This window comes from Crotalus tigris, unplaced genomic scaffold, assembly GCF_016545835.1.
Source record: "Crotalus tigris isolate CLP2741 ecotype Arizona unplaced genomic scaffold, ASM1654583v1 scf7180000017614.5298720, whole genome shotgun sequence".
Lineage (NCBI taxonomy): Eukaryota > Metazoa > Chordata > Lepidosauria > Squamata > Viperidae > Crotalus > Crotalus tigris.
The window spans coordinates 3,205,909-3,337,500 of record NW_024096513.1 but is presented as its reverse complement, the minus strand read 5'-3'; the positions used below and the strand labels follow the sequence as shown (position 1 = coordinate 3,337,500).

The following is a 131,592-nucleotide window of genomic DNA, read 5'->3' as shown; positions in this document are numbered from 1 at the left end:
TTCCCAAATTCCTTCCTCTGACCGTTAATCCATTGGGGGTTCCTCCTTCCTTGGCCTGCTTGATTCCTAGGCAGCAACTTTCCCATGTTCCTCAAAGTCATCCACAGGAAAGAGATAACTGATTTATTCTCCTGAGCGTATGAGGCTAACAAGAGAACCAACAGGTGGAAGTCTCTTGAAATCATGGAGGCTCCATTAGTGGAAGTATTAAAGAAATGCAGATGTTGGGATGGTCTAAGGCAGTGTTTCTCAACCTTGACAATTTTAAGGCATGTGGACTTCAACTCCCAGAATTCCACAGCCAGCATTGCTGGCTGTGGAATTCTGGGAATTGAAGTCCACATGCCTTAAAATTGTCAAGGTTGAGAAACACTGGTCTAAGGATTCCTGTTCTATGCAAGGGCTTGGAATAGAAAACGTCAGCCCTAGGATTCCATAATTTCTTCTTGGGCTATCCATGCTGATAGTCCAGAAAAACAAAAATGTTCTTTCTTTCTTTCTTTCTTTCTTTCTTTCTTTCTTTCTTTCTTTCTTTCTTTCTTTCTTTCTTTCTTTCTCCATGCCCCTCCAAAAGAACACTCAGACAGAAATGCTATCATGGTCCCCCAGAGTTTCCCCCCATCCAAAAAGGATGACTCAGTTATCAATATTCAACTCCCGTTTGCTCACAGAATTCCTCAATAAACATCTGTGTCTTTTGGCATAATTAATCATAATTGCTGAAAGCAAGACACGTCACACTTGTAACTTTGGTCCTTTAATTAGGGTGGTATAATTGAGTACAGCACTCCCTGTAAGTCCAATTAGTCAAGATTAAAGCAGCCAGAGCAGCCATATTTGTAGGGCACAAGACAGGAGCTGGCAGGAGAGTGGACACAGAACACACTCGGGAAGCTTCACATAGCAACACTTGTTAGGACCTGAACAGCGAAAAGCCTCACCTGAATCCAGGTGTTAAAGGATTTTCTTCCCAAGGTCCATTGGGAAGAGTGAAGCAATCTGTCGGACCTTTCCGCATAATACGCATCGTTAATCCTGTCACGGTGAAACTCCAACTGCCGGCCTTTCTTGGTAGGATACATCCGGTCTTCCACGTGAGTTTGTTAAAGCCAATAGGAAGGGACAGTTATAAAGACCCTCCTGGGCCCATAACTCCGGGACAGTATGAAATACAGGATATAATGGACTCACGATGGCAGGGGGGTAAAGTATACTACTTAGTATTGTGGAAAGGATATCCCCTATCCGATGCCTCGTGGGTGCGGAGTGACAAGGTCTTTGCTCCTGAACTACTCCATAGGTACCATAAGGCATGGCCACATAAGCCGAGACCTAGGGAGGGGGGTTAAACAATATATGGTTTCTGTTGTCCAAACGATGTTGTGACCTGTAACGTTCTATTCCAGGGGGCCCTGTGGTGAGGGGAGGCCGAATGTCAGACCCAGCGCGCAACCTACCCATCAGCATCCGCTACGCAGCCGGGCAGCCTTGGCGAAGCCGCACGATTGAACGGCCGGCGCCATTTCTGACGAGTTGCCAACGCCCCACCAATGACGTCCTGTCTGCGACACGATCCCTCCCTCGTGACCAGCTAGTGTGGGGGAAAACCGTATTGAACTAATGTGAAGATTAAACTGAGTTGCCGGGGTGCTGGGTCTGACAGACATTGGGATATAGCGACGCGGAACTTGAGGGTGTGGTACAGGTGGAATTATACGCGGAGAGATTGGAGGGTGCGGTGTGGGTGGAGCGGTTCCTGGTGATTGGGGTGTGGATTGTGGGTGTGGTGGTGGGGTATATTTAGAGCGCTGGGACAGGCGTTATCCCAGAGCTGGCTTTACCTTCAACTTAGCGAAACAATAAAACGAATACCTTTGTTGACTCCTGCTACGTTCCTAGTGCGTTGGTTTATTACCCGTGATTGGGACGTGCTTACACAATCTTGTTTATTTATTATTTGTGTGCTAATTTATTAGTCACCTAGGGCTGTTTTATGTAATGTAGGTGGCCATATAGTTTTTCAAATAAAATATATAAAATATATTTAATCAATGAATGAATTAGATGACCCTTTATTTAAGGGTGAGCAGCAAGCGAACATTCCCACTAACAGCAAATCCCAGGCAGAAGATTAGGCTCCACGTGTGATCTTCCTTGGATTTTCCAAGTCCCTGTTCTGGGACCACTGAGTCAGATATTTCCATTATCTCCCTGCCAGCCAATAGCAAGACTCCACATGGCGCATACTTCTCTTCCCAGCCCAAAGTAAAAAACACACCTTTTGGTGAAATTTAGCTAGAATGGGCTAAAGCAGTGTTTCCCAAACTTGACAATTTTAAGGCATGAGGACTTCAACTCCCAGAATTCCACAGCCAGCAACGCTGGCTGTGGAATTCTGGGAGTTGAAGTCCACATGCCTTAAAATTGTCAAGTTTGGGAAACACTGGGCTAAAGCTATGGCTTTAGGAGAAGCTCCCATTAATCCAGGTTCTGGGGGTGTCACCATTAATATCATTCACAAACCTTGCTTTTATCCCTCTTTCTCAACCTCAGCAACTTTAAGATGTGCGGACTTCAGAATTCCCCAGGCGTGTGTTGGATGGCTGGGAATTCTGGGGGTTGGAATCCATACCTCTTGAGATTGAGATTGAGAAAGACCAGTTTATATTAATTAATTCTGCAAACTGCCGTATAGTTGGAGCCGCTTATTTGTGTTTGCAAAACTGAACAAAGTATTTTGATTACACATTCGTTTTCTCTGCCCAAAAGTCAGCTCCCGTGTGGCTGAGGTAAATCTCAAGTGCAGTTAATATATGTAGTTGTTTCTTACCAAAAAGGAATGATATATTTAAATAAAGCAATGCCTTCTAATCACTGCAATTTTTTTCGGATGTTATGTTTACACAGAAATAATCGACAGAACCAGATTCAGCCATTACAATACCTTAACAGAATCCTTTTGTGTTCAGTGTAAAGATTTTATCCATGCAATTGCATAAACTCTGTGTATGTAAGGACACTCACCAAGCATCCTAAAAAAATCGATGTGGGTTATTGAATCAGACTGCCTGGCTCCTTCCCCTTCTGTACATTCATCGTAGGCGCATAAAGCTTCAGGAAAGAGCAATCACAGTGAGCAATCAGAGCTGGAAAATGAGGCTAAAAACAGATGCGTTAGAAGGAAACCCAGTTGTTTCTCAGCCAATACAAGAAAAAGAATGCAGAAATAGGCAGTTAGCATTACCATTAGCACTCAGACTTATATACCACTTCGCAGTACTTTACAGTCCTCTCTAAGCGGTTTACAAAGTCAGCATTTCCCCCCCGATAATTTGGGTCCTCATTTTACCAAGCTTGGAAGGATGGAAAGCTGAGTCAACCTTAAGCCAGTGAGAATTGAACTACCAAACTGTTAACAGTCGGCAGTCGGCAGAAGGAGCCTGCAGTACTGCATTCTAACCACTGCGCCACCACAGCTCAGTTCCTTCAAGCAGAAGTGACCCTAATGCAGACAGAGTACCAGGTCAGTTATCAGAAGTGATCAACTTGAGCCCCCCACCACCACAAGCCCCTTAGATCAGGGGTCCCCAAGATTGGCACTGGTCCGTAGCATGCCAGAAACTGGGCCACACAAACCAGCAAAGTCCATCCGTGGCCCTCTCCAGTCCACAGAAAATCTCTCTCCACGGAACTGGTCCCTGATGCCCCAAAGGGTCACTCCCTTAAATAGGAGAACCTTGCCTTTGTTCTCTGAAATCAGCAGAAAGACCCCCCCCTCCTTAAACATCCTTAGAAGGTGTAATTGATTGCCTCTCCACTAGGGGGCACTCTAGAGTCAGGTTATTTGTTTATTTGTTTGGCATATGGTGATGTTACATTAGCCGGGAGATTACAATGCTGATACATAGTAGTAGTTTGGCTGCCCAGACTGCTAGTCTGTTTAGTTCAACACAGCATCCTGCAGGGTCATCTGTGGCCTTCTCCCTTCATTAAAGTCATCTTGCAAACAGGAGTCACATCCGGGGAGGTGCAGTGCTGGCGGGGTTCCAACCACCCGCACAAAATGCTGGTTCAATTTCCCACCGAAGTGGTACCTAGTTATCTACTTGTATATAACAAGCTTTTGAAGTGCTTGGCAGGCCGAAGCTAAGCCAGATACCTGCCGAGTTGCAGTTTTCCACTTATTTCCTGCTCAATTAGCATGATAGTTATAACTAGCAGCAGTGCTTTTTTTCTAAAAAAAAAAAAAAGGTGCTGGAACTCACACATGTCATACAACCACCCTTGCCTACCCTACAAAGTTCCATCCAAAAAAGGTGCCGGAACTCCGTTCTGGGCGTTCTGTGACAAAAAAAGCCGAGTAGCAGTCTCATGGAGGAAAGGATCTTTTGTTTATTGTGGGGTGCTCTCTGATTTTAGTTGTTTCCTTGCAGATGTTTCATTACCCAACTAGGTAATGTCATCAGTGCTAGATTTTGTTTATGAATGGGTCGAATTTCTGGCATCCAGAGAGTAATGTTTACCTGAATGGGCTGCCACCTTTAGTTAGTAATAGTAGTAAAGTTGGAAGGGACCTTGGAGGTCATCTAATCCAACCCCCTGCTCAGGCAGGAAACCCTACACCATTTCGGACAAATGGCTGTCCAGTCTCTTCTTAAAAACTTCCAGTGTTGGAGCATTTACTGCTTCTGGAGGCAAGCTGTTCCACTGATTAATTGTTCTCACTGTCAGGAAGTTTCTCCTTAGTTCTCGGTTGCTTCTCTCCTTGATTAGTTTCCACCCGTTGCTTCTTGTCCTGCCTTCAGGTGCTTTGGAAAATAGCTTGATTCCCTCTTCTTTATGGCAGCCCTTGAGATATTGGAATACTGCTATCATGTCCCCCCTTGTCCTTCTCTTCGTTAAACTAAACATACCCAATTCTAGCAACCGTTCCTTATATGTTTTAGCCTCCAGTCCCCTAATCATCTGTGTTGCTCTTCTCTGTACTCTTTCTAGAGTCTCAACATCTTTTTTACATCGTGGTGACCAAAACTGGATGCAGTATTCCAAGTGTGGCCTTACCAAGGCATTGTAGAGTGGTATTAATACTTCACGTGATCTTGATTCTATCCCTCGGTTAATGCAGCCTAGTTCATTTTAACCTCTGTGTCAAGTTTGTAATTTTTCGCCTTTTGTCCTGGAAATGACTGTGAAGTTGGGACATGAGGAACAAGGGAAGACTGAAAGACACAGAAGGTGTGATTTCCTTTCCATGGGGGGGAGGGGGGGCCGGCTGAGGAATTCTGAGAGTTGAAGTCCACAAGTCTTAAAGTCATATAGCTGGCTGAGGAATTCTGGGAGTTGAAGTCCTTAAGTCTTAAGGTCACCAAGTTTGGACCCCCGTTCCTGGAAAAAGGGGGATCAAAGGACACACAAAGATACCACTTTAACAGATTCTCTAGCAAAGGAGGGTGGGAGTTTTGCTGATTCCTTTTATTTCTTGACATTAAACCTGACCAAAGAAGCTCCTTGCCTCTCTCGCTTCCTTTGTCAACCGCTGCTTTTGGGGCTTAGCACCCTAAGAGTGCACATTGTAACTAAGCGTGCAAACAAACATGAAAATTATAAAAACAAGATGTGCGTGTTGATGACAATGGTGTCATCTTGTTCCTTGGCCATTTCTCAGCTCCAGTCCCTCTTTAGTGAAACCCAGCAGTTTGTATTTATTTAATGTATATATTTATTTGCTAAACATCTGCCCCATCTTTTGTTCAGGAGTTGCTTCCACCCATTTTTCCCCGGAAGAACAACTGCACGTGGCTGAGAGTTGCAGGCTATGTCAGCCACTGTGTTTGAGGCAGTCAAATATTCCCTCTTAGAGCTATAAAAATTAAACAGCAAGGTTTTTTTATTATTATTCACTCTCCATTACTCTTACCCCTCCCTTTTTTTTACTGCATTTTCTTTTTTTAAAAAAAAATCTGAAGATAAAAACCATAATTGCTCTAAATGAATACCAGCTCATTTGGAGTGCATTATATGACAGTTTGCACTATAAAGCCTTTCTCTTGCTGCAATTTGTTGGCCACACAACCAAGCAGTCCGGAGTGGTGGGGAGGGAGGGTTTGCATTTATTTAACGCATCCTTAATGCATAACATCCGGAGGGTTTATTTTCCTATTCTAAATTACTTTCCCCTAATTGAACGAGTACCAGGAAAAAGAGGGATGGATGCCAATTTCTGTCAAATGCCAACTTTTAAGGGAGCCACAATTAAATGTATCCTTCAAGGCTTCTGCTTCAGAAAACGACTTGTTTCTTCCCAGTCCTGAAAACCTGCAAAGTGGAGACTTGCTCATTCAACCTCTTTGAATATTAGCTAACTAAAGGACCCACATCCCTCTTGGCGCTGCTGCCATTCGCTTCCATCTCGACTTCATTTAAATTGCTCTGAAGCCATTATCTCTTCACTGAGACACTTGAACTGCCAATCAGCTTGGCAGTTCAAGACAAGGCCAATTCCTGCTACATTGGCTTCACCGGAGTTTTGCAGCTAGGTCAAGCCCAGTCAATTAGTGGTGCTCCTTCACAAGTTGGAGAAGTTTGCCAAAAGGTACTGTGGTTAGCTCTGTCAAAATGAGCACGTCAAAGGCAAAAGCCAAGTGCCAGGGAACAAAATGCATTAGGAGACTGATTTGAAGGGCTGCAGAAATCCCTGCTGTTAATGTGTGAAATTTGTGTTCATTCCATTGGGGGCAGGGTAGCTATATCTGTTCTTTAAAAAAAAATAAAAAGGCAAATCAAACTGGATCTTAGCATGACTCTTATTATGGTCCTTTGGCAGAAGCCTCCAGGTTCTCTTACAAACTCTTGATCTTTCGTTGCCAACCTTTCCTCAGAGCTCTCCAACAGAGACTCACAATGTTAATTCCTGCATTGCTTTTCCTGAGAATATATACATTCCCAGGAAATATATGTATGTATGTATGTATGTATGTATGTATGTATGTATGTGTGTGTATGTGTATATATGTGTGTGTGTGTGTGTGTGTGTGTGTGTATAAAGTGTTATGTGCCTGGTATACTTTCCCCTTAATCCCAGCACATGAGATGTACAGAGTCCACATAGCTGTGTACCCCCCCTGGCAAATTAAAAGTAAGTCTGATTAAAAATGAAATAAATTCTATTGCACCACTTCTTGGGACCAGTATTAAGGCATGTGACTAGGAAAAATAACCCCCCACACACATCTCCTGTGGGAGCTAGATCAATCTCACAAGGTATAAATAGAATCGACCTTTATTTGAAAAGAAAAGAAGTGAAGAAAAGAAGAGATAAACATTTATTTTTAATGTTACGCAATCACGTGCAAGACATTCATCTGTGGAGGAGGTGAAAATACAGGCCTGCTAAAATTACAGGCAGCAGCTTAAAAGAGACTACAATAGAAAAACCTAGATAAAGATCTGACAGATCACAGGGTGAATGTCGGCCTGCTTCTGGTGAGAGGCTACTCTGATGTTCAGATGTTCTGAGTTGCACCAAAAAAAAATGGAATTGAGTTTGTATAAGCAATAACGATCCAAGATGGGAGATTTAAATACCCAAAATCAAAAGTATTTTATGGAATATTTGTAACTAAATGTTTTCCCCCCTGTCCATTTAAAGATAGCCATTGTTCCTGAAGCAGATTTTCCTTCCTCTCAGTTCTTAAATTATTTCAGTGCCAGAACTGGCCTCAGCACATAGCCATGCCAGTCACATGACCACGGAAGCATCTTTGGACAATGCTGACTCCCTCAGCTGGGAAACAGAGATGAGCGCACACACACACCGAAGGTCAGACACGATTGGCAGAGGAAACTTTTACCTTATTTTTTAACCTCAACCTCAATCTCTGAGGTCAACAACTGGGCTGGAATTTCCCTTGCTAAGCAAGGGGTTATTAAGTAAATTATGCCCGGTTTTACTCTCATTTTCACCACTGTTATTAAGTGGCTCACCCCCCCTTGTCAAATAAATCATGTGGTGTTAAGGGAATCAGACTTCCCCTATTGACTTTGCTTGTTGGAAGTGGGCTAGGAAGGGCACAGATGGCAATCCCTTGAACCCAGGACACTGCAACCATTGTAAATTTACGTGGCGCCCAGAGCCACTTGACACGTGAGATGGGCTGCATATGAATAAATAAACGCTAGTGGCTGTGCCCAAATTTTGATCACATGACCATGGGGATGTTGCAAGTGTACGGACCAGTTGTCCGTCACTTTTTTCAGCCCCTTTGTAAATCCAAATAGTTGATAAATGAATGGCTGTAGGTGGAGGATCTGTCTAATGCCTGTTGATGGATCCAGAAGTAAGAACAGACGGTGAAGTTAGAGACTAAGTGGCTTAAGCATCTTTAGTGAACTTGCTGTATGGTAAGTTACTCAAGCAGTCTGGATTTGTACTATGCACTAAGAACAGAAACAAGATTAAAAGTAATTAAGTTGATATGCACAAAGAAGCCACAAAGCCATTAACCAGCCAACTGCAGCTGATGCAGAGCATCAGATTGAATCAGCAGGACAGGGGAGGTCCATGGAGGCATTTTGCTGGGGGGGGGGAATCATTCTGTGGGAACAGCAACAGGACACCTAGCAACTTTCTAGCCAGTTTTCAGCTATCCTGGCCAATGTTTCTCAACTGGCCAGGAAGATTATTCCGGTCACATCCACAGCGGCCAAGAGATTTATTGACTGCTCTCTTCTCCATCACAATCCAGCAGAATTTTTTTTTCCCCATAAGCTTCACAGCGCAAAACTGGCAAGAAAAAGGACAGGAGTGAAAAGAAGAGAATAAGAGGAAGACAATCTCAATTGTGTGGTAATGTAAGTGTTTCGATTTGTCCAGGGTACAGTGTGGCAGAAGAGGGCATTGGAGGTCAGGCACACAGGACTGAATGATTGGTTACTGGGAGATTTTTGTCAGGGCAAAGCAGGCTGAAAACAACCCACAATGTATGGAAAAGAGGAGGGACTTTGACTGCACAAGCGCAGTGGCCATCTTGACTTTGGGGGGGGGCTGGACACCCCTAGAATGAACTGTCCTGCCACTTGGACCATATTATGGCACATTCAGTCTCTTAGCTGCAAGCATGGTCAAAATATTTATCCCTTTGCTAGATTTTACTCCTTAAAAGATTAAATTCCACAAAAAGGTACGGTTTAATTAAATAATAACAGTTAAGTAAAAGGTGCACACCCAACCTAGCCCTTTCTTCCCCCAATCTGATGTTCTCTAGAGCAGGGATCTCCAACCCCAGGTCCGTGACTGGTACCGGGCCACGGCACACCAGCAACCAGGCCGCCCAAACAAGCAAAGCCCTATCTGCAAGATGCAGGCAGCACACAAAACCACGCACTCTCTGGTCCGCGGAAAAACCTCTCTCCACGGAACCGGTCCATGGTGCTCAAAAGGTTGGGGACCTCTGCTCTAGAGGTATTTGAACTTCAGTTTCCATAATTCCCAGAGAGCATAACCTATTTGGAAGCACCAAGATTGGGAAGGGCTGATTCAGCCAATTAAAGTCTATCTGCTTCCTAAATAGAAACAGCTCTCTCCCCCACCCCTTGGTTTCTTGCATTCTTTCAAGTGCCAATGCAGGAAGTGAATCTGGAGACGTCTGCTGAAAAGCCAGTGTCCTGTCAATTTATTGTGGCCTTTTGTGGAATATCTGGCCTTCTCAAGTGGGAAAAGCTGCCGCTCAGGGCATCCATGCCTGGCTCCTCATGGCAGGAAGACTCCGGAGATTTAAGAGTGTGATGGAGAAAGGAGGTCATCCTGTAGACTGGAGTTTCATGTTCTCAAGAACGTTAAGCCATGTGAACTTCAGCTCCCAGAATGCTGGCTGGTCACACGTTTTATAGGTCGAGGTCGAGAAACACGGCTGTTGACTATGATGTGACCTCTGGACTGAGATCAGCTACATCATTGTCACCTGCAGATGATGTTACTCATTGTGCACTCTTGAAGGCACCTCCAGCAGCTTCTGTTCACAGCTGGCTTGGCAGGAGACAACAGGTTCTGCATACAGAAAGACCCCCCGGGTTTTCTGGCTTCAGATAACAGAGCAGGAAAGAGAAGACCCCACGCCAGCCATGAAGGGTCAACAGTTGAGTTCAGAAAAACCCAGCAGTTCTTTGCCTTCTAACATTTTTTTCCCAAAAACATTTATTGATTTTATATTATTACATTTGATTAGTGCTTAATAAACATCGTGTTGGCTGGGTTAGTTTGTTTGCTTAATAATACAAGTTACATTCTTAGTCCCTTTTTTCCAACCATTGATATAATAAATTCCATGTTTGAAAATATTCTGTATCTCCTTTCCCTTTGATCCTCAGTGTAAATCTGTGCATTTCAGCACAGTCCAATATCATCTTGATTATCTCTTCATCTAGTGGCGTTTCTTCATTCTTCCAACAAATACAATCCTCAATGCTGTTAGTACATGCCATGTTAAATATATGCTTTGCTTATCAGATTTTTCTGGTATTATACCTAGTAAGAAAAGTTCAGGTTTAAAATCTACATGTTTTCCTAACATCTTTTCCAGCCAAATGTGTATTTTTGTCCAAAAGGTTTTTGCTTTAAAACAGGTCCACCACAAATGATAATACGTGCCAGATTTTTTTCTTACATTTCCAGCATTTACTAGACATATTTTTAAACATTTTTGCTAATCTAGCGGGTGGTAGGTGCCATCTATAGCACATTCATTGCCATTGTAACTTCAAACAGTCACTAAATGAACTCCACACAAAAGGCTCCAGAGGGTATAAAAACCCACTCCCTACATGTGCTCTCTCTCTCTTTTCTTCCAGAGCCATCTTCCTGTCTGGCTCTCCTCTTCAATAAACTGCAACCTTCTTTCTAAAGCAGTCGCCATATTGTTTATTCCCGGCTTGGACTGAACCATGATGAAGACTTTTCCTTCAACACTGGCATCTCCAGTTTTTTTAAAAAAACCATTGGAGAGCTGATATTCATCAGGATCACCATTATGAGGCTCAAGCAAGTGATGAGAAACACAGAGAAACTGCTTCACCCCCAGTTCAAGAGTTGCTACAAATTCTGCAAATGCTGCTTTCTGTTTTGGGCCAGAAAACCCAGGTTGAGTGGCTTTAAAAAAATGCCTCTGCCTGACTGTTCAACAGGGCTTTGCTGCCCCCAGCTGGTTTAAACAGGAAATAAGATATAGATTTACTTGCCAAGTTAAGGGTTAATTCTGACTTTTATCGCTCCGAGAGTTTTACAACTGTTTCTTGCATTTGGCTAGATGATTTCTGGCTATTCCTCCCAGATGTGGGAAAATAGGGGTGTCAAACCGCTGCCTGTCAAGTCATTGGATGAACACAGCAGGGGAGGAACAAGGAGGGATGGGATTTAAATCTGAATTCTAGAGCTGGGAGGATACAGGCAGTCCTTCACTTACAAGGATAATGGGCACCAGAATTTCTGTCGCTAAACAAGGGGGTTGTTAGGTGAGCCATGCTCCATTTCATGACTTTCTTTACGATGGTTGTTACGTGAATCGTGTAGTTGTTAAACACATCTGGCTTCCCCCGTTGACTTTGCTTGTCTCAGAAGCCAGCAGGTCGCAGCAACTGTCCTGACTACACACGAACTGGCAAGCGCCTGGATTTTTATCGCCTGACCATGGGGATCTGCAACCGTCGTAAGTACAAGGATAATGGTAAGTCGTTTTTCTTAGTCCCATTGTCATTTTGAATGGTCACTAAACAAAGTCAAGGACTGCCTGTATTTGAGGCATCAAGTCGACTCCAGGACAGGTTCAGGAATCCAAATTCAAATCCAAGCCTCCACATTAAAAATACATTAAAAAAAACAACAGGTAGAGCTTCAATCTCCCCACCGTGAGCATCATCTTGACTTTTCTGACCACAGCCTCCAACCCCACCCCACCCCCCGATTCCTTTCTTTCTGTAACTCAGGGTCCTTGTTCTGCATCCTTTGCTCTGGAACAAGAGAGAGTGGAGCCAAAGGACAGATTGTAGGCATGTCTGCAAGTTGTCTCTGGGTCTACAGGATAGTTCTCAACTTACTTGGAAACAAAGTTTTGGTCAGTAGGGGATTCAGTCATTAAGTGAGTCAGACCCAATTTTACAACTATTTTTACCTCATCCAGTGAATCAGTGTGCTCATTAAATGAATCACACGATTGAGGTCACTGCCCAGAGACTGGAGAAGAGAAAGCCTGGCCACAGAAATGTTGTCAATATATAGAATGTTTGCATAGCAGGAGAAGAGGGGAAAGAATACTTTGAAATCAGCAGAATTAGCTATAAATGATGGTCTGGGGCAGGAGTAGGCAACCGTGGCTCTTTTATGACTGGTGGACTTCAACTCCCAGAATTCCTGAGCCAGCCATGCTGAGGGGAAAGGGAGAGGTTTCCAAGCTGAGCCCTGCTGGCTCAGGAATTCTGGGAGTTGAAGTCCACCAGTCATGAAGGGGCCAAGGTTGCCTACCCCTGGTCTGGGGCATAGGAGAAAGCCAACATCCTAAGGACAGGGCTTCTAAGAACAATTAGCCAAGTTGTCCTTATAGTCCTCAACTTACAATCATTCATTTTGACTGTTCGAAGTTACAGCTGCACTGAAAAAAGTGACTTATAACCGTTTTTCACACTTAACAACCATTGCAGCATCCGCACAGTCATGTGATCAAAAACTTGGCAACTGGCATAAGTCGAGATAGTTAATGAGATGTACGAATGAGTCCTTGGGGTTATCTCCTTGGAGAAGAATTGGTTTCCCTCCAACCCAATTATCCCGAAAGGCACTCACAAAATCCACCCTCTGTCTTTCCTTTCTTTTACTTGTCTGGGCTCCGAAGAATGGAGAAAGATGGGGAATCCATTTCAGGGTCTTGGGAAGGTTGGTGGCCTCCCTATGAATCAAATACAACACGGGTGCTTCAGATTGCACCCATGATTAGGAAAACCGTCCCTCTCCGATAGAGTTAATCAGCAGCATTTTTCCCTTTATGGCAGCTGCCAGCTGTATTAACATAATTAATTATATTAGGGGCCCGGTAGATTAGCCAATTATGAAAGTGCCAATGTTCTGATTTTCCTTTAATTAATTTGTTTTGTTTACAATGCAGCAACATCTGTCAAGGCCCCAATGGACTAGAGCCGGAATAAGTCAGAACACATCTCTCTGGGACACAGAATTCCTTCACAAAATGTCACTGTCTTTTAAAGTACTCTTTTATTTCCAGGATGTTGTTTAAATACAGATTTTCGGCAACTGGTCGCCCTTTGTTCTTCTCACCTAGAGCATTTTTTCTTTCTCCACAAACATTCGTCAGGTGTTGGCCCCACATTTTTTTAAATCACTTGGGTGAAATCCATTGATAGAGCTGAGAAATTTAAATGCTTTAAAAAAAATGACCTATTTCGAAATCATTTTAGTTCAGCCACTAAAACTGAAGATCTGATTCTCAGCTTTAAAAAAAAACTGAAGACAGTATGAACACAAATCAGAGGGTTTTTTTTAAATAGTTGGTTAAAGCAGCTTTGTGACTTTTGCTATTGTTCCAACCGTTTGCTCACTCTGTCTAAAGAACACAAGAAATCTTGAAAAAACAATGAGACACAATGTCTTTTTACAATCACTTTGAATGTGGATTCCTCTGCCTCTGGCCTGCATTTTAATGAGAGTCATTAAAGCAATTAATGCTGGCATAAGAGAAAGCTCTTTTGAAAATTCGCTGCTGCTTTAGGTCAAGTCGATTGCTAGGTTGGTGAAATTAACATTAAAACTTTCTTTATCGAAAATGAAAGTGGGGGGATACTGAGACAGGAGTCTTAGCAAATCTCTTTCCAAAAAACATTTCACTCTCCAAGGATGTATCAAAGGGAAAAAAAGGGATTCTCCAGACAAAATTAATGACAAGACATTTGCATATATTTGAAAATATTTCTCTTAAAGTCAACAGTTAACCTTTAAGTACCAAGAAATTCTGAGTCCCATCTGGACAACATGAGTGGCCAAAGATGCAGCAAATCTGTCACCTGAGCCAAGCCATCCATACCATCAGCTAAGGTGATGTTATAGTGCAATGCTTGCTCACATTGGTCCTTGAGATTAGGAACAAATGCCAATATTGGAATCTTTGTTATGGATATATTAGCAAAACTCTTGTGTCTGTGACCTTTAACTGGATGAAACTGCGCATCATGAGATAACAGTTTTTGAACCAAGATACTTCAGATGAGCTAATGTATGAAATGCATCCAGAATCTGGGATACCAGATTCCTGTGGAACTAACATTTGACAAATTTTATAAAACATTTTATGACACAATAAGGTTAGGTCAACAGAACTCAGAGAGCAAAATGGACATCGCCATCGTTCTTGGGTATGATTAGGAAGGCACTGACTTTTCTAGGGTGCCCTATCTGTTTCCTGGGAAAATACATGGGAAAATCCCATTGGGGGAAAATTCCACTTAGGGTTAGGGTTAGGTCACCATGAACTCATAGAGCAAAATGGACACTGCCAACAAGCTCGGAGTGCTTGGGTATGGTTAGGAGGGCAGTGACTTTTCTAGGCTGCCCTATCTATGGTTCCTGGTAAAATACATGGGAAAATCCCATTGGAGGAAAATTCCACTTAGGGTTAGGGTTAGGTCACCTTGAACTCCTAGAGCAAAATGGACATCGCCAACAAACTCGGAGTGCTTGGGTATGGTTAGGAGGGCACTGACTTTTCTAGACTGCCCTATCTATGCTTCCTGGTAAAATACATGGGAAAATCCCATTGGAGGAAAATTCCACTTAGGGTTAGGGTTAGGTCACCATGAACTCTAGAGCAAAATGGACATCGCCAACAAATTCGGAGTGCTTGGGTATGGTTAGGAAGGCACTGACTTTTCTAGCTGCCCTATCTATATTTCCTGGTAAATACATGGGAAAATCCCATTGGAGGAAAATTCCACTTAGGGTTAGGTCACCTTGAACTCCTAGAGCAAAATGGACATCGCCAACAAACTCGGAGTGCTTGGGTATGGTTAGGAGGGCACTGACTTTTCTAGACTGCCCTATCTATGCTTCCTGGTAAAATACATGGGAAAATCCCATTGGAGGAAAATTCCACTTAGGGTTAGGGTTAAGTCACCTTGAACTCCTAGAGCAAAATGGACATCGCCAACAAACTCGGAGTGCTTGGGTATGGTTAGGAGGGCACGGACTTTTCTAGGCTGCCCTATCTATGCTTCCTGGCAAAATACATGGGAAAACCCCATTGGGGGAAAATTCTACTTAGGGTTAGGGTTAGGTCACCATGAACTCAGAGAGGAAAATGGACATCGGCAACAAATTCAGAGTGCTTGGGTATGGTTAGGAGGGCACTGACTTTTCTAGGATGCCTTATCTATGTTTTCTGATAAAATACATGGGAAAATGCCATTGGAGGAAAATTCCACTTAGGGTTAGGGTTAGGTCACCATGAACTCCTAGAGCAAAATGGACACCGCCAACAAACTCAGAGTGCTTGGGTATGGTTAGGAGGGCACTGACTTTTCTAGACTGCCCTACCTATGTTTCCTGGTAACATACATGGGAAAATCTGAAGTCACATCTGGCAAATCTACTTCTGCTATATCTGTTGGTACAGAAATCTTACATACCTTCTACAGTGTCAGATTCTAGAAGGGGTGTGCCATACTGTTCTTCAGGAGGATGGCATTTGAGTGGTGCACCTAAGACAGTTCTCCAAAACATAGAAGATGTCAGGAGGGGGGGGGGGGAATCCTGTATTTATGTTATTCACATTTGAAATAAATCAGTCCTATCAACGTTATGAGTACGCCACAAACCTGAAAATAAATCGATCCTCAAAGAATTCTTGAGACTTCCAGAAACAGGCCTAGAGCATTTTCTCAAGGAGGGGGCAAGATGGCCCATGACACTGTAGGTTGAAAGAAAGAAATGTCATTTTCTATTAAACTACACCATCTGGTGGCCAGAATAAGAAGCTGCTGCCTTAGCCTTGGCCAAAAGCACCGGCTTCATTTGGACACTGAGAAGAACTGGATGGGAGAGATTTTCTAGAGACTTTCCTTCACAGCGTCCATTTCTGTTGGTGGAGATACCATCATGGGTGAGCGCGTCCCGCTTGCACATATGCACAGTCGCTACCACCAAGCCCCAGCAGCCCCTCACTCCAACTGACTCTCCCCTGGGCCTCTGGCATTGTCACTTCAGCTCACACATACTCACACTGCTATATACTCAATCATCTTGCGGCCCAGATCTAAACACCTCACGGGCCGGATGTGGCCTGCGGGCCTTGAGTTTGGCACATCTGTTCTAATGCATCCTACAGTGAGAAGGGAGTCGGACTAGACCAGTGTTTCTGCAGTCTTGGCAACTTTTAAGATGTATGGATTGCAACTCCCAGCATGCAGTCTGGGGAATTCTGGGAGCTGAAGTCCACACACCCTAAAGTAAGACTGAATTACTCAAAGGCCCCTTACAGCTCTGTGATTGAATTCAGAAAACAAGTATTCCAACTTTCTCCTTACCTCAGCACAGGTAAAGAAAGATTTTTTTAAAAAAAAACCTCAAACTCCATAATCTTACAAAAGTAATTAAACCTTTATTTTTTTTTAATTTAACACTTTAGAATGCTTTCTTAACATGAAAATACATGTTAGGTACAATTGTGTCTTCTAATCAGACAACAGCTTCAACCCCAACGCAATCCGCATTTTCCTCGTGGAATCTGCCTCTTGCCCACATGGTTATTTGGAGTCATCAGCATATAGCAGAAAAACAGAAAACTATCCATCTGTTTTTGCCCTGGAAATGACCAAATGCCAATTTCCATTAACTTCATGGAAAATGGTCATTTTAAGTCTTGAGTTTACAATGGTTTCTGGTGAACCAATTGGCTACCTGTTTGTCATGACCACGGTATGAGATGGGCATACTAGGATTCAGACAACTAACAATATCCAACTCAGTGTTTCTCAATCTTGGCAATTTTAAGATGTGTGGAACTTGAACTCCCAGAATCCCCTACTGGCTGGGGAAGTTGCCAAGATTGAGAAATACTCATCAAAATGAACTTTTAAACCCCGATCAATGCACAATTAAAAGCTAAACCTACCCTAGTCTCTTAGAATTATAAGGAATAAATATGCAAGCCGGTTAAGAGAGTAATGAAAACTCCTTCACCTGCAGCTTATTCCACCCCTATTTCTATTTGCTCCCAGAGAGTTGTCCCCTCTTTTACAGCTTTAAACTGCCACCATCACATCCGTCGCCCTCCCAAGCATCTCAAGTTGGTCCTATGTAGTGTCCACCATCTTGCTGGGCTGGAAACGACTCTGTTCCTGCTGGAATCTGAGACAGTGCAGAGATCATTTCCTGTGTAAGGAGACTACATGATTGAGCTTCCAGATTTTGAACGTTGGACTGCATCATTGTCTGGATGAAAGACAATGTTTCCTGCAGAGATGAGTTATGCCCTCCAATCGTGTTGGTGTAAGGAATTTGGGGTGGAAGTTGAGCCTGACGTTCCTCAACAGGTGTCACAACTTCAGCACAAAAGACACTTGGTAAAAGTAGATTTTCAAAGGTGTTTATTCCTTGGGCTCCATACGCCATATGAGTTCCCTGTTGATCTGGATGTAAAACCCCAGAAGGTAAAAGAGGCCCAAGCACACTACAGAAATCTGATGGAAGAGGATCGGTGCAAAACTGTATCTCTTCCTCATTCTGACATGGCGGTGCTCCCAAAATTTCCAGAGTTAAATTGCCCAATTGCTCTCCAGTTGAAGCAGAATCTGCTGTCAAAGAAGGCTGGCTGACTTCATCTCTTGCATCTTGCTGGCAAGAAGTGGAAGGCGCTCTACACACTATGCCTCTTTTGAGCTGTTCTATGAGATCAAGAAGACTGTCAAGTGTCAGCTCCTCTTGCTTTGGAAGGCTTGTCAGGCCTTCCGCAAAGGAAAGCCCTTCTGTGCACACAGGCTGCGGGGTCTGTTCCTGACCAACATCTGCCTGTAAACGTGAAGGGAGAGTGAAACAGCTGTTTTCCGGGCTGACCTTAGAAGTGATTCTCTTTTTCTTGGCTGTAGGTGGAAGATCATGATGTGTCTTCAGCCTGTCTAGAAGAGTTCTTCTGGGCAAAATTAGCCCCAATAGCAAAGCTGGGTGACACCGATGAAGGCCTGTGGAAAAAACACAAAGCCGTGGAATTAAAAAGACACGCCCAGGGACAAGAAGCGTTTCAGCCATTTTTAAAAGAAGCACTTTCTCTTCACTGGTTGCCAATGCTGAAAAGAATGAAGTTAGTGGGGCAGAATGCCAGTGTTAAGAATATCCTTCCCAATCTCAAGGCTGTGAAGAAACAGCCAATTTCCTGCAGTCTTTTCTGCAGTAAAAGCCTACCATTTAAATCTAGACGTACATGCATATATATATGGCGATGTGATGGGGAACCTTTTGGGCTTGACTGTGTCAAAAATTTGGCAAAATGGCTAACTTGACTCTAGTAGCATCTTTCTCTCACATTCACACACACACACACACACACACACACACAATCCTGAACAAAAGAGAAACATCTCTTCCCACAGTCATTCGCAATTCAGTGCAACTTCTTGTTCACACGAGGTTGATGACACACAATTGCTGATAGTATGGTCATTTGGCAGACTGTGGTTGCAGATATCCTCTACACTTAGTGCTCCTGGAAAATGAGCTTTGCTGTGCAAACAACCCGCCCATGCAGCAGTTGGGAGACAACTGAATTGTGCAGCTGCCATGTTCCCATTGCATTTTGCAAACTGCGCTCTCTTTCATGTCACCATCAATCACACTTTTGAAGGTGACAAATCACATGCTGATATGGATGGGGAGAATCCACTTTAAGCTTTGGGCGGTGCAAAGTCACATATTTCTTGTATATTCGTCGCCATTCAGTTTCTTTGGTAATTCAAACAGGGAGAACAGTTGTTGGATATTGATGAACACTGGCGTGTCACGCAAAACGTCACGGTGTATCACTTTTGACATGCATGTCATAGGTTCGCCATCACTGAGATAGATATATAGGCATAGGTGAGATAAATGAGATACAGAGGTGGAGATATTTATTTATTTAGCATGTAACAGATAAAGCTACTGATTTCTGCGGACTGCCATAAGCAAAACTATGTATATGGTTTTCTTCCTGTCTCCACTAAGGCAATTAATCTAGGGCTGTTGTGTCCCCAAAGTCTTTCTATAAGCAGTTTCCTGAATACGGACACTCTGTAAGAGCCTGAAGAGTTGTGATAGACTGCTCTGTGTGTGTGAAGCCTATCAGACATAATAAAAACACCCTAACTGTTTGCAAGTCAAAATTGACCAAGGGTAGGGGGAGATGGGGGGGGAGGGAGTAAAAGCAAAATTTTGGGTAATCTTGGGATTTCAAAACAAGCCTTTCAACTTGTTGGACCTTATTTATCCAAAAGATTTAACTAACATTATAGAGCTGCTATACAATGCTTTATCTTAAGGCTTAATGTTCTGGTGTACAACTCTTAGAATCTTTTGCTCAGATCCGAAGCAAACCAATGCAGTGGAGGAGGCTAATCTGCTTTATTTAGAAAATGATGGGATGAATTGCTTTGACCACCTGGTACGCGCTTCCCTGCCGTTTCTCTTCACCCCTCACCCGAGATCTAAGTAAATAGCACACTGGGTGGCTGTGCATAGGATTCTCTGGCATTTTGCAATGCGAAGTGAAAGGACGAGGCCAATTCCAAATGTCGATGGAGAAATTTTAATATCCTGTTGCAGTTGCCGCAGGACAATCAAATGCCGCGTTGTCTCCAAACAGGCACGCAAAGGTCATCATAACAAAGCCAGTGAAAATGACAGCACTGGGGGGCGGGGGAAGGTGGGAGATGACAGCTGAAGAAAGCAAACATCCTGGAAGGTCCAATCATCAAAGATTCTGCAAGAGTGCAGAACAGTCTCACCCCGTGTGGAGGTTGATTGTAACCGGTACCCTGCATTGGAGATTCAATAAAGTTCAGTAAAAGTTGCAAAATTCCCGCGTTTGCTCCTGAAGCATATAAAAGTATAGGAAACTGAATCATCCAGCAAAATCAAAATTGAACCCATCTACATAACACAAATTTGGGGAGCTAAATCCACCTTTGCCTTTGAACTTCACGTGAAATATGAATTTTATGCTATTTTTCCCGCATGCGTTTTCAGTGGTTTCCCTCTTCGGTCACATTAAACATAACAAATTATTGGCAACTTTTAGAGGAGTTTTTATGACCTCAAAGATGCAGGTTGAGCATCCTTGGCATGGATGATACCCTCCTTGGTGCAGATACCAGAGTTAACGCTTCTGAGTCTTCTTCAGTTTGTCTCGTTTGCCAACTATTGTTCCTTTAAATCAGAGCTCCCCAACCTTTCCGAGTTGGCAGCCCGGAGGGAAAGGGAGAAGCAGGGAAATGTACATGCGTGTATGCGTGTGCATATGCACGCCCACATGCGCAAAATGGACACATGCACGGTGGCAGTGCTAGCGACTGCGCACATGCGCAAGTGGCCGCACACACCCATGACGGTGCTGATGGCGGTGCTGGGGCCTGCACACATGCACAAACGGGCCGCTAGTGCCTGTGTGACACTGGCAGCGATGCTGGCGCCCCATGCATGCACAAACGGGGCCACTAGCACTTGTGCGGCGGTACTAGTGAGTGGGGAGGGTGCCTGCACACGTGTGCACACTTGCCAGCCATCCCACGGCCCGGTGGTGAACAGGCCACGGACCGGTACTGGGCTGCAGCCCACAGGTTGGTGACCCCTGCCTTAAATGTAGGGGTTTCATGACCTAAGTAACATCATCGGTACTAGCAGCTTTCTGCTATGTTCTTTTTTTTCAGATTTTTTTTTTCATTTCTCTGATTTCACTTGAGCTCTCATACTTCAGCTGCAATAGTTCGGGTGCCACCAGATGGCAGCAAAAAAGATGCAGAATACTCTTTCCTGTCATCTAGTGGCCATCCGAATGTCTGCAGTCCAGAAATGGTAACTACAAAAACTGCTGAAACCAAGAGAAGTTCACTTGAAAGAGAACCCATAGTGGAGAGGTTGCATTAAATTATAGCGGCCAAAGAAATAAAAGCAAAAAACACATCAATTTTCCTTGGCAAGAAGCTTATCTTACAAAGAATAGTTGTCCTGGTCTTGAGCTGTCCGGGTTCCTAAAAACCAACAACATAAAAGAGACCTGGTCTGGTTCTTACCTGGTCCACCTACTGGGTGGAATTGGGAAGGCACCAATTGGTAGGCTGGTAATGGCACCAGGAATATCTCCATCTGGTTACTTTCCGCAATGCCGTATCTCTGTCTGTTGTTCAGGTAGGTGTACAATGTGTGGTAAGAACTGAAATCTCTGGATAAACTGGGACGGAATCTTATCACCCCCATTTCCTAGATGGAAAGGTAAGAAACAGGCCATTAGCTGATGGGAAATCATTTGTCTATATAATTTATGGTTTTTCTTGCAAGAATTAAAGCAAGGGGTCCCTATGCCATCTACACATTGCAGGAATGAACAAACTCTTTGTGGATTGTGTGTGCGTCTGCGTGCGTGCGTGCGAGTATGTGTGTATGTGTGTGTGTGTGTGTGTGTGTGTGTGTTCAGAGACTTACTTTATGTTAAGAGTTACACTGGCAAATTAAGCCTAACCTAAGAAATAACTGAAGAATAACTGCAAAAAGCTTTGACCTTGTGAGTGTAGAATTTACATCCAGTGGGTGCCTTCATAAGCTAAACAGGGAGGATTTCAAAAATGGAAATACTGAAGGGGAAAAAAATTCTTCAGAAGACTTGGGAGAGTCTGAAAAACAAATTAATCAAAGGCCAAACACAAACCGTGCTAGAGAGAAAGAAAAATGAGAGACAGCTGAGGAGACCAGCATAGTTTCAAAATATGCTCTCTGATAAACTGAGAAACACAAAAGGACAATTTTTTAAAAAAATGGAGCAAAAAGTTTATATAATGAAACTAGAACATAGCCCAAAGATGGGGTCAGGAAGCCTAAGACAGAGAATGAATTGAGGCCAGCGATGAATGTCAAAAAAAATAACACAAACGCTTCTTTGAGCATGTACAGAACAAAACTCAAGGAAACGGGGGGGGGGGGGTCTGCTGGCTGGAGAAGATGGCAAGGTGATGACAGACTAGAAACTGAGGGCCTGTGATTCTAGTTTTTCCTTTGGCGTGCAAAGCTTCCTGTGTGACTTTGGGCCAGCCAGACACTATCAGCCAAATCAGGAGGAGAAAGTTGGATTAAATGACTTCCAATGCCCATCACATTCTATATTTGGAAGTGGAAGTCAGTTTGTTAGGATATGAGTCGCCATCCCTGAACAAAGGAAGAATTTGGGAAGAATGAGAATACCTCTCTCTTTCTTGGCCATATGCTATCCACATAAGCCCAGACGTCCTTGGGGAGAATACATCCCTGTGACTGAAGCACTGTTGGTAAAGCCTGCAAGAAAATAAAAGAGGCACACTTTCAGTGCTGGAGTAAAGGAAGTTCTATATCTGGTAGCAAGATTAATCCAACAGAGACACTTTTTATCAGCATTCCTTATGGTAAAGTAAAGATAAAGGGGTCCCTGAGGATTTTATTCCACTCGTCATTGCTGACTATGCTGGAAACAAACGCCACTTTCCAAACACCACATCTTGCAACTTTCTTTTATAAAAGTAGCATTGTAATCCATTGTGTAGTTATGGATTTAAAATTTACCCATGCTGGGTAATGTTCTAATGACAGAAGTGGAATTGCACACTCCTTCTAGGGGACACAGGAGTCACTGTGCTAATATTATATAAGTCAGGATGTCAGGAAATTGTCTGCTGCCATCAGGGCATCCCAATGAGGAATAGCACTAAAATACTTTGGCCCTTTTTGGTGGTGTGATGGACGAGAAGAGGAATCAGAAGGTAATTCCCATTTCAACTTCAAAGAGAGATGCCCAAAATCACATTGCCAAAACTGACCATTCTGTGGCCCAATTTCAGCAACAGGTCAGGTCTTGAGGTGCTGAGATGCTGCAGATGGGGTGTCAGGAGGCTGTGTGCACCTCACAGGTAGACCATAGCTGATTCAGTTACTCAGAGCTACCCTACCAGTGGGGTCCTTGGTGCTCTCTCAACTTGGTTGTTTTCTGCAGACATTTCATTACTCAACTAGGTAACGTCTTCAGTGCTAGATTAGCATTGATGCCCTAACACTGATGAGGTTACTTAGTTGGGTAACGAAATATCTGCAAGAAAACAGCTAAGCTCAGAGAGCCCCAGGGACCACACACAGTTCAACTCTGAGCTATAAATAGTCTCTTCTACAGGTACAAGCCTTACCTGACAGAGATGAGAGCCAAAACCAGAAACAGGATACGCTTTGGCTACAAACTGCTTCACACTGAACATCTGGATAAGCCCATTCCAGATGACTGAGTAGCTGGGCCGCTTTGCCGTCTGTCGATTTCGGTTTGCAGTGCTAGCAAAGGCAGACATAAAGAAAGAGAAAGAAATCTGCAGATCTTGGTCTGTTGCACTAGTGCACACTAACGACTTTGAGTCTTCCTGGTTCACGTCTTAATTAATCGCTCTGGGTTTCCACTCTGTTTTAATATGCTAATATTTCTACATGATACATTTCCAATAGAAATTACTACTGGAAGCCAAAACAGGGGTTATCTGACATGGGTCCAATTGAAAGGATCACTTTGGTTGTGAGATGGGCAGCATATACATTTAATAACTGAGTAAAATTAAAACTTAACACAGAAATGCACAACAGATGTACTTGAGGAATGGAGAAAGCCAACAAACAAGAAATGAAAGATGGGTTGCCAAACTGCTTAGCCTTGACCAAAAGGATCCAACCAGTTTCTTCCTGATTTTGCTTATACCTCCTTTTGCCCCAAGGAAATGCATTTGGCTGCTATGGCCAAAGGACACTGGATTTATCTCCTAGTCCAGAGGTAGGCAACCTTGGCTCTTTTATGACTTGTGGACGTCAACTCCCAGAATTCCCCCACGTAACATGGGCAAAGTAAGTGAGATGCAGTTTCATGATTTTGCCTTCTAGTGATGTTATGAGCTCCAGTACTCCTTGTTAGTCACCTGAGAGGCTGGAATATTCTCATAGCATTCTTTAAGACTTCTGGCAGCTTTTATTGAAAAGGTCGAGACACTAAGTGGTTTATGTTCACTGAAGGCGAACACGTGATTTGAAAATCATATATTCCATGGGAAAACTGAGCTACATAGACAGACCTGCCTTCATCCTGAGGTGTCTTGTCCATCTCCGAGCATGCGATGTTTTGACGCAAAATCTGAGAGGGATTTGCCTCCTGCTTAAAAGTCAATTTATACGTGACTGGCTCAAATACCTGCTCATTGTCAGCAGCCAACTCTCCTGCAGAGCCGGAAAGAAAGATACTTGTAAGTGCTGTTTTCAATTACAGGAATTTCTCAACTTACAACCTCACCCGGGACCACAATTCCCATTGCTAACCAAGGCGGTTGTTAAGTGAGTGGTGTCCAATTTTACAAACTTTTTTTGCCATAGTTCTTGAGCAAATTGCATGTTATGAATACGTTGTGAATAAGTCACATTAAGTGAATATGTCATGAGGAGGAAATCCAGCTTTCTCCCACTGACTTTGCTTGTTAGAAACCAGTTGGGAAGGTCCACAAATGGTCGTCACATGACCTCAGGATGCTGCAACCGTCGTAAATACGTGCCGGTTGCCAAGGGTACAAATTTCGATCCCACGGCTTTGAGTATGCCACAATCACTGCTAAGGGCGAGGACCAGTCATAACTTTGAATACTTGCAAAACAAACTATTGTAAGTCGAGGACTACCTGGACATTTTAAATGATCCTTGGTCAATTTTTCAAAACCCATGTTCACCACTCTGAGGTAAAAATCGAATAAACAAACAAACAAATGGCAAACCCTGAAGTTTGGAACGGATTCTGTCACTTAGATTCCGTGATTAACATTGTCTTTTTATTTATTGTCCATTCAAAAAAATCTCGACATCAGTATGTCTTTAAAATGGCTGGATTCTGGTAGGGTTGCTTTTTCTCCTCCAAATCATCCAATATGGCTGCCTCTGACAACGCCATCCCCTCACGTATTCTGTTCATTCATTCTAAAATGGACAAAGACAGGCAGGGTCCCGTCCCCTGAAGGTTTTCAGGTTCCCCAACAGTGGTGGAAAAGGAACTGTTTGAAAACCAACATTCTGTTCCACTCATTTATTTCAGAATGATGTTAACTGGAAAAAATATCCCGTGGATTTTGCAGCAAAGCCTGGAGCCAAGTGTTTCTTACAGAACGCTGAATAGTCTAAATACAAAATTCAGAAGCACCAAAGCAGTTTTGAGTCTCCCCTGCTCTAAGTCTCACTTTGAATGGTGCAGGAGTATGAATGGATTTCCAGAAAATATTGCAGACCACAGGAACCATTTGCGCTTCAGTGTGAGATGCAGACAACACAGACTCACCCCCAACAGCCTGTGCCCATCTTCCACAGTGAAGGGACCCAAGGCAGAAAACATCCTGCAGCCAAGAAGGCTCCACACACATTTGCACTACTCAGATAATCCTGAGGATACAGATGAACCTCCAAATGGCTCAACGACGCTCTAAAAGATTGCAAATGACCGGCTGTCTGCAAGGAGTATAAATCCTTCCATTCCCCGCCATCCAGTCAAAGCTGAAGAAGCTTCTTGGATGAGAAGCGAAACGTCTTCAAAGAAAAATAAGGAAGTCCAGTTGCCTCCTGAAAAAGCTCCTTATACTTGAAATAGAAATAAAATAGACCCAAATCCTTTAAAGCACACAAGTGCTTAGAATCACTGGGACCACTGAGATTGCTTATGTGGCTGTTTTTAATGTTTTAATGCATTTAGTTGTATAGGTTTAGTATGGTTTTATAGGTTTGTTTTAACTGATTTTGACTGGGAGCTGACAAAACTTGGGGAGATAAATGTTTTCAATAAATAAAATATTAACCAAATAAATAAATAACTAAACTTACTTATTTGGTTGCTCCCAGCTAATGATGGTACCTCATGTAGCGATGATTCCTAAAAATAATGTACCACCAGGAGAGTTATTGAGCTTTTGATTTTTAGCCCCACCAGTTGACATCTATGATAAAGTCAATGAAGCTTTCAGCTTTAATTCTATTTACTGTAGGGAAGCCTTAGTCCAGGGATCTTCAAACTTGGCCCTTTTATGATCTGTGGACTTCGGATCAGCACAAAAAGTTGTAAATACATTAAAATAATAATAAATACTGAAACCAACTAAGAACTAAACTTCTAGTGAAATCTCTATAAATCTACCGCAACGGAAACTCCCAAGTTACATAGCAATGCAGCAAAAGGCCTCCAGGGTAGGAGGATGGGTTTCCGACTGGAGCACGTCTTCACAAGGACCTCTCCTTCAGATCTTGACCATTCAATTGGGGGATAACTCTTGATCCCTCTTCCTTCAAACTCAAGGGAATTGCCTACAGCAGGGGTAGACAACCTTGGCTCTTTTATGACTTGTGGACTTCAACTCCCAGAATTCCTGAGCCAGCCATGCTGAGGAGAAAGGGAGAGGTTTCCAAGCTGAGCCATGCTAGCTCAGGAATTCTGGGAGTTGAAGTCCCCAAATCATGAAGGGGCCAAAGTTCCCGCATGCTGGCTCAGGAATTCTGGGAGTTGAAGTCCACAAGTCATAAAAGAGCCAAGGTGGCTTACCCCTGGCCTATAGCAATGCTCAGTCGGTTGCCCTTGCCTGAACACCACCATCTACTCACAATGATTTCTTCAGATGCCACGTCTATGTCTACTTCTCTGTATATCTCTACAATTCCTTTGTGGGTGAATTTTTCAGAGCAACGCCTCGGCATTTCTCGCTCCTCTTTCTCAATCATCTCCAGTTCCTGCAAGCGACAGAATGACACAGACGTAGCTCCAAGTACCGTAGGAGGGCCATTTCACACATGACTCCCATCTCAGATGTGTATCTTTGAATGTCAAGATGGTGACAAACCAGCCGCTTCTGAAATACGCTCCCGCTTGTGACAGGCGTTACCGTTTTTGGCTTTACCCAACACAGAGAACCGGTTGTTCACATATTTGAACCCCACCACTGGTCATAAGCCACTTTTTTCACAGCCATTGTAACTTTGAATGGTGACTTAATGAACGGTTATAAGTCGAGGACTACCTGTATTGATTTTTGTACTTAAGTTCTTCATGTATATCCCATATTTTATTATTTTCACAAATAATTCAAGGCGGTGAAGATTTTCAACACACCTTTCTCCTTCTATGGGGGGTAAGAGTCACTTGGAAGTAAGATGGGTGGTGTACAAATTTAACAAAACAAACAAACGTGGTTATCAATATTAACTTTTTCAGATGGAGGAAATAAGACTAGATTTGTACCCGCAGCAAATTCTTACCCTTCCAAATATGTTAACCGAGCTGAAAAAGGCAGTGAACTCAACTTACATGTTTGTTCTTCTTGGCTCTCCACTCTGCTAGCTCCTTGGAGGCCATCTCTAAAGAGCTCATCTGAACTAATCTCCTTGGGGTGATTTTTCCACGCATCAACTTGTTGAAGAGCTGGGGAAAACGCAAGCAACAGATGTTTTGCACAAGAGCTGTAATTAAAAGAATAGCTGGCCTAAAGCCTTCTTACTTTCCTTCTCATAAAAGAGTGCAAGAAATGAGTAATGCCTTTGAAACAAATAGTCATTTAGATTGCAAATCAGGATCTGTGATATAATATTCTAGCAAGCTGACCAGGTCAGCCAGTCTCTCATTGCATTCTCTTGATTTCTCCGATCCCATGAATTGCCTTTATCTCACCCCCAGCCCACAAACAGCCTTAAGTTGTGCTTAGCTGTAGAAGCGTTAAGGTAATATTCATGACTTATTCTGGCACTGTTCAAGGGTGGTCTCCAAATAATGTCAGATTTGTTGCCTTCATCACCTATGTAACCTTCCAGGAAGGGTTGGGAGGTGAGTCAATGTCAGTCTTCACAACCATTTGTTCAATGTTTGAAAGTTTTATTTATTTATTTATTCAACTGAGATGTCACCCATCTCACTCTGAAAAGCGCTGCAGTTACAATGGCGTTGACAAAAATGAATTACAACTGATCCTAGCCGGATCCTTGCAGCTACACACTGAGTTCCTTGCTTCATAGTTAAGATTCTCTTTACGGTTTTGAAATGAACAATGAGGCAACTTAGCTTGCATTTTTTGTATTTCTGACCTGGTTGTCTGATGATTTCAGATTGAACAGCAGACTGCGATACTTGTTTTTGTAAAGCCGATCCACGCGGCCAAAGTGCTTGAATATCTCCATCTCCACTTTCTTCGCTATTTTTGATGCTATATTTTTCTGCACATCCAAGTCAGGGGTATCATTCAGCCTGAAATAGAGAGGCAGGATATTAAGTTGGTCTAACCAGTCAATTTCTCGCAGCAAATAACATTTAGGCCATTTAGAATGCTGTTCTCTTAAGACTTTTCAATTAAACACATTATTTAAAGATACTGGAAAATACCAAGGAAGAATATTTGCTTTGGACTTCTAGGAATCAGACAGAGGCCAACTCAAGCTATCACTCTATCCTAAAGCATGCTGGCGGTCCTCATTCTCTTAATCTATCTCAAAAATTATCTTCATGAGGAAAGGAAGCTACCTATACTATCACATGTAAGTAAAACAAATGGGACTTCCAACCCTCACAAAGTGGGACTGTATTAGCAAAACAGAAACGTAGAAGGAATGTTTGCTAATTCAAGCATCCTTGAAGTGTCTGGTTCTCAGTAAGCTTTATCAAAATTTCTATCGCAACTGATAGGCTTCTTTGTATTAAGACAATAATTCTTTCTTGAAGACAGTAACAGTATAATCTCCAGGGCACAATGTTAAATAAGTGAGTTCTGCAGTTTGAGCCTTGATTATTGAGTCTTGGGTCCTGCATTTGATTCCACACATCAATTAATTTTTAATTACCATTTGTTATCAAATTTGAATTCCAATTTGATTAATAATGGTAATTAAAAATAATTTAATTTGTCCCCCTCCTGTATACCAAAGATATCCAGCCACTCTGGCCTACCTTTTTTGGAGGGTTTCTCTCAAGGTTTCTATCACCTTCATGCGACTTTGCTCTTGAGAGAGCCACGGCCGAGGTATTGGCTTGGGAGTCTTTTTCTGTGTTGTCCTCTGTTTTGTCCCGCAGCCTTTTAAAATAATAGAAAATACTTGAGACAATAGAACAGAGGGAATTTGAGGAAGGAAAGGAAATTTGAGCAAGGCCTACTATTACTTCTTTGCTAAGAACTCCACTTTCTTGCAATTTGTATGTATGCATTTAATACAATAGAAGAATTGTATCGTATCCCTAATTCCTCAAAATTGTATCCCTAACTCCTCAAAAAAAAATTTTAAAAAGCTTCATTGTCATCCTTCCAATTAGTTTAATGAAATTTGCCTCAGATATCTTGTATGATGACAGGTACCAATTCAGAAACTCTAATTATCAACCCAGATTCAAAAATTAAAATCATTGCAGAATTAAATTAGAGAATTAGCGGAGGGGGGACAAGTAAATTGGAAATTCCAAGGTTTGCTTTCAAAGTCTGAGAACTAGGATTAATCCCGCATCTCTTTGTCTATGTGACATGAAGATGTGGATTCTAACTTTTCTGGCTTGGCTGCCCGCAGGCTACCATTCACCTCCAGTGCAGTTACTAATGCTTTTTACAAGATATCAGCCCTGAATTTAAATCACACAGAATTTTGTATTTTTCCACATACATTTCTAACTGGTTCTAGAAATAAAACAGAGGAGTTTAAAATATCCACCAAATGAAATGATATTCTTCAGAGCCTATCAGATTTCGAGATTTTACAGGCCATGATGAGCGCTCCTGAATTCTTCCTGACATTGCAATAAAACATTCCAGCAAAAAGGATTTTTTCTTCTTCATAGCTCCTTCTTCAGGGAAGCTGTTTCACCAACAGCCTGCCCCTCCTATTCCTTCCTCAACATCACGGTTCAGATACAAAACACACAAGCCAAAATTGCTTCATGGAGCTTTGAAAAGTCAAGATATACAAGAGAGTAAGGCTTCCACCATGCAGCTATAACAGCCATCTTGATTTTTTTTTTAACCTCCACAAAGATGCCTCTAATTTATCCTCATAATATGTGAAATATTATATATGCTGATGGCATTTTTTTCAAGATATTAATCCTTAGCCAATCACCTAACAGTATCCTGACTTAGGACCAACATCTAAACTCCCCCCCCCTCACAACAAGACAGACTTGCCCATCCTATAAATTATCCCATTACTGCATTGAGATGGATCAAGCTAAGAGCTCTTACATGTTCTATTTGCTCTTTATGACCAATAAATCTCACAATTCCCAGTTGATCGTCAATGTGATACAGGGGACAGGCCCACAGCAAGCTGACATTTGTTCAAACTCTTACTCCGTCATAAAGCTTATTGCACGAGTCCCCAGGGCAAGGTTTAAAAACACCAATATGTCTGCAGACAATTCCGTTTGTGCCCTCCAGGCTCGGCGCTCAATGGGATGTTTAATTAAAAAATAATTGTAAACTAAATTAAGGAAGAAATGGGGAAGTTATAAAGGAAAGCACCAGCTTCCAGCATCATCCGTATTTCAAAAAAATGCCTCTGGGGGCCATAACATTCCTATAAAATAAAAATAAATGGGGTTATTTTGTTTGGAAATCTGCCTCCTTGCTGAGAACTACAGGAAAAATAAGCTGCGGAGCTGAATGGCATATTCTACAATATTAGTGAGAAGCATCCTTGGTTTTTCATTTTTTAAAACTGGAGGCTGGCCATGACAGCTACTGGGTAACACAGCCAAAATACAATTTCGAAATTTCCAACATTGTCACCAGCCCTCGAACTGGGAATTGCGGATCATGGGGTTAACCTTAATCCACTATATTAATTTGCTCCGGAGCAGATAAAATAAACAAATCCTCAACTATTCAACAGTCTCCTTTCTACTACAATATGAAGGAGCGAAGCGTCCATGGAGATTCTCAGTCACCCAGGTCATGACTAGACTTTGTCTTTTCTTCGAAGATGTTTCGCTTCTCATCTAAGAGGCTTCTTCAGTTCTGACTGAATGGTAGAGAATGGAAGGATTTATACTTCTTGCACTAAGTGACTGCAAGGAATATAAATGCTTCCATTCTCCACCATTCAATCAGAACTGAAGAACCGTCTTGGATGAGAAGTGCAAGGTCTTTAAGGAAAAACAAAGAAAGTCCACTTATCTTTTGAAAAAGCATCTTTAGGAAGGATCGAACTGATATCGGAAAGCATGTCACATTTACTTTTTTATAAGATGCCCAGATCCTTTGGCTGGTTATAAATACTATAAATAAATAAACCAGCAGCAACTTACCTAAACACGTGGTTCTGTTTGCTAAACAGAGCCTATTTTCTTTTTTTCTCTTTGAAGATAGCCTGGCGTCACTACCTTCACGTGTCTTGCATCACAGGAATTGTGACCATCATGCAAGGAAAACAACCGGGATTAAATTAATAGCTTCTTGCAGACTTGAATTGGAATTAAATTACCTATTGGTTAGTCATCGTTAGTACGCAGCCCACAGTTGCATAGGAGAAAAAGAACGTTTACCCTACGAGTGGGCTCAGGCATCACATCAATCCGTGGATTGTTTAATTTTAAAAAATTGTAGACAAAATTAAGGAACAAAGGGGGAAGTTATAAAGCCAATGAAAACATAAGATAAGCTAGTTGGACCTTTTTTGGGTTGAAGATGGACTCAAAATCAACTCCCAAACCTACTGCCAGCCTTCCTTATCTTGGCCATCGTATTTCCTTCCCTTTGACGCAGCAAAGGAAGAAAGAATAATAACAATATTGAATGAAACTATGAAATGATTCACCTTTGCACTTGAAGAATCCTCCAGTTCTGTAAGTTTTCCCAATCTGGATTTTTTCGGATTAAAGCTGGGACTTCCAAGAAGTTTCACTAGTGACCCAAACAGCTCCTGGAGGAAAAAGTCCACACAATTATAGGTAGCCCTTGACTTAACAACCGTTTGTTTAGTGACCAGTCCAAGGTACAACGGCCCTAAAAAAAATAATTTATGACTGTTTTTCACACTTACGACAAGTACAGCATCCCTGCGGTCACGTGATCAAAATTCAGACCCTTGGCAACTGACTCGTATTTATGACGGTCGCCGTGTCCCAAGGTCATCCCCTTTTGCTTCATTCTGACCAGCAAAGTCAAGAGGGGAAGCCAGATTCACTTAACAACCGGGCTGCTAACTTAACTGCAGTGATTCACTTAACAACTGTGGCAAGAAAGGTTGTAAAATGGGGCAGAATTCATTTAACAATTGTCTCGCTTACCAACAGAAATTTTGGACTCAATTGTAGTTGTAAGTCGAGGACTACCTGTATGGTAAAAATGTCTTATAAAAAATTATTCTGATTTTAAAACAGAATAATAACAGAGTAACAGAGTTGGAGGTCATCTAGTCCAACCCCCTGCTCAGGCAGGAAACCCTACACCATTTCAGACAAATGGCTTTCCAGTCTCTTCTTTAAAACTTCCAGGGTTGGAGCATTCACCGCTTCTGGAGGCAGGTTGTTCCACTGGTTAACTGTTTTCACTGTCAGGAAGTTTCTCCTTAGTTCCAGGTTGCTTCTTTCCTTGATGAGTTTCCATCTGTTGCTTCTTGTCCTGCCTTCAGGCACTTTAGAGAATAGCTTGACTCCTTCTTCTTTGGGGCAGCCCCTGAGAGATTAGAACACTGCTATCATGTCCCCCCTCATCCTTCCCTTCATTAAACTAGACAAACCCAATTCCAGCAACCGTTCCTTATATGCTTTAGTCTCCAGTCTCCTGATCATCTTTGTTGCTCTTCTCTGCACTCTTTCCAGAGTCTCAACATCTTTTTTACATCATGGCGACCAAAACTGGATGCCGTATTCCAAGTGTGGTCCAAATCACTGCTGAAGATGTTGAAGAGTGCTGGGCCTAAGACAGAGCCTTGGGGTACCCCACTGCATACTTCCCTCCTTGTAAATGCAGTTCCATTAAGGATTACTCACTGAGTACGGTTTGTCAGCCAGTTACAAATCCATCTGGTGGTGATGCTGTCTAACCCACATTTTTCTATCTTATCAAGTAGTAGGTTGTGTTCTACTATATCAAATCCCTTATTGAAGTCCAAGTAAATTATATCCACAGCATTCCTCTGGTCCACTAATTTTGACACTTCTTCAAAGAATGCAATAAGATTTGTCTAGCATGATTGGTTTTTGACAAACCCGTTGGCTTTTGGTTATGTCTTGGTTTGCCTCTATGTCAGTGGTTCTCAACCTGTGGGTTGGGACCCCATTTGGGGTCGAACGACCATTTCACAGGGGTCACCAAACAACGCAGTCTGCCATTTTTTTCCCCCCTTCTCCTTAGCTGTGCTACTCCCTTTTATTCTATGGGCTTTTGAAAGCCAATAGAATAGATTCTCTTGAATAGAGTCTAATTCTATTGGCTTTCCAAAGCCAATAGGAATTGTCCACGCTGTCTCTGCCCTGCTGAGCCCGCCAAAAGTCCCATTCTGCAAACGGTGCTGCACCAGTTGAGTAGTCCTCGACTTACGACCGGTTGAGTAGTCCTCGACTTACGACCGGTTGGGGGTCACGGCATTAAAAAGGTTGAGAACCACTGCTCTAGGTGTTCACTGATTCGTTGCTTGATTGTCACATAAAGAGCAATGATATTTTACAAGGGCTATATATTAGTACTATAGATTGTAAATTTATGTTGTAGGTAAAAGAATAGAAGAAAAGCATTTTGTAAAAAAAAAATCCTTTGTAAATATAGGTCTTTATGGGATGTCAGGGGGGAAAAAACACATTAAAGACAAGAGACCATCACACCACATGAGTCTCACTTGAGGAACCAGAGGTTTATTGAAATTTAGCGGCACACAATAAGTACTTACATACCATAACCCATTGCAATGGGGACCAAATGTACAAGCAGTCAAGGGATTGACGGCTGATGACCAATTGGCCCTGACCTCTTTTTAGTGCCACTCTTTTATACCTGAAAACCGCAAACACATAACTTCTGAGATTTCAGCCCCTAAATCGGTTCCTCATTCTTTCTTCTGGCCACATCTTTCCACATAAAACCATTATAACATGTGTGGTTGTGAAACTTGCATGTTATTGCAAAAACAGTTCCTCAGTTCCCGTACCATCAAGTCTCGTGTTGTAATTATAAAAAGAACTATGCAAGTTTGCAAAAGCACCATGTTGTGCAAAGGTCACAGTTCTGGTTTCAAATATTTCTAAAGTAGGAATAAGGTCTTAGCTTAATCGATATATCATTAATACCATTCTTATCCATCAGGAAAGCTTCAGTAAATACAAGCTGAAAAATAAATAAAAAAATAAAATTATTTTTTTCTCATAGGGAAGAAGCAGCTTTAAATTTCTAGTCAGCAATCCTAAAATAGTTCTACTGGATCCAGAACTAAATGCATGGGTTAGATTCCAAGTAGCTTTGGATTTTTATCAGTTTTATTGTAAAAACCTGTTTCCTGCATTATGTGTGGATGTTAACAGACAAGGATGTCAAGACTAAAGCTTGCACACGAAAACACTCTTAATAATTTCTTCCCATTCTTTCACCTATAGCATAAATATAAATCTACAGTACAGATACTCCTCAACTTATGATCTTAATGGAGCCTGTCCATTACAGTCGTAAAGCGGGTCATCACATGACTGATTCTTTTCTGCAGTTTCATGCAGTTTTTCCACCCATTGTTCGCTATGGGATGTTTTTGCCATTAACAAGAAATAAATACCAGTTTTCAACAAAAATATTGTAAATTTTGGTCACATGGCTGTGGGACACTACAATGTCCTATACCTAATGACCATGGGGTTTGTTTAACAGTCACCACAAAAAAGATGTCATAAAATTGGGTTGATCATGTGATCTTCTGCTTAATCAACAGCATGACTTACAAACATAATTCTGACTCAATGACAGTCGTAAGCCTGTAAATATTTGGCTCTTTGAATTGCTCTGGAACTCTTGCCTCCAGATGGGATCATTGTTGTCATGATAACACCAAGACCACTGAGAACCAGTAACTCCAGAATTTGCACACTAGATAGCAGTTTGAATCTGGAACAAGACATCTGTGCTGCACATTTAGCAATTACTCCCGTGGAGAAGTTTAATCAAAGGCAGCTTCTATCTATTATCATAAAAAAAAGGAACTTACATAAAAGACCATTTTTACGCTCCGAGACTGATACAGCAGCAAGCTTTCTTCTTCCTTAGAAAGAACAAACCAATCTTAAGTCATCTTTTTCATATGAGCTTTACCTCTTTTTTAGTGACCTGTTTACACAAAAGGATCCTCTCCTGATCTTTTCCCCTCAAATCCATCATCAAAATCAAACACGCTTCTGACTATTCCATTGGGCACTAGGTCCAAATAAGGATGTTTCCTAGACTGCTGTTGATTTTAAATTTCCCTTCTGAAGGATGGACTGAAATGTGTATATAAGAAATGGCATACTGACGCTCTCTATTGGAGATTCTCTTTTACCAACCAAATGTAGGCTAAACGTGACCACAGAAACAGGTGCTAGAGCATTTAGGCTGATGGGTAAAATTAACATAGTTTGTTGGGTGCATGCTGATAATTGACATTTTGGATCTTAAGCGTTTACATTTTAATTGCCTTGCAAAACCTAGCTAAGCAAATAATGGCTTTAATAACTGGCACTAATAATGGATAATATAAAAGACATTGCTGACACTTAACCGTTAACCAGGGGCATCTGCAGGAGAACTCAGAGTCAAAGTGGAAGCCATGATTATGTGATCAATGTTGCCATCTCGATTTTTTTAATATATACAGGCACAAACACATACACCCTGGTGTTAACCAAAGGTAGGAGCACGAAAGGAATGTGCAAAGGTAGACCTCCCAGTTATGGCCTTTTCTTTAGCAACTGCTCAAAGTTACAACAGCACTCACATTTATGACCATGGTCACATCATCAAAGTTTGGGTGCTTGCAGCATGTACTTATGATGGTTGCAATGTCCCAGGGTTATAAAATCATCACTGGAGACATATATGGAGATTCTCAATCATCATCCAGATCATGGTTGTCCCAAAGGTTCTTTTCCAAAAGGCAACTGCACTTTTGGAGGGGGGGGTTCCTTGAAAACATTTTGCTTCTCATCCAAGGAACTGGAACTAAAGAAGCTTCTTGGACGAGAAGCGAAACGTTTTCAAGGGAAAAAAACAAGAAAATCGAGTTTACTTTTGGAAAAGCACTTTTGTAACACCTTCCCAGCCAGCTTCCGACAAACAAAATCAAGGGGAAAAGCCAGATTCACTTATCAATTACAGAAATTTACTTAACCATGGCAACAACGGATCATAAAATTGGCCTTGACTCATTTAACAACTGCTTTGCTTAGCAACAGAAATTCTAATTCCAGTTGTGGTCCTAAGTCAAAGGCTAGCTTTATATTTTTAGGCTGTCTTAACTACTATTTCTATATTAAGAATCTGTTCACATTTGATCCAGCCTAGAGTGCATAGGGGGCATTTTCCCAGACCCTCCATAAAGAGAATAGCTATGATCATACTCCCAGAGAAATGTTTTCTTCTGCTGGTGGACAATCCATAGTTTCTTTTTCATTGCTGAAGAAATTGACTTCTTTGTCTTCAACTGACATTGTTGCTTTTTTGATCTCAGTGTGTATGAAGGCTCCATCATCATCATCATCATCTGGATAGTTCTGGCCTGTGAAGTTGCCCTCTGGCACTAAATATTCAGCCCCATGATCTGAAAGGCCACCTCCATATAAAAAATCTCCAGGCCTTTCTTCATTGGCTACACACACCAGAGCTTCATCGTATCGAATTTCATTGTCTTTTAGCAGAAAGCAGAAGCTCTCCATATTTGTATTGCTATCCCTGATATTACTTTCCTCCTCTTCAAGGATCACCAGATCTTCATGGATCTTTTCAGTGAATGTGTTCAGACTGAGACCCATCAGTTCCTTTATTGGCAGCTTAATTTCACTCTCGTTGGAAGTCAGAGTCTGTATGCCTAACTTAAGATTGATCTCCGACAATGACGAGAGCGGATCAGATACGTGACGTTTGTCCCCTTCGTGAGGTTTTTTATCAGTCAAGATCATTCTGCCAATTGATGTTTTGGAGAATGCGTTGCTGCTAAAAGCAGGGATAATTTCCCTATCCTGCAAAACTCCTTCATCGGAGACAGAGATGGAATTTAGGCTGTAGGGTTGGGTTACATCACTGATAGCTGTTTCACTTGATCCTCCTGACAGCTTTATCTCCACATCTTGACCATCTTCTGCTTTATAACAGGCAGGTCCCTCCTCTGTTTGTTTGACCATATGGCTCCCAGATTCCATACATTTTTCAGTTGGTTCAAACCATTTCGTATTCCATGTCTCTGCCTCAGAAACAGGAACAGAAGCCTTTTGAAAGCATTCTTTCCTTTCTTCGTCTGTTTTGGCCAGACAAGGATCCATTACTGTATTTTCATGGTTTTGTTCAATAAAAGGGAATGTTGCAAACAAGCTCTGATCGCTCAAGGCCAAGAATGTCGAAGATTTGGCTCCATTTCCAGATTTTCTAATGTCACAATTGGAATTTGTTTGCCCAGGCTCCACTTCTCCAGAACATTCCCCTGCTTCTCTAGAATTATCCACCTCTGTGGTGCGCCTCTCGGCTGTGTCCTTTTTTTCCTTTTCTAGCAATGCCCCAACATTTGGAATTTGGAAAGACTTCTTTAGCGTGGGAGCACAATTTTTATCCAATATGTCGTATAGTGAGACTTGTAGTTTTCTAAATGCTGCAAACTTTTTCTGCTGTGTTTGTGGTGCCAATTGCTTTCCACGTGGAGTCATTAAACAATAATCATGCTTTCCTTTTCTTCCATGGTTGCTATTTTTCCACAGTGCAAAAGATGCCTTTATTATTGAATTTTGCTTCAGAGATTTCTTTCGGCTTCTGCAAGATATTGGTAGTATTTCTGAGCTCAAACCAATCTGTTTTCTACTGTTTTCTTTCTTTGCTCCTGCTTTTTTGGAATGATATGTTGCAGGTTCCATTTGTAATTTCTCTTGACTGATACTTTTCGTTGTGGAAAAAAAAAAAACAACTTCCTCAGTGTATCTTTTCCTTGCAAGACAATTGCTATTTCATGTTCTTTTCTCTGCACAATCCTTCAAAGACTATGGATTCTGTATTGTGAAAGGAAGAAAAATCAAATACAGATATAGCAGTCTTTCCCCCTTATTTCTTTTATGTATTTTTCCCCCTCTCCATCATCTCTACCAGCTCTGAGGATAAAATCAGAGCCATGTCTTTAAATGAGAGTGCATCTTTAAATGAGGGTGCATCACAAGCACACAATTTCACTCTTTCAGACTCTTTTGGTCTTCTTAAGATTAAAAAAAAATCTTCCCTACTTGCTCCTTCCTTTGTGCAGACTGTCAGTTCGCTACTTTGCTTCCCTCTTAAAAGAGGGGCCACCCGCAGTTTACGAGCAGAGCCTATATCGCAAAAGGAAAAGAAAACCAAGCAAAAATATATACTAGTTAGGGTTTAAGAAAAAGGAAAGATAAGCAAATGAAAAATTACATGACATTTTAAAACTGACAACTGGTGAATTGTTCTAACAGTCAGGAAGTTTCTCCTTAGTTCTAGTTTGCTTTTGCTTTTGATTTCTTGTCAGTTTTAAAATGTCATGGAGTCTGAAAGATTGAAATTGTGTGCTTGTGATGCACCCTCATTTAAAGATGGCTGGCTCAGGAATTCTGGGAGTTGAAGTCCACCAGTTATAAAAGTGCCAAGGTTGCCTACCCCTGACCTAGAATGTCATTTTGATGTTTTCCTAATCATAAATTTTGCTTATCAGGGCTTTCTTTGATTGGTAAGATGTCAGGGCCCAGTGAGCGATAAGAAAGCCGGAATGGAAAAGTTCGTTTAATTCACTTAATGATTAAAACTGAATATTTTTTATTTATTCTTCCACTGAAAATACCAAGGAAAGGAAAAGCAATGTATTTTTAAAATTTACAGTCCAGTTACAGTCCAGTCCAGGCCCAACTTGCGGAGTTTGCTCAGCGTGGTAAAAGTGGACTTCTCACCTACCTGAGAGGTCCGGGGCTTAGCCCGAATTTCAAGCAATTATTTGCTTGTGCCACCAACTTTTCCTGCATGAACCGCGGAGCGGAACTGATCTATAGGAAGATTTTTTTAAAAGAGAGAGAGAGAGAGAGAACCAGCCCCAAGCATTGAGCATTAAGTTGTTTGCAACATTGGTTGCAAAAGTTTAGGGGAAAGGTTTAAAACCGTATCACGGTCAGTTCTAAGCACTGGGCCAGGTCGGGAGTCCTGGCATGCGTGTCTTTTTGCACGGGTTTGGACCGATAGCCCTTTTTTCCTCGGGGTCGCCACTACTACCGCTCGGGCTGAGGCTGGCCGCAGCGCAGCCCGGCGAACGTGTCTCCTCGCTGCGCTCCCGTCGAAGGCAAGACCAGCAGCCGAGGACGGGGCGGGACGGGACGACCCAAAGCCCCCTCCCCAACGGCCGGCCGGTCCAGCAGCGAACAACCCACGCGCCTCCTTGCAAAGATGTTTAGCGCCTACCTGGGAACGCCCCACTTGCTTCCCTAGGACCCGCCCCCGAGGTAGGCGGGGCTCCATCGGCACGCCGGTGGGCGGGGCCTGCCCGATGAGCCAATAGGGCGGAGGGGCGGGGCTGGAGTGTTCCTGGACCGCCCCGCTGAGCACGTGGAGAGAGGAGGGTCGGACAGCGGTGTCGGTCAGCGTTGGGAGCTGGGACTCCGCAGTCCGGGCAGGGGATGACGGGCGTTGTAGTCCAACGCAACTGAAGGACACCGGGAAGGCCGGACACCGGTTCGCGCCAGGCCTGAAACGGTTAAGGGGCAACGCTGCGCAGAAGCCAGGAATGGGGACGGCTTGGATCTCCTAGTACAGTGTTTCTCAAGCTTGACAATTTTAAGGCACGTGGACTTCAACTCCCAGAATTCCACAGCCAGCATTGCTGGCTGTGGAATTCTGGGAGTTGAAGTCCACGTGCCTTAAAATTGTCAAGCTTGAGAAACACTGTACTAGTAGAGCTGCCTTGTTGTTTTCCCCCTCTATTGTACTCGTTGTTTTGAAGTCCACAAGTCATCGAAGGGCCAAGTTGGAAGACCCTTGTCATAAAGGGTTGGTGTTTCTGCAGGAGCTGGGTCAGGGAGATTTTAGAGGAGGGGTGTTCCAACTTGGCCCCCTTGATGACTTGTGGACTTCAACTCCCAGAATTCCCCAGCCAGCATGGCTGGCTGAGGAATTCTGGGAGCTGAAGTCCACAAGTCATCAAGGGGGCCAAGTTGGAAGAGCCTTGCTTTACGTTATCGTTTGAAGTTTGCATAATGGCGAGTGGGGGGTGTAGCTCAGTTTGTAGGGAAATAATCACAAGAGATTGGCTGCAAAAGTCGGACCATCGTCATCAGATGACAGTTCAGAGTGGAAAGAAGCCTCTCCCCCTTTGCAGCCCAGATCTGGAAGCCCCAGATTCTAGTAAAGTGGCCTTCTGGGGATTATTTGGGCACTTGTCTGAATGACGTAAAGGCAGGGAAGAGGAAGATAGCCCGCCACTTTAAGGGCTGGCCGAAACACAGTGAGACAGAGAGGCAAGCTGGAAAGGAGCTTCAAAGCACTGGGAGATAATGGAAATAGATTGGTGCTGCTTAAATGGTCTGGATACCCCCATTCGAAGCCTTCCCATACATCAGTGGTTCTCAACCTGTGGGTCGGGACCCCATTTGGGGTCGAACGACCATTTCACGGGGGTCGCCAAACAACACAGTCCGCCATTTTTTTTCCCCCTTTTCCTTAGCTGTGCTACTCCCTTTTATTCTATTGGCTTTTGAAAGCCAATAGAATAGACTCTCTTGAATAGAGTCTAATTCTATTGGCTTTCAAAGGCCAATAGGAATTGTCCAGGGTGTCTCTGCCCTGCCGAGCCCGCCAAAAGTCCCATTCTGCAAACAGTGCTGCACCAGTTGAGTAGTCCTCGACTTACGACCGGTTGAGCAGTCCTCGACTTACAACCAGTTGGGGGTCGCGGCATTAAAAAGGTTGAGAACCACTGCCGTACATCGTGTATGACTGACTTTTCCCCGTCAGAGGCTGGCTTGAATTAATTGTTCAACAGCCTTTGGTGTCATAGCCTGGCGAGCACCAACATGAATAACCGGAGAACAGAGTAATTCATGCCATAGCTCAGGCAAAAAAGTCTGAGAACTCTGACATGAAATAACCAGGGAGAAGATTAAACACTGATCTAACAATGGCAAGTTTGATGCAGAGATTGGCTGTTTACAACCTTGTCTTCAGCAACCTTAAACCAGTTATAACTGTTCAATAAAGCATTCTTTTTAAATAAAAAAAAAAGAATCCTGATTTAATAGGACTATTTGCAGTGGCCCAGTTCCTGAGACATGATGAGACCCTTTCTTTTAAAGGGACAGCTTCTGAAGTGGATTAAGATGACAGGAACTCAGCCAAAAATTGGTAGCTCAATTGTCACTTTGTAGTTTCATTCTGTAGGGGTACATGCAGCTAAATGACAATTGAGCTACCAATTTTTGGCTGAGTTCCTGTCATCTTGCATTGAAGGAACAAGAATAGTGACGTGTTCCCAGAGAATGGAAATACTTCCGTCTTCAAGCCTGGTTCCCCAAGATAGCTACAGTTCTCTGACTTTGGCTCATTAGAGTTTATTAGCAAAAACAAAAAACCCAATTAGATTCTGGCCTATATCTTAAATTCCTGTTCTGAAGTTGGCTCTTGTGAAGGAATGTTAAGTTTCAAGAAAGCAGAGGCTTCAATACAGCTCAGACAACTGGATACAATAGTTGTTTACGCATCACATCAAGCCACAAAACAGGTAACCACATTTTAGCTTAGTTTGTTGTGGAACTTGGCCCATGGGGTCAATGCCAGATTTAGATTGGATGAGGCCCTAAGCCAGGGATCTTCAAAGTTGGCAACTTTAAGACTTGTGGACTTCAACTCCCAGAATTCCTTAGCTAGTCCTGGCTGGCTGAGGAATTCTGGGAGTTGAAATCCACAGGCTGAGGAATTCTGGGAGTTGAAGTCCACAAGTCTTAAAGTTGCCAAGTTTGAACCAAGCTATATAAAGCTTGATGGGCCCTTTTAAAAAATTGCCCCGGAAGGTCTCACAAAGGTGTGTACCAATACAGATTCTTTGGTCACAGAAAAAATTGAAAACATGTATGCGTTTTAATTACATATAAAGCCATTTTAAAAACTACACATAAACATTTACTAGGCAAGATTTTAAAAACTACAATGCATACAAAAGCCACATAAAATGCTTTAAAAAAAAACACCTTAAATTTTGGGAGGTCCTATGGATTGTGAGGTGTACACTGTGGCTTGTTTAATTTATGCCTAAATCCAACAATGCATGTGGCTTTAATTCATAGCTCATCCAATCAGTCCAATACCTAATGCCCAGATCTTGAAGTGAAAGTTCAGCCATTTAAAGCAGGATGTGTTGGGATTAACACCTCAAGCTGATAAATTCCTTTGTTCAAGCACAGCATTCAAGCACTCTTGTCATTATGGAATGGCTACGTATCTTGAAAAAAGAGGTTCTGAAGGCATCTAATATAAGCAAATTGCTCCTCAAGTAAAGAGATTCAGGCAGCACCAGATACCTGCATTCAAACTGCCTTCCTCCTCACAGTCCTCTGAAGGACAGGTGATAGCTAACCAAAAATGGATTACATGAATTCCTAAGAAAAAGGCTTTGCAGAGTCAGAAGCTTGGGGATTAAATAAATTGATTGATTTTGGTGCTTAGGTTTGGAGTGGATCATTTTCTCTGAAATGCATGTTCTTCCTCCTGTCCGAGGTTTTCATTGTTGTGAGCATTTCTGTTGAGGATTGGCAACGGGGGTGGGGTGTCTGGTTTTTATCCCCCCCCCCCTCTGCTGGGTGATTGCAGCAGGTTTTGATCACTTCACATGATCCTAGGACACTGTGACCGTCATAAATATGAATCAGTTGCCAAGCATCTGAATGTAAATCACAAGACCCTGGAGAGGCTGCAACATTCCAGCTGATCGGTGCTTCTTCTGGGCTCAGCAGAAGCGTCAGGATCAGCGCCGAGCTCCAGCTGGAGCCTGGCGCTGATCCTGGCGCTTCCACTGAGCTGACAGCCTTGAAGAAACACCGATCAGCTGGAAAGCAGCACTGATCCTGGCACTTCCGCTCAAGCTTGTGCGGTGCTGCCACCGGTTCAGCTCATTCCCCTCCGCTGCTACCACTTGTCTAGGATGGTCGTGTACCACCTGCCAGATGCCAATGTACCACAGGTGGTGCCCGTAGCACTGGTTGAAAAGCCCTGGTCTAACACATACACACAAAAATAAAAACCCTTAAGTCATATATTTTCCAAAAGGAGGCAGCAAACCTTTAAGTTCTTTCATTCTCTGGACTTCTGCCCTAGCCCAGAACTGGTCCCTGTAATAAATTCACTAAGAAGCAAGGAGGAGACTTTACAGTAAGAACTTTATTGCACTATGTTTCGAGTGCTAAACCAGAAATTGTGCCTATTAAGCTCGGCTCACATTGAAGCTCCAGCATTTCTATTCTATGACAGAATGTGTAGCCCTGTATACCGAACTGCTCCCCCCCACCCCCAATCAGTTCTTTTAGGTTTGAAATACAAGCTAATATACTGTAATACAACACAGTGAAACTGAAAGGGGAAAACAAAACTATACATAGGGAAAAAAGAAAAGAAATCCAATTTATTTTACAGGTTTAGGGCAGAACTTTAGGAAATTTTAAAAATCTAGCTTCGACACATTATGCTGCAACATGTTTCGGTCAAAATAACATATTTTTTTTTAGTTCATAAGATCTGATTACAAGGAGGTGTGTTTATGCACATGTGTGACAGCCGGAGCAGGAAATTAGGAAAGACAGCTCTATTTGTTTTCTTCATAGAATTATGCTTCCAGGTAAACATGATCTTTCTTAAATGTAAGACATGCCACTCAGAACACTTGTATGTTTTACAACAATGTGAAAAAACAAAGTATCAAGGAATCTGACATTTGGGACTTTATTAATAGATTTACTAACTGAAATCGGTCAAGACTGCAATCTTACAAACATTCGGGGGGGGTCAGTTCCCCTAAATTTAAAGCAGTTCTCAATCAACATGCACAGGGTTGCAATCCAGGTCACCCACTTTGAGATTTGAGTGGCATATCATCACAATCAGTTTTTCACACAAGTTTGTCAGGAAGCTTTAATGATTTTTAGACTCAAAATATTTAAAAGGACTACTATATATATATCAAGTGATTCAGCACAATATACCATGAGATACCCTGTTGAGAGCTGGAAGGCCTTGTCTGTATTCATTGACAGAGCAGCTGGAGGAACTCACTGGAGCCTGGTGCTGCACAAAGACTGAAGAATATAAATTAAAAATCTTCAGCAAACACATTTTTAAAAGCAGAACTGAGCTGGAAGACAAACAGCTCAGTTTAACTGAAGCAATTTGGCAGAGAAGTAACTTAAAAATGAATTAACTGACAAACGAAACCTCCCGCCTTTCCTAATCAAAATCAGTTTCCCGATATTTTACACAAAGACAACATAAACCACATGAGGCATTGACAGTGTGTGATCAGCAAGTCTCCCTTAAGAACCTGGCGAAAAGTTAAAAACAAGGCAATCAGTGGTTAAGGTGAACTCTATGAGAGGCTAAAGCTGGAAAAATGCCCACAGGCACTAGGAGCTCGAGATGCCAACGGATGGGAAAGCAGCACGAGAAGACAAGAGACTTGATTCAACTGTTAAGATCTCTCCAAGCAGGAAATGTACCACCTCTTCATCCATCCTGGATGATAGTTGGCATTTTAAATGTTTTCACCAAAAACATTTGTGATCTGTCTCTTTGCTGGAAGATTGTTTTTTTTTGTTTCCCCCCCCCTGCTTAAATTGCAGGAAGTTAACTTCTAACTCAAAACATTTAGATAACATGTAACTGTAGACAAATGTTGAGCAATACATCTCAGCACTGAAGACAACATCGGAAATGCCCACCATCGTGTAATTTGGACATCTGCATAATAAGAGCATGAAACACCACAGTTAAACGTATCACAACCACCGGCGTTATGAAATGAGCCCATGCCCTGGCCTTCTTCCTGGTGCCTCTTCAGGTGTAAATTGAAAGATGCTGGTAGATACCACCTAGTTAAGGGCTTTAACCCAGAATATCAGATTTACCGATGCTGCCTCTCTCTCCATGGTACAAACGACCAGTTACCAGCAAACTTAAGACACATACATATATCACACTATTTCTAAAAGCACCCCACAGGGTTTAAGGCTGCTGCTCACTCACATGGACCATACGAAACTCCAATTCTATCTTCCAGGTTTCAACAAAATGAAAGAGAATCCACTTCTAAAACTAAAAAGTAATAATAATTTCAGGCTAGGACCTCATTAGGGCTCCCCGTCCTACTCCACCATTACAATTTCTGCACATGCTCTGGTGTTCCTCTAAACATAAAATCAATCTGGTTTTCTTCCACCAAAAAAAGATTAAAAATACAGAAAAAACAAGGAAACTCCCATCGCTTGGCAGATGATCAGACTATAACATGAGAAGACAACCCTGCGCTGAAATGTTTCGCTTTAATTTTATTTTATTTTTTTTTTATCACAATCATTATCATTAGGAGAAAGGCGGAGAAGCCCTGACTCCACAACGGCCAGGATGTCGCTCGATGCAAGAATTACAATTCCAGATTCCGCAAGTCCAGAAAGACAGCCATGATAGCGTCAAAGACATCACAAAGGGACTTGGCTTACTGCACGATGCAGTGCCCGTTGGCATCTCTAAAGCGTAACCTCATCTTCGGTCGGTATTTCTCAAGATAGAGCAGCTGTTTGGAATTGAAGGCTCCTCTTCTCTTCCTGAAACACAAGAACATTCCGGGGTGTTAGTATGTAAATGCTGAGCCCTTTTCTAAAAAGAACAGCCCCAGGGGGTAGACAATTTTCTATCCAGCCCTTCCAGTCTACCCCAATGACAGCAAGACACGAGACAAAGCAAGTTAGGGGCATGTGCGCACACAAGGGCAAGCGGATCCACAGATTTAGTTGATTGCTACCTGCATTAATTTAACAACAGGACAGCCCCAGCTCTCCCCAAGAAAAAAATCTGAAACAGAAAGCAAGCAGAAATACCCCAGAAGATCAATCCCACTCACTGTCTTATAAACTGCACAGCGTCTTCATACTTCATTCCACATTCAATGAGTGCAAGGGCAACCAGAACTGGAGCTCTGGAAGGGCATGAAATATTAAGACAGATTTAAAATTGGTCCAGCAAACAAACATTCAGAAATAAATCCAGTTAGCATCGCCATTGGCCCAAGAGAGTTTCAGCCTAGCGGCAACAGAACACCTGCTCTGATCTCGATCCAAGCTCAAGTCAATGGTTTGTAAATTTGTTGAAACAGCTCACTACAGTTTGTAAATTTTGTTGAAACAGCTCACTACAAATAAATAAGACGTGGGGAAGAATATAAAGATACCTTTGCTTTGTGATTAGTTAGGAAGAATTTTTAGTGAGCTGATTTAACACTGCAACCCATATGGCAATAATCCCAAAGGAACTCCTGCTAACAGTTGCAGACACCCTGGGCTTAGCTTATCCGTCCTTTATATTACCAAGCATTCAAGAGAGAGGTTATTGGTTAAGATACTGGTATCTTAAGATTGCAATATCACAGGCTAGTAGCATAAAAAGGAAGTCTAACACCAAATCAGGCAACTCTCCACCAACAGCCCGAGGCTCAACACACTAATGCAGACTAAAACTCCCAATGCGTATAATAACATCTGCAAATGTTTCACCGAGGTGGCGCAGCAGTTAGAGTGCAGTACTGCAGGCCACTTTAGCTGACTGTGTTCAGCAGGTCAGCGGTTCAAATCTCACCGGCTCAAGATTGTCTCACCGGCTCAAGATTGACTCAGCCTTCCATCCTTCCGGGGTAGGTAAAATGAGGACCCAGATTGTTGGGGGCAATGTAAATATATATATACATTGCTTACTGGTGTACACCGCTTAGAGAGTGCTTGCACTTAAAGCGGTATATAAGTCTCATAAATAAATAAATAAATTTGAAACACCCCAAGCTCAAAACAGATATTTCAAGTTTGAAACAGGTTGGTCTGACTCTACTGAAAAGAGTGTTTTAAGTTCTGGACACCCGCAGGAACTTGAGACCAGCCTTGTTTCATGTTTGAAATGCTGCTACACCTCTAATAACCATGCACACATCAGAGCAACTTACTGGGAGCAGATAGGTTATCTAGAGGGGTAGCTAAACTAAGCTAAATTATTTTCAAGTTGAACCCTGAGAATTATCAGAACCCTGAGGCATATCAGAGGCCTGTACTTTAGCACTGGCAGATTGATTCTCATGCTTTAGAACGTCATAAAGATGAGTGTTTTGAAAGAATGAACAGGAAACAAAGACTGTACGTGGTTAAAGATTAGCTTAATGAAGAAAAAATAATGTACCTGTGCCTCACCAGGACTGCCTTCTAAGGGAAAATCTCTTTGCGCGAACCATATTGCTGTACAGTTTTATGAGCAACTGCTCAGAGGGAGGGTAGAAATCTATAGAGCTGACTAGCCACCTTCCTGCAGCCTTCACTCAAAAGAAACTGGGCCACATTCGTCCAGTGGTCTCTCTTGCACAAGGGATAAGCAAATTTTGACAGTATACCTGACATAGATGGGCAGCAATTTTACCTGTCAAAACCACAACAAGCCTGAAATGGCTCTGACAAAGCAAGACTCCCTTTCCTAGAAAATCCACACAAATCAATCTCAACTTTGCTAAGCTAAGCAGTCTCACCCAATTTACCTTTTTCCTCTATCCCGCTCACCTTCTGCCCTGCCCCCCCAAAACAGTATTAGTTAGTTCTCCTGCTCTAACTTAAGACAAGGCTTACCTTCCCAATCCTGCCACGCAGTGCACAGCAACACAGCAGCCTGGCTCCTCACGGAATTTGGTTTTCAAGAGGTTGAACCAGTCCTCCACAATTTCACCAGGGGGCGGGGCTCCGTCATCGAACGGCCAGTCCTTGGGAAAAGAGGAATATCCAGTCTGATGGTCAAGGTACCTGGCTACCTCGTAAGTTCTAGTCCAGGGGTAGGTAACCCTGGCTCTTTTATGACTCGTGGACTTCAACTCCCAGAATTCCTGAGCCAGCCATGCTGAGGGGAAAGGGAGAGGTTTCCAAGCTGAGCCAAGCTGGCTCAGACTTTCTGGGAGTTGAAATCCACGAGTCATAAAAGAGCCACGATTGCCTACCCCTGTTCTAGTCCAATTTTAAGATATGAAAGCCGTCTGGGTGACTTTGGGCCAATCCCCAGAAGACGTGTCTACGGAGATTCTCAGTCCTCCACATCATGGCTGTCTCAGAGGTGCTTTTTCAGAAGACAACTGGAAGATTTCACACCATTTGCATACTGACTCTGAGGGCAACAGCTCTCGGAGATTCTAATGACCAGATGATTGAAAAGGAATATATGTACTTCTATCCCCAACCATCACCACCACCCGCTCAGTACTGAAGAAGTTTCTTGGATGAGGAGCAAAATGGGAAAAGACCAAAGTCCGGTTGCCTTTTGAAAAAGCACCTTTGAAACCCCAGAAGAGTCTGACTTTAGACATGAAATCCTGCTGAGCAATTTTGGGCCAGTCCCTCTCTCTCAGCCCAATTCACTTCAGAGTGGTGCTGTTGTGGAAAAAATAAGAGGAAAGAGTATTGTGTGTTTTCACTGCCTTAAGAAAGGCGGGAAACAAACAAAAAAATGTGAGATCCTTCATTCTAGGCCAGGGGTAGGCAACCTTGGCTCTTTTATGACTGGTGGACTTCAACTCCCAGAATTCCTGAGCCAGCATGGCTCAGCTTGGAATCCTCTCCCTTTCCCCTCAGCATGGCTGGCTCAGGAATTCTGGGAGTTGAAGTCCACGAGTCAGAAAAGAGCCAAGGTTGCCTACCCCTGTTCTAGGCTGAATAGAAGCAGGATGCCACCCATTTCCTCCAAGCAAGCAGAATAGAGTCAACACACACACACACACACACACACACACACACACACACACACACACCTGTCTTCAAGGCTTCCACCAAATTCCATTAAATTGATGGGAACAACTTAAACAGGAGGCACGAGGCACACACAGTCTGAAGAGGCAACAATGAGGCTCCTAATTCAGATCTGTGTAACATGAGGCCCCAGAAAATTTGGATGCAATCCCAGTGAATGCAAATACTGCTAGTAAATTTGTTTATATATCCTAGATACAAAAAAGTATTAATTATATGAGTGGAGTTTAATCTCACACAGAGACAGAGAATTATGTTTAGTTAAATTTAATGCTTATTAAATGTAAATGAAATAAAATTTAGTTTTCAATTGGAGGAAGGTCCAGAAAAATTTTTAGATATACTTTCATCTTCTAAGTCATATATTAGTGTCATTTTAATAATGTGAAGAGGAAAAAAAATGCTTTTGGGGAAGGAGGTAAGCTTGCTTGGCCACTGCACCATTCTGGAGAAAGATTAAGGCAATTATTCCCACAGCCTTCATATTCAATATAACCCCACTTTGAAGTAGGGGTCTTAGGACATGTTTCTGAGAATCTATGTAATAGTCAAATGTCAACTGAGGCTAGGAGCAAAACAGCTCCCTTGCAAAACTGAAATACCCAAGTGCCTGTTTTTGTTTTTGTTTTTGGAAAGAAACAGCAGCCGGTCTTGAAGTGAAGGAATAAATAAACACAAGTTTTCTCAGAAGATTTGGCATGAAAGTTGACATCCCCAAATGTCCACTGGAAAAACAACTCAAAATTTGAACCTACCCCAAATTTATAGTTTAGTAAAGTGTGTGAGTGTATACGTTCGCATTATTAAATTAAAATGGAATTTTCTAACGTCCAAGATATGGCTGGGCGGGCAGATTTGTCCCAGTCTTACAACCTAAGTTGTGAAATAGGAGAGGAAATGGATGCAGAAGTAAATTGGGATGTGCTTAGGCTGAATTACACCAAGAGTAGGATTCCAGGAAATCATTAGTTTGAGTAGGGAGCTGGTGAGAACAAGATGGCCTCAAGAGTTCTAAGATACAGTGAAGCAATGGAGAAAGGAGAAAGTCCCAAGAGAGATAACTTTCAACCGATATAGTTGAAGGAATGAAAGTTGCAGACAGGAAAGTATTGAGATGTGAAAAAAGGAAGAATAATGAAGATTTTTGAAGAGAAGGGCAAGGTCTCTAAGTTGGCTTGCTGGAATGAACAGCAAGCCAACTTAGCGATCTAGAGGAAAGGCAATTAAAACTAAACAGCTTTTGGAAATGGAATATTAGAAATGGAAAAGAATGTGCAGAAGCAGAAGGCTAAAGGAGAGACTAGAGATAAAGGGGATATTCACCAGAGGTTTTGTCACTGGAAAAGAGAGAAAGGACTATGTTTGTTCCAGTTCTGCAAATGAAGAAATGGCACAAATAGGAGAGAAATTAATTGAGAGAAATTAATCCTCCCGGACTTTGAAACCAATTTAGTCAATGGAGAAGATAATGTGTCAACGCCTCCGGCCTACTTGATGTGGTAGGAACTGCATATCTGAATTAATTACTGCTTGATCAACAAGAAGAACAATGGAATACAATATCTTTAAAATAGCCTTGTGTTTAATCAAGTCAATTAATTTAAATTAGTTCAAATTTATTTCATTCCCAACAAGGAATGGAAAACCTAGCTCAGGAGCCTACTAGGCCAAAGGAAAAAAAGAAAAACAGTATGATTTGTATATAACATTTTAACTGAATTACATTATTTAACTGATAGTATTATTAGGCAACTAAGATTAAAGTAACCAATCCAAAGCATAACTCAAGAGTGCCTTTATCCAAGCCAGGGGATTGCCATGCTGTCAAAGGAACCCAGGGTCTACTTGTAACTCAACCGAGGAAGGAGCCAGTGTGATGAAGTAGTAATGGATTAAAAGCAGGGAGATAGAATTCCATTCAGCCATTAAGCATCCTTGGCCAGTCACTTTCTCTTAGCTTCACTTGAGATGCAGCACAGGAAGGGGATGTCTTGAACTGCTTAAGTAAAGGCAAAGAGTGATGCACTTTAAAGGCAATGCCACAAAAAGTGACTCCATCCCTCACACTATTAAATTTGTTATTTTCCAATCCACACACAAAACACAAACTAAAAGCTTCTCGTGCAAATGCAACACGCTATTCTAAGAATTAATGCCAACCTTCAGGCTTAGTCTAGCACAGGGGTTCTCAACCTTGGCAACTTTAAGACTTGTGGACTTCGCCGGCTGAGGAATTCTGGGAGTTGAAGTCCACAAGTCTTAAAAGTGGCCAAGGTTGAGAACTCCTGGTCTAGCATGTAGCACAGAAGAAAAAGGGAGTAATAGGGAAAGAGAGAAAGCAAATGTGGGCACTAGTTCTCAAGTTCAAAGTTTTACCAAATCTCCAGAACAGATAGCTCTGCAGCTTGTGCTGTTGACAGTACAAAAACAGCCCCCCCCCCAAAAAAAATAAGCGACAAATCCTTGTTAAAACACATGCAAGGAAATCAGAAACCACTGGCTCTCAATGTAGGCTGGTGGCAACTGGAGGCCTTCCCAGAATCTACAAGCATCTGAACATCTGGACATATTGAACAAATATCTCACCCAGTCCAGATGACATCCATCAAACCCCAAGGCAGATGTTCCTGTTGCTCTTCTCACAAAGCATCTGATTCCAAAAATCCCCATCCACTTAATAAAGACAGCAGCCAGTTTCCCCAAAGCAGGAAAACAGTTTCAAGCATTTTTTGCCAGGCCTCAGTCAGATCTTTTAGTCATTTTTGTCCCTTCTTTTATATTCTAAAAAAGGCCCAATCTGTATTTTAATCCACCCATATTTAGATCACTAGATCCCAAAAGTTAACTGAGTAATTATCATCATACCAGAGATAATAGCCTTTAGTACACTATGCCACCAACAAAGCAGCTGCTAATTTTTAAATTTTTAAATTTCCAAAAGCTTCTAAAAGCAGCATTAGTGACACATTTCTTCATTCTTGTCCAGGAACAGCAACAGAGGTGCAGGGGTAGACCAAAAGCAAACAAACTGAACAAGCTAGGATAGTAAAGCTGTGAGAGCAAATAGGGTATAGAACAGGGGTCTCCAACCCCCAGTCCGTGGACCGGCACCAATCCGTGGCATGCCAGGAAACTGAGCCGCACAAACAAGCAAAGCCCCATCCGCAGGATGCAGGCAGTACATGCCCCCTCCGGTCCACAGAAAAACCTGTCTCCAAGGAACTGGTCGGTCCCTGGTGCTCAAAAGGTTGGGGACCTCTGGTATATAGATCCACACAACCTGCACCATGAACAGATATCCATGAAGATATCAAAGGAAGAAGCAACAGGCTCAATGCAGGCATCCTTGCTGAAATACATCCTATAGACAGTGTTTCTCCACCTTGACAATTTTAAGGCATGTGGACTTCAACTCCCAGAATTCCACAGCCAGCAATGCTGGCTGTGGAATTCTGGGAGTTGAAGTCCACATGCCTTAAAATTGTCAAGGTGGAGAAACACTGCTATAGAATTTGTTTCATGTCAAGTTATAAGCACGCATGAGAACAAGGTGTTATTGGCAAGAAGCTACCACACACTACCGCTGGAAGTTAATTAAAGCACTTCAATGAATCAACCTCTGTTTAGAACTCAAACGCCCTTTTATTTCGCAGGTCAATAGCTACAGAGGACATTTCCTGCCGTGCCTTATCAGAATGGGGCTTCCCACTCAGAGAAAGAGGTACAAGAGCTGCGGTTCAGGGCAGAACCGCTGAAAAGTCATGACACAGGAACTGAGATATCTTTTAAGCAGCAACGGCAGCTGACTAAGTTGCAAGACTCATAAAATGCACCCTTCAATTCCAAAGGCGCCCAAAAGGACAAGAGCTGCATTCATTGCTACTAGGGATATATTTGTAACTTGCTAAATTTGTTTCATGTTTGTTTTTCTTCCCAAGTAGCCCATGAACTGGCTGTTATTATTCCCTGTTTTACGTGTTAGGGAACAGATTCTAAGCCAGGAAGAATGGCTTTGGACATATTTATATGCTGGATTTATATCCTGTCTTTCCTTCAGGAACTCGAAGAGCCATATATGGCGTTCCTCCTTCCCATTTTCCATACAACAGGTTGGACAGAGAGAGTAAGTTGGCTCCAAGGACATCAAAGGAGCTTCCAGGAAAGAAGGAAAGCTAGGCCAACACCTTTACCACTGTACCACATTTAGATCCTTCAGGGCCACAACATTTTTACAAATACAAACCTGCAAATTGGTACCTATCTTTCAGCCAAATAATTAGGCTCCCACATTGCTCAAAGCTTGCTCTCAGAGCCTGCTAAATATAATTTACAAGCATAGTGAACCAACCCACAACCTCTAGAGTCAAGATATTTTTTGTTCCAGACACACTGACTTTTCTGCGACACCTTCTAACGAAACCATTCTTAGAAAAGAATCTTGTTATCGTTAACCATGCCTGCTTTTCGAGCACGAGCTATTCCTGGAAGCCAACACAGGAACTTGTGATGTTTCAACAACTGCCATGGATTAATCTCAATAAAATCCCATGACCGTCCCTCTTGTCTTTTCCTTGATGGAATGCCTTCCTTATGAGGTCTTGTTTACCGACATTATAAAAGAGGGCACTGGAATTAAATGTAATCTGCCAAGGCAAAATCAGTGGACTGTTCTATAGGAACCTTGGATCCGTCTTAGTTCTCAAAACAGCCTCCAAGATTACAAGAGTATCTTTGAATTGTGATTTTTAAATTGCTTTAAATTGCCCCGTAATTAAGAAAGTGGGAGGTGACAGCAAGGCCCAAGGTCATCTGGAGCTTTGGAAGGATTTCTGCTTGAATTTCCCTGGCCTACAAGTACTCTGTAGAATTCACTAAATACACTTCCCCACCCCACTTTAATCTAGTAACTATTCAGCTCTATTTCTGAAAGGTGGTAAAATATGTAAAGTCTCTTTTAGGACCAAAGAAGTGAGCCAACTAGGAGGAAGAGAGAACGAGGATGTTTTTAAATCAGTTCATAGCATGATTTTTCAGGACTCTGGTAATATAAGCCAGACGGATACATTTAGTACCATATTTCCCCAAATATAAGCCCTAACCAGAAAATAAGCCCTAATGCGTCTTTTGGAGCAAAAATTAATATAAGTCTCGGTCTTATTTTTCAGGGAAATACTGCTGCAAAATTTTAGGAAACTTTCAGTTCTATAAGGCATTGCCAAAGATGCTACATGAAAGTCTAGAGCAGTGGTTCTCAACCTGTGGGTCGGGACCCCATTTGGGGTCGAACGACCATTTCATGGGGGTCGCCAAACAACGCAGTCTGCCATTTTTTTCCCTTTTCCCTAGCTGTCCTACTCCCTCTTATTGGTGGCCACACCCACTTGGGGGTCACCACAACATGGGGAACTGTATTATGGGGTCACGGCATTAGAAAGGTTGAGAACCACTGGTCTAGAGTACATTTTCCATTAAACCTGAACAAATCACACCTATTACCTGTGTAATATTATCTGTACTCAACCCATGTTTATACTTGGTCCAGTGACATACAGACTGAGATCGTTAAGGAATAAATGCAAATAAGAAATAAAATAGAGGTCCTGAAGCTCAATCATTCCCACTTAGTCCCTGCTGCCAGTGGGAGGAGTTAACCAAAGCAGTGGATTTCCTCAGTTTCTTCATTTTTTTTTCCAATTGGTTTCCCATGGTTTTCCCATGATTTGCTGTTCTCTCTCTCTCTCTTCTCTGTGTGTGTGTGTGTGTGTGTGTGTGTGTGTGTGTGTGAGAGAGAGAGAGAGAGAGAGAGAGAGAGAGAGAGAGAGAGAGAGAGAGAGAGAGAGAGAGAGAGAGAGGGAGAGAGACTTTGATCTGTTGAAATGAGAGAGTTCTGCTCCAATTTGTTGTTGATAAAATACTATTTTGCTTATTTATTGTTCTGGTTTATAGTTTATGTATTACATTTGTTTGTGAGAGAGATTAACAAGCAGTAAGAAGATGAAACAAAATATTATACGGCATTCAGGGATGTTATCACATCAATGCTTAAGAATAATCTGAACAGGTAGAGGTTTCTGAACATTAATAGTCTGAATGAGCTTCTCCTATTCTCTTTTATCTTCATAAGAATTCAGGTACCTGAGATGCTTTCAGATCTCTCCCCCCCACCACCAAAAAAATCTGGACTTCTGTGATGTTTATCTGCCTACTGCCTCAAAAATGGATCTTCCCCCTCTGTTATGGTCATCCTCTATATTCCTTCACTAAGCCATAGTTTGCTTTAGCAGTCAGCAGCTGGTTAAACAAATTACATTCTGCTTTAATATAGTATATGACTGGAGCCACTTTCTCATCCATACCTTTGGGCTGGTTTGCATCGTACAATACATCAAAATATGCTCAGCAGCTAAAAAGCAACGTACTAGTATACACTACTCAGATCATAATCATGGGTCCCTCAGAAAACAGGCAGTTAACCACCTGTAACTATTTCCTCTGTGACTTCTCTATCTAAGAAGAACTTAGTTCAATATATCTGCTAAAGGGACCAATTTGAAATCTTTATCTGTCTGTTCTGATGTGAACGTGATACTACTTATACTTCTTCCTCTAAATGAGTAACTGTCAAAATCTTGACTGGTCATAGATCTAAAGAGAGAAAAATGCAAGCTGCTTTAGAGCCCAGATTCCAAACCAATTTTACCCAGAAGCAGGAACATCCCACAGCATTAAAAAGACATTTAGCAAAGACACTGAAACATTGCCATATTGTCAGTCCCATTCTGTTTGACTGTATTTCCCAAAGATCGAAAAATACTCACCAGAACTTGTATTCCTTCTTTTTCAACAGGTGCTTTATCATAGGTAGCATCGCAAACTCGAACCAAGGTTGTCACGCCGTATTTCTTCAGCTCCTTTTGTGAACAAACAGGAAACGTGTCCAATTTATTTCCCAGAGTAAGGGGCAAAAAGTGTCATTTCTGGAGACATGCAGCTTTATTAATAACTGTTAACTTACAGCAACCTATCAAAAGACAGTACTTTTGCTGTAACCTAAGATGGCTGCCCTGGTGCCTCTGTGTCAACAATGCATAAAAAAGATTTGTTATGCATTATAAAGTAGTACTTAAACACTGTGAACTCTTTGGAATTTTCAATATTTCTGCATAAATATAGGTAGTTCTCAAGTTATGACTGTAATGGAGCCTGCCAATCATGGTCATAAAGCAGGTCAAGTCACTTGAATGACCTGGTTTTACAGCCTTTTTGTGGCAGTCATTAAATCAACACCAGGGTCATAAAGCAGCCACAGCAGTTGTTTGCTTATGGACATGGTTTTGCAAAAAATAGGAAATAAATGCTGGGTTTGGGCAAAACCATTGCAAAATGCAGTCATGTGACCATAGGACACTGCAAAGAACTCTAAATGTAGTCCAGTTGCCAAGTGCCCCAAATGGAATCACATGGGGGGTGACCATGGCAACTGGCAATCCAAGGTCATCAGATCCCTCCAGGTAGATCCGCTGGAGCTTCAACCAGTCAATCTGGGACTCCTTGTATGACCTACATCGTCTTGTGATCCTAAAACTAGATAAAGAGTTGCCAATTAAACAAGTGAGTAAAAACCATTGTTCGTTTATTTATCATTGAGGAAAATAATCCAAAGCTATGTACTTGCATGTGGCAAAAGTATGTGAAGTAGGAATTCAAATTCATGTAAAGAGGAAATTATAATTCCTTTGACTGAAACACCTGATTCTAATCAGGTATAATGTTTTTAATGCATTTAATTTGCCTGGAGAACAGGTAAGATTTAAGGTCATATCTATGATGAAATATTGAAAACTCAAAAAGATTCACATCTTTTAAGCACCAGTATAAATGTTTCTAGTTTTCCTACAAACCGGGCAACAGGCTTTTGGACCTCAGGAATGTAGCATCCCTTCATTTTTGCCTGTTAGTAGAAATAGTCAAGTAAAGTTAACTCTGAAAATAGAAGAAACCATCAATCTGGTAGTAAAACAGTTTTAAAATTCATATATTCTGCATCCTCCATCAATAAAAACTAAGATGTACTACCAAGGTGGGGGAAAAAGGCGAGGAGGAAGTAATGTGGAATACACATTTTGCTCCATATAATTTTTCCCCATATATAAATTTTGGTCCGAACATTCCCTGGGTAAAAATAATCCTATAGTAGATCTGCACTATATCGGGGACTATAGAGGAGAAACTGGCTTTTAGATAATTTTCAGGATTCATGCAGAAGCAACGCATCAGCTTTTCATCTGGAGTAAACTCTTCACAGATGCAAAAACTGTTTAAATAAGTAAATAGTTTAAATATGTAACAAAAATACAAATTCTCTTAACAGAAGCCCACAGGTTACAGTGACTTTATCAAAACAACTGCTTTGCTCTAACATTATATAGACAAGGAAATAGACAAGCAAGCTTTATCCACAGCCTGAAACAGAATATTTAAGATTGACTTAAATAAATGACTAGATCGATTAATCTCATTCACATGGAAATGGGCGGCTGTCTTGTTTGGACAGCCATCAAACTTTACCTGTCTGAAATACTGCCTTGTTTTCTTATGGTAATCTATAGCAATAATTACCAGAGTAAGCAAATTATTTAATTTTAGTTGCAAATCTTATTTAAGAAATAAAGGGAAACTAGCATTCTGCAAAGCAAGACACTCGTTCTGCATTCCCAACAATGCTTCTGGACCCCATTAGCAAAAAGGGATTCTTGGGGGAGGTGTCAATCTATTCAATCCTGGTTCCTGCTGATTACACAAACAAATCCATGCCATTTTCTTGGCAGCATTTTCAGAAGTGACTTCTTAAGGCTGAGAAAGTGACAGGCCCAAACTCATCCAGCTGGCTTTTGTGCCTAAGGCAGAACTAGAACTATGGAATTTAACTAACACTAAAGCTGCTCAAGGCCCTTTTAGAACAATAAAATGTCAGTGGGTCAAGGCTGCTTAGTACTGTGTGCATTCTAACATATGATTGTTTTGCAACCATTTTGTGAAATGTCCATCGCACATTTTTAACCTGCAAATCTTTCTACCAGTTCAGAGAATTTGTGAGATCCCGAGCTACGGTATCTGACAGAGACTTTGGGAGAAAATGGGAAAACATGTTAGTCAGTTTTGCAAAGCGGGACTGAATTTAGGTGTTAAACACATCAAAGACAAGGAGGGAAAAAACCTTCTTTGTATTATTCATCATACTTCTCTATTATGTAAGCTATCAATCACTGACAATTATGCAGGATCAATAATGGTCTCTTCTCAGCAAGTCAAAGGAATGACACAGTTCCTTTATTTTAAAAGCTGAAATAGACTTTATTTTTTTAACCACTGAATAGTTAAAAGTGACTAACCCAGATATGGCGACGTCCAGCTCCTCCTTACTTAAGGACCTAAATTGGGACTGGCAATTTCATCACTAAGTGACGCAGACATTGAGCGAAACATCATTTGACCACTCTGCTGAGCAGCACAGCTGCTGTTGAACGAATCTCACATGGTTAAGGGAAGACTCAATCCAAGCCATCGATGGAAGAAAGAGACTGCCTCTACTTCAATGTACCTCCATCTACCTATCTCTGCCCTTTTGGCCACCGACTTAATTGCCGCCACCAGATGCCACCAAGCTGGCACTACAAGCTGGGAATTTTCTTTTCAGAAAAGAGGATCCAGCCAGTAGTGTCAAACTCATTTCATTGAGGGCCGCATCTGCATTGCGGTGGCCCTGAGGGGGCAGGTAGGTGTGGCCAGGGTGGGTGCAGCCTACTGGGTGGGCGTGGATGGAGTGGGTGTGGCCTATTGGGTGGGCATAGCCAGCTCTACATCATTCGCGCCGGATATGTGAAGTAGGCGAGGGCCATTTGCTGGCCATTTCCAGGTGATGGTGCATTTCTTCATTCCTCACAAAGGGTGACACCTCCCCAGCATACACCCAGGGGGCAGGGCCAACATAGCGGGGGCTGGTTCCTCGCTGTTTCCGGACGGCCTTATGGAGCTAAGACCTGAATGTGTTTCAGTGTAGATGGCCACCACAAAATTGTACATTGGCTCCCGGGTGGCCTGGGCCAGGGCCAAGGCAGCAGAGGGCCATTCCCTCACTGTTTCCAGGATGGCTTCGCGGGCAGCATTTGACCCCCGGGCCCTGTGTTTGACATGTCTGCAGTAGTGGAACATGGTGCAGCGCACACACCCATTCTCCCACAGTTCTCACCCACCAGTGCAAGGCCAGGATCCTCCATATAGTTTCTATGAAATAATGTCCTTTTTTTGGTAGGAACCCATGGGGAGAGTACTTTCAAAAGAATGAATTCTTCTCAATCACCTGTGAACCAACGGCAAAGGGACTTTTATGAGTGGGCTACATACAATTACTTTTTTCTTCTTTTGATGTGCCTTTTTCTTCCACCTTTCCATTTCCCCCATCTCTCAATACTTTTCCTAATGCTTCAGACTTTACACATCATAGATGGAGACCCCTCTTACCTCTGTGAATTTGGTGAGGGTTGCATTGGTCGGGTTGTGGGTAATCAGGAAGCGCATAGTCTCGTAAGTAATCTCCACTGGAGCAGGACGGTTCATAATGGCTAAGGGAGGGAAGTGTACGAGGGCTAACAAAAATTAAAAATTAAAAAATCAAATTGTGCAACGTTTCACAGCAGAAAACATTAAAGACCACTAAAGTGGGGAATTGGTGAGAGCTTTCCTTATTTCCTTGGTCTTGTTCTTCAGAATAATTTTTCACTTTTCAGAAATTCTGGTTTTCTTGAGCATCTGCTGGAATTCAGCCTCAATCACTGCAGGTGGCACTCCTTCAGATTTTGCAGGTTTATACTACATGCAAAAAATAGGCAGCCCTGACTACATTTAGGCACTGGTGAGGCACAAAAAAAAAATTGTAAGGACAAGTCTTCTCTCCAACTCAGTTCAGCCAGGCTTTGCTTCTCTAGTGTCACTAAGAGAAAGAGGTTTCCAATGTGCAGAAGGTAACCCCATATATTTGAGGGTTATGTCTCAGTGTCTTGAGTCTTCAAGGCCAGATTGAGTTACCCCACGTGGGACCCCAGCCTCCAGCTCACTTCTCAGCCAGGGTGCTGTGCTGGGCCCGGCAGAAATCTGCCCTGACACTCAGAATCGCCATAAATGTGTGGCTTGGCTTCAAATGGAAAACCTAAAAGACAAGCAAGAAAGTATCTAGGCTTACAGAGAGATATTCATAGATTTTTAAGGAATGCATGTATAAAAGAGGCAACTCTCATAATACCCACTAGCATGTATATCCCTTCTACAGATGACACACTGTACTAATTCTCCTTGTATGCAGATTTAGAATTAATTCTGTCTTCCACTGAAGCTTAATGCACTGATTAAAAATTGTTACCTTTCACAGGCTGCTTATGGAAGATTTAGTCTTAAGATATGAGAGTTGATGCTCTGTTTGCCTCAAGCATAGCTATACCAGTCATGTCAGGAGGAAGCTGAAAGTTAAGATCAGTTCAGCTCACATTTTCACAAGAAAGTGTGTTCTATGACGCACAATATTAAACAAATACCCGGAAATTCTAACCTGCCTCATTTCAGTGTTGATTTTTTACCAAGGTTGTGACGTACATTACCGAAGACAATATACTAAGGAAGGGATTACATGCTTCAATAGCCTGTTTATACTTTCCCAGGTAAATACTTTACTCACTTCAGTAGCCTGTTTACACATTCCCAGGTAAGCACCCTCAACCCAATCTGAACTGCTTATGGAGAGGGCTTTTTAATCAAAGACAAAAAGCTAGCCATGTCCTGGAAATTCTGATTTACCTAAATTTTATGGATTGTGTGTGAAAATAATTTAGCATTACAATGTCTGCCACAGTCTATTATGCTCATCTACTGGGGAAATACAACCAAGTGAGTTTCACAATTCTATCCCCACCACATATTACGGAGAAGGGGCTCCCAATAGGTGCACAGGGCTTTTCAGAATCAAAGACTATTTCGAAGGAAGGAAAGAGGTGCAGAAACCATGTGCCACAGAAACATTCCCTCACATTTTCCAGTTTCATTACTACTACTAAGATTTAAAGCTCTAAATCACTAGATGTATGGGACCACAGCTCAGGTTCCCAAGTAACATGGTCTTCAATTGTGCCAGCTGCAGATTATAGCTGATGAAGTTCAATACTGTACATAGAAAATCCCAGACTGGCAAAGATAAGCTGTAAAGGGACACAACTTAATAAAATGTAGAAAATGTTGGCAGGATGAGGGGGGGATTGTGAGGCATAAAGACTGATTTAGAATGCTGTTGTTCAATTTTATCTCTACCTATCAGAAGTCCCCAATCTTTTGGGCACCAGGGACCAGGTCCGTGGAGAGAGGTTTTTCCATGGACCGGAGGGAGCGTGGTTTTGTGTGCTGCCTGCATCCTGCAGATGGGGCTTTGCTTATTTGTGCGGCCCAGTTGCTGGCATGCCGCGGCCCTGTACTGGTTCACAGACCCTAGGTTGGGGACCCCTGATGTAAAGCATTCAGCTCCGCAAAGAATCTCAAATGGTCCAATAGCCAGGGAAGGTTTATGAAAGGAGGTGAAGCTATTTTCTAGGCAATCAGCTTGAAACAACACTGAATGCAGAGAAACTATCAACTGACACTAGGGAATCAATTAACAATATAGTTACAAGTGAGAAGAGATTTATAAAACAGCTACAAGCAGTAGCTGTTTTATAAATCTCTTCTCATTTGCTGTAGCTCTCCTTAACAATCCCTAAGGGATTAGACTTCTAATGGGTAGTTTATACAATAGAATTTTAACCTCTTCTACTTTTCATTTTTCCAACTGCCTTAAGACAGCCTATTTAAGACCAACTATTTAATGGTAAAAAAAAAACGATTTAAACCATAGTAACAGAGGAGGTCAATGATGAGGAAACACATATTCACAAACAATAGAAATGTATTTGTTTTACATGTAGCATTGTAACTATAGAAAAGTATCACAGGCTAGCAAAGGAAAACCATCATTTCAAAAACTTCAAAAACTGAGATGGTATTACTATTTGAAAACCTGCAAACCAAAATATAAACTTTATATGACAGGGGTCTGCAACCTAGCTGGCTGAGGAATTCTGGGAGCTGAAGTCCACGAGTCTTAAAGTTGTCAAGGTTGCAGACCCTGGTATATGATCAAATAGATTAGTACCCTGTAGAAAAATAACTGACTATTATATGGTTTTTCAAGGCCATCTTTGAGACATGGATCACAAATTTTAAAAAGTACTGTTGGAAATCCAAGGTTCTTCTATATTATTTATTTTAATTTATGAGGATTGCTTAATACATATCAAAGTATAATAGAATATATACAAGAAAATATATTACATAAATATAGAAGAAAACCATATGCATAGAGGTCTCTTTTTTGATCTTTTAAAATATCCTGATTTCTTTTAATTTTGATTCTTCTTTACCTTTTTTATTTAAAACATTTGCATTTTATTCTTCTCATAAGAAGAGTCATAAAGCAATTTACTTTTATAATATGGTCTCTGCCCACTCACTTGTAAACTTGATCATTAGGACTTTTATTAAACTCAAGCATGGCCATAATAAAAAAAAAATGGCATGAAAGCAGGAAGTGATATTTCCTCTTTTTTGGTGCTTGTGTATTAAAAGCAGCAAACTTAACACTGTTGTCAAGAAACAGTTACAGGTAGTCCTCAGTTTACAATCAGTCACTTAATAACTATACAGATTTTTTATGGCCGCCAAATAGGTGCTTTATGACCCATAAAGCACTCTCACAAGCATCATAAATGGTCATACTACCCTCCCCTGTGACCATATGACATGTCAAGCACATGGCAATCAGTCCTCTTTATAACTGATTGTGACATTCTGTGGTCACGTGACCGCAGTTCAAACGTTTTTTTGCCAGTTTTCACCAAAAACACCCATTCAAAGTGATTCACACAACCACCAAGTTCGCTTAACAAACAGAAAATATGAAGCTGAAAGAAAAAAAAAATCCTCAGAGCTTTCAAAAAAAAATATAATTTGGTTTTCATTGTAGTAAGAATGGATATAGCAGTTTTGGAAGTAATTTAGGAGTAAATATATTTGGAATTAGATTAGGCAATAGATTAGGAAAGCCAGAGTATGGGGATGACATGACCTAGGGACAGGAACATGGTTTAAACATTATCTAAGCTTAGCTCATTACACAGCCTTCCACAAAACGGGAGAGCCTCCAGCTGCACTGAAACTGCAACTCACAATCTCCAAACAGCATGAGCAACAGCCATGCTAATGGGAACTTTGGGGAACTGTAGCCCTAACATAGACTAGATAAAAGAAGCCAAGTTGATTAAACACATAATCTAGCAACGTCCTGGGACAAATACTAAGTTTCATTGCTAACAAAACAGAAAATTTAAAAAGTACCTTGACAATGTTGTCCATTTAATTCAGATGCACTTACTTTTTTTGTGCCCAACTTCTAATTGGGTCTCCTATCAGAATAATAGAATAATAGAGTTGGAAGGGACCTTGGAGATCTAGACCAGGGGTAGGCAACCTTGGCTCTTTTATGACTCGTGAACTTCAACTCCCAGAATTCCTGAGCCAGCTGGCTCAGGAATTCTGGGAGTTGAAACCCACGAGTCATAAAAGAGCCAAGGTTGCCTACCCCTGGTCTAGTTCAACCCCCTGCTCAAGCAGGAAACCTTATGCCATTTCAAACAAATGGTTGTCCAATCTCTTCTTAAAAAACGTCTAGTATTGGAGCACCCACAACCTCTGGAGGCAAATTGTTCCACTGATTAATTGTTCTGTCAGTAAGTTTCTCCTTGATTAGTTTCCATCCATTGCTTCTGGTGCTTTGGAGAACAGATTGATTCCTTCTTTTTTGTGGCAGCCCCTTAGATATTGGAACACTGCTATCATGTCACACCAAATCCTTCTTTTCGTTAAACTAGACCAGTGATGGCGAACCTTTTAGAGACCGAGTGCCCAAACTGCAACACAAAACCCACTTATACATCGTCAGGTGTCGGGTGGGTGTGGCCCATTGGCTGAGCGTGGCCCATTGGGTGGATGTGGCCAATTGGGTGAGTGTGGCTGCAGTGGTAACGGCAGACTGGGTGGGACTAAAAAGTTCAATCAATCAATTCCAACTTGCAAGATTTTTTTCCCCCGCGAGAAGTTGAAATTGACTGATTGAACCTTTTTTTTTTTTTTTTTGCACACGGCAATGGAGGCCTAAAGCAAAAAGGTTTTATAAAACCCAGCTGACGGCCTATGACTGGACGACAGTACGCGTGCCCCCAGAGAGCGCTCTGAGTGCCGCCTCTGGCACCCGTGCCATAGGTTCACCACCACTGAACTAGACATACCCAATTCCAGCAACCTTTCTTTGTATGTTTTACCCTCCAGTCCCCTAATCAAAATCAAAAGGACCATTTACATTAAAACATATTCCTTGCTATTAAAGACTTCTTTGCAACTTCTATTTCAGTGTCTTGCCCCAGCAGTTTAGTAAGACATCTGCAGCACCTGCAACTTCCAAAAGTTTGCAAACTTTTACAAACATTTGGGAGGGGGATAAAATTATCCCCCCCCCCAAAGGCTCAGGCTTCTAGGCTTCAATGCCAAATTACTAGGAGCCCAGATGGGTTAGATAGTAAGCTGTTAAGATTCTACACCAAAAATAATATATTATTTACAAAAGAAATATAAAGAATTGTCCCCAACACGTCTGCACTGCAAATATGCAATGGTGCATATTTTCTATAAAACACTGAATAGGGAAATATTTTGGAAAAGTACACCATGCAAATTGTTCAAGATAGTTTGCATAAGGCAATTTTCAAATTGCACTGGAAAATACCCTGTACAAATTAGCCAAATTAGTGATATAGAAGCGAAAATTTTCCATGGAAATAATAAAAATACTGGAAAATTTTCCATTTTCTATATTAATGGCAATTTATTTTCAATGTATCATTTACATCAACAGAATTTACCAAATCTTACATGATGTGGAAAAGCACTAGAAACTCCAAATACAAAACTCATTTTTGAACTGCACTAAAGAGAGTGGAAATAATGCATGCAATTAGTTCTGCTAATGAAGGAAGCTGGTGATTTTGCAGACTTCCTAGAATTTTCTAAAATGAGCAAATGAATTTCAAAGGCAATTAATTTAGATTCATAAATAAATAACTGTAAAATTTCCAATTACTCACAATTTTGAGGGATGTGTTTCCAATATATGCAGTTCCAATTTGCAGAGGGAAAAGGTAGGTGGCAGAATGGAAATAAAATATATGTACAAAAACAACTCTCTCAACATGTCACGCCTCAGGCATATTTCACGTCAGCCTCTAGAAGCTGATGACCCACCAACGTCTATGACCAATGTCAACAATTCTGTTTACCCAAATGACTAATTATTTGATATAACTCCAGATCACACAGACAAGTTACTATAAATACATTTTCAGAAATCAAGTTTACTGCCTGGAGAACTTTATGAGATAAAGGTCAAAATGCAGCATGATTGTAAAAGACTATATATTTGTACTGAACAAGCAAGCTTTTTTAAGATCAATTCCATATTAGACAAGTTATCATTTACCCCATAGGCTTAAGTCCATTTAGCTTAGCATTTTATCAGAAGCCAGTATGTTGGAATAACGAAGAAATTTCCCTTGTAGTATCCTGTGTGGTGGTTTGAGATAGCAATTTTTTAAACAGATTTCATGCATTGGATTATTACAGTAGCTCCAAAAAGTGAATATAATCTTCTATAAAATCATTCTAATGTAAAAATCACACTGCTGTATTTATTTCAAGATTATCAATTCTTTAAATGCAATTTAGGATGCTTTTTTACAAATCAATTTTCTATCCATACTTGTACAGCTTTGTCCCATTTCTCTAGCAAAAGTCACATTACCCACCAATTTCAATTAGGGTCCTGTGTTTCCCAAAAAAACACAGAGGAAATTGCATTCCATCTCTTTCCAGTAACAAAATGCAAAACTTCTGTGCTGTGTGATGAAAGGTCTTTTTCCCCACCCCCAGTTCTTGCTTTAGAAAGAAAAACTGAATTTTCTAAATGGCACATTTCTCAATTTTAAGAAATGATCACAGTAACATTCCACTTGCAAAAGACAGAATTGAAAATAAAGCTGACATTTCAATTCCAACCTCCTCCCTCTAAAGTTTGAAATTTTATATTTTTTTAAAAAAAATAGTTTTTAGCATCTTACCTCAGACAGAACCACAAAATTTTTAATCAAATTGAGTGAGTTCACAACCATCTATCTTCTGTCTTTTCTCCTGGGCTCTTACACAGTTAACCAGCACAACATTCCACAGTAGGGTCAAGTACAGAGAGGGGCAGTAGATAGATTATATTCATTTTAGCTTTATAGGAACAACTTTTTGTGACAAGTGTTCCTGTTGAGTCATACTCAATTCTCATAGCTTAAGTCAATTCCCAGAGTTTTGGCAGCTCTCTTAATCAATTACACTCCATTTATTAAAGTATATGTTTTGATTTGTGAGCAAAATATTTAAGTAACCTAATGAGGTTTAAAAAGTTTTGAATTACTTGTACATTTTTGTTCCACAAATTAAAATAGTTAACTCATATATATTTTTCTGTGATGGTAGGATGAAGGTTGCTTTTAAAGGAACTGTTCTCTTCAACACCAATATCAGTACCATATTTTTTTTTAAAAAAACTTTAATTGAAAACAATGCTTTTAAGAGTGGGGGAAAAAATCAGACTTATTTTTTAAACTATAAAACACAAGGGAATTGGAGGCCATCACTTTGTTCATCTACTCAGAATGGATGGCCTCTATTATGGGGTTGGGGAAGTGCAAAAATGCAAATATTCTTCATAAACTTTCAGCAGACCTCCAAAATGAATCAACAGGCAGAGTTGTCCTAAAAAAAAGATCCCATCATCTTCCGTTCCAAACTCACAGAAACAACAAGCCTTTCTCATCAAGGACTGACCATAAGCCCATTTCTGCACTTTGAGTCACAAGAGGAGGTGCCTACTTTTCCTTACTACTGCAGTTCTGAGTCACAACCACTTCTGCTCATTCAACAGGAAGTGGGCAAGTGTTCTCTTCGTTTTCAATTTACACAAGAGTGAACTGAAACTAGCAACCTGTCCAGGGAGACTGAAATCAAACCTTGGAAAGATCTCTCCCAAAAGAAAAAAAAAAAAGTTTGAAACAAAAAAAAAAGAGATGGGAGCCAGCCACTTAATACAAATATTGAAGGGTTGATGCATGCATTTTTTTTCTAGGCTTCTAAAAGTTCTTTATCCCTGGGAATATTTTAGCCCCAGCAGACTGCCTCGATTCCCCATTAGCTATCTCTGCTAAGCTTTCTCACCCATCTTTGCTATCTCATTTCTGACTAGCTCCCCCCCAGCCCCCCCCCCGGTTCTGTTTGCACCCTCTCCTTGGCCTTTTAATTACACCAAGCAGCACATGCATATATGCATATATACTTCGTCTCTTAAGCTCCAAACTCCATCTGTTGTTACATAACCACCGCCTCTTACTACACTGCCCTGGAGCCGTCTCTCCCCTACTACAGCGGCGCTTCCAGTTGCTCTGCAAAGCTGCTTCCCCAACCTGCCTCCTCTCCAGCCTCCATTTTGTTCTCCTTCCCAACCAGGATGCCGAGCCACAGGTGGCTCCAGCAAGACCCTCGGCGGCTCCCAGACACCCACCCACTCACTCACCCGGTCCCGGGGCGCTGCGGGGGGAGCCTTTCTCAGCCCCAGGGGCCCTTTGCCTCCCCCCCGTCCCACCAAGCTAGATGCAGCCGGGCTTCCCCGTTGACTCGGGCTGCCATCTTTGCACCCAAGGGCAGCAACGCTGAGAGAGCCCGGCGAGTGGGGGGGGGGCGGGCGGGAGAAGGTCGCTTGCAAATCTCTGACCGGCTCTGCCCACGTCCTAAACTGTGGCTGTCCGGCTGATTTCCAGCAAGGTCCCTCTGGCCGGCCTTTCCCGCCCGCCGTGGAGGCTTCAGCGACGCTTCCCGGAGCCCCGTCCGGTCCTCGGCACCCCCGGAGCCCTTTCCCCGCGGCAGGCGGGACCGCCAGACGGGCTTCCTCGGGGGAAGGGACGCCCCGCGCGCGAACCAGGTCCCGGCTCGTGTGCCGCCCTCCCTCCGTCCCCTCCCTCCGTCCCCCCAACTGCCCCGGGGCTCGCGCGCCTCCGCGCAAGCCACGGCGTCGGACCGCGACAGCCACGGCCCGGCGAGGCCTGCCTCCCTCCCTGCCTCCCGCGCGCCGCGCTTACCCACCGGCAGCATTGAAGGGCCAGTCGCTGAGCGGGCCGGGCGCCTCCCACACGGCCTGGCTGGGGAGGCCCCTCTGCCTGCGTCAGGGCGCGGAGCTGGGCCAGAGCCGCGGCCGACGAGGAAGAGCCGGGCCGGGCCGCCTGGTCGCGACGCGACGTCACCGCCCAGCCTCGAAACCGGAGCTGGCCGGCGGGAAGGTGGTGACAGCGGCGACGGCGACAAGAGCGGCGGTGGCGGCCGCGCTTTGCGACTCCCCTCAGCCGGCCCAGACAGGCAGGAGGCGGCCCACCAACCACAAGGCCCGCCGGGAAAGCGGCCCCGCCCGCTCCCCTCGCGCAGGCGCGCCCGCGACGCGCCTTGGGCGCCGCCTCCGCGTCACGTTTCAGGCGGGCGCCACCCGCCCCGCCCTTTTCTCTTCGGGCGGGGCAGGCGGCAGCCCTTGGCGGGAGGCGCTCAAGGCTGACCCGGGTTTGGATGGGGCACCACCAGGAAACCCAGGGCTGGGAAGTCGCGAAACCTTCCTGGAAGGAAGGAGCCGGGGGCCAGGCGGGGTTCTGCCACTGAGACTTGGTGCTTTCTAGCCTCCCCTAAAAGGGACTCCTTCATCCACCCATCCAGGTGAACATCATTTGCAAAGGAGAGTCAGGCTTCGTGGCATCTTGGCCTGGCGTTTTACATATATAATTTTATTAAGCGGATCCAAATATAAAATACAAATGGAAGTAAAGATAATGGGAAAATGGGGAAGAGAGCAATGGGAGGGTAAAGGGGGAAAGGGGAAAAAAAGCATTTAATTTCCAACTCTTCAGTGCAGTAGAACAAAAGTTCCGGTTTCAACTTATTTTTGCAGATTTAGTATATACCAGCCATTTCTATAACCACAAAGCTGTCTAATCAGCAAAGCCCAAAGTCAGAATTTCTTTTTTTCTTTCTTTTTCTTTCTTGTCTCAAGCACAAAATTTAGAAAAGTTTCCAAGCACCCACAAACACAGTCGTCTTCCCCAGGTGCACAGAGCAACCCTCTGACAGGAATATTTCTAGAGATGAAAAATTTCTGGAAATGTTGAAACCTCGAGGCAAAAACTGAAGCATTTGCAATCTGGGTAAGTATGTTTTGGGCTGCCCAGCATCTATTTCAGTAACCAAATGAAATTCTTGGCAGCTGAATTGTTCTCCGGCACAAAGAGAGCCAGTTTGGTCTGCTAGTAAAGGTGTCAGGCTAGAAACTGGAAGACCCTGAGTTCTAGTTCTGCCTTAGGCCGAAACCCATCCAGGTGATGAGCTAGTCCGGGGATGGGCAACCTTGGCTCGTGGACTTCAACTCCCAGAATTCCTGAGTCAGCATAGGGAGTTGAAGTCCACGAGTCATAAAAGAGCCAAGGTTGCCCACCCCTGAGCTAGTGGCACTTCCTCTTAACCCTAAGAAGTCAGCTGCCAAAAAAACCTTGCCAAAAAAATTGCAGGGATTTGTCCAGACAGCTGCCAGGAATCAAGATTAACTCTAAAAAAGCAGTCGATGAAAAGGCATCTTCTGCTTTATTTATTTTATATCCCACCTTTATTATTTTTACAACTAACTCAAAGGACAAACATATCCAATACACTTTCTTCCTATTTACCCCACAACAACCCCATGAAGTAAATTGGGCTGAGACAAAGTACGTGACCCAAATGGCTAAACTCACAATCACTTGATGATTGACCCATATTCACCTCATTTTCTTTATACACATTCACTAAAATATTGATTTTTTTTTTCAAAAACATGTTTTAAGCCTTGTAGATGTTTAGGGCATCGATTTGCCCTTTTAATATTCCCAAATCCCCCTGCCCAAGTGTATCTGTTTATACAATAATTGATAAATTGCCCACTTCACCTGATGCTCTTTACAACAGAAGCAGCAACATCAACAATCATAGTCAGTGTACAGAAAAATGTAAGACCCACACAGAGTAGAACTTGCAAGATAGATAAGATAATCAGTGTGTGATTATATCCAACAAGTTGGTGCTTAGCAACCATATACCTAAGACCAGCTCCCTAACCTGTCTTTCAGGTTTCCCAATGATGCATCCACTGCTGCCGTAATTCTTCCACCTTTTATGGTCATCCCTTTCTCCTTCCTTCCAATTTTGCCAACATTATGAGGAGCATGAAAATATCTATAATATTACCTGTCCAAGACCCGTAATCAAATGAAATTATTCGTTTTTTTAAAACTAATTATCATTTATTATTGAGGGAAAAGTATGTACATCTGTATTTTCAGAGTCAAAAATAAATAAATTTATTTTTAATATTAACATTACAGAGGGAACAATCAAGAGTTAATATCTGGGAAATGCTCTGGATTTGCTAGGTGTCCCATTGTATTGGGTACCAGCTGAGATCCCATTTTTTGCAAGCGCTAGCAATAAAAGTGAAGGAGCAAAGTGAAAAAATGGGATTAAAATTAAACACGAAGAAGAAGTTAAACTAATGACAACAGGCAAAACAACCAGGGAAGTTCTTAAAGTGGGAGAGAGGTTCTACTTTTTAGAATCAACCATCCATTAGGAGGCTTCGTGGATTTGTCACACAGGTGGTCCTCAACTTATAACCATTCATTTGGTGACTATTCCAAGTTACAACAGCACTGAAAAAAATGGCAGGGCTGTTTTTCACACCACTGTTGCAGCCTCCCTGTGGTCATGTGATCAGAATTCAAACGCTTGGCAACTGACATGTATTTATGACAGTTGCAGTGTTCCGGGGTCATGTGATCACATTTGACAGCTTTCTGACAAGCAAAGTCAATGGGGAAGTGATTGACTTAACAACCCTGTTACTAACTTAACTGCAGTGATTCACTTAACAATGGTGGCAAGAAATGTTGTAAAACGGGGCAAAACTCACTTAAGTCTTGCTTAGCAATAAAAACGTTGGATTCAGTTGTGGTCATTAAGTCAAGAACTACCTTTACAGGCACTTATTCAAACAAATACTCTGCAGAGGAGAGGGGGGGGGGGTTGGTTTTTATTTATTTATTTATTTATTTTCTGTTTTTAATTCCAACCATGTGCCGGGTTGGAAGAGCTGCCTCTACCATGCAGGCAGGCTGCTATGAACAGTCTATTTAATACCCAGTTCTCTTAAGCAATCCTGCATGTTATTTTTTTCTCATTACTTTTGATGGATCACATGCCTAAGAAGAAGTACATTTAAAGCACTTTAAGCCATTAGTATTTTAAATCAACAAAACTGGGACTCTCTTACCACATAAGCTTTTTTTTTTTTAAAGAGAGTGGTTGATTTATAATGCTTGACTGGAAAAGAGATTGTTTTATGTACTGTAGCATATATCAGCAAGGAAGAGCCTTTTGCATCTCTCCTTTTATAGGTTGTACCAACAAGCACTCTAAGAGAGAGATGATGATGTTGATGATGATGATAATAATTATAATAATAACAATGATGATGATGATAATAATAATAATGATAATGATAATAAAGCTTTATATGGAACAGCTTACATCCTGCAAGGATACCTTTAACACCATCAAAGAACAACATCTGTCTATCCAACTCCTTGAGAAGGACTTGACAAGTAGATATAAATATCAAATTCAGTCTAAAGATTTGGCTTACTATGCAGCCAACCATAGAAATAATGGATCTGCCTTCTGACAAACAAAGTCAACGGGGGGGGAGGGAGAGAGAATGGGATAAAGCTTCACAACCATGTGATTTATTTAGCAACTTTAACGATTCATCTAACAACCATGGTAAAAAAAAAAAAAAGGTTGTAAAATTGGCCATGACTCATTGAACAACTACCTTGCTTAGAACAAAATTCTGGTCCAACTGAGTTCGTAAGTCGAGAACTTCCTGTGCTGTAAAGCAGTGGTTCTCAACCTTTTCTTCAGCACAGACACACCCCCCCTTGAAATACCTTTTGTGGCCACAGGCCATGGCCACGGAGCCCCCCCCCCCAAGACTTAACTCAAGATTTAAATCATAATATTTCTTCCAAGTTTCGCAGACCCCTTGTGATGACATGGTAAACCCCCCAGGGGTCCACGGACCACAGGTTGAGAACCACTGCTGTACCCTAAAACCAGCTCAGATATGGCAAGAAAGAAGGTGGGAGGCTAGGTCCTCTAGGTCACAATTTCCACTCCTCTTGCCATAAAACTTGACTTTATAATCCAGGACAGACTGTATTTCCTCTTCGACATCGATGGAAAATTACAGAAGGCACCTGCTTGTGTAAATAAGTAGAAAACAGGTTTGCCTTAAGGTTTTTTTTCCTCCAAAGACTTCCTCTTTTCCAAGCTAGCACATCACAGGTAGAGAGAGAGTGGAACAAAAAAAAAAGGTTTTCATTTTCTCCAAAAATTTCCTAAATACAGTTATAGCATTTCATGTATTTTAAGGACATTTATCACCCATTTCACAAAGCTATCATATGGTTTGTTTGGTTTTGGCTTAAGTTGTGTGCCACCACCCTACTGTGGCTTGTAAGCTGTAGTTTACACTGTTAAAAACCCAACTCATATTGGTTATTCAAGAAAATGTGCTTAAGCATGTTATGCATTACCAATTGAAAACCATCGTGTTGTTAGTTTATTTCAATATTTCCGTTATAATTGACTGCCTTTAAGCTTTTGTAGTTGGGTGTTTTTTTTCCATAGCCCTAAGACATGGCTGGCTTATGTCCCATTTTGCACTCAAACTATACACACCACACCTTTCTGGAAAAATTAACAAAGAAAGAACACTGCATATTGTTGAGCCATTGTGGCACCCTTAGTTCTGCTTTGTGCCTTAGTGAACTGGTTGAGAGTTATTCATTTAATATTAATTTATTTAATAAATGTATAGGCCAGGGGTAGGCAACCTTGGCTCTTTTATGACTGGTGGACTTCAACCCCCAGAATTCCTGAGCCAGCCATGCTGAGGGGAAAGGGAGAGGTTTCCAAGCTAAGCCATGCTGGCTCAGGAACTCTGGGAGTTGAAGTCTACGAGTCATAAACGAGCCAAGGTTGCCTACCCCTGGTATAGGCTATCTCATCTGTATAGGTCATCTCATAGGTCATCTGACTCTGGGCAGCTACCAAGTAAACAACAGTAAAAACTATAAAAATAACCAGAATTGAAAACATTACCTAACTCCCAGGATATGCTTTGCCTGGCCTGCGGCTGCTAATGCTAGCCTGTAAAAGAAACAGGATCCTCCAAAATGTGCCTTTAACTGATAAGAAAAAGAGGGAAAAAAACCACAAAACAAATTCTATTACGTTACATGCTGGCCTCATAGTGCTGAGTATGTGGCTAGTTTGCATAATCATTTATATGTTTTAGGGATTCCAAGTCAGATCTCGGCAGCTTGACATCCTATACCAGTGTTTTCTCAACCGTGACAATTTTAAGGCATGTGGACTTCAATTCCCAGAATTCCACAGCCAGCATTGCTGGCTGTGGAATTCTGGGAGTTGAAGTCCACATGCCTTAAAATTGTCAAGGTTGAGAAACACTGTCCTATACGTTGTTATTTTATATGTGTTGTTGTTCTTATGTTAACTTGTTATTAGCTACCCAGAAGTATGAGCCGAAAGAGGTGATCTTATGAGCCTCTATAGATTTGTGCCTTCAGGCCAGTCTTGTTGCTTGGTGATTGCCTGAACCAGTCCCTGCAGTTTTCTTGGCAAGGTTTTTCAGAAGGGGCTTGCCATTGCCTGCTTCCTGGGGCTAAGAGAGGGCCTGGCTCAAGATCACCCAGCTGGCTTTGTGCCTAAGGCAGGACTAGAACTCATGGTCCCTCAATTTCTATCCTGTGGCTGTAGCCACTACACCAAGTGGCTCCCAAAATCATACATAAATACTTAAATAAAACCAGTCCCTACTGCTTTGTCCTTAATTTTGCAAAGTATCAATAAAATCAAGCAGGGAGGATGAGGAGGAGGAGGAGGTGGAGGAGGAGGAGGAGGAGGAGGAGGAGGAGGAGGAGGAGGAGGAGGAGGAGGAAAGATAAAGGTAGCCCTCAACATATGACCATAATGGAGCCCCTCCATTACGGTCGCATATCATGAGTCTTAAAATGGGTTGGTAGCATTATTAACCTGATTTTACAACTTCTTTTCGGAGGACGTAAAACAGTACATTCATGAAGCAAACCCATTATTAGCTGGAATGCAGTTTTGCAGAAAACCGGAAGTAAACTGACTAGGTCATAAAAGGTGATCACCTGACCGCAGGACGCTGTAAGCGGCTGTAAATATGGCTGCATTGCTGAGTGCCTGAAGTGTAGTCAGGTGACAATTTAAACTTCGGAACCAGGTTGTAACTTTAAACAGTTACTAAGCAACCCGCTGTAAGCTGAGGATTATCTGTATAAACATCTCCTTCCAACGCTGAATAATCCCATATAAAATATTCACGAACAAAGGAGATAAAATATTTGTTGTTGTTGTTAGTTGCGAAGTCGTGTCCGACCCATCGCGACCCCATGGACAACATTCCTCCAGGCCTTCCTGTCCTCTACCATCTTCTGGAGTCCCTTTAAGCTCACGCCTGCTGCTTCAGGGACTCCATCCAGTCACCTCCTTCTCTTTCGTCCCTTTTTCTCTTGCCCTCCATCTTTCCCAGCATCAGGCTCTTCTCCAGGGAGTCCTTCCTTCTCATTAGGTGGCCAAAGTATTTGAGTTTTAACTTCAGGATCTGGCCTTCTAAAGAGCAGTCGGGGTTGATCTCCTCTAGGACTGACCGGTTTGATCGCCTTGCAGTCCAGGGGACTCGCAGGAGTCTTCTCCAGCCCCAGAGTTCAAAGGCCTCGATTCAATTGTTCAAAATCACAGATCATAACTTGAAAAGATCCCCCCCCCCCAGAGAACATCTATAAAGTACGGGTAGTTCTCGACTTCCACAATTCCTTTAGTGACCATTCTAAGTTACAACGGCACTGAAAAAAGTGACTTTTGACTGTTTTCACACTTGCGACCGTTGCTGCATCCCCATGGTCACGTGATTAAATTCAGATGCTTGGCAACTGACTCATATTTATGACGGTTGAAATGTCCCGGGGTCATGTGACCACCTTTTGCGACCTCCTGACAAGCAAAGTCAATGGCGAAGCCACATTCATTTAACAACCAATTTAACAATTACAGGATGGCCAAGCTCACTTAACAACTTCCTCACTTAGGAGCATAAATTTTGGAGTCAGTTGTGGTCATAGGTTCGAGGACTACCTGTACAATGGAAGTTTCTGGGTGAAGTCCTAAGGACTCCTTTAGAAGCCCTCGGCTGAAGAGATTCCCAGCTGCATAAAAACACCAAATTCACCAAAAGAATGATCACTTACCCCAGTGTTTCCCAAACTTGACAATTTTAAGGCATGAGGACTTCAACTCCCAGAATTCCACAGCCAGCAACGCTGGCTGTGGAATTCTGGGAGTTGAAGTCCACATGCCTTAAAATTGTCAAGTTTGGGAAACACTGACTTACCCCAACCAACTTACCACAGGCAAAAGGAAAAACAGCCCTTGTGCAATTACTTTAATTAAAGGAGTGGTTCCTTCTTATTTTTTTTCTACTTATGCTTTCAAAGACAGTCGTTTTTCCTGAAAAGGATTTCCCTCTGCCTCAATTCTTCCTGGAGTCCTCACGAGATCTCTGTGGCTTCCATTGTCTCCCTGGGTTTCAAAATGAGACACTCTTTTTTCCCTAGCCGAAAGGGAGGCGGTTGGGCAATCTCTCTTTGTACACGACCCAGAGCGGGCAACTGTCTCTCGTCCAAATACACACAATAATGAGGAAAGTCTGTCTGAGAGGATATATATTTTCAGACCATCTTGAGTTTTGTCAGCTGGCACAAGATCCTGGTTGGCAGCCAAGCCACAAGAGTCAATGTGAGTGTGGGGCTTGCACGGGCCATTCCCTGCAGCTACTGACTGAAGTAAACCACCTGCCCCAATCTGCAAGGCACACTGAATTGTAAACTAACCATGTTAGCGCCATTCACACAACATAAATTAACATTTTGATGTTCTGTTGTTTTCAAGTATTGCTAGAGTAGTGGGGCTGGTTTTAAGACTGTTGTTGTACACTGAATGATATAGAAGAAAGGAGGAGGTGAGGAAGAAGAGGAAGGAGGAGGGGAGAAGGGGGGAAGAGGGAGGGGGAGGAGGATGAGAAGAAGGAGAAGAAGAAGAAGAAGAAGAAGAAGAAGAAGAAGAAGAAGAAGAAGAAGAAGAAGAAGAAGAAGAAGAAGAAGAAGAAGAAGAAGATAAAAGCAAGTAAGAACAATAACTAAGCCACAAATATGTCTTTTTCTGCATGTTGGGAAAGTTGTCTGTGGTAATTATTCTGATGAAATTCTGAAGAAGGGAATTTCCAAAAGCCTTTTGAAATTCAAGCCGCAGCATAATTTACCAAATCTCCCCCACCCACATGTTTAGCGACACTCAAAGAATGATGAAAGTTATTGTGATCAACTTCTTGTTGGCAGGAACTATGCTGCTGCTTCAGCAGACGCAGTCCTCCTTGATGCTAGAAAGTTTTATTTGACAATGTTTTCCACAAACTGAGCCAGAACATATATTTAGCTATTTGTAACCTTAGGGATCATAACAGCTAAACTTTGGGTGAGAACCACGTACCGTTGTATACAAAGTCACTTAGAGGGTGGGCCGTGCGGAAATCAAATGAAATCACGCAACATGCACTCTGAGCTCCTATGCAAAATGCACAGAGGAAAACAGTGAAATAGTAAACATAATAAGACCTCTCTGATGAACGAGACTTAAGTCCACTGCAACATCTGCTTGAAAAGTCATCAGCCAGTTGCTTCTAAAATCAAAGAACCAAGCTGGGTGGGGGTCCTCCAGAACAGGGGTTCCCCAACCTCTGGGCTGCAGCCACTAGTGGGCCATGAGGTGTTTGCAACTGGGCCATGGAAACAGCGAGCGAACGCATACACCCGCCACTTGCACGAGCAGTAGGTGAGTGCATGTACGGCATGCTCCATTTGCATGAGCGTGCGTGCTGCGCGTGCAAATGGAGCTGTGTGTGTGTGTACAGGCTTGCCAGCCACTCGCACAGAAGCATCCCCTTCACCCGCCGGTCTGCAAGGCTCACCCATAGCTACGGACATTTAAAGAACAGCGTGGCTTGGCGCCTGGTACCTACAAGGCTGCTTTTTATAGACGGATTCCACCCGTCTTTATTTATTTATTAAATTTCCACACCGCCCATTAGTTCGAAAATAAAGATCGCCTATCGAATTTATAAAAATAAAACATGATGCTATGTAATAAAAGATCTTGCATCAGAGGCAGCTCAACTACTCTGTGTGGGCTCACAAAATCTCCTAGCCCAGTTAGAATGTTAGAGAAATTGCAGTGTTACGACTAACATTTTTACTTCTGCTACTCTGTAATTGCGCTGTCCTTTTTAATAGCTTCTGTTTCAGTGTCTTTCATTAATATAAATGGCCAACAAGGTTATAGGTTTGAAGTTATGTACACGAAATCAATAAGTAGATAAATATAGTGGGGTGATTGCCTGCCAGTTGGGTTTTGTCAAATTTTTCTCTTACGAAGTCTGGCCAAAAGCCATCAATCTCCAAAATCAGCCTCAAGGTTCTGATTAATGAGGCTTATTAGACAGAATGGATTAAGCTACAGCTCAAGAATACCAGAGATTGATTGATTTTTAAATGAAGCTTCTTTCTATTTTGGCAGCAAATCTTTTTTTTCTTTTTTCTTTTGTGTGTGCTCTTGCAAATACATCAAGCTTGCAAAAAGGAGGACTGGCCCAACTCCATCTTTTTGTAGTTTGGGAAATTCCCCTTATCAACCTGGAAAATAATTATCAATGTTTAGTATCCAGGTTCTTACCATAACTATCCACATGTATGTGCTTTTGCTCTTGCCATCTCTCTCTGTCTCTCTCTCTCTCTTTTTTATCTATCTATCTATCTATCTATCTATCTATCTATCTATCTATCTATCTAAATGTTTTCCAAATTTGGCAACTTTAAGATGTGTGGACTTCATCTCTCAGAATTCCCAATCCACCAAGCAAAGAGGGAAGAGAGATTTACTTAATGACTGGGTGGTTCACCTAACAACCGGTGGGGGGGAGGAAAAAGCAAAACTGGGCATGACTCATTTAACAACCACTTTGATTAGCAAAGAAATTTTGGTTCCAATTGTGGGTCATAAGTCAAGACCTAATTGCACCTGGAAAGATAGTTATTGAATACCACTTTATTCATGGCTTGGCTGCAACTGAGTTGAGTGTGGGATCAAATTTAGGGGTGGTCGGAGAAATTGGATAATGGTGTGTAACCATTGAACTGATGAGCCAGATGAATGTCATCATCAGAGTGATACCCTGTTTCCCCGTAAGACCTAACTGGAAAATAAGCCCTTGTGTTTTTTCAGGACGCTTGTAATATAAGCCCTACCCCCAAAATAAGCCCCAGTTAAGACTGTCAACTAGACCCATGGTACGCAACCTTGGCTCTTTTATGACTCGTGGACTTCAACTCCCAGAATTCCTGAGCCAGCCATGCTGAGGGGAAAGGGAAAGGTTTCCAAACTGAGCCATGCTGGCTCAGGAATTCTGGGAGTTGAAGTCCACAAGTCATAAAAGAGCCAAGGTTGCCTACCTCTGAACTAGACTGACGCATTTAGTATCATATTTCCCCCCAAACAAGACCTAACTGGAAAATAAGCCCCAATGTGTCTTTTGGAGCACAAATTAATGTAAGACACAGCCTTATTTTGGGGAAAATACAGTAGAAGGGATGTCTCTGCTCACCAACATCATTTCAGTTTCCGCCAGCAGAGAGCAGCAGAAAATTGCTTTCCTGCTCTAATGAAAAGATTTTACAAGAGTATTGGGCAACAAAGCATCAGGCTTCTATGCCCATCAAAGAATACTGAAGGTTGCAATGGTAGGGCAGTTGGGACCATGGCTTAAGCCAGGGGTCTCCAAACGTGGCAACTTTAAGACTTGACTTCTACTTGTGGACTTCAACTTCCCCATGCTGGCTGGGGAATTCTGGGAGTTGAAGTCCACAAGTCTTAAAGTTGCCAAGTTTGGAGAGCCCTGGCTTAGACATTAGGGGGATGGGATTGATCCAAAGATTGCACTACGCAGCTTGGTGGTGTTGGGGACAGGGTCAAAAAAGGCAAAAGGGTAGACACAGCAATGCAAGGCCTGCCCCTTTGATACCTGCATGTCAGCAATACTGAAGAATTTGCCCACCGAGGGTGACCCCAGTGTGGAATTGCTACCTTGTTCTTCATCTCTGATAGCAGTCAGCCCATCCTTGTGGGAAGACAACCACTGAATGAAGCAGGAATGATGATATCCCCTAAATGAGGGTATTTATTGAAATTATTGACATGCTGCCGATTTCCCGAAACCCCGGGCAGCTATCAGATTCATTTCATGGTCAAAAAATAGCACCCGTAAAATTAAAGTGCAAAACAAACAAAATGAATGGAATTTTTTAAAAGGTACAAAATCGTGCACCCATCCCTTTTGTATTTCTTCTTGTTTCTGTTACTGTTTTAGAGATAGACCTCAACGACCAATTGGAAGTAAAATTTCTGTTGCTAAGCAGGTCTGTTGTTAAGTGAATCCTATGGTCATTCATTGATCCTGGCTTCCATCTTTCCTTGTTAGAAGCCAGCTGTTGCAAATGGACCACATGACCCTGGGACAGGCTAGTTTCCAAGCATCTGATAATGTGATCATGAGGATGCTGCAACGGTTTTAAGTGTGAGCAACAGTTGTAAGTCACTTTTTCAGTGCCATTTTAACTTTGAATGTTTGCTAAATATATGGTTGTAAGTCATTTGTACGTGTAATATCCGCTTATTGTAAGGATCCTTAAATTGGGTGTATACATCAGAAAGGGAAGTCACTCTATGCTGTAGATCTAGATTCCAGGAGGAGGATATTAGGGAAAAACATATTCTTTATCGGATTGGATCCAAAATTCTTAGACCATTGTATTATATTCTTTCCCTTGTTTTTCATATTGTTTTGTATTTCATTTTGTTGTAATCAATGCACATATTTCTGATTTGAAGAGGCTACGAAAACTGTTGTTTCTCCTTCCCCCCTCCTATTTGTACTGGAGGCCTCATCCTGTAGCTGATGGACTCCTGTTTTTTTTTAAAAATTTACTGATTTTCTCCAGATTATCTTTATGGTCTCTTGTATGATGCATCTATTCTCTGTATTTACTATTGTGTTTTATAAGCTGCCTAGTTATAACAGGTTGGGATAGCCTAAACATATACAGGTAATAAATAAATAAATAAAATGTTATTGCCCAAGTCCTATTTTGAAAGAGACTTTATATCTAGCTATAACGAACATCTTGCCAACCTTAGCAGATCTCAAATAAGTTGAACTTAGTTAGGGAGACCAGAGGCCAGCCGGCTAGATCAGTTTGGCTGGGAATTCTGGGAGCTGAAGTCCGCATACCGTAAAGGTTGAGAAATATTCGGATACATGGGGAAACAAAGCAAACAAGTATCGAGAAACCATTATGGGCTGCTACCAAAAAAAAAAACCCTGCACAAAAATATCTTATGAAGTCGCTAAGAGCAGAGCTGGAATAAAGGACGTCACGATAGACCAGTGTTTCTCAACCTTGACAATTTTAAGGCATGTGGACTTCAACTCCCAGAATTCCACAGCCAGCAATGCTGGCTGTGGAATTCTGGGAATTGAAGTCCACATGCCTTAAAATTATCAAGGTTGAGAAACACTGCGATAGACGGCTAGCCAAGGAAGCAGACTTGAAATAAATTCAGCTTTATCAAACGTGTCCAATCTCTCCAACACGACGCTCGGGTCTGGAAAAAAAAATCCCATTCATTCCTGCTCAAGGACAAAGCGTTATTTGTGGTTTTTTTCCTCGGAAGGAAAACAAGGACTCGCAGCACGATGCCGCTTCCCGCAGCAACCCGGAAAGGCTGCCAGAAGGCACCACGTGCTCCACCCCGACAAAGAGATCTCGCTTGGCCCCGGCGCGCATGTGCGCGGGGAAAAAGGGGCGTCGCCCTCCAGCTCAGACAGCGCTTGCGCGCCAGGTCTGGAAGGGGGGGCTATCTGGCTTTTCGGCGAAGCGGCCCTCCGGTGCGCCTGCGCAGAGCGCGTCTCGGCGAGTGCTTGCGCAGGCGCGGTCGGCTATTGACTCGAGGAGCGGTTGGCGGCGGCCGTAGTTGGCGCGCGGCGGAAAGAAAGGCCGGAAGCGCCAGCACGGACGTCGCGTCCTCCCCCTCTTTCCGCTTCCCGCCCCGGTGGCCCCGGCGTCCCGTCGGCGTGGCAACCCTGTTCCCTCGCGCGCCTTTGCCGCTCCTTCGGCCGCGGATGCAGCGCCGCGAGGATCTCGCCGCCGCCGCCCGCCTGGGCCGGGCGCCGGGCCCCGCCGTGGCGGCCCGGCTCCAGTCGCCTCACGCGGCGGCTTCCCCGCGGCGGCCGGCTCGCGGCGGCGGCGGCGGCGGGGGAGGAGCGCGCGGGCCGCAGCCGCCGCCGCTCCTGCCGCCCTCGGCCACCAGCTCGGCCCCGCCGGCGCCCAGCGTGGCGCCCACCCCGCTGATGCCGGGCGCCGTCTCGGCGGCCAAGAGCGAGCCCGAGAACAAGTACCTGCCCGAGCTGATGGCCGAGAAGGACAGCCTGGACCCCTCCTTCACCCACGCCATGCAGCTGCTGCAAGCAGGTACGGCGGCGGCGGGAAGGGCGCCATGCCGCTCTGCCTCGGGCCGGGAGGCGCGGCGGGCGGGCGGGCGGGCAGGCCCCGGGGGGGTGTTCAAGGCGGCGGGAGCCTCCCCAGACTGGCCCCGGGGCCCCGCGAGGGAGAAGCGCGCTGCAGGGCCGGCCCCGGCTGCTGCTGCTGCTCCTCCTCCTAGCCCCACGGTTGCAAGGGCGGATTGCAGGCGAGGAAGAAGCCCTGCCTGATGGGGAGGGGGTGTAGGGAGGGCCGGACCTCCCTTCTGGTCCGGTTATGTGCAAAAGGGGTCTAGCAGGGCAGATCTCGGTTAAGAAAGCGGAATCCTCCGGCTGGCCCTTTCCCTCCCAGAAAGATTGAGCCCTGGGCTGGCTTGGAGGGATGACAGAGAAGGCCTGCAACGAGTTTTGTACTTCTGACGATATCCCAGATTGCTCCCTTTAACCCAGCAGTACAGAGGATGGTGTGGTTATAGCCAGGAGGTGCCGAGCGATATTTTCTTTACATACAGTACTTATTTTTCCTATATGTATGAAAAGTAGTTCTTTTCCCCGGATGCAAATATATGCAATGAAAAGTAGTTCTTTTTCACACGTGCACATGCAAGTATTAGAAACCTGCAAATGTGGTTTTAACATCAAAGATTTTTTTTATTTTTTTGTAGTCAGGAACAGCGATGAGCAACGACTGAGTTAATTCTGGGTTGCTTGTTCTTTTCTCTGCTTGAGGGCTGGTACCTGAGGTTCTTAGGAAAATGAGGATTTCAATCGATAAAGTTCTGATTAAAGTCTGTTTGCTTGATTATTTACAGCATTGCATTCATTGAGAAACACACAAGCTTGAAGTGTTGTTATTTCTCGTGTTTGCCTAACCCAATTTAAGATGCACATTTGCTTGTCAAATTTTCAGGCCTTCCAGCCTTCAAATGTAAGAAAGTATAGTTGAACAAATCTCTGTGTGTTAGAATTTAAGCTTTTGTGGATTAGATCACAAACAGATTTAACAAAGGCCTTGTATCAAAAAGTACCATATAGCGCATAATGACAAATTCAGCACTTCTGTGTCTATAGTAATCACAGATTTTAATGGATGTTTTTTGCAAACATTGAAGTGAAAGATAAAATATTTTTCCAGAAAATCTTTACATTACTTCTTCTATCAGAGACTCTGGCTTTAATCTCTTCCAGACTGCTTTGCTAAAACCCTCCCACCAAACTAGGATTGTACAGCAGATTTACTTAGGTGGTTTTGTAAATGGATTGTGTAGATGAAGAATGTCTTTTGTTCCTTCGACTACATTGTGAATAGGCTATTTTTTAACTGCCTTTCTTCTCTTAGAAGAAGGGGATGACTCCTTTCGAAGAATATTAAGATCTTTGTTTGATCTATTACAATATTTCCATGCTGAATGCCACTCTTTGAGTTGGAAATATGATCTAGGCTATAGGGTTTTTCTCTTCCTGCATTTCCTTTGTGCTTTTCCAGCATGTAATTTCTTTTGGAGCAGTGCCATGGCACCGTTTCTTTTTAGAAAATATGTTTTTGCCTGTTTCTTTTCCCCAGCACACTCTGTAATAACAATGTTTTTATCTGTTCTGAGGAATTATAACAGTTATCCTAATGATTGTGTAGAAAAGCTGATGCTAATTGTTTGTCAAACATTAATTAAAGAGACAAAACTAAGAATCCCTTTATGTTTTAGAGAAGATTTCAAAGGAGATCTCTCGGTGTATCCTCTTCTGCAGAGACAGACAGCTTTGTAATCTGTCGCTATGCCATTGCTATGCATATCTGCATGAATCCTTGTTCGTGCTTCTGGAACCAACCAGAGTGGAAATGGCAGTCTTTGTCTCACTAGCACCCCCTTCTCCATTTTAATAGGATCTAATCGCAACAGTGCAGCTGCTGTGCTTTCAGGATCTTCTTACATCAAGTGAATCTAACTGGCTGGAAATAAGTACTGTAGTCAGAATATAGAACAAAGAGCCAGGATTTGCTACTTGCTTTGTTTTTCTTCTCTCAGCAAGGTGGACGTGTTCTTGGTCTGAGGACCAAGCAAACTCTTGTATCAAGAAAATTAATTTCCTTTTCCAAACCAATTGGCAGAGCTGTGGTTTAATTTTGCTGGAAGGCACCGCTATTTATTCATTTTCAGTTTTGTATTATATTCTTACCCCATGAGAAGCATTTATATATCCTTTTAATACAGGGTCTGTGGAAGAAATCATTTACCTCCCAGTACTAAATTCCATCTGCTGAAACACAAGCTTTAGAAGAATTTATCCTGTATTCTGGATTTCTACCATTGACTTCTTGACAATCACCATCCCTTCTCTACCAGTTGCTTGTTGTTCCCTGTTATCTATGGATTGCTAGAATGCAGAATAGAACAGTGTCAGAATAATTCCCTTCTCAGAGTTTCATCTCCACTTTAAGGCTTGTTGCCCTTGACACCATCATCTGCCAGTTAAATTTAAGGCTTGTTGCCCTTGACACCATCATCTGCCAGTTAAATAGAACGCCTTGCAAATTCTAAGGACCACGTATAGTTTTTACCTCATTTTATCCTGTTTATTCGGCCACATCAAAGAAGCTTTTCAACTCTTTATTTCCTTGTGACCCTGATTTTGGACTTTGTCCTCTTTTTGAATGCTTTCTGCTCGTATATGTAGCACTTAGGTTCCACATCAAGAGAGGGCAGCTTACCCAGCCACTGGGCTGAATTGGTAAAGATATTTGTCAGGAAATGGATGCTTTTGTTTCTTCATTCACACATAGAACTGCACAGATATTGTTCTCTGATAAACAGTTTCCAAAACTAATTTGTGTACAGCAACTAATTTTTAAAGCAGTTTCTGCTGATACTGTTGGAGGGTTTTTAGAAGATTAGCTGCTATGAGATTTTTTTTTTTTTCATGGGGAAACAGGGACAATGAAGAGACAGTTTTTCTGTTACAGGCAGCATTTACCACTGTTTGAAGAAGGCTCCCCCTCCTTAGCATTTAGGGTTAAAAATAGCCCTGTTACATCAACAAAGGCTATATTAAAGAATTGCTGATGGTTAAACACAGAAGGTTTTCCCTTTTCTAGCTGAGTTGCGTTGTGAAATTTAGAGAAAAAAATGGTAGCCTTGGTTATTTCTGAATAATTGGAAATAAGTGCTTATTTTTCTGAAACCAGAAAGCCGCCTTTATGTAAAAACACCAACTTCTTTGTTGCTTAGGGCAAGCAATACTTGTAAGGGTAAAGTCATTTATTCCTCAGAGGAACCCCCCCCCCGTCTTTGACCTTGAACTTTCTTGTTGACTTGTAAAAGTTGGCTTTTCCTTTAGGCATCGGCATGCAAAAATATGAACCACAACATTTTTATTCTTAGAGTGATTAAAAGCAAAAAATTCATTGTTTTATTTGCTCAGGCTAATACAGTTCATCTAAAGCAGGGCTTTTCAACCTTTTCACCCATTCTACCACTTTTAGGATATCCAAGTACTACCAGTCGCCTAGCAAGGTGTCAAAAACTTGACTAAAAAAAAAAGGAAAAAAAGTGATAAAGTACAGGTAGTCCTCGACTTACAACAGTTCGCTTAGTGACTGTTCGAACTTACAATGGCACTGAAAAAAGTACCCCCCCCAAGCCACAGCCGAGCAAGACGCCTGCCTGCCCACCGGCGGTGCTCTTCCTCCTGTCCAAGGTTTTCATTGTTGTGAGCATTTCTGTTGAGGATTGGAAGCGGTGGGGGATGTTAGGTTTTTATTCCCCATCTGCTGGGTGGTTGCAGCAGGTTTTGGTCACTTCACATGACCCTGGGACACTGTGACCATCATAAATATGAATCAGTTGCCAAGCATCTGAATGTAAATCACAAGACCCTGGAGATGCTGCAACATTCCAGCTGATGGGCGCTTCTTCTGGGCTCAGCAGAAGCGCCAGGATCAGGGCTGCTTTCCAGCTGATGGGCGCTTCTTCTGGGCTCAGCAGAAGCGCCAGGATCAGCGCCGAGCTTCAGCTGGAGCCTGGTGCTGATCCTGGCGCTTCAACTGAGCCCTGACAGTCCCGAAGAAGTGCTGATCCTGGCGCTTCCGCTGAGCCCTGACAGCCCTGCAGTTCCAGCCGTCTCTCGCTCAGGCTTGTGCAGTGCTGCCACCGGTTCAGCTGATTCCCCTCCCCCGCTACCACTTTTCTAGGATGGCCGCGTACCACTTGCCAGGTGCCAATGTACCACAGGTGGTATCCGTACCGTTGGTTGAAAAGCCCTGCTCTAAAGCATTTAGCACTGAAAGGAATTCCTCCTCCTCCCACTCTTGAATCCCAGTAAATCCAGAAAAGAAGCTATGCAAAAGAGCCAAGATTGAAAAATATGAGCTTAAAACTCAACATGCTGTAGTACAAATTGAATATTATATAGCTATGCAAATTAAAATTGAATTCTTATAAATTTTAATACATTTGTGGGAATATCACATATTCAAATATGCATTAGAATTTAATATACAAGCGAGGACGTTTTGATCCAACCAAACCTCTTGATGTCTTATTTATACAATGTGATCTTCCTTGGCCCTTCCCCTCTATTTTGCCCTCTTATTTCTTTTGGATTCCAGTCTCCCAGTTCATAAGTCCTTTTTTCAGGTTCCTTATCTCTAGAATAATTCTGGGTCAGTTTGTGTCTTCCAAGTGCTTGTATATCAATGGGACCGCTGCTCAAAATCTGCTGGTTGAATAGCCTTTTTGCATAATCTTCCTGGAGCATGGATAAATGGGCTTGAGAAAGGATGTTTTTATTACCACATGCAGAGATTATGAGGTTCTCTGGGGCCTAACTGGTGAAAACTATTCTGGCAGATCTCTCTGCCTAGCTGTATAAATTTTGCTTGCATCTGCTTTTTATCTGCTCAACATTTTTCATCTCATATGCTTTTTTCCTAAGGATTCTTGCTTTATTGTGATGTGGTTTAAGCCACTTTGAGTGATGGGTAGGTGTTGGAAAAGAATATACAGTAATTCAATATATAAATCAATAAATATAGATCCAGGCTTATCTCCAATTTTGTTTTCCCTGAGTATAATTATAATGATAGATAAATTGACAGCTTCCCTCACAAACTCTGGACTTCCAGTTCTCTAAAGAGCTTAACATTCTGTGTCATGATACCAAATAACAGCAAAAATCAATACAAATACTTTCATAAGCAGTCTCATGTCAAAGGGTCAGGTTTACTATATAATTTATTTTTTAATCGTTTGAATTTTATAAGCCATTTTAGCAGGCTTTCAAACCACAGTAACATAAGAAAAAAAATGAAAGTATTATTGCAAAACAAAATCCAAATTAAAAATCTTACGAAATATATCTACTAGATCTGTGCAAAGCATTCAAAAAGGGTGCTTTGGAGTGCTAATCATTTAAGCTTTTTCATTGTTTGTAACACTCAGCGGCTCCTTCGGAAGCTGCTTCTCACTGTCTCCATGTTTATGCGCACACAAAGCCACTTTGTTCTACACCAAAACGCTAGGTGAATACGCTTTTTTGTACGCACATAATCCCATTATATTCACAGCTAGCTGTTAGAAGTTGCTCAATCTAGCAAATCGTTTTATTTCTTTCACTAGCACTGGTGTCTAGAAGTTTCTCGTCTTTTCTACTGGCTATACGAATGCTTTACATCAGAGGTCCCCAACCTTTTGAGCACCAGGGACTGGTTCCTTGGAGAGAGGTTTTTCTGTGGACCGGAGGAGGCGTGGTTTCATGTACTGCCTGCACCCCGCAGATTGGGATTTGCCTATTTGCACAGACCACCCGGTGCCGGTCCACGGACCAGGGGTTGGGGACCTCTGCTTTACATGACAGCCATATATATGGATCATGGATTTGCTAATTTATCACAGGAAATAGGCTTCTGTTCTTATTAACAAATGTTAGAGTGGATGAATAGGACCTGAAATGTAATCATGAATGTTTTATTCTTTCAAACGAACAGAATATTGTACCTTTTAGAAAAAAAGTCTTGATTTTAAGCATAAGAATTTTTAGCAATAAACCAAAGATTGGATTGGATTTTTTGCACTTGGCAAAACATGTCAATGCAACATTTTCATTATTTGGGTGTTTTCTTCAACCAATACGTAATGTGCTTTTCGTCTCTTAAATTAGCGAATACAAGTTATAAACTATTGATTCAAACCACTGACAACCCAGTTTTGATTTTTTTTTAGTTATAAGTACATCATGTCTTGTGAATATTCATAGTGAATATTTGTTAAATAAAATATCCATCGTCCAATAGGCATCAACACTAATGCAATTCATTCATTCATACATTCATTCATATCCTGCCTTTATTTTATAATAAGCAATTCAATGTAGTGAACCTATCTAAAAACTTCCTCCTATTTTCCCCACAACAACAGCCCCACAAGGTAGGGTTGTCACCCAGCTGGCTTTCCTGCTTCTTGAGGCAGGACTAGAACTCACGGTCTCCTGGCTTCTAGTCTGGTGCCTTAACCACTAGACCAGGGGTAGGCAACCTTGGCTCTTTTATGACTTGTGGACTTCAACTCCCAGAATTCCTGAGTCAGCATGGCTGATTCAGGAATTCTGGGCATTGAAGTCCACAAGTCAGAGCCAAGGTTTGTTACTGCTGCCTAGGTGTCTCCTTGTTTTGGTTGGGCAGCTGAGGTGACCTTTATGTCTTGGATGGCACTGTTGGCAATATATATACTTCCTTCATCCTGAATATGAATTATGTGTTGCTTCACAATAACTGCATTTAAGGTATCAAGTGAAATTAAGAAGGACTTAACTAAAATGGGAAATGCTACAGTTTCTTTGTTGGATGGAATTCCTGTGATAAAAATGTGTTGCCTAATTCCAGACAATACCTGTTTTGAGAAATGAAGTACCCTTTAAACCACGATTATCCAATCTTTTGGCTTACCTGAGCCACGTTGAGTGAAGAGGAATTGTCTTGGGAAACATATAAAATATACAATGCAGTTAATGTATATAAATAACAAATTTCCTTTATTTTTTTATTATCTTGTGGGACTGTATTACTTACTAGCTTTCAAGGGCCACGTGTGGCCCATGGGCTGTGGGTTGGACACATCTACTTTAAATATAGTGGCAGGGGATGAAACCAAGGATTAAAGGAGGACTGGGATTGTCTGATTTTTAAATTGTACTTTGTTGCCTGCTGTTTGATCTGGATGAAGGAATGGTTGCTGTTAAGAAATAAGAGATTGTTAGAATTAGATTTTTTTTGTGGATGATAAAAATAAAGTAAATATAGACTTCAGAAATTATATTAGGAATGCCATTTTATGAATATGGAATAGATACAAACCTGAGCTATGCCTAAAAATACTTTTGTTGCCCTTGCCTCAAGAAGCCTTTTTGTAAGTCATACACTTCATTTAGATAATAGAAGTCAACTGACATCTGGTTTGTCTTGGTTTTTTTTTAGAAATTGATAAAATTCAAAAAGGTGAATCAAAGAAGGATGAAGAAGAGACCTATCTGGACTTGTTTTCTCATAAAAACATGAAACTGAAGGAACGAGTTCTTATACCGGTCAAGCAGTATCCCAAGGTAAGATACCTGTAACACATGCAAAAGGATTACCTTCCTTTATGCCCACTTCTGGATAAAACTGTCACGAACCAGATATTTCCCAGGTACGTTGAATGGCCAATCTATGTTTGCCACAGATGTAAAGGGAAAGTGAAGCCTCAGAAATAAAATTTCAAAGGTGGGGGGGGGGGGGGAAAGTGGGCTGAGGAACAGGGAAGGTGGTTGGCATCAATATCCATTCCTGCAGTGGCCAGAATCCAATAAGGCCAAGCATCTGAAAGGATGAAAAGAAGGGAGAACGGCACTTCCAAATATGCATAGGTTTAAACTGGGGGGGGGGGGAAGCAAATGGACAACAAAATAATGGAGATGGGAAAAAATATGAAACCAGGAAAAAACAATGAGGACAGCATGAAAGATACCAGGCATGTAGCTTTTCAACATATAACTCCCAAGCAAATGCTACAGTTGCTGATCTCCTAAGTGCAGTGGTTCTCAACCTTTTTAATGCCGCGACCCCATAATACAGTTCCCCATGTTGTGGTGACCCCCAACCACTTATACATCACTGGGTACCAGGGGTGTGGCCAAAGAAAAGGGGAAAAAAATGGCGGACAGCCTTGTTTGGCGACCCCCGTGAAATGGTCGTTCGACCCCAAATGGGGTCCCGACCCACAGGTTGAGAACCCCTGCCTAACTGTGACCTGAAGCTGAGTTTGGTTCTATTCTTTTATGTCTTAATATAGGTTTGTTAGGGAAAATAAATAGTGCAGCAGATACTAATTTGATAAGTAAATGATGTGCTCAGAAGTGAAGCAGACTTCTCCTATAATGTAATAATGTAAGTTACCCTGCAGAGCTGTCTTGTCGCTTTGCTGTCTGTCCAAAAATTCAGAACGTTTGTTTCCCTTTTTGGTTGAAATTCCGAAGGTCAGCACAGTTAATATTTAAATAATAAGGTTGTGGTGCCCACTGTCATGTCAACGGAGGAAAGTTATCTTTTCTTTCAGTTCAATTTTGTTGGGAAGATACTGGGCCCCCAAGGCAACACCATCAAGCGATTGCAGGAGGAAACTGGAGCAAAGATTTCTGTCCTGGGGAAGGGATCGATGAGAGACAAGGCAAAGGTAAGACTTCCTGGACAACATTTTTCACTTTGAGCATCTACTGCAGCATTTACTATCTCTCGCCTTCTGTTACATGCAGATTGACACTGTAGCTGAAGGCTAAAGATATTTCCTGACACTAAATGAATCTTCTTGAGCAGCGGTTCTCCACCTGTGGGTCGGGACCCCATTTGGGGTCGAACGACCATTTCACGGGGGTCGCCAAACAACACAGTCCGCCATTTTCCCCCCCCCCTTTTCCTTAGCTGTGCTACTCCCTTTTATTCTATTGGCTTTGGAAAGCCAATAGAATAGACTCTCTTGAATAGAGTCTAATTCTATTGGCTTTCAAAAGCCAATAGGAATTGTCCAGGCTGTCTCTGCCCTGCTGAGCCCGCCAAAAGTCCCATTCTGCAAACGGTGCTGCACCAGTTGAGTAGTCCTCGACTTATGACCGGTTGAGTAGTCCTCGACTTACGACCGGTTGGGGGGGGTCACGGCATTAAAAAGGTTGAAAACCACTGTTCTTGAGAGAGTTCCGTTTTCAGCCCCCAAACATTGCAGTGTGACCAAGTTCTCAACTGATGTTCATTTCTCAATGGCTTTCTTGGAGTCATACCTTATTGAAAGATTTTTCTGGCTGGACTTAGCACATTGCAAAATGCTGGGTCTACAAATGGAGTAGCAGATTACAGAATCCTTGTTTGGATAAATAGTTCCTGAATTTTTGTCTCCACAGAAATTGAGCAAATGGGTTATACTTTCAAGGTGGTTGTCTCCAAATTTAAAAACCCTCAAGTAGCCCCAATATTTTGCAGTGACAAATTCTGTCTTTAATTTTAAGAGGTAGAACAATCCTAAATTCTTAATTCCTTAAGAGTAGCACAGGTTTTTAGCTTGTGCTTAATGGATAAACATTCAGAAAAGCTACTAGGAAAGGAGAACAAATCTTAGCTTTAATCAAATATTAAGAACGAGTGTGTGATTAAGAAATCTAGTTTAAAATCCTAATTATAATTGATGTTTGTTTTAGGAAGAAGAATTGCGCAAAGGAGGCGATCCAAAGTATGCTCACTTAAATATGGATCTGCATGTTTTCATTGAGGTCTTTGGCCCTCCTTGTGAGGCTTATGCTCTCATGGCCCATGCCATGGAAGAAGTCAAGAAGTTCCTCGTTCCGGTATGTAGCAGTTACCCCCTTCCAGATGTTATGCATAAAGACATACAGGTTCATATGACCACAGTGGGCTTATGATACTATTTCCTATTCGATCATTGAGTCACCACAATCATTTAAGCAAAACATCACCTGACCACAACTTGCAATTTTACTTCAGCCATCTGCAGACCGGACATACAATCCAGGGAGGTACATTATCTCCCTGGAGCAAAAATCAAAAGACGTGGCTGAGAACCTAGCCAAAATAATAGGCCCACAGATTACTACCCTCTCCTACTCCTTCACTTTGGGATGAATGACACAACAAAGAACCTGAGCACAATTCTGAGAGACTATAAGCAACTACACAATAAAGTTAAGGAGCTAGGAGCACAAGTAGTGTTCTCATCAGTACTCCCAACAGAAGGCCAACATCCATTGAGGGGAAAAAAGAATTCTAATTTAGTTTTTATTGTCTCCATACTTTTAATAAAAATTATATTAGCAAATTAGGGAAACTATGAAAACTAAAATTATCAATTCTGTTTTCAACTCACTGGACACTGGAATAAAGAATCGCTTGACACTGGTTGTCCTGTTGTGTATATGTATTGTGTTTGGTTTATATGGCTTCCCATCTCACCATAGTGACTCAGTTTACAGCAGATTGCTTGAAGCAATTTATGCGCCCCCAAATGAAAAAGAGTTAAAAGTTTACAGCAGAGACAGAGGTGTGAAAGAAGCAACTTGGATTTACTGGTGGACATTTGTTCTTTGTCTAAAAACTTTTGCCTTGTCTCCAGTAAGCAGAAATAATAAGTTTGAAGTAACACAAGTTGTGAAAGCATCAAATGAATACCAGACATAGAAATTCTGAAGAGACAAAGAATGTTTTGTAAAAACATGACGTGCTCCTGTTTTGCAGACAGAATTTGCTGTTGACTGCACAAAAATGGTCTTTCAAATTAAAATACTCCGTATGGAACAGAAATTATTTCTCTTTGTTTCTGTATAGGATATGATGGATGATATCTGCCAGGAGCAATTTTTGGAATTGTCCTATCTCAATGGGGTGCCGGAGCCAACACGTGGCCGGGGGATCTCTGTCCGTGGTAGGGGAGCAGTTCCCCCACCCCCACCTGTTCCTAGGTAATGAACAAATAAATGGATAATTAGTTTGAAATGATTAAGCACTTAAGAATTCGAGAAAATGAACATATTCCATTAAATAAAGAGTATTTTTTTTTTTTAGTATATTTGGAAGAGTTACATCTGGGGTATGATGCAGTCCTGTTAAAAAAGTGAGAGACAATAGAAAAGTTTAGCCAGCAGATTTGGAACATTTGTTTAATTATAAAGTATATTTAGCTTGCTCTGTAACTCCATATATAAATACATGAGAGTGGTGTGATTTTTCCAGCAGACTGCTTGTCATTCATAATAATAATAATAAAGTTGGAAGGAACCTTGGAGGTCATCTAGTCCAAGCCACTGCTCAGGCAGGAAACCCTACACCATTTCGGACCAATGGCTGTCCAGTCTCTTCTTAAAAACTTCCAGTGTTGGAGCATTCACCACTTCTGGAGGCAGGTTGTTCCACTGGTTAATTGTTCTAACTGTCAGGAAATTTCTCCTTAGTTCTAGGTTGCTTCTCTCCTTGATGAGTTTCCATTCGTTGCTTCTTGTCCTGCCTTTAGGCGCTTTGGAGAATAGCTTGACTTCCTCTTCTTTGGGGGAGCCCCTGAGATACTGGAACTCTGCTATCATGTCCCCCCTCATCCTTCTCTTCATTAAACTAGACAGACCCAATTCCAGCAGCCATTCCTTGTATGCTTTAGCCTCCGGTCCCCTAATCATCTTTGTTGCTCTTCTCTGTACTCTTTCTAGAGTCTCAGCCTCTTTTTTACATCGTGGTGACCAAAACTGGATGCAGTATTCCAAATGTGGCCTTAGTTTGTCTCTCTATTGTGGATCATTTTTCATTATACTCACCCACATAGTTGTACTAATATATTGTCCATTGAGCGAGGATGATTTTTGTCTAGAATGTCTCCAATGCCAGGCTACCTAGTTTTCAAATTGGATTGAAGTGGGCATCTCTTTCATTGCTTTGGGAATAGCTTTAAGCTGGCTTTTAAACATTTTTAAATAGCTATATTCCTTTAGCACAGGGTCTCTCAACTGTGGCCATTTCCAGGTGAAGTGACACACTGGCTGTAGAATTCTGGGGTCATACGTCTTGAGAGTTGAAGTCCACATACGTGGAAGATGCCACGATTAAGAAACATTGCTTTAGTCACCCTAACCTTCACTGCCCTTTACACCAGTGGTTCTCAACCTGTGGGTCGGGACCCCATTTGGGGTCGAACGATCATTTCATGGGGGTCGCCAAACCATGCTGTCCACCATTTTGTTCCCTTTTCCCTAGCTGTCCTACTCCCTCTTATTGGTGGCCACACCCACTTGGGGGTCACCACAACATGGGGAACTGTATTATGGGGTCACGGCATTAGAAAGGTTGAGAACCACTGCTTTACACTTTTTTAATCTGCCTCCTGTCTTTGGGGGTCCCTTGGTAGATTCGCCTTACATTTTGAAAATACTGGCTTTGCCATTTAAAAAGTCCCAATTGATTCAGAGTTTGAATCTTGGAAAATAAACTCTCCTGTAAAATTCCTATCTGCCCCTTTAGGGAACAGAATCTGAGTCAGGTGTTTTAGCAGCAAGCAATGCTGCTCCCTCTTTCTTTTCCACATTTTCTGATCAAATAATAAAATACCTATGGCCTCACATAGAGGTTTCAAACTCTTCTTAGCATTAGGACTAAATTATTTTTGAACTGACTTTGATAGAGACTTAACCTTATTTAGACTGGGTTTCCTATTTGGGCATTTCTTTCTCTGCTTTGTGGAAACGATCATTTTCAGGTTGCTTTCCTGAGATGCAGCAGGTCAGCCTTCCTGTACACACCTTCCTATATATTTCTTTTTTTCTGCCTTTTCTGAACAGAGGACGCGGCGTGGGTCCTCCGCCGCCTCCCCGTGGAGCCCTTGTACGGGGTGCCCCAGTGAGGGGCGCAATTGCAAGAGGAGCAGCTGTGAGCCGCGGAGTCCCCCCTCTCCCAGCAGTGAGGGGGGCCCCTTCCTCAAGAGCTCGCGCAGCCGGCATTCAGAGAATACCCCTCCCCCCTCCTGCACCAGAGACCTACGAAGATTATGTAAGAAACATTCAACGTTGCACACTTGACGGTTTGAGAGCATCTTGGAAAACGCGGGACCCCCTAATCGTTTTGGATTGCATTTTGAGAGCCTGTTACAGATCAAGGGTGTCAAGCTGTTGGCCCGCGGGCCGGTTGCATTATGCAGAGGCTGTGCCCAACCCAGCTCTGGCTATGCGGGAAAAGTCACTGTGCCACCTGACGCGGCAAGTTTGACACCCGTGTTCTAGATCAGGGCTTTTCAACTTTTCACCCCTTGTACCACTTTTAGGATATACAGGTAGTCCTCGACTTACAACAGTTCATTTAGTGACTGTTCGAAGTTACAATGGCACTGAAAAAAGTGCTCCCCAAGGCACAGCCGAGCAAGACACCTGCCTGCCCATCTGGCGGCGCTCTTCCTCCTGTCCGAGGTTTTCATTGTTGTGAGAATTTCTGTTGAGGATTGGCAGCGGGGGTGGGGCGGGTGTTTGATTTTTATTTCCCCTGTCTGCTGGGTGGTTGCAGCAGGTTTTGGTCACTTCACATGACCCTGTGACCGTCATAAATATGAATCAGTTGCCAAGCAACAAGGCCCTGGAGATGCTGCAACATTCCAGCTGATTGGCGCTTCTTCTGCGCTCAGCGGAAGCGCCATAATCAGCGCCGAGCTCCAACTGGAGCCTGGCGCTGATCCTGGCGCTTCCACTGAGCCCTGACAGTTCCAAAGACTGTCATCTCTCACTCAGGCTTGTGCGGTGCTGCCACCAGCTCATTCCCCTTCCCCACTACCACTTTTCTAGGGTGGCTGTGTACCACCTGCCAGGTGTCAATGTACCACAGGTGGTACCCGTACCACTGGTTGAGAAGCCCTGTTCTAGATCATTGGAAATAGTTGCTAGAAATAATTTGCTAAAAGAATTAAAAGGAATTCTGTCCCACCGAAAATTCCTATGAGCCTTCTCAAGATCAAGTTACTAAATGATCTTCCCAGATGAGGCTAAGACTTACAAGAAATTGCCTGCCTGACAGAATTTAATTAGAGGCACTGTTCCCTTTTCTAATGAACCTTCTCCTGCAGCTCTAGCTGCTGACCCCCTTCTCTCTCTGTTTTGTCCATTTCAGGGCTATGACGATGCTTATGCTGAGCAAAGTTACGAAGGATACGAAGGCTACTATAGCCAGGGTCAACAGTAAGTCCTTCCTTTAGCTTTTTTAACGCCAGCTGTCTGGTATTTCCTGGAAAGTCTATTGGTTTGCTTATTGCCCTTTCTACTGTTGGTCGCCTGGGTCCATTTTGCTCACTGAATCAATAAACAAGTAACAATATTTTTGACAGACTTCTCTATCTTGTTTGAGGACTTGTGTCTGCACATATTTATGCAGAAATATTGACTGTTCAAAAGGGCTCACCAATTTTGAAAGACCATTTATGATTTCATACTGGTTGCTCATTCTTGTATTCACCTGGGCTTTCTTGCCCTATCTCTTTTTGTGTTATCATGTACCTTTGCTGAATAGCTCCTCCTCACATTCATCTCGTAGGTTTTCCTGACAAAGCTCATTCTTGTTTCCATATAACAAAGTGAGCAGAATCACAGGGCCTTTTCACTTTTTTCCGGTCTATTTTTTGTAATAGGCCAGGGATCTCCAAACTTGGCTGGGGAATTCTGGGAGTTGAAGTCCATAAGTTTTAAATTTGCCAATCTTGAAGACCCTTGTAAGCACTGCTACTTCTGTTTGTATTAGGCCTAATTCTAGTGGACCTTCTGCCAAGTTGCATTTGCTCTTTGATTTTTAAGCACATGTGCTTACTACTTCTCGCTGACTTTCAGTAAACTGCGCATATCTCTTGGTTAGTGGAATGCAGGGAACAGAATATTGACTTTTAAGGAAGTCTTTCAGAGATGATGTTATATATTTAAATAATGTTATGCTTTGGCAATATATGTGACATACATGGGTAGGATTAAAGCTGGTAAGGTAGCCTACTGTTTCATTTTCTTACTAAAAACTGCTTTGCAAAAGCCTCAAATTAATACCGTTCTAAATAATTACAGTATAATATCTAGAAAACATCAATGCTGCCTCTTGTTCTTGCAGGGAAACAGAATATTACGATTATGGACATGGTGAAGCTCAAGAATCTTATGAGGCGTATGGTACGTCTGCATGTCAGGGGATAGAAGCACAGTGATTATATGGGTCCAAGCTTTATTACATGAATGAATGAACCTTTATTATCAAAGTATAACATGTATACAGTGAAATTGGCTGAGCCTCCCTCCGTGCCCCCCACCACCACCACAACTTGCATTAACTGAATTTGGGCATCAGGTGTTTTGCTCAAACAGAAATCCTATGAAGCTGATAATTAATGTTTTTAGGGATCACCTTAAGAATATATATTGATTAATTTGTATTTATATCCCACCATTATTATTTTTATAAACAACCGAAGGTGGTGAATATATCTAATACACCTTCCCCCTCCTATTATCTTTTTTGGGGGGGGACCAAGGATCTGTGTGGAGTTGAAAGATGGGCAGATGTGATGGGGGTTTTTTTGGTTTTGTTTGTTTTCCTCCTGCAGGTCAAGACGACTGGAATGGAACCAGGCCTTCTCTTAAGGCCCCCCCTGCAAGGCCAGTGAAGGGAGCCTATCGAGAGCACCCCTACGGACGCTATTAGAACATTCAGCAGGGCCAATTGCCCTTTTGAACAAACAGTTGTTTCTGATTCTAGTGTCTCCCAGGATTCCTCTTGCTTTACCACAACAGACAAGTAATTGTCTCCCTGATTTTTCTCTGGCTCCCTTTTTCTCCCACCTCCATCCTCCCCCACCACTTGACCCTACATTCTGCTTCTGTATGTAGTATTTTAAATAAGTTAGAGTTAGAAAACTGAATTCAACTTTTAAGTGTGTAGACTGCTTTTTCTTTCTCTGTTTAGATATATATATAAAAAACAACAACTGTACCTTTAAAAAGAAAACTTTTGAGATAAAATGTTAGTTTCCAAAGTGACATGCTTGCTTAACAGTTATGGAATTAAAGTTTGTTAATCTTTAAATTTTTTTTGTTTTGTTTTTTAGGCAACCCATAAAAGTTCTAGTTGCAGAATCCCAAAGTAGGCTACATTTCAAAATTCAGGGTTGTTTTTTTTTTAATGAATTAAAATGTAACTATAATGATTGCCACAGTTAAAAGCAAGGTCAGATGTCAAAATTTTGCCCTTAAAAGCAGATTGCTTGATTAATCTTAACTTTAAACGTTAATAGGAAGGATCCTCCAGAACAAATTAAATGATGGGGCAAGGGGTTTCCTTCAGTAGATTTAACCTTTTTTTTAAAAAAAAAAAAATTAGGTTTGTAGAAAGACTTCCAATGTGGATATTGAAATTTATCCCCAAATTCTGGGATGCTAACAACAGAGGTTTTCAAGCGAAAGGTGTTCTTAGCTCAATTGTGCATGAAGAGATTTTAAGAAAATGGACATCTAGCTGCTCTGTAATTTTATATTGCTCTAACTGCCCAGTGTTTTGATATTAGGAAGTATTAAATATAAGTAGCTGTGCATTGTGTCTTTTTTTTCCCTTTAATGAAAAGCTAACACGAGTGTTTGCAGTACATAATATAGTTCAGGCTTACAATTGGCAACATTGTCAAGCTTTTAGTTATTCCAGTGACATGTTTGTGTGTCTCGACACTCGTATTATGTTAAAAAAGGGACATTGCAGCTGAAAAACCAAGGAGAGAGCTTTTTTGTACATAGATTTGTACATGTCCTCCCATTTTGTTCTTGGAAGATTAAATGCTACTACGTGTGTAAGCTTGCCGAAATAGGTAGCTAAAAATTTGTCAAGATGTCTGCAGCAGTTTGTCAATAAAGTTCAGTCCTTTTTTTAATCAAAGTAAATGTGATGAATTGTCATTTTTTTTTTAATTCTGGTCAAGCAGTAAAATAGATTTTCCTCTTTCAATAAAATTTAAATTAATGTTAAACAACATGGTCTGTTTTCTTAAAAAAAAAAAGACTTAAAAGCAGAAAAGATAAAATGGTATACTCTGAAACTTTAAAACTTTTATGAAGCCAAACGAGCTTAATTTTAAAACAAAACTGTTTTTCACCCCCTGGAAGTTGAACAAGGCTTCAAGCTGCTGCATAAATGTTTTTGCTTTACCTTTCTTAAACCTGCTGTTCCTGGGGAAGTACTAGATTTCAGCATCCCCAACTTGGGGATGGTAAGATTCAGTCCAATCCTTCTGGAGGGCACTGGTTAAGGAAAGCCTTTCCTTTCTCTCCCGGCTATTGACCTTCCACCTCTAGGTAGCGATGCTGTGCTGTCCCCTTGCAACCAGAGTTGATTTCAAAAGGGCACAGCCCCCTCCCTTTTGTGGCTGCTTGCCCAAGGCACGTCCCCCTGGATGTACCCTCCACCGAACGCCAGGCACGGTTGGGCCAAACCATTGTCAATTTGTGCAATGTCCTAGAAAGTAAAAGTCCTTTATACAAAAGAAAAGGGGTCTTGGATGACCTGCCTCTTAACAGTCAAAAATAATGGCTTATGCTGGGGGGCAGGCGGGCAGGTGATTTCGCTGTGGCCCATGACAAAGGGGCATAAAACAGAACATTGCAAAGCTGGCCAGTTCACACAGCCTCAGGTCACTGAATTCCTGCCTCCAAGGAATTTCCCTTTGGGGAAAAAAAAAATCCAAGCCACCATTGGCTATAAGGCTAATTGGCTGTTTGTCCCTGGTCTAAAACCAGAATAGGTGGCTATGTAATATTGTGGCTTGTTTCTCTGCTCCCTTCTTGGCCATTTTTTTAAAATTGGATTTTCATTGGGGAGGAACTGCTTGGGGGTGAAAAAAAAAAATCCACTGTTACTGTCAAATTGCTCACAGAAGTGCATGATTGAGGGAAATTACTTTTAAAAACCAAAAACACAAAAAGGTTGTTATTTTGTAGATTGTTATTTTAAAAAAAATGTAAATAACTGAATTTTCCGCAACGGTTTGGAGTCAGCTTTCAGGGTTTAATGTCTTGCTTGATGAAAAGATCGCCCCAACCCCCCTTTTAAAGGAAAATTATCGCAGGAGAATTCAGGATGTCTTAAAGCTAACATGCACCGAAAAACTCAAAAGGTAACCTAAATGTCTGATTTTAATAGCGCATTTCTTTTACATAAACTGTGACGGCAACTTGCATAAACTATTTAGAACTGAAATTCTTCAAGTGTTAACTTTAATGTAAAAGTTGGTAAAAAGAAAAAAAAAGATGTTTTAAAAGTAGATACTTAAAATATATCCACGTGCATCTGCATAAATTAGTAATAATGTTTTAATACTTGTGCTCTTTTGTCAATGTAATGGAACTGTAACCTTGGGCAAAAGCAGAAAAGATTTAAATCTTAAATATAAATGATGTAGCTAGTCCTGTGTTTATCAACAAAATCCAAGTAAAAACTCGGCCCTTATTGACCCATTATTGCTGTTCACTATCTTAAAATGCCCATTTTTTTAGGTTTAAGTTGCATGTTTCCTTTCCCTGCAGCGTTAAGTTGCATGCAAAAGTTATGTCAAAATTTCTTTCAAGTTGCGTTTGGTGGTGAGAAGACTTACCCTGTTTTTCCATTTGCAGGTAGCGATTGGCAGCTTGGATGAAAATGACATTTGGTGAGAACAGGTTAGGTATGTTATTTATCTCTTTTTGCTTGTCTGGTTTTGAAACAATATTCCTGCAGTTTGTGTAGGTTATTTTTGCATTGGCTGTCATTAAAGTTTTAAGAGGTCGTCTGCAGAATTACATCTTTGTAATTGGTCCGACTATTCAGTTCCTGCTAGGACAGGGGTAGGCAACAGCTCTTTTATGACTGGTGGACTTCAACTCCCAGAATTCCTGAGCCAGCCATGCTGAGGGGAAAGGGGGAGGTTTCCAAGCTGAGCCATACTGGCTCAGAAATTCTGGGAGTTGAAGTCCACGTCATAAAAGAGACAAGGTTGCCTAGTCCTGTGCTTGGAGATGGTTGTCCCCCTTTATTTTATGGGGAGGACAGGGCAGAAGCCCCAAAGGGTATTTTGCAGTGATGAGGTTTGCCATCTGGATTTTGTTTTTTCCAAACATTGTCTGTCTTCTGGAAAAAGTTAAGTACTTTTTCTTCTGGAAAAAGTAAGTACTTTTCAAAGTACTTAACTTTGCTTGGGCGTGATTAAGGCTTTATTGTATTTTAATTTAATTAAAAGTTTTTATTTATTTTACATATATCCTGCCTTTATTACTTTTATAAATAACACAAAACGGTGAACAGACTTCAGACTCCTTCCTATTCTCCTGACAACCCTGTAAGGTGGGTAAGCGTGTGGCCGGCCCCAAAACATCCGGATTTTCATTCTTAAGATGAGGCTAGAAGTCACCGTCTCCAGGCGATTGGCTCAAAGTCACCCAGTCAGCTTTCATGCTTAAGGGGGGACTGGAACTCACCGTCTCCTGGCAATTGGTCTAAAGTCATCCAGCAGGCTTACATGCATAAAGCAGGACTAGAACTCTCAGTCTCTTGCTTTGTAGCTTGGTGCCTTAACCACTAGACCAGTTGTATTTTACCACACTGCTTACCAACAGAAGTTACGATCCCACATTTATAAGTCAAGGACTATGTGTAAGTCTCTACTGGGTGGTAAGTAGAGAAACTCTTTCTAGTGTGTGATTAAACCATGCTCCCTTTTTTAAATATTGCATCGAAGTAAAGAAACACGATAGGTAGCATTCAGAGCTTGAAATAGCCTAGTGAATTGTTTAAAGAGCAGAAATAAAATCAGACAGCTCTTGGCAGTTCTGAACAGATTCTAAAAAGATGGCAAGAGTTCCCAGTAAGAAGAACTCGAGCGGAGTGGATGCAGGTATTACTTGGTCTGGATCAACAAAACAAAATTGGGTGCCAAACACCATATAAACAAAGTGCACTGTACCTTTAAAACAAGCTGAGCAAGTCACCTTGGCTGGCTGAAAAAAAAAATGTAGGAATTGTAGCACACAAACATGTGAGAGAATAAACTTCAGAACGTTCTAGAACGGACTTTTCTCAGACTGGGGGGAGAGTCAAGCTCTGCAGAGGGGGACTTTTAAATAAATACAAGGACTACAGCCATTTTATACACACCAATGCTTCATAAGCTTTTCTAAAAATATCACTGTTTTGTTGTGTCTGTTCTTGGGGTATTCTTTTTTTTACATTGTGCTCATTGCCTGGAACAATCTGTAAAAGCCTTGCACATTAATAAAGTGGTTTCCTTTAATCATGAATGGAAGAATCTACAGCTTAGTGAATGCTTTGTAACAAGTTTTGTTAACACCTTTTCCGACTAACAAATTTTATCCCAAGGCATAAGCTTTTGTGACTAGCAATCAACAGCTGTAAAAACTGTATCAGACTCCTGATTTTTTTCTACCATAGACTCTTCTTACAATGAGCTCTATATGAGTCTGAAGATGCAAGCTACCTCTTAAACTGAAAGTGGCATGTCTCTTGAGTACGTAATAGGAACTAAAACATCTCTTGGCTTCCATCATGGATATATTTCACTGAATTCTCGGGGGCATTTTGAAAACACGAGTATTGTTTTGGGGACTCTGACTGTAAATCACTAAATCATATTATGCCACTATTTAAGAACCATTAGCATGTAAACTGTTCAACATAGTCAAGAGTTAAGTGCTATTATTTCAGTAACTTTCTCCATTTTTTCCCCAAATAGATGGAGTCTTCAAATCAAAGAAGATGATTTGGAAACAGCTTTTATAATAGAACATATTCTTATCAAGTCTTGAAGATTTCCCAATCTTTTTCAACTCCATATGTACTGCACAGAACTTCAGAGAGGCTTATTTTATAAATAATGTAGTCCTTCCCATTTAGCTTATTTCACCAAGCTGTAAATTTGGAAGTATTATAAATTCTGGCTGACATAAAATGACATTGCAGACTGATACCTATGCCTGTGTAAAGTGTTTCAACGAGATCTGAATAATTTGGTGGTTTATTGCTCCATAATTGCTCCAATGCACTTTCATATTTTAAAACGGGTGTCAAACTGGACACATCACCAGGAAACCACGCCCACCCCATTGCCGGCAATGGGGAAAAAGCTCCAATATGTCGTGCGACGTCACATGATGTCACAAGTTTGACATGTCTATTTTAAAAGAATACACTGACTTTCTAGAAATTCCTCTTTTTATGGTTATTACTGGAACAAAGAAGTGTGATTTGGATCTGTCTTCATGTGCTATGATAGTACATTTGAATAAAGGTTCTTTTTTTAAAAAAAAGTATGATTTTATGTTAATCATTTCATTAGATGGAGCAACCCATGGACATTCAGCTGAACTTTATTTTTAAATTATAATTCAGCCTTCATATGGATCAGGCAATATCATTTATCACAGTACTGAAAGAAGTAATATGGAAAACAGAAACTTGTATTGTTACCAGGTAGGTAACGGAAAAAATGGATTTAATTATAATTGCAACCCTTCCCGTTTGAAATAAATGTAATTCTTTCCACACAAACATTCTGGATTTGAAAGATTCCTTCTGCCAAACAGTTTCTTAGTTCTTCCTAATTTCTCAGGATTACTAGAAGCAACCAAAAAAAGGTTCACATAGCACAGAAATTGAGCTTAGTACTTTTCCCCCCTTTTCATTCACAGCTGTTAGAACAAAAGATCATAATGCTGGATATATTGTTTCCATTTTTATTATCTTTGCAATATTTTAACTCTTTGAAAAGCAAATCTAGAGATTTAAAGTATCTGCTTGAAATTGCTTAAATATTCAAAGGATACACATGTTTGTTAACTCCTGGCTGATCTAGTTCCTCACTGCTAAGGGATCAAAGCATATTTGAAGTACACTTTCAAATCAAATTTAAATAATCCAGTAATTGAATACTCCTTCAAAAGTGTAGAGCAGGGGTATCAAAGTGCAGGCCCACGGCCGGTTTCATCATACTGAAGCTGTGCCCACCCCATTACTGGCAATGGTGCAATGTCATGTGGCATCGCAAGTTTGACATCCCTGGTGTAGAGAGTAGGTAGGACCACAAAATAGCATAAACAGCATTTAATGTAAATGCACAACTCTGGAAAATGCAAGTTATATGCAGGCAACATTTCCTGCTATAATTTCTCACCATAATTTAAGGCATGTTATCTAAAGTTCAGGAAGGTGACTTTCCATTTTGGAAATCATTTTTGTACAGTACATCAAGAAGAAAATATTGGAGACAATCACAATATTTGCCGAAATGCTGTCAGGATAGGCACTAAATTATTGTGCCCAAGAGTGTACACAGTAGTGGGAAGCAGCCACCCCTAGTAGCCAACAGCTTCATTTCATTGGGCAGCTGGAGAAACGTGAGTTTCAGGAATTAAAGAGTCTGAATTAAAAAGTAGCTTCATTCCTGCTGACTCCACGGATGTGTCTGCATAGTTGACTAGGGAAGTTTGCCAAATATTCCAGGATATTTCTTGCCTAGCCTAGCTGGTGCTGTGAGATTTCCTGGTGGTCTCCCATCCGGCCCTGTTCAGGGTTCCAAGCTCAGGGTCTTTGCCTCTCCGGCTGAGCTTCGCAAGGCAGACTGGTGTGCTGGGAGTGCCGCCTTTGTCTAGAGTCTAGACCAGGGGTAGGCAACCTTGGCTCCTTTATGCCTCGTGGACTTCAACTCCCAGAATTCCTGAGCCAGCACCACGTTGCGCGCGCACCCTCCGAAGTTCCTCCCAGATAAAGTCCGGGACGCGAAGGGGCGGGGCGCTCACGTGGGCTCAGCGAGCGAGCTTCACGACAGGCCTTTTGTCTCTCGCCGGCCACCGTCCCCTTCCCAGCGTCGAGAGCGCGCCGCGCCCCCGCCATTTTGTTTCCCGCGGCCGCCGGAGCTGAGCGATCCTGCCGGCGATGGGTGAGGCGAAGGCGGCGAGACGCTGAAGGGCCGCTACAGCAGCGCCTCAGCCGCGCTCCGTCCCGGGGGAGGCGGGGACCCTCGCGTTTCTCCGACCCCCGGCGCGGCCTCCTTCGGCACGAGGATGGCACTTGGCCCGCCGGCTCCTCAGGCGAGGCAGAAGGGTCGCGCCGGAACAGACCTGCGGCTCTGGCCGCGGCCTTTCTTGACAGCCTGAAGGCGAGAAATCGCGGGGCTGGACAGGAGGGCCGCGGCGGGGGCGCGGAATCGATTACATTTCTGCCTCCTCCTCCTATCCCGGTTGCTCTTCAGCTGTTTAACTCCATGCGCCTTTTCCTGACCCCTGATCTCTCTCCTATAATGACCCCTCACTCCCAAACGGTTGTTTCACACGAGCGTCTCTGCATAGCGATCCTCGACTCGCCAGCAAGCCATTACAAATGGCTCCTTTTACCTAGGACCGGGGTAGGCAACCTTGGCTCATGACTGGTGGACTTCAACTCCCAGAATTTCCCCCTGGTGCTGCTGAGGAATTATGGGAGTTGAGTTCCACCAGTCATAGAGGGGGGCCACAGTTTCCCCCATTCGGCTGAGGAATTCTGGGAGTTGAAGTCCACCAGTCATAGAGGGGGTCATAGTTTCCCCCATGCTGGCTGAGGAATTCTGGGAGTTGAAGTCCACCAGTCATAGAGGGGGCCACAGTTTCCCCCATGCTGGCTGAGGAATTCTGGGAGTTGAAGTCCACCAGTCATAGAGGGGGTCATAGTTTCCCCCATGCTGGCTGAGGAATTCTGGGAGTTGAAGTCCACCAGTCATAGAGGGGGCCACAGTTTCCCCCATGCTGGCTGAGGAATTCTGGGAGTTGAAGTCCACCAGTCATAAAAGAGCCAAGGTCGCCTCCCCTGCCCTAGGAAGTGCTCCAGCTGCCCTCTCGGGAGTTACTACTCCAGGTTGAAGACCACTGCTCTATTGGTGCTTTGACGGGGCTTCTTCACTGACAGTTCATTCCCTTCCTCCATTCTTTAACTGTGGAAGCTCTAAGCCGGTGTTTTTTCAAACTTGGCCACTTTAAGAGATGTGAACTTCAACCCCCAGAATTCTCCAGCCAATTCATGGCTGGGGAATTCTGGGACTTGAAATACACCCCTCTTAAAAGTGGTCAAGTTTGAAAAACACTGCTCTAAATGCTTTTTTAAAAAAAACTTTTTATTAATTTTCCAATGTTACAATTATATCTTTGAAAAGCAACGTGGCGTCTGAGTTACAATAATTCCATTACATGCAAATATTATTAATACAGATCTGCAACTATTACAGCCAATAGTTCCTCTCTTTTTTCCCTTATTACATACTGTCCCTTGTTTTAAATTAATATACTTCTTATTCTATCCATCAGCTACTTAATAGCTTTCTTACATTTATCAATAATTTTATATGTCTTATTTATTTTAACATTCCATCTTTTGGATCATCAAGAACCTTATGAATTTTCCCAGCTTTAATTTTGCGTTGATATTTAAATTAAACGTTTAATATTTATCATTTCCAAATGCTGCGGAATTGTGTGGATTCTTTTACACTGCTGGGGGTATTCCTGACTTGGCAAACTGGATATAAGAGTATTTTGGAATGAATGACTATTAATATTTTTGGTCTATTTTTTCCCCAAGATGGTAGCATAAGATTTCTTCCCCCATTCAGATTTTCTATATAAATTATAAATATATATTATATATAAAAACAGGCTATTTGGGAGCAAGTGGCCCTCGCAAATGAAATTTTTAGAAACCAGTTTTGAACTTTTAAATATAACACTGCTGTTTCTATCTAGATCCATGTAAAAATATTCCTGAAGTGATAACATATTCTAAAATTGAAATGGGATTCCTCAAAAGAGGTGCACAGATTTAGTCATGCTGTATTATTAAGATGTGTATGTACCTGTGTGAAGCAACTCATGATTGTTATAAGTAGAACTCATTGCAGCATCCCACAATTTGGCACCCCTAGCATATATAAGACAATAGTTCCCATGTTTCCTAGCCAGCCATTGAAGCAGGAGAGTGCCAGGTTAAGGAAGAGGATTACAGAAATGGCAAGCAGATATGTGCAACATGCTATTATAATATAATATAATAAAAGACTGAAGTGAGCTTCAGGAAATTGCTAGTTTTAACTTTGAGCCTGATGTATCTGCAGTTTAGAAAGAAACGTATGATGCTCCATCATTCTTGTACAGTTTACTAAGACATTTATGTAATGTGCAGATTTGATATTTGTGCACCAACTCCTGATACGAGATACTTTTTTCAAATGGTAAACCTACACAGAGCTTTCTGGATATTTTAGGAATTGCTATAACAATGCGGGCCTAACAAAATTTTCATTTCCAGTTCATAGAATCAAAGAAATTGTTTGAGGAGTGGGGCTGCCCCTCTGGTTGCCAGGGGTTATGGCAGGGGGAAGAAGGGGACCTAACCGGACATCCTACTGCCGCAATCCTCTCTGTGAAGCTGGAGCTCCTGGTGGTGCCAGCCACTCCACAACTTCTTCAATCACTAGTGTGCGTTCACGTACCAGGTACAGCTGAGCTACAGAGGAAGCCTGGTTCACTTCACCATGTGATTCACTTAACAACGATGGCAAAAAAGGTCGCAAAATGGGACAAAACTTACTTAACACATGTATCACTTAGCACCAGAAATTTGGGGCTCAATTGGGGTTATAAATCGAAGACTCCCTTTAAGGCCAAATTACTGGAAGTTGAATAAGTAAAATAGATACCTGAACCAAGAGCAGAGAATTACCAAAGTTCCAGAATGCACATAAGCCTCTCTAATCACTCGCTCAGAAATATTTTGAAAACAGGACATATTTCTACAAGGTAACAAGGAAGCAACAACCACAAAACCTGACTTGGGCCAGCCTCCACTTTTATTAACTGTGTAGTCTCACCGTAAGCAGAAAATTCAACCCACCTTATCCATAACAAGAATGGCATTTGATATCATTATTGGCCAGCATTTATTATGCAGTTTATCTATATCCTCAAGGTCGAAAGATTGTTTGTTACCTCACCCCCCACCAAGAGGGCAGAACTTGTGTGTTCTGACCCCAGCACTGTTCAAATAGACTTAGCTTAAACCAGTGTTTCTCAACCTTGACAATTTTAAGACATGTGGACTTCAACTCCCAGAATTCCACAGCCAGCATTGCTGGCTGTGGAATTCTGGGAGTTGAAGTCCACATGCCTTAAAATTGTCAAGGTTGAGAAACACTGGCTTAAACTGATCATGGGTTTGCTGATCAGTTGGGTCATGGGGAATTATCCGCTTCAGAGTGAGGCACATGAATGTCTACAAACCTCTTTTTTGAGTTGACCTGCTCTGTTTTCCTCTCACAGGAGCGGTTCAGGGACAGGTCTTTCCAGCCCTCCTTTGGCAACCCAAACAGTGGTTCCTCTCCAGCATTGCAAGATCCCAGAACTGCCCATTGAAAGGAGCATCTTGTTTGAACTCCAACTCTTCTTCTGTCATCTTATTGCTCTCTTTGTCCACTACATAAACATCTACAAAACAGTCTGGTGGTACCCACCCTCTCACCCTCCCTCCCATACTTCATTGGTGAGTATTTCATATCCGATTGCCTTTTTGCGAGATCTTAAATCGCGTTTATAAAACTAGAAAAAATATTGCTGCCTTAAGATTGTGAAAGACGACGTCCAAGGGCAGTCAGGTTGGAGAAAATGCTACCCAGATTTCTTCTTAAACTTAACTTCAAAATTGCTCGAATACTAAACTTAAGAGTATACAAGTATAATTTATAACGGGGGTCTGCTATGAGTCGTGGGGAATGTATAAAGGCTGCACATAACATGGCAAGCGAAAGCTATATTTTTCTTAAATCTGGTCTCTAAGTTAATATTAACCTTCTATGCCAGTGTTTCTCAACCTTGACCACTTTTAAGATGTGTGGACTTCAATCCCAGAATTTTCCAGTAAGCTAAATCCTGTTCTGTATTGTCTGGTCTTAATCCTTTGAAAAACTGTTAATGTTAATAATTTGAAGGGTCTTACAGAAAAGCAGTAGCTGAGGAAGAGCCTGGGGCTGCACTCATGGAGCGTGCATTCTCAGGCCCATTGCAGCGTAAACTCTGATGCACTTCATCAAGATTTGTCAGCCATTATAATGAGAGGGAGGTTTTGTATACCCATGGTCTGAAGACAAAGGGCAATGGCAATGCCTTCTTGATATCCATTTAGAAATGTTACATAGTTGTTCCCACGTTTGCGAGCTGAACTATGTAGGCTGTATGATAGGAAATCTTCTTGTTGTGCCCTATCCGTTATCGGACGTTGGCGATCATGTTGGCAATCCTGTTCTTATCAGAAGCCGCACGAAAAAGTCCTGCTGAGGTTTGTCCAAACCAATCCCTTAGATTTTGAAGCCACGATGTTCTTCTTCTGCCTGGACCTCGTTTGCCTTCAGTCTTTCCCTGGAGGATTAAATCTTTGCTGCCCCTAATCCAGTGTTTCCCAGCCTTGGCAACTTTAAGAGGGGTGGATTTCAACTCCCAGAATTCCCCAGCCAAGCATCCTGGGTAGGGAATTTTTGGAGTTGTAGTCTCCCCCCTTCTCAAAGTTGTCATGGTTGAGAAACACTATTCTAATCTATGTCAAATAATTTGAAACTGTTTATGAATCCTGCTCAGGTTTTTATTTGGTTGCTCAGAAACATTTACCTTGAAGTCAGTAACCAGGTGTTTGAGACAATCCCCTATGGAATTTGGGATGTTCTTAATTTCAGAATGAGCTTCATTTTGTCTCTTGCAAAATCCTAGCCAGTAAGGAATATAGTTGTTAGCTAAGGATGCTGGTATATTTAAAGATGTTTGGCTATCTCAGATACAGATATTGCAGATGACATCCCTGTGTCTTATGCAAGTGTTAGCAGACACAATGCAGGGGAAGAGTTGACATCTGAATCTTATGCCGGATGCGGTTGTTAACATGGTGGAACAATGTCTTACTGCTGGTAAACCTGAGTGGCTGCTTGTGATTGTGATTGTGTCCAAGATACACTATGAGCAATATCTATGGATATTTTAGGCAGCAGCGGTAAACTGAAATAAGCGGCCTTCTGTAGATTTCTTTCTCTGCCTTGCAGATTTTTCCTGGGTGTGTTTTCTGTTTATCTTATTTTTCCTTCATTGTGTAGCCAAATCAAAAGTGATTGAAAGAACATCTTTCTGCTTGGCTGCAGGTTTTGCGCTGTGTCTGAATGGAAGCGTGTAAGTGATGCAGAATGTAGATTGTGTGTTGCTAGGTTCACAGTGTCGTTTCACCAGAATGTAGTATCCAGAAATGAACCTGTTAGACTAGTTAACTTTGTCAAAGTTTGCCAGGGTCATCCCACCCATGAATCCAGTATATAAAAATTGTATCTCTGGTAAAGAAGACATCTTTGGGAGGAATAAGAGCCAAAGTGCTGGTTCAGTAAAAAGGGTGTTGTTGGGGTTGCGTGGGACAAAGAGTGACCAATGCAGTATTGTATAACTAATTTGAAGATAGTTCTTCAGCAGAAGTAACTATAGATAAATCCAGAGCTCAGCTGCTGGAGAGAGAGAGGGAAGTGTAATTTTTATTTGATTTGTACAGTCTTGTCTTTCCTTCCTGCAGAATTTTCATCTCATTGATTTCAATGTCCTGGCAGTGACCACTATTGTTTTGGCAAGAAGATTGATCATTGCTATTGTGAAGGAAGTGAAAGAGGTAAAGTGGCCCCAGTTGGGTCAGCAATGTGGGAAATTACTGCTTCTGATTATGCGTCAGCTGCTTCTTACTATGTCAGGAGCAAGTCTTACATATTGCAATCCTAATCCTAAGCAGGTTTATTCCAATTATAATTACTTCCATTATAAATTGAGTGGGCATAGACTTAGGAATTACAGTCCCTCAAAAATCAAATCAGCCCCTAGAATTCTGGAACGTTGTTCGTTTTCCTCCTCACCAGAAGTAATGACATCCTTGTTTCCTTTTTGTTTTGTGTTTTGTTGTTCTTGTTTCTTTAGGCTTCTCATTCGGGCAAGGTGTCCTTGCCACGCTCCATCTTCCTGGTCACCATGCGCTTTGTTGTCCTAACTGGCACAGGCTGGAGCCTCTGCCAGTCTATTATCCACCTCTTCAGATCATACTCGTTCCTCAACCTCTTGTTCCTATGTTATCCGTAAGTACCAAAAAAGAGAGTTGGTTTGTTTATATCCTGCCTTTATTATTTTTTTTTTTTTTTTTTTATTGAAATTTTTCAAAAGTTTTACAAATAAAAATCCACCCCCCCCTCCCCAACCACCCCACCCCCCCCCCCGACTTCCCAGAACTGAATATAGGATTATTTAACAAATATTTTAAAAATAACATTTGCAATTTATAAAATAATTAATAATAATAATAAAAATCACAGTAATAATATATATAGAAATAATATACATAACATAAACTTTAAAATGAATAATATATACTAAAAAAGAAAAAAAATAAAAAATAAAAAGAGAAGAGAGAGAGAGAAAGAAGAAAGAAGAAAGTAGACGAAAAATAAAGCATATATATATATAAAAAAAAAAATATATGAATAATAATACATTAAAAATGTATATATATAAAAAAGAAAAAGAAGAAAGAAAGAAAGAAAAAACAATCATTACAAATTATAAAAAGGCTAAATAATATTTTTCCATATCCAAATTATGTTGTATAAAATTTATCCATTTTTCCCATACCGCAAAAAATTTTTCTTGAGATTGCTCCTTTAAGAAAGCCGAAATCTTTGCCATTTCTGCCAAATACGAAACTTTATGAAACCATTCTTGTAAAGTAGGCAAAGATTCCTTCTTCCAATATTGTCCTATTAACAACCTAGCGGCTGTAATCAAATTTAACATCAATATAACCTCCTTAGCATCACAGTCAATAACAATACCTAGTAAAAATAATTGCGGAGTAAATTTTACCCTTCTTTTAAAAATTCTTTGAATATTCCACCATATCTTAATCCAAAAAGCTTTTATATGCTTACACGTCCACCAAATATGGTAATAGGTAGCATCCAAATATCCACATCTCCAGCATTTCGGCTGTAGATTAGGGTACATAATGGACATTTTCTTTGGGTCAAGGTGCCATCTATAAAACATCTTATAAAAATTCTCTCTTAAATTTTGCGCTTGTGTGAATTTAACATTTCTTATCCAAATAAGTTCCCAAGTATCCATTGAAATCGTTTCACCAATATTCTGTGCCCATTTAATCATACAATCTTTAACTAGTTCAAGTTCTGAATCTAATTCCACTAAAACCCCATAAACTCTCTTAATATGGGTTGGCCTTTGATCTCTTACTTGTTTTAAAAAAATTCCATCTTCTCTAAGCCAGCCCATTTTACAATCCATCTTCCATCTATCCACTATTTGTCTATATTGGAACCATGAATAAGTTAAGTTTTCATGTGTTAATTCTTCCAAAGATTTTAACTGCCAGTCTTGGCCATCCCATCTTAATAACTGTACGTAAGAGACCTTGTCCATATTTACCCCTTTCCTTATACCTTCTATGGCATGCCGAGGTATAGCCCATAATGGTATTTTGAAGTCACTTTTATAATACTTTCTCCACACTCTTAGCAAAGAGTTTCTTATAATATGAGACTTAAAAACCCAATCCACTTTTTTATTAAATATTAAATAGGCATGCCATCCAAAAAATAGGTCCCAGCCTTCCAAATGAAGTATTTCTGTATTTGTTAAATTCACCCAATCGCTAATCAATGTCAATACTACAGCATCATAATACAATTTCATATTTGGTACCTTGAGTCCACCTCTCTCACGAAAATCTTGCATTATTTTAAGTTTCACCCTTGGTTTTTTCCCTGCCCAAACAAATTTATTAATACCTTTTTGCCATTCATCTAAATTACGTTCGTTCTTTAAGATAGGTAACATTTGGAACAAAAAAATAAACTTTGGCAGGACATTCATTTTAATAACTGCAATTCTGCCCATAAGGGATAACTGTAAATTATTCCAGTTTTTTAAATCCTTCTGTACCTCCATCCACAGCTTTTCATAATTATTTTTATACAATTTTACATTAGAAGCAGATAATGTAACCCCCAAATATTTTACCTTATCAACAATTTCAAAGTCTGTTAAGTTAACTAGAGCCTGTTTATCACCATTAGTCATGTTTTTAGCTAATATTTTGGTCTTATTATTATTAATTTTAAAGCCAGAAACACGTCCATATTGTTGAATCAATTGTAATAATTTCACCACCGAAGAAACAGGTTGAGACAAAGTAACAACCAAGTCATCTGCAAAGGCTCTTAATTTATATTCTTTTTTATTAATTTCTATTCCTTTTATTTCTTGAGACTCCCGAATTTTAATCACCAAAATTTCCAGTGTTAAAACAAACAATAACGGAGACAACGGGCATCCCTGTCTTGTTCCTTTTTCTATTACAAAAGCCTCTGACAAACCCCCATTTACAATAATTTGAGCAGTCTGTTTTTGATATATATTGGATAATACTTGTAATATATTTTGTCCAAAATTCATCTCCTTGATTAAACACAGCATAAACTGCCAATTCACTTGATCAAAGGCTTTTTCAGCATCCAAAAATATCAAGCCTGCAGAGACTTGGTTATTCTTTTCTAAATACTCTAATAAATTAATAATTTGTCTAACGTTATTCTTCATATACCTTCCAGTTATAAAACCCGATTGATCCCTATGTATAAACTGCTGCAAGATCCCCATAAGCCTGTTAGCTAAAATTTTTGCAAAAATTTTATAATCCACATTTAAAAGAGATATAGGCCTATAATTTTTAGGCAAAGTAAGATCTTGACTATCTTTTGGAATCAATGATATAAATGCATTACGCCAGGATGGAGGGATCTCTAACCCCTGTAATAAATTATTAAACAGTTCACACAACGGTTGGATCATCTCTTCTACTAAAGCTTTATAATAAATAGATGTCAACCCATCCGTACCCGGCGCTTTGCCCAATTTCAATTGTTTAATAGCTGTAACAATTTCTTCCTTAGTAATTAAACCGTTAATCTTTTTTTCCTGATCTTCTGTTAATTTAGGAAAGTTGACTTTGCCTAAATAATTATTTATATCTGTAATTTGAATATTGGTACCCTTATATAATTTTTGATAGTATTCTAAAAAAGATTTCTTAATCAATTCTTTCTGATAAACCAATTTACCATTATAATTTATTTTATCTATATTCCTCTGTTTCTGTTTTTTTCTTAACTGATAAGCCAACCATCTCCCTGGTTTATTAGCATTACAAAATGTATTTTGTTTCATAAATAGCAAATTAGTTGCAGCTTGATCAGCCATCAGCATGTTAAATTGTGTTTTTAACAATTTTAAAGCTCCTTTAATCTTTTCATCTAAGGGATTTGAAATTAAAAGTTTCTCTTTTAATTTAATCTCCTCTTCCAAGTCTTTCCGTTTCTGAATCTGTTTCTGTCTATGCAAATTATTCATTTTTATCAAAATACCACGCATAAAAGCTTTACTTGCATCCCAGACCATTGACAATGATGTTCCCTTGTTCATATTTAAAGTAAAATATTCCTTTAAACATTCCTTTAATTTATGAACATTTTTTTCTTGTTTAAATAAATTCTCATTCACCCTCCAGGATCTCCTATCTTCCTTCTCTACAAACAGTTCCATCCAAACTGGACTATGATCGGACAATGTCCTAGAAAAAATTTTTACATTCTTCACCCTGTTGTATAAATCTGTTGTGATCAAAAAGAAATCAATTCTTGAGAAAGATTGGTGTCTATCTGAGAAAAACGTAAAATCCTTTTCTTCTTGATTACGTTCACGCCAATAGTCTCTCAATTCCCAATCTTCTTTCATGTCAAAAAAGGCTTTAGGTAATTTAGCCTGTTTAAAAAAGGTAGAAGAGCCTTTTTTGTCCATTTGTATATCTAAGACACCATTCCAGTCTCCCATTAAAATCACGGATCTATAGTCCAACAAAGTTATTTTCTGATGTAGTAACCTATAAAATTGCTCCTGTTGCTGGTTTGGTGCATACAACCCCACAATAAGAATTTTCTTGCCATATAAACCAAGTTCAAGCATAACATATCTTCCATAAGGATCTGATTCTAACAAGGTAGCAGATAAATTCTGTTTAACATAGATTACCACACCCCCTTTCTTCCCAGGGGCGGGAGATACAAAATGAGATCCCAAGCGAGGATTATTTAAATATTTTTGATCTTTAGCTGTAATATGAGTTTCTTGCAAGCAAATAATATCATTGTTGTGTTGTTTCAAATAGTGGTAAATTTTTTTTCTCTTTTGAGGAATGTTTAATCCATTAACATTCCAGGACAGGAGCTTTGCCATCTCCCTTGGCCTTCAGCCTGGAGAAGATCCGCTCAAATTCTGCTGCTGATGAATATGTAGCAGAGCTTTTGGGTCTTGCTCCTCCCACCGGCACTGAAGCAATTTGCTGAGTAGATTCTTCAATTTCTTTTTCTTTTTCTTTTTTCTGTTGTTCTTTTTCTTTACGTTTATGTGCTGCACGGGTCATTCTCTGTTCTTTAACCTCTGGTTGAGACATCCATACCACCTGTCCAGCAGTCATCATCCCTGTACCTTCAGATTTCTGTTCCATCTCTTTGTCACTCAAGACTTTATGCATCATGGGCAAAGGAGAGCCTGCTCCCAGGACCGTTTTATAAAATTCCTTAGCTTTAGCAACTGTATTAAGTCTATAACGTGTCCCCGCATGGCTCAAAACAATGCCCATCGGAATCTCCCATCTAAATGGCATTTGTCTTGCTTTAAGTTCATTTACTAAAAAAGCAAAATCTTTTCTGCTTCTTAAAATTTTAGGTGGAATTTCCTTTTAATAATAATATCTTGGGCAGCAATCTGAAATCTTTTATTATAAAAAGTTTGTAGAATCTGATTTCGCAAAGACTTCTTAGCAAAATATATCACCACATCTCTAGGCAAATTCCTCTGTTTTGCAATCCAAGAATTAACTCTATAAATTCTTTCCACATCCCCACGTAACTCTTCTTTACCTTTATTATTTTTATGAATAACTCAAGGTGGTGAGAACACACACAATACTCCTTCCTCTTTCTACGTGAGGTGAGTTAGGCTGAGAGAATATGTGTGTGTGTGTGTGTGATTGGCCCAAACTCACCCAGCCGGCTTTCGTGCCTAAGGCAGAATTAGAACTCAGTCTCATGGTGACTGGCCGAAAGTCACCCAATTGGCTTTCATGCTTACGTCAAGATTAGAACTCAAAGCCTCCTGATTTCTAGTCTGGTGCCTTCACCACTAGACCAAACTGGCTCTCAGTTCCCCTCTTTCTGCTTCCTTCTGGTACTGAAATAGTCCCAAAATGAAACAAATCTCATGATTAAAAATCAAGAATCCAATCGCACCTTTTCCAGCTAACAAAGTTATTAAAAGGTATAAGCTTTTGTGTGCCCAGGAAAGCGAATGCTATTTAATAAACTTCTCCTTTATTTTCTGTTTTTTAACATCCTTTTCGAATTGGTATTGTTATCATCCCACCTTTATTTTTGGTCAGCTCTAGGTGACATACAATATAGCTAGGTGTAGGTGGCAGTTGAATTCCACCCAGAAGCAAACTGGTAACCAGTCTGTTCATGGAGCAGAGGCATTGGATTTATCAAAACGCATCTGTGCTGATATATCCTGGGCTGGTTGCAGCTTCCAGATGATCTTCAAAGGCAGTCCCGTATGGAGCACATTGTAGTACTCCACCTGGGACAGGGCTGACGCACGAGTGACTGTGAACTGGTCCTGGAGAGGATTCTACCAGAGAACAAAATGGAATAGTACTAAAAGCCCCCAGATTGAAAAACCAATTCTCCTTGGTGTAGTGCGACCCAATCCAGAACCAAGACTCTTTGTTTACCCTTGTTCAAATCTTGTCGATACTCTTTATATCTCTAAAACAGTGGTTCTCAACCTGTGGGTCGGGACCCCATTTGGGGTCGAACGACCATTTCACGGGGGTCGCCAAACAACGCAGTCTGCCATTTTTTCCCCTTTTCCTTAGCTGTGCTACTCCCTTTTATTCTATTGGCTTTCGAAAGCCATAGAACAGACTGTCTTGAATAGAGTCTAATTCTATTGGCTTTCAAAAGCCAATAGGAATTGTCCAGGCTGTCTCTGCCCTGCTGAGCCCACCAAAAGTCCCGTTCTGCAAACGGTGCTGCACCAGTTGAGTAGTCCTCGACTTATGACCGGTTGGGGGTCGGGGCATTAAAAAGGTTGAGAACCACTGCTCTAAAATATATTGAGCCAGAGCCTAGCTGTAACAAAATGTGTTCTTTTGCAGGTGGTCCTCACTTAACACAGACTTGTTCAGCAACTATGCAAGCTTGCGATGGCACTGAACAAGTGTTCTTTTGGCTGGTTCTGAGTGCCCAGCTCGCTGTTGTGATGTCGCAGCCTCCAGAAGTCACATAATCACTATTTGTGACCTTTGCTGACTTCTTACAAGCAAATTCAATGGGGGAAGCAGACCGGAAGTCGCAAAGGGTGACCAAGTGATATCCTTGCTGAATGATTGCTCTGGATTCTTTTAAGGACAGCAACCAGGAAGTGCTGGATCAGCCATTGCTAAGCTGTCACGTGACGTCACAGTTTATGACTGCATTGCTTAGCGACCGGGATTCCGGTCCCAGGTGCTGTCATTAACTGAGGACCATCTGTATTAAAGAAGGAAGCATTTATAGTCCTCCAAACAATTTTGGGTTTCCATTACTTTGATATCCTGTCATTTTGGTCAGTGGCCAGCGATGACATAGTTGGACATTTGATGACCATATTTTAATAAGTGAATTCTATTTACGCCAGAATAAGCATTACGCTACGTTACGTGTAATTCCTTTAAATTACTTTAAACAAATCTCTGACCTTAAGCAGGCTGCTTCCCAGTCTCTCGCTTGACTTGTTTTATAATCTAGTTAGCAGAGTAGCAGCTTCATGTCAGTTTCTGTGAGAACTCTAAAATGAACGCCAGCTAAATTATAAGCTGCTTAGTGTTGGGAGAGTAACACGGATGGTGAATCTAACTTCATAAAAGTTACTTCAGAATTGTTCTCCTCTTCCAAGGTTTGGCATGTACATCCCCTTCCTGCAGCTGAACTGCGATTTTCGCAAGAGCAGCTTCTTCTCTCCTGTGGCCAGCATTGGCCCTCGTGACACAGGAGATGTCAGCTTGCGGGGAAAGGACTACCTCTCTGTTCTCAAGGAGACCTGGAAGCAGCACACTCGGCAGCTCTACAGCATGGAGACTATGCCCACCCATGCCTGCTGTCTCTCCCCAGATCTGATCCGCAATGAAGTAGAGTATCTGAAGGTGGATTTCAACTGGCGCATGAAGGAGGTGCTGCTAAGCTCCATGCTCAGTGCCTATTATGTGGCCTTTGTACCAGTGTGGTTTGTGAAGGTAGGTGGCTGTGGACTGGGGCTTCTGCAGGACAGTCCAGTTATGGGGAGGGGCGGGCAGACTTCTCGGTCAAGGTTGGACCCGTTCCAAAAGGGAATTGCTCTGCTCCCTTTCTAAAACAGAATGGGCCCTTTTAGGAATGATCCAATTTTGACATATTTATGTAACTCTAGCCTAACCTCATGCATTCAGCCCCCATAAATACTCTTGTCATTTTCTTCTGGAATTTACTCATCTCTTCTGCGTAGTTCAGGATCAGAAGGTTTTATCCCGTTCTTTTTTTCTTCGGCGTCATAAATTTAGGGATCTCAGATGTGGGTTGAGACCATGGCATCATGGCCCAGTCTTGGAAAGGATGCCAGGTTTGATGTTTGAAACTCACCACTATTGAAAGTTCAATAGTCTCTTAATGTGGTGCCTTGGGCGAGGTTGTACAGATTGGTTTATTGTTTTAGAGCTTTCTTTCCAAGAAACTTTAGGGTTTGTAGACTTCAACTCCACCTGTTGAAGTCCATAGTGTTAATGTTGCCCACTTTGGACAGCCTTGTTACTGAGGCAAACTTTGACATGATTCACATATATTATCACCTTTTACCACATAGTAAATGCTTTTTGTGGTTTATTACAAGTCTGTTTTGAAGTCATCCTCCAGGTCAGATTTTAAGATCAGACATATTTGACCTACTTTGGTCCCCAGAACCACCATGTAATGAAGAACTCTGGAAGCTGGGCAGCCTTGCTGGATCGATCCCAGTGCTGTAGATTTCCACAAGTAATTCCCATTTCCCACTCATCAAAGAGCTGTCCCTTGCAGGACCAGGATACTTTGAGGAAATGCAAGTCTAGTTTGGAAAGTACAGCTGTGGACCTCTTTTTTATTATTATTATTATTATTATTTGTTCCTGACCTCCCCTTGCGTTTTCACAGAGCACACAATATTACGACAAGCAGTGGTCTTGCGAGTTGTTCCTCTTGGTCTCCATCAGCACATCTGTCATCCTCATGCAGCATCTGCTGCCTGCCCGCTACTGCGACCTCCTGCATAAGGCTGCCGCACATCTGGGTTGCTGGCAGAAGGTCGACCCATCTCTCTGCTCCAACGTGCTGCAGCATCAGTGAGTGGCCTCCATCTTTCCAAAATCCATTTCTCGGTCCTTTTAGGCCGTCAGAAACTCGGGTTGTACAAAGCAGCCTTCCTAAACTTGTCCTCTTCAAGGTTCAGGGCTCCCAGCGTGGAGACTTGGCAGCTGCTGCATCCCAGGGGCACGCTGGCTGGTATTTCCGAGACTTGCACCGTGGAGATGCCTTATTAAGCAGTGGAAGAAAAAAGTACTTATGTGTCTAAGTCTGGTCTAATCTGGTGTCCCTTTTTTAGCAACAGGTTAACCATTTTTAAATGTCCAGCTAGCTAAATGCTACTTAGGGCCTCACAAGCTGGCATAAAAGCCAAGTCCCCCTCCTACTCGTAGCCTCTAGTCCAGGGGTAGGCAACCTTGGCTCTTTTATGACTCGTGGACTTCAATTCCCAGAATTCCTGAGCCAGCATGGATTACCTGTATATCCAGGGTCCCCAACCCCTGGTCCGTGGCCCAGTACCAGGCTGTGGCATGCCAGCGGGATGCAGGCAGCACACAAAACCACGCGGAAAAACCTCCCCACGGAACCTGTGCCTGGTGCCCAAAATGTTGTATATATATTATACTGCTGTATATTATTCTGTAGCAGTTTGGGATTTTTGATTTGATAGACAATCTACCACCAGTGGTGAGATTCAAATACGTGAACAACTGGTTCTCTGCATGGATGCCACTTCCGGAAGTCCATTCTGGGCCTGGGCAACAAAAAATTAGCTACCGGTTCTGCCGAACTGGTGTGAACTGGCTGAATCCCACGGAAGGAAGGAAGGAAGGGGAGGGAGGGAGGGAGGGAGGGAGGAAGGAAGGAAGGGAAGGAAGGAAGGAAAGGAAGGAAGGAAGGAAGGAAGGAAGGAAGGAAGGAAGGAAGGAAGGAAGGAAGGAGATAGATTCAAATACGTGAACAACCAGTTCTCTGCATGGATGCCACTTCTGGAAGTCCATTCTGGGCCTGGGCAACAAAAAATTAGCTACCAGTTCTGCCGAACTGGTGTGAACTGGCTGAATCCCACGGAAGGAAGGAAGGAAGGAAGGAAAGGGAGGGAGGGAAGGGAAGGAAGGAAGGAAGGAAGGAAGGAAGGAAGGAAGGAAGGAAGGAAGGAAGGAAGGAAGATAGATTCAAATACGTGAACAACCAGTTCTCTGCATGGATGCCACTTCTGGAAGTCCATTCTGGGCCTGGGCAACAAAAAATTAGCTACTGGTTCTGCCGAATTGGTGTGAACTGGCTGAATCCCACGGAAGGAAGGAAGGGGAGGGAGGGAGGGAGGAAGGAAGGAAGGAAGGAAGGAGATAGATTCAAATACGTGAACAACCAGTTCTCTGCAGGGATGCTACTTCCGGAAGTCCGTTCTGGGCCTGGGCAACAAAAAATTAGCTACCGGTTCTGCCGAAGTGGTGCAAACTGGCTGAATCCCACCACTGTCTACCACCCTTCTCCCCCACCCCCACTGCCCCTCCCCTGCTTCTCTCAATGACTCAGGAAAAAGTACTCCTTTTCAGTGTTAAATTCCTGCCCAGCAACTCAGTAAAAAGACAAACACTTTGCTGCTTGGCTGTCCTGGCCCTTGGAAGTCAGTGCCACCAAAGGGGAGGATGAGCAGCTGGGAAAGGCCCAGTCTCTCCTTCTGGTCCTCCAGCTGCCTGTTGAACCTATCTTTCAGGTGGACGGACGAATGTCTGTGGCCACAGGGGGTGCTAGTGAAACACAGCAAAAACGTCTACAAAGCGGTGGGCCACTGCAATGTGGCAGTGCCTTCGGATGTCTCCCACTTCCGCTTCCACGTAAGCTGCTCTCTCCTTGTATAAATGTTGATGGTGGATGGCTGCCATTTTGTCCTGCCCTCCCTCCACCCTGGTTTGGTCGTTGCAGAAGCGCAGCCAGTGGTTCGCTTGAGGGGTTTCTTTCTTTTAAGCGCACTACAAGCCCTGGTGGTCTCCAGAAAAGGAGGTAACCAGGCCCATTTTGCTTAGCTTGTAGCCCAAAGGATGCTGGGTGAGTATTGCAGAGGCAGCTTTCACCTACAAGCCTCTGAGCCCTTGGTGAACAGAGGATGATGTTCTTTTTGTTGGCTCTCCAGTCAGGAAAACTGTTACTGGGAGTTTTCTGTAGCCTCTATTCCTTCTTTATGATTTATTTTAGGGTGTTTTTCAATTCTGGCCCTTGAACATTAAATTAAAAGCGTGCCAGGACGTTCAGCATTTGCCTCAAGAAGAGGAAACGGGGAACTTAATTCTGCCATGACTAGAAAGGCTGGGCTGTAACTTTCTAATTGAAAGAGAAGCCCAGAGAACAGGGCCAATGATGCCGCTGTTAGCCACAGGGAATTCTTAAAAATCAGGAGTTCCAGGTCCGTTCTGTGTGAAAGTGAAAGCTTTCCTACATCTGCACATTGTGTTGGCAAAAGGCTGGTTTTCCCAGTACAGTTTTTTTCTGGAGTATTTGCCCATTACTCTTGCAGCTGATCTGAAAACCACAGGCTAGAAAGTTGGAGAAGGTTCTCTGATTGTTAACAATTAGACAACTGCCAGTAAACAACAGTTGTCCATAACTTAGCATGCGTTCCTCTGCTGGGCACTGCCACTTGTTCCTCCAAACCTCTCCTCTAGGCCCTTTTCCTACATCGTCGTCCACAGTTTTCAGCCCCGCCCTGGCAGCCAAGAGAGCAACACAACACTGATTAAATAAAAAAAAATGTTGTATTTTTAAGGGTTCCACTCCCCCCCCCAAGTGACTGCAGTTTCATTTCCCTTTTGCAATTTTGCCAGATTCAAGGCAACAATTGCAATAGATCTGATGGAGATCTGCGATGTTTACTCAGAAAGTTTTAACTTTTTAGATTCTATTTTGGTTTGGCTAGCCCAGAGGTAGGCAACCTTGGCTCTTTTATGACTGGTGGACTTCAACTCCCAGAATTCCTGAGCCAGCCAAGCTGGCTCAGGAATTCTGGGAGTTGAAGTCCACCAGTCATAAAAGAGCCAAGGTTGCCTACCCCGGGCTAGTCAGTTTGAATGCTGACCAGAGCAAAATGGTGGGGTATAAATAAAATAAATAAGAAAGGCATGAATGTTAAATAATGTAATTTTACTCCGGTGCCTGGATAGCTTTGTGAAGTCCGGGGCCTTCACTGGGCCCCAGGAACTGCAGGCTGTTCACCCAAAGGAATCTCTCTTCCCTCTAGTTTTTTTTCAGCAAGCCTCTGCGGATCTTGAACATCCTGCTCCTCCTCGAAGGAGCCGTCATCTTCTATCAGCTCTACTCGCTGGTGGTCTCCGAGAAGTGGCACCAGACCATCTCGCTGGCCCTGATCCTCTTCAGCAACTACTATGCGTTCTTCAAACTTCTACGGGACCGCCTGGTGCTGGGGAAAGCTTACTCCTACTCTGCCACCAGAGAGACTGATCTGAAGCTGAACTGAGGGCCAGGTGCAGGAGGTAACGGGGAGCAGCGGCTCCGAGCGTTGTCGAGGGTCGCCCGAGACCGCATCGAGGGGGCCCTCGTCTGCCTGCCCTGCCCTGCAGGAGAAGCGTTTCCTCACTGGGTCACGGAGCATGCTGGAGCACAGGGCTTGAGAATCACGCAGTCAGGCCGGCCCTGAGCTTTGTATGTCTTTTTTTACCATTTCTTTTGGTTTGGTTTTGCTTTGGTAAGGAAAATATCTTATTTTTATACTCTCAATTTCTGTCAGCCTGGTTTGTGGAGCAGTAAGAGCTGTAACAACCACCCAGTCTTACGAGTATTTCTTGTTGGTGCTCTGGGGCTGCCTGGGGGCTTTTGTGGGGGAGGGGCTGGGGGGGGTCTGCATTTGTAAACATATTTGCAGCTTAGCGAAACGCAAGGTCTATAATCCAAACTGCGGTCCTTCCTCTGCTCCCTCCCCCAGCTCCGTAGAAAACACCCCAGTGCTGCTAGGTTCTTGATGGTAGGCATCCTGAGGAGAGCAGTTTTTCTCAACCTTGGCAACTTTCAAGATGTGTGAACGTCAGCTCCCCGCATTCCTCGTGTCTGGCTGGGAAATTCTGGGAGTTGAAGTCCGCCTGAGAAACTAACCCCGCTGTAGAGGAAGGAATTGAAACTCTTGAAATGGCTTCAGCTAACCCAGTGGTTCTCAACCTTTTTAATGCCGCGACCGCCAACCGGTCGTAAGTCGAGGACTACTCAACTGGTGCAGCACCATTTGCAGAATGGGACTTTTGGGGGGCTCAGCAGGGCAGAGACAGCCTGGACAATTCCTATTGGCTTTTGAAAGCCAATAGAATGAGACTCTATTCAAGAGAGTCTATTCTATTGGCTTTCAAAAGCCAATAGAATAAAAGGGAGTATCACAGCTAAGGAAAAGGGGGGGAAATGGCGGATTGAGTTGTTTGGCGACCCCCGTGAAATGGTCTTTCGACCCCAAATGGGGTCCCGACCCACAGGTTGAGAACCACTGAGCTAACCCTTGGTGAGGTGGAAGGGATTACCGTTTTGAAAAAAAAGAGTGGAGGAAAAGGAGGTATATAGTAACACTTGGAATTTGACAGCATCTTCTCTGACTAATAAATGTTATGAAAAGTTTTATAAAACCACGAGGGGTGCGAATTAACAAGGGTCACATGCATGCTCTTCAGGCATTGGGTGGCATTTCCTGGGTCTCTTCCCGTGTAGTAGTTGCTTGACACAAAAACTTTTGTGTACAGGAAAGAGGCCTTAGATGGTTACAGAGCGTCCTTGCATTGAAGCTGTCCTGTCAGTGGTTAAAAATTAAAAAAATATACTTAAGAGAGAGATAGTAAGGGGGAGTTTCCTGCCAGCCAAATCTTTCCTGTTCTTCTACTTTTTAAAGAGCAGAAGACATTGATGAGTCAGGTCAAAGCCTCTCTAGCCCATCATCCCTGTCCTACTGTGACCAGCCAGATGATATTGGCGGCCCCTGGGCAGAAGATGAACCTAATAGCCGTTGCTGTCTTCTAGTCATGGACTCACTGTCAGTGCTTGGGTTGCCCCCCTCCCCCCCGAACAGTGCCACAACGGTCTTGAGCCTTTTGCCCTTCTACACAGAAAGAGACACAAGAAATGGCAGCTCTTTCGGAAGTGGCTCCTTAACAAAAGCAGAGGCTCAGACAGTTGCCGATGGATGTTGGCAACAGAAAGGTGTTGCCTGCAACAGCTGAGCCTTCTTAGTTTATGTCCAAGGTAATTAAAATGATCCCAACCTGTTGCGTCTCTCTGAGCTTTGCGGTTGAGTTTCCTCATCCTGCCCTACGGCTGCTTTGTTTTCTGCAGCGACAGAAACGACCCCTTGCTAAAAGTGTAGCAAGAGAAGAAGCTGTGTTTATAGCTTAACTTGTCAGCTCTTCAAGGTGACAAGATCAGGAAACAGGAGTCTCGGAAGGAATGCTAATACAACGAAGAGTGTTGCAACAGAAAGTTGTCAAAAACTCTCTACTTCAATTTATACCTAACACAAAGTAGAGTTGTTTGGGGTTTCCTCTCACACTCTCTAGTTTACCAGGACTCGGATAATCTCTTCTACCGTGGCTTGGAGTTCCCCTCTCCCTTTCCTGAATCAGCTCTTCCACCCTCCATGCCTTCACATAACCTCCTAAACTTTCATTAGATGTAGGTCTACCAGGTGTGGGCAGCAGGACCTCTTTGCTGCCAAATAATGGCCATTTAGAATTTTGTAGCCCAGATTAGATAGGTCCAGTCAGATACCCATCCTCTCTAGAAGGCATCCTAAGGTTCTTGCCAATACGCCAAGCTATAAAACATTTTGGCTGTTGGTGATTAATTGAGTAAGACCAACTACATTATGTCCTAGTGTGAATTTATTTGACCAGTTTGTATGGCTGTCCGTCTCAACAAGTCTGAGGGCAGCCCAAAGGTGCTTTTCCAAAAGACAACTGGACTTGAAGGAAAAAAACAAAAAACACAGTCCAGGTCTGTTTTGAAAAAGCACCTTGGGGATAACCATGTTCTGGATGATTGAGAATCTCCATAGACAAGCGATTGGGTGGCAAACAGTTTAAATAAAAACAATTATAAACATTACGCAAGTTAAAATACATAGCGACTGAGCTACATCAACCCAAATTGCCAGCATAGGTAAGAAAGAGGTGGTTATATATAACTTGGAGGCCCAGAACCAGGTCTTTCAAGCCTTAGGAGAGGCCAGCAGAGTTGAGGCCATTCTAATCTCTGGAGGGAGAATTTTACAGGGTGGAGGTTATGACCGAAAGGACGTGTCTCCTCAGCCCCTCCAACTAGCAAGGATCCCTTGTGTAGCCATGCCAACATTGCAGAGCTTTTGAAATCAAATCAGAATCCTAATGTTGGAGGGTTCTCCATAGGTCATGAAGTCCAACTGCGGGCATCAAAATCAAAGCATCCTTGACGAGCACTTGTCCAAAGTCTGCTTGAGCATCTTGGAAACCACCCACCTATGTCTTACGTACATCCTCAGGGAGACAGAAATCAATTATTTTATCCCCTACTCCATTATCTTTTATCAGAGCTAAAATGTTTTGTTTCCTAGTTTTATTTCCTCAAAATTCAGCCTGTACAGATAATCCTTGATTTGTGATCAGCTGCTTAGCAACTGTTTGAAGTTACAACTGACCCCTCAAGAAAGGTAATTTTGACCTGGATTTGAAGTTCTAACCGCATCCCCCACTTTCCACCCTGCAATCGTGTGACCCCATTTTGGACATCCAACAATCGGCAAAAGTGCCCAAAGTGGGTTCGTTTAACAACCGCAGCGTTCGTTGAACAATCAACACAGAAAAGGTTGTAAAATTGGACAGTCGTGTGATGACCCACTTAACAAGCAGCGTGACTTAATGACCATAATTCTGGACTCCATCATCATCATCATGAGCCAAGGATTACCTGTAGTTGTTGCCCAAGGGTAGGGAAGGCAGGACGGGAACTGCTTGAACAAACTCATTGAAGAATTTGTCTAGATATTTCAGCCTTTCAAAACGTTTCAATTTCTGGTCTCCACGAATGGGAAGCAAAAGCTTCCTGGGTTGGAAAATTGCCCGCAGTCGTCTGTTCGTATTCCTGGAGCAAGAACACGCTGGGAAAGCGCTCCCGGGTGCTGGCACTAGAGGGCAGCAGAGCTTTGCTTCTGCAAGGAGCCTGGCAAGGGAGATGGCACAGTTCTGCCAAGCCCTCAGAGGGAGGGGCCCAGGCACCTGGCTCCCTCGGGTCCCTGTGGAGCGGTGGCTAAAGCTGGAAGAACCAGTGGGGAAAGATTTGGACAAGGATACGGAAAATGGAGAAAAGAAGGCCTCCTACTTCAAAACCCAGACATGCGTGAGGATGCCCTCGCTGCAATTTCTTATCCCAGATGGATTGCCAGATAGCAAGTTTTATCAGCAAGTGGCTGCTGCCACCCTGCTAGACAGTTGGCAGAGGTTCCCTGCTGTTCGTGCCAGATCAGCATCAGCTAGGCCTAGCGTGGCAGGTGGCAAGGAGGGAGACCGAGGCTGGCCGCCTTCCTCTGCCACGAAGCTTGTGGATGGGTGGGTTTCACTGCCCCAGCTGGTGAGAACAGATCCCGCCCTACCCCTCTGCTTTCTGTGCCCTGGTGCAGCTCGCAGGCAGGTGAAGAAGATCTTGCCTCTGTTTCGTGGGAGAACCTCCTCTCCCCACAGAGAAACCGCGGCCGGCATTCCGAGCAGACTCTCCGGATGCACGGCGTGGCTTCAGTTCGGCTGTCTCGCCTTTGAATCCTTGCCAGTGGCCAGGGCACAGCCCTCGGCACACACCCTGCCTCTGCCAGCCTCCTGAGGGAGGCTCGCAGACGTGACAGGCCTTGCTGGTGCCGCCACAGATTGGCTGCCGGAGCCCGCGCGGAGGGCTGCTGCTCGTTCCCAGACAGACGTGTCAGAACCTTGTGCTTGATCTGGCACGTCGTTCCTGCAATGGCAGCAAAACCCAGAGGCGCTCCGAGGCGCAGCTGCCAGTTCCTGCCCATGGATCTCCCGACTCACTCCTGGCTGCCTTCCCCAGACGAGCATTTATAATTTAAAGGGTTTTGGGGGGGAGGAAATCTCTGGTGCTGGGCCAAGCCTGAGGCAAGGAGGGCAGAGAAGGGACTGCTCTTTGCTTGAGCGAGCAGACCCGTTCTTCAACTGAATCTGGAATCCTGCCTCGGATGATGCAGCCTGCACCCTCGGATGGGTAGCAGAAGGCCAGACTGTGGGAAAGCCCCGAGGGGAAACCATTATGCTTCTTGTCAGCTTGGAGGAAAAAGGTATCATCGCACCGAATTCTGAGCCAGAAATTGCTGACGAGGATCTTCTCCTCTGACTCACGGACTTAAGTCAGACTCTTTGCTATCTTCCCTGGGATGGATGGGACTTGTAGTACAGGGAAACTCAGCGGCTCCCCTACCTCACCGTTCCCCCTTGACATCTGCCAGGATGCACATCTGTTTTGGACGAGATGCTGCAAGGAACATGTTGGACGGGGAAGGCAGCATAACAGCACAACTCTCTGGGTTCACAGTCCGCTTGCACCCGTCTTCTAGAGCAACAGTGCCTTCTGGCAGTTTAGAGACCCATCACGTCTTTCATCGATCTCTCCTGGAAGATGTTGCCTTTTCCTCAGCCTGTTAGCGGTGGTTGAGAGATCACCGTGAGGACGGAGGAGAAAGCCATGCAATGGGGGGGGGTCATTCCCCAGGGCCCTTTGCTGGGATGACCAAAATAAGATTTTATCCCCTATTGCTTCCTTCAGCAACTGTCTCCCTTTGCTACAAGAGGTGAAAAGAACAGCAGAGTCCCATCCCACCAGCCACCCTCCCTGCACCACCCAGACCTTTCCATTAAGATGAGCGATGCCTGGCCTTTGAAATCTCCCGCTTTGTCTTGGCCGCTCCTGGAAATTGAGGCACCAGGAGACCTGATTCTAGACATACCCAATTCCAGCAACCGTTCCTTATATGTTTTAGCATATACGGCATATATGGTCGCTAAACAGCTGTCGTAAGTTGAGGACTACTTGTTTAACAATCCTACTTTACACCCAGTATGCGGAGAACCGAATGAGTCTTTGCTAGTCAAAAATCAGCATCCCCATTTGTTGAAAAGCTGCTAACACTCTTCTTCTGACTGTTAAGTGACCGATCATCAGGGCTCCTCCGCTGCTCCATTTCATACATTTGACACCTTTGTTAAGTAAAGCATTGCACTGTGGTTCTTAAAGTCATGAGCCTGGCTCACACTCAACACCCTGCCAACATCCCACCCTCTATCTCCCCCCTTCCCCCCCCCCACCTTGCTGCTGTGCAGCTCCTGAGCCATCTTCGGGCTCCAGCCTTTTAAACCTCAAGGACGGCCCGGCCTTCTGCCACTTTCAGTCCTAGGCAAAGCCCCCCAAAGCGCTGCCTCTTAAAGAAACGAACATCTGCCGTAGTCTGTCCTGTTGAGGTGCCCCCTTGCAAAGAGGTGCTAAACGGAAGGACACGTTTTGCAACGAAGGGATGAAATTAAGCGTGCAAAAAAAAAAAAAAATTCTTTCTCTCCTGTTTGTCTCCACACTGGCCCAGGCCATGATCCGGCCTCAATTCACCAGCCATTGCTTTTCCTCCCTCCCTCCCTCCCTCCAATCTGGAACCACTGACGACAAAGCTTCCCAGACACGAGCGCGCCTGCACACACACACACACACACACACACAGCTCTCAAGCGTGGCCAGCCCTTTCGGCATCACTTTTGATGCCCTCTTTGGTAGCAGGACGGGGAGGGGGGATGGAGAAGAAGGCTTTCTAAGCCCCTGAATGGTTGCCGTGGAAACCAGAGGAAAGGGTTCCCATGGGAACGGCTGTCGTCAAGACCCCCTACCACAGGCGGCCACATCCCACCCCTCTTCCTGCAGATGGGAAGGGGGAGCTGATTGCAGAAGAGACCCGGTTCTAGAGGGAGAGAAATTCCAGGGAAGGCAGAGGAAGAAAGCGAAAGGAGAAAGGAAGGTGATTTTTGGAAGTCCAGGCTGGAGGGCCAAGGGGGGAGGCAGAGGGTCCACCAGCCTCCTTCAAAAGGAGCAGTTCCGGCAATGGAATCCCTCACGCCCAGTGCCTCTGAGCCCGTGCAAAGTATCCCATTCCTCATGGGTTGAAGAAGCAAAGCCCTTCCCTTCATCACAATGGAAAGGGACACAATAAAATGATGACAGCATTGCTGGCTGTGGAATTCTGGGAGTTGAAGTCCACATGCCTTAAAATTGTCAAGGTTGAGGAACACTGCTTTAGGCCAATCGCCAGGAGGCGGTGAATTCTAGTCCCCCCATAAGCATGAAAGCTGACTGGGTGACTTTGAGCCAATCGCCAGGAGGCGGTGAGTTCTAGTCTCTCCTTAAGCATGAAAGCTGACTGGGTGACTTTGAGCCAATCGGCAGGAGGCCGTGAGTTCTAGTCCCCCCTTAAGCATGAAAGCTGACTGGGTGACTTTGAGCCAATCACCAGGAGGCGGTGAGTTCTAGTCCCCCCTTAAGCATGAAAGCTGACTGGATGACTTTGAGCCAATCACCAGGAGGCGGTGAGTTCTAGTCCCCCCTTAAGCATGAAAGCTGACTGGATGACTTTGAGCCAATCACCAGGAGGCGGTGAGTTCTAGTCCCTCCTTAAGCATGAAAGCTGACTGGGTGACTTTGAGCCAATCGGCAGGAGGCCGTGAGTTCTAGTCCCCCCTTAAGCATGAAAGCTGACTGGGTGACTGAGCCAATCGCCAGGAGGCGGTGAGTTCTAGTCCCCCCTTAAGCATGAAAGCTGACTGGGTGACTGAGCCAATAGGCAGGAGGCCGTGAGTTCTAGTTTCACCTTAGGCACGAAAGCCAGTTGGGTGACCGAGCCAGTTTCTCTCTCTTAGCCCAACCCACCTCACAGGATTGTTGTGAGGAAAATAGGAGGAGTAGGCATGTTCACTGCCTTGAGTTATTTATAAAGTAATAAAGATGAGATTTTAAAAATCTAACAAATAATTTCAGACTTCAATCATTTCACCTTACCTTTCAGTCCCTCATTAACTTGGAGGTGGAAGGGGGTAGTGAGGGAACTCTTAGAAATCTCATTATGCAATGGAAGGGAACAGAGGGGGGGGGGATACAGGCTGTCCCCCTCCTCAGCCACTTTGGGGCCTTTGAGGTCCTCTCCAGGAAGAAACTCAGCTGTTCTTTGTCTTTAGATGGTGGGGCAGAGCTTAATTCACACTCTGCAGCTGTTGCCCTCTTCGCCTGTTCAGACACAACTATTGCCCTGTTCAGCTCGCTTAATAGCAGGGTGAGGCACTACCAGGGTTATACGTTAGGCTGGGAAATTAAAAAAAAAAAATTAGAAAAG

General features: G+C 42.5%; 4 protein-coding genes and 2 long non-coding RNA genes across 14 annotated transcripts in view; 3 read left to right on the top strand and 3 right to left on the bottom strand.

Moving 5' to 3' along the window:
- Positions 1–16,646: 16,646 nt before the first annotated feature.
- Positions 16,647–40,110, bottom strand: SPOCD1 (SPOC domain containing 1). 4 transcript variants are annotated; one of them, XM_039329569.1, is made up of 15 exons: positions 39,388–40,110; positions 36,843–38,474; positions 35,456–35,509; positions 32,084–32,188; positions 31,575–31,659; positions 29,235–29,358; positions 28,379–28,538; positions 27,609–27,722; positions 26,909–27,034; positions 26,138–26,186; positions 24,361–24,502; positions 23,440–23,578; positions 22,472–22,561; positions 21,310–21,496; positions 16,647–18,228 (listed from the first exon to the last, which is right to left on the bottom strand). In XM_039329569.1, the coding sequence occupies exons 2-15, from the start codon at positions 38,340–38,342 to the stop codon at positions 17,333–17,335; spliced, it is 3,771 nt and encodes a 1,256-aa protein (XP_039185503.1). In that variant the 5' UTR covers positions 38,343–38,474; positions 39,388–40,110; the 3' UTR covers positions 16,647–17,332. The 4 variants fall into 4 exon arrangements, with proteins under 4 accessions (XP_039185503.1, XP_039185512.1, XP_039185520.1 ...); XM_039329586.1 differs by lacking the exon at positions 16,647–18,228 and adding an exon at positions 19,590–20,055; XM_039329578.1 differs by lacking the exon at positions 39,388–40,110 and having other exon boundaries at positions 36,843–38,540.
- A 3,718-nt stretch (positions 40,111–43,828) lies between these two features.
- On the bottom strand, positions 43,829–69,117 carry PTP4A2 (protein tyrosine phosphatase 4A2). 2 transcript variants are annotated; one of them, XM_039329537.1, is made up of 6 exons: positions 68,862–69,117; positions 60,018–60,702; positions 56,315–56,407; positions 48,333–48,463; positions 46,577–46,651; positions 43,829–46,280 (listed from the first exon to the last, which is right to left on the bottom strand). In XM_039329537.1, exons 2-6 carry the CDS (start codon positions 60,111–60,113, stop codon positions 46,172–46,174), a joined length of 504 nt encoding a protein of 167 aa, XP_039185471.1. In that variant the 5' UTR covers positions 60,114–60,702; positions 68,862–69,117; the 3' UTR covers positions 43,829–46,171. The 2 variants fall into 2 exon arrangements, with proteins under 2 accessions (XP_039185471.1, XP_039185481.1); XM_039329547.1 differs by lacking the exon at positions 68,862–69,117 and adding an exon at positions 65,768–65,892.
- A 131-nt stretch (positions 69,118–69,248) lies between these two features.
- Positions 69,249–71,162, top strand: LOC120301854. Its single transcript, XR_005555049.1, has 3 exons — positions 69,249–69,476; positions 69,811–69,961; positions 70,916–71,162. It is a non-coding gene; the product is annotated as an uncharacterized LOC120301854 (long non-coding RNA).
- Positions 71,163–82,034: 10,872 nt separating this feature from the next.
- Positions 82,035–103,956, top strand: KHDRBS1 (KH RNA binding domain containing, signal transduction associated 1). Of its 3 annotated transcripts, none has more exons than XR_005555044.1 (11): positions 82,035–82,588; positions 90,062–90,186; positions 91,179–91,295; positions 92,308–92,454; positions 93,449–93,582; positions 95,443–95,650; positions 96,755–96,822; positions 97,733–97,791; positions 98,223–98,413; positions 101,272–101,321; positions 103,383–103,956. XR_005555044.1 is itself a non-coding variant. In XM_039329522.1 (9 exons), exons 1-9 carry the CDS (start codon positions 82,240–82,242, stop codon positions 98,318–98,320), a joined length of 1,305 nt encoding a protein of 434 aa, XP_039185456.1. In that variant the 5' UTR covers positions 82,035–82,239; the 3' UTR covers positions 98,321–100,897. The 3 variants fall into 3 exon arrangements, 1 of the variants encoding a protein (XP_039185456.1); XR_005555043.1 differs by having other exon boundaries at positions 98,223–100,775; positions 103,383–103,948; XM_039329522.1 differs by lacking the exons at positions 101,272–101,321; positions 103,383–103,956 and having other exon boundaries at positions 98,223–100,897.
- Positions 103,957–105,448: 1,492 nt separating this feature from the next.
- On the top strand, positions 105,449–123,989 carry TMEM39B (transmembrane protein 39B). Of its 3 annotated transcripts, XM_039329496.1 has the most exons (10): positions 105,449–105,584; positions 107,978–108,164; positions 108,988–109,207; positions 111,263–111,355; positions 111,655–111,809; positions 118,795–119,131; positions 120,060–120,247; positions 121,930–122,050; positions 122,808–122,809; positions 123,448–123,626. In XM_039329496.1, exons 2-10 carry the CDS (start codon positions 108,037–108,039, stop codon positions 123,476–123,478), a joined length of 1,275 nt encoding a protein of 424 aa, XP_039185430.1. In that variant the 5' UTR covers positions 105,449–105,584; positions 107,978–108,036; the 3' UTR covers positions 123,479–123,626. The 3 variants fall into 3 exon arrangements, with proteins under 3 accessions (XP_039185430.1, XP_039185412.1, XP_039185421.1); XM_039329478.1 differs by lacking the exon at positions 122,808–122,809 and having other exon boundaries at positions 123,448–123,989; XM_039329487.1 differs by lacking the exons at positions 105,449–105,584; positions 122,808–122,809 and having other exon boundaries at positions 106,370–108,164; positions 123,448–123,989.
- A 6,979-nt stretch (positions 123,990–130,968) lies between these two features.
- The window catches only part of LOC120301832, a 6,931-nt gene continuing 6,307 nt past the window's right edge, over positions 130,969–131,592 (bottom strand). Inside the window, exon 3 of the long non-coding RNA XR_005555042.1 lies at positions 130,969–131,592. This exon is cut by the window's right edge and continues 646 nt beyond it. This is a non-coding gene — a long non-coding RNA (uncharacterized LOC120301832).

What these genes read in the sequence shown, in the direction of transcription:
- SPOCD1 (XM_039329569.1), bottom strand. Translation starts at nt 38,342, where the DNA reads ATGGAACCTGCAACATATCATTCCAAAAAAGCAGGAGCAAAGAAAGAA. An exon ending in ACACCTCAGGATGAAGGCAG is followed by an intron (nt 23,579 to 24,360) that starts GTCTGTCTATGT and finishes TGCCTTTGCTAG; the next exon opens with CACTGCAAACCGAAATCGAC. An exon ending in CCACCCAGTAGGTGGACCAG is followed by an intron (nt 18,229 to 21,309) that starts GTAAGAACCAGA and finishes TTTTTTCCACAG; the next exon opens with GCCTTCATCGGTGTCACCCA.
- PTP4A2 (XM_039329537.1), bottom strand. Translation starts at nt 60,113, where the DNA reads ATGAACCGTCCTGCTCCAGTGGAGATTACTTACGAGACTATGCGCTTC. An exon ending in AAGAAGGAATACAAGTTCTG is followed by an intron (nt 48,464 to 56,314) that starts GTGAGTATTTTT and finishes TCTTTTCCCAAG; the next exon opens with GACTGGCCGTTCGATGACGG. An exon ending in GCTGTGCAGTTTATAAGACA is followed by an intron (nt 46,281 to 46,576) that starts GTGAGTGGGATT and finishes CTTGTGTTTCAG; the next exon opens with GAAGAGAAGAGGAGCCTTCA.
- KHDRBS1 (XM_039329522.1), top strand. Translation starts at nt 82,240, where the DNA reads ATGCAGCGCCGCGAGGATCTCGCCGCCGCCGCCCGCCTGGGCCGGGCG. An exon ending in CGATGAGAGACAAGGCAAAG is followed by an intron (nt 91,296 to 92,307) that starts GTAAGACTTCCT and finishes TGTTTGTTTTAG; the next exon opens with GAAGAAGAATTGCGCAAAGG. An exon ending in TCAAGAAGTTCCTCGTTCCG is followed by an intron (nt 92,455 to 93,448) that starts GTATGTAGCAGT and finishes GTTTCTGTATAG; the next exon opens with GATATGATGGATGATATCTG.
- TMEM39B (XM_039329478.1), top strand. Translation starts at nt 108,037, where the DNA reads ATGGCAGGGGGAAGAAGGGGACCTAACCGGACATCCTACTGCCGCAAT. An exon ending in AGTGTGCGTTCACGTACCAG is followed by an intron (nt 108,165 to 108,987) that starts GTACAGCTGAGC and finishes TTCCTCTCACAG; the next exon opens with GAGCGGTTCAGGGACAGGTC. An exon ending in CTCCCTCCCATACTTCATTG is followed by an intron (nt 109,208 to 111,262) that starts GTGAGTATTTCA and finishes TCCTTCCTGCAG; the next exon opens with AATTTTCATCTCATTGATTT.